Source organism: Pimephales promelas, chromosome 2 (genome assembly GCF_988280905.1).
Source record: "Pimephales promelas chromosome 2, fPimPro1.hap1.1, whole genome shotgun sequence".
Classification (NCBI taxonomy): domain Eukaryota; kingdom Metazoa; phylum Chordata; class Actinopteri; order Cypriniformes; family Leuciscidae; genus Pimephales; species Pimephales promelas.
Window position 1 is genome coordinate 36021315 of NC_142770.1, and position 135762 is coordinate 36157076.

Consider the following 135762-nt stretch of genomic DNA (forward strand, 5'->3'; position numbering starts at 1 on the left):
GATTTGTGAAGCAGACAGGTAATTTATTGCATAGAGTGAAGATGACAGCATGCAGGCATGTAATGCAATATTGGTAGTGAAATGTAATTATTTGGTGGAGCTATATGTAATGATGACATTTTATTTGTACCCTCACTCAATTTGGAAGAACTACAATGGTTGGGTTGTAGTTTCAATAAACACCATCATCTAATAACTGCACACCTGGGGTGCGTGTCCCGAAAGCATCGTTGGTAACTATGGTCGCAAGTTGGTCGCAATTTCCATTGAAGTCTATAACTGGTAACGACGGAACTTGCGACCATAGTTGGCTAACGATGCTTTCGGGAAACTCACCCCTGGTTGATTAACAAAATTTTTTTGTTCATGTCAGTTGATAAAAAAAAACTTATGTTTTTTATTGTTCAGTCTCTTAGTTTTCAAACATTTGTTTTAAATAATTAAAGTGTATATCTATTAGACATGTCTGTCATTTGTTATTAAATTGCAATATTGTATAATATGCAAAAACAACCACAATAAAAAAGAATTGGCTCTTAAACATATTGACCAGTTCTCAAAATATTAATATATAGAATAAATGCTCATATTGTACAATAAGACATTACTGTTGTATCACAAATGTTGTGAAATAAAAATATGTGATAATGTGTTAAATGTCAGGTTGTAACTGTAGGTGTTAATGATTAGAATGTTTGTGTGTCAATCTGCTTTTTTTTTTTAAGATTGTTTGTTTGCTTTGTATGTTACAGATGGAGATGCAGCAGTGGAGCTAGAAGGTGGAGAAAAAATTGAAATCACCCTAGAAGATGTGCTTGTGTTTGCTTCTGGGGCATCTGCCATACCTCCATTTGGATTTGTAGAGAATCCTACCATTACATTCCTTCACGAGGACCTGAATGGCAACCGGCGGATGTTCCCAGAAGCAAACACTTGTGCTATTACCCTGAAGTTGCCCATTGGGCATGAGTATGAAGACTTTTGTCATTTTATGACGTCTGGAATAATACAGTCTCCTGTGTTTGGGGTAGCCTAAAAAACCCACTCTGGCATGGCTGATCGTTCCCCAGCTGGCCCGATGTTGCTGTTGTTTTTATTATTATTTTTTTCTCTCCATTGTTTATACTTCTTTATATTGTGTATTGTTTGCTTATGCTAAAATTGTGTTCAAGTGTTCATTATTTGTAGATTAGATACTATAAATATTACATTGTATGCCCTAAACCTTGACTGGTTGTTTTTCTTTATACCTTATTTATTTAAGTATGATATGATAAATATAAATAATAATAATTAGTTATACAGCGCTTTTCTCTGCTCTCAAAGCGCTTTACTTTGAAGGGGGGAAGCCATAGTGCACCAGAACGCCCACCACACACCAGCTTACTGGTGATGAAGCCAATTGGTATATATGGGGATGATTAGGAGGCCATGATGGACAGAGGCCACTGGGCAAATTTGGCCAGGATGCCGGGGTTACACCCCTACTCTTTCAAAAGACGTCTTGGGATTTTTAATGACCACAGAGAGTCAGGACCTCAGTTTAACGTCTCATCCGAAGGATTGTGGTCTTTGACAGTATAGTATCCCCATTACTATACTGGGGCATTAGGACCAACACAGACCACAGGGTGAGCGCCCCCTGCTGGCCTCACTTATACCTCTTCCAGCAGCAACCTGGATTTCCAAGGAGTCTCCCATCCAGGTACTGACCAGGCTCAGCCCTGCTTAGCTTCAGTGAGCGACCAGTCTTGGGCTACAGGGGGAAATGGCTGCTATTGGATGATATTGGTTAATCATAAAAGTATTGTAAACATGATTGTTATGCCATAGCTGTAGTCAGAGTAGAGTTTACAATGTAACTACAGTGGCAAAGGTTGATTTGACTTCTAATTGATGTCTATCTGTTCTTACAAGAATTCCAGTGGTGACAGAAATTTATAACAATACAGATTGTGCAAATACATGGAGCAATATGGAATGAAAAACGTGTACTTTATTAACTGCGAAATAGTTAAGTGAATGTTTGTTTTTACTGTAATTCTTATATTTATGTAACAAATTTGTTTAATTCCCAGGATTTAAAGATTTAGTGTAGCATTTATGATTATTGTGTGTTTGTGTGTGCTTTCTTAAGAGCATAGTAAAGCTATGGGTATCATGTATAAATAGGTAGACATGAATAAGACCAGCATGCAGGCTAGACCATTATTGTTATTGAGATAATACAATTGATATAACAAAGTTTTCGTTTTTACAATTTTTCCATTTTTATTTTGATTCAGACTAAGTTACTTTTTAATTGATTGCACTTGAGCAAACGTCACCAAACCTATGCACCAAACCAACCCCACGTCAATCTGATCGTACACCTCCAGTGATTTCCAGACTCGGAATTGCTCACATGTGTAAAAACTCCTCACCAATACCTGTCATTTTGTTCATACAGGACATTATACAAACTGCAATGTGTTAACTTATATTTGTTTACACTCGCAATAAAACACAACATTGTGCTTTTGTCAAACAAATTCGTGCGTGTTTTGAGTGAGTTTCTTTCCTGTTTATGCTCGTGTAACGGAGTGTAAAATGTTAAATTTCTGCATAAATGGGGACAGCGCCATCTGGCTGATGCGTGATGGCATTTAGTGTACGGAATAGGGACCGCCCACAGCAGAGATAATGAGACACGCTGTGGGTAAGTTGCACTTTTCGAGCAGTCGGAGAATTATCAGTTAAAAGTGTCCAAAACGCATAAAAAACTACTTCAATGTGAATCGATCTTGCAATGAACATGTTTGGTAACTTTTGATATGTGTTTGGCGTCGAGTGTGTCATTTTATATCGAGTTATTTTGACTTTGTAATGCGTGGCACAATCGTAATTAATCTGTGCATTGTCTTGTGTTTTATGTAGAACTGATTCTTTCTCCATAAAGTGAAACCCCTATTTCCACATTTATATCTCCATTGTGCAGGTAATGTGTATAAAATATGTTGTTATAATATGTTTAATGGATTAATTGTTTTATTCATGTAGTATTCTGTATATTCGCCACTAGGTGGGAATATTTCTCTTTACATTTATTTCAATTGATATGCTCATCATTTCATTGAGTTGATTTGTGATTAATTGACTGGAAATGTCCTATTGTCAGTCTGAAAAATTGTACTCACTATACGATCACAACGCAAAGATTAGAAAAGAAAGAGCACTGTTTTAAATAAACAGAGCAGAGATAATGAGACACGCTGTGGAACTGATTCTTTCTCCATAAAGTGAAACCCCTATTTCCACATTTATATCTCCATTGTGCAGCTCCACCCAGCAGAAAGACCGCCCAGGCAAGACCGTCACACTCGCCAGCCATAATCTCCGTCGTTGTTCGGACAAAAGCTTAGTCTTCTCACATCCATACGGCGTCTAATGACGGGTATAGTGTAAAATCCCGATTTAATTGAACATCCGGCACGATTTTATCATCCATTGACCCAGCAGGAGATGAGCATTTTCACTTTATAGCACGAAACTCATTTCACTTCAGGTAAAAGCTCCAGGTTTACACAGGCTATGAATGTTTGATTGTCGGCCTAGACAATTTATTTATTATCAGAGGAGTTTTCGCAGGAGTTCCATCAGTCGCTAAATAAAAAGAGAATACTTTGTTCTCTTTCTTTATAATATATTCACACTTTAAATAAAATAGTTTTGTTTGTCATAAACGAAAAAGTGAATCCAAACTGTTCTGTGGGTCAGTAATTTCCTATTTAGAAAGTGGAGATGGTCAAATAAATGCTGCTCTGCTGCCACCTACTGATTAAAGTGTTCATCTCATCTTATTCTGTTTAAAGTGTTTGTTTTTCCTGCAGGTGAAAACTATGCAGCGTTTGCTCCTCTTACTGTATTTATATGGGCTGTCAACTGTTTTGCCTGACTTGGGCGAGATTTTTCTATGCTCTCAACGGTAGCAAAAAATGTGTAGTATGACTAGACGACATTTATAGGCTTTATAAAAACTTTAGTGTAGCTCTATTAAATAGTACATTTATGTTATTAAACATTTTTAATTTAAATGATTAATTACTTGTTCAGAATAAGAATAGCAGTAGCCTGATCCAAGCAATCACAGGCTAACTAATTTTAGTTTAAAATCCAACAAACTCTAAAATGGTTTCTGGTTAATTAATGCTGGATGCAGCATGAGTGAACTCGAGGCATGCAGACTGTTGCTGCAGAGCATTAACACATCTGAAACACACTAATATATAATGATAAGACTCAGTTTTTCTGAATTTTTTTTAGCCCATTTTATTTTTTTATCTCTGAAGATCGAATAATCAAAATACATGCCATAGACTTTTATTAAAAAGTTACATCTATCATTGGGATACCAAATGTATGGTACATTACCAGACATTCAGCATAATAAAAATAAGTGTATCATAGTCCTACATAAAATGTGCCAAAATAAGTCTTGTTTGTAAACTTAGATTGTGGCAGACGGGCAGACGTGCAGACGTTCAGACGCGCAGACGTGCAGACGGGCAGACGTGCAGACGTTCAGAGGCGCAGACGGGCAGACGCGCAGACGGGCAGACGTGCAGACGTTCAGACGGGCAGACGTAATCCACACGTTAAACTTAAACTTTTAACGTGACTCCGCCGTGACGTCTGCATAGATCAACAGCTACACGTTATTGACGCGTCTACGTGACGTGATATTTGCGTGTACGTCTCCATATAAAACAAATGGAGACGTACACGCACGTATTCACGTGTGTTATCTGTCTTGCTTGTCAGTCTCGTCGCCGAATGGAACATTCCGAGCGCCATAAAAGTACACGACTGTCGACTTCGGTAGGTTATCCGTGGCAGTATCCACTCGCCATATGCAGACGGGCAGACGTAATCCACACGTTAAACTTTTAACGTGACGCCGCCGTGACGTCTGCATAGATCAACAGCTACACGTTATTGACGTGTCTACGTGACGTGATATTTGCGTGTACGTCTCCATATAAAACAAATGGTATGGAAAGCCAAATGGTTCACATTTCGCCACTTTCCAAACGCGTTTTGTTAAATAAGCGCCGTAAAAAGCGCTTTTTACGCCGTCTAAAAGTGAAACGCCGTCAAAAACGCCGTGGAATACACCAATGACGACGTATTACACGGCGTTTTACTGTACATGGGAAGCGCCGCTTTTAATGCCGTTCATCTTGCCAAATGACGGGTAAAAAACGCTGTTTTGGTTAAACAGAGCGCACGTTATTTTACGACGTTTTGCTAATAGTATAATGAGCCACGCCCACTGTTTTACACAGCCAGTGAGTTTGAACTGTTCTCTCCCAATCAATGATGAACTGAGGCAGACCCAGTGGCGCAAAAAGTGGGTATGCGCTATATGCGGCGCATAGGGGCGCAGCACAATGAGGGGCGCCAAAGCGATGGTAAAAAAAAAACAAAAATTATATATTGGCTATATTGTATTTCTATATGTAGCTGCCGTTGTGCATTTCTAAATCATTTCTGCATTCCTTCAATGTTATATAAAATTGTAGAGGACTAACAGCCAGGCTAGAGTAGGCGCCCTCATGGAGAAGGGGGGCGGGTAATATCACGAGCGGGCGGGGGCGCCGTGAGCGCTGAGCGAGCAGGTACAAGTAGTGAGTTGTCGTCGAAAAAGATGGATAAAACAAAATGCTGTGGGGCTAAAAATAGAAAAAGAAAGAGAGAAAAGGAGATGGCATGTCAATTGATGCGACAGCAGCTAAATAACTGCATGCATTGCTGAAAGCCAACAGGTAGGATTTAAAATGTGACATAGGCATGTAGGCTATCTACAGTATTGTCACAGTCCTCCGTCTGCACCAGTCTGTCTTGTCTTCAGCACTACACTTCCCAGGATCCTCTCGTCACCCTATCCCGTGTTCACTCCCTCATCAGCCACCTGTTCCTCGTCATCGGTTTCACCTGTTCTCACCCCATTATGTTTGATTATTCTGTGTATTTAGTTCCCTCTGTTTTACTCAATGGTTGTCGGTCGTTGTTAATGTCACCCTGTGTTCCGCCTGCCTATATCCTGTTATTTATGATTAAAACCTTTTGTATTGGAGCTTTCTGGACTCTGCCTGTTCGTTCCTTCTGCCTGAACCCGCACCCGTGACAGAACGACCGACCAACATTTAACTGAGAATTATGGACCTTCCAGCGGTAAGCCTCCTCTGTCTGGACCAGGAAGACCACTCCCTGGAGTCCCATACCAGGGACTTTCTGGAGTTGGCGTTCCACACTCACTATTCGGACCGCTCGCTGTGTGTTTTCTACATCGCCAGCCTCAGCGAGCGGTCCCGGGCACGCCTCCCAGGGAGCGGTCCAGCAGATGATTTCCTCGCCTGTGTGGAGTGGGTGCTGGTGTGCTGTGAATCCCCATTCTACGTGGAAGAAGTCACCAGCACCACTCCAAACCCTGAACCCTCATCTTCTCTGGTCACCGTCAGCCCAGCCGAGTCCGCGCTCACCGTCAGCCCTGCCGAGCCCGCGCTCACCGTCAGCCCTGCCGAGCATGCGCGCACCGTCAGCCCTGCCGAGCATGCGCTCACCGTCAGCCCTGCCGAGCCCGCGCTCACCGTCAGCCCTGCCGAGCCCGCGCTCACCGTCAGCCCTGCCGAGCATGCGCGCACCGTCAGCCCTCCCGAGCCGAAACTCCCCTCACCGCTGGTTCCGCCCAGATCCTCAGAGACTTCACCGCTGGTTCCGCCCAGCTCTCCAGAGACTGAATGCTCTTCACCGCTGGTTCCGTCCAGCTCTCCAGAGACTGAATGCTCTTCACCGCTGGGTCCGTCCAGCTCTCCAGAGACTGAATGCTCTTCACCGCTGGGTCCGTCCAGCTCTCCAGAGACTCAATGCTCTCCACTGCTGGTTCCGTCCAGCCCACCCGAGACTGTAAGCTCTTCACTGCTGGTTCCGTCCAGCTCTCTAGAGACTGTATGCTCTTCACTGCTGGTTCCGTCCAGCCCTCCAGAGACTGTATGCTCTTCACAGCTGGTTCCGCCCAGCTCACCAGAGAATGAATGCTCTTCACTGCTGGTTCCGTCCAGCTCACCAGAGAATGAATGCTCTTCACTGCTGGTTCCGTCCAGCCCACCAGAGACTGTATGCTCTTCACTGCTGGTTCCGTCCAGCTCACCAGAGAATGAATGCTCTTCACTGCTGGTTCCGTCCAGCTCACCAGAGAATGACTGCTCTTCACTGCTGGTTCCGTCCAGCACTCCAGAGGCTGAATGCTCTTTACTGCTGGTTCCGTCCAGCCCTCTAGAGACTGTATGCTCTTCACTGCTGGTACCGTCCAGCCCTCCAGAGACTGAATGCTCTTCACTGCTGGTTCCGTCTAGCCCTCCAGAGACTGTATGCTCTTCACTGCTGGTTCCGTCCAGCCCACCAGAGACTGTATGCTCTTCACTGCTGGTTCCGTCTAGCCCTCCAGAGACTGAATGCTCTTCACTGCTGGTTCCGTCCAGCCCTCCAGAGACAGTATGCTCTTCACTGCTGGTTCCGTCCAGCACTCCAGAGGCTGAATGCTCTTCACTGCTGGTTCCGTCCAGCTCACCAGAGGCTGAATGCTCTTTACTGCTGGTTCCGTCCAGCCCTCTAGAGACTGTATGCTCTTCACTGCTGGTACCGTCCAGCCCTCCAGAGACTGAACGCTCTTCTCTGCTGGTTCCGGCCAGCCCTCCAGAGACTGAATGCTCGGCACTGCTGGTTCCGTCCAGTCTCTCCGAGCCCGAGCTCTCTTCTTCGCCGGGCCCGACCAGCCCAGCCCCAGAGACCGCCCAGCCAGCGCCCGAGACCGTCCATCCTGTGCCGGAGACCGTCCAGCCTGCTCCGCCCTGGTCTCGCCCTCAGCCTGCTCCGCCCTGGCCACGCCCTCAGTCTGCTTCGCCCTGGTCTCGCCCTCAGCCTGCTCCGCCCTGGTCTCGCCCTCAGCCTGCTCCGCCCTGGCCACGCCCTCAGCCTGCTCCGCCCTGGCCACGCCCTCAGCCTGCTCCGCCCTGGCCACGCCCTCAGCCTGCTCCGCCCTGGCCACGCCCTCAGCCTGCTCCGTCCTGGCCACGCCCTCAGCCTGCTCCGCCCTGGCCAGGCCCTCAGCCTGCTCCGCCCTGGCCACGCCCTCAACCTGCTCCGCCCTGGCCACGCCCTCAGCCTGCTTCGCCCTGGTCTCGCCATCAGCCTGCTCCGCCCTGGCCACGCCCCTCTCAGGCCCCAGTTCGTCCCCCCTCCTTCCTCTGTTCAGCGGCGTGAGGTCACACCTCCCGGGAGGGGGGAGTTCTGTCACAGTCCTCCGTCTGCACCAGTCTGTCTTGTCTTCAGCACTACACTTCCCAGGATCCTCTCGTCACCCTATCCCGTGTTCACTCCCTCATCAGCCACCTGTTCCTCGTCATCGTCATCTGTTTCACCTGTTCTCACCCCATTATGTTTGATTATTCTGTGTATTTAGTTCCCTCTGTTTTACTCAATGGTTGTCGGTCGTTGTTAATGTCACCCTGTGTTCCGCCTGCCTGTATCCTGTGATTTATGATTAAAACCTTTTGTATTGGAGCTTTCTGGACTCTGCCTGTTCGTTCCTTCTGCCTGAACCCGCACCCGTGACAAGTATATCTCTGTGGCCATCGGGACTACCGGGAGATTCCCGCTGGGCCGACGTGCTTTTCAGCCAATACATTTCATCCTTTTTTAATTTATTTGTCTTAACGGCCCAAAAAACTCATACATCGGCGGCCCATTTGTTTGTTGTTTGTTTTTTTGCTTAATTGGCGGCGCTGTGTTGGTGTAATGCATTGGTCAAAAAAAGTCAGCTTTAGTTTTTTTTTTCTGACACACTGGCCCATGAAACATGTCATTATGCGCTTATATCTTTCAAGTACAGAAATTAGTGCAAAACTAATTATGAAAGTTTCCTTTATTTTTCTGTGTATTTGTTTTACAATAGCCTTTATGGCTATTACTATCATGGGATTAGAGCCCGTTTGGGATTAATATTATAACTATTATTATGTAGTAGTGTAATGTAGACAGACACTAACTAAAAGAGGTTCAAATTTTTCTTTGTTTAATTTGCACCCTGAATATGGGTTGGAGCTTTTAATTTTGAACTCTCAAAGTGCACCAGACTGCTGAATTTAACATTACAGAACACAAAATTTTCTTACGGGGGAGCATGCCCCCCAACCCCCCTAGAGAAATAGAGGTCCACCTACCACAGTTTTACCAAAAATCCTGTGAGAAACACTGGTATTGCTGTTCCAATGGAGCTTATAATTTTCTGCAGGGGGGTTCATCAAGGTGGAGTAGCTATAGTTTAATTGTGTTAATAAACAACAATTTTCCACTTATTTTTTCTGTTAGCTCGCATTTCTTCCTACTCACTTATTACACAGCACACTTGCATTAAATTTATTTTTCCTTTTTTTTTATTGGGGGGGGGGGGGGGGGGGCACTAAAATTGTTGCTGCATACCCCTCTGAAACTGGGTAGTTGCGCCCCTGGTCAGACCAGACCAATTCAGCACGGATCATTTATCATTAACATAGGAGCTGGACCTAATGTGATTCAGTCAACTTTAGGTAAGGATTGCTTTCAAACATAAAGCAATTATTGTGTAAAATATCTTCCGCTGCTTATCAATGCCCATACTACGAGATTGGTGTGATTGGTGTACAGGTCATCATAGGTCTTCATCTAAACCAAAATGTATAACACACATTGTATATACCTATGCTTAGCCTATAACAGTGATTAAAGTTAGCGTGTGGCTTGGTAATGAACATATTATAATTATTTTGTGTAGGACCAGGCCTATGCACTTTTTAACAAAGCTCAGTTATGTTATTTATCGCATCTGAGTAGGCTACAAGTATAAAGTTGTTGAGAGAAATAAAATAAGAAAAAATCAAGATAAAGCGCTCTGGTGTGTTAGTTCCATATTACTTTTAAAATACCAGTAAAAACTAGTTACAAACATTATCAACATGTATTTTAGACTATTTCCTCAACAATTCATATTACATTTACCAGTATTTAATGCAAAACAAGAATGAAAACTATAAGTGTAAAGCAAACATAAATTAGTGCCATTCATTAACCCACAAACAACAATGGAAACAATGCAGAGAAGTTTGAAGAGTTTGCAGAGAAGGCTGATCAATGTGCCGGCATCGGATCTTTTACTCCGTGACATGACGTTAGCAGAATATATTGCAGAAGTAAACGCATGTAGGCAGCATGAACAAGTACAACATTAAACATCTTTGCATTATTATTTAACAGAATGTATTTCATTATAGCCTAAGCCTACAATAAATTATTATCTTCAGTTAGGCCTACTGATATAATCTTTGTTTTATTTACATTTTTTTATGGAAGCTAAGTACTACGTTAAATAGTCTTCATTTTTTTATTTTTGTAGTAAAAATCACTAATCTACATAGTGGACAGACATGGTACAGTAACTGTTCTGACGAGACTTTCTTATCACATTAAAGAGCATTTCATGCATTTTAAATACATTACATTTAAAGTTTTATGGAAAACATAAAATTCCCCTTATTTTATGTTTCTATATCAACCACTTTGTGACTTGATCAGATTAAAATGTATTTATCCTTGTTGTTAATATTGTTGCAGCCAGTTCCAGTTATCAGGCTCCACTTACTTGTAGTGGAGGCAGACAAGCGCCCCATTAGAACCTCACCAGAGAGCAACTTCCTTTTCTTTCCTCGTGTGGTTTTTCTTAGTTCAATACCTGAGATTCTGCAAGTGACTTTGGCTACAGTCAAACAATGCATAAAGTAAGTTACATCAAGATGTAGGCAAATTTCGTTTTAAACTATTTGATGCACATGAAGTGAGCATTGTATTTACATTTATTCATTTGCATTTAACTCATGCATTTCTTTTTAATTCATGCATTCCCTGGGTATCAAACTTGCATTTCTGTAGTGCCATGCTCTACTACTTGAGCTACAAGAACATCTTTAGAATTATCTTGATAATAAACAAGTTATGTTTGAATTGTTTGTTTCAGGAAGTTCAATTTGAATTGGTCTGTGACATATTCTGATGTAACTGATGCCCTCGATGACATGATCAAAGACATTGTGGCTGGGAATGACCAGCTTGGGTCTGAGGCTGTCAGGGCACAGTTACGAGCAGGTGGAGTACGGGTGCAGAGACAGAGCGAGAAAGACTTTAATACCAATCAACCCCAGTGCTGCAGCTCTAAGAGCAATGTCACAAAGAGCACATTGGTGATTGTACAGTGTAGCTGGACCAAACTCCTTTTGGCACCTTGATGGCAACCACAAATTGATAAGGTAGATATACAGGTTACATGGTTCTGCTTTTTTGTATTATACATGTTACTTTTAATAAAGTGTGTAAATTATGTAAGGGTTAATGCCCGACGAGGTGTCCATTGTCAGGTTTTAATGGACGACGGCGAGGCGTAAACCAGCCGACGCACAGCGGAGGACGGTTGCCTCCGCCGAAGTCCATTAAAACCTGACAATGAACACCTCAGAGGGCATTAACCCGCTTATACCATGGTCACTTGCCAAATAAAACATTAGTTTATATTTTAATTAGGCTAAATCTAGTTTTTACAAATAATAACTTGCCTTACCTGCATGTGAGTCTGTTGCTATGGTTACTCACAGCCGTTGTAGGCAGCGCATTTATTTATTAATTTCGAATGGTAAACAGGCAGTTTCACCAGAACTACTTTACTAGGTGTCCTCTATCACTTTTTAACGGACACCCTGCAGCCAATCAGAATCGAGTATTCACCCAGACCATGGTATAAAAAAAGTATTCATGAACTTCCCATTAAGAAAATATTTGAAATAGGAAGATGTAATGTATATATATATTTTTTGTTCTTAACGTATTGTATTATAATAGTGTTTCTCTGTTATGTTTTAGATGGAGAATTGTCATTCATGGTGGTATAAATGGATACAGTCGCCTCTGTCTTCCTCCATGCCTCAAACAACAACCGGAGCAGCACTGTAATGGATTGCTTTTTGAATGCTGTGGCCAGATATGGAGTGCCTTCCAGGGTCAGAACAGATCATGGTATCACAATAATGATGTCTGTGTGATGAACATTTTCAGGGGCTCAGACAGAGGCAGTGCCATCATAGGCAGGAGCACTCATAACCAGCGTATTGAGAGGCTCTGGGGCGACATGTGGCGGGGATTGACTAATGTCTATTATAACCTCTTCCACTTCCTTGAGAGTGAAGGTATAGTGGACATTGACAATGAAATGCATCATCATTATGTCTACTTAACACAGATAACAGGGACTTGACAGCATTCATTCAACAATGGAACAACCATGGCCTGAGAACTGAAAGACATCAGTCCCCAATACAGATTTTTGTCCGAGGCTGCCTGGGACAACAAGGACATAGAACCACAGTGATGCAAGAAATCAGTGGCAGAACAGCTGGGCCAGCAGATTTAATTGTTGTTCACGGACCATCTGAATAAGGAGAAACGACATCAAGAATGCAGGGGGCAGCAAATTTTGACTGGCCAGACGGAGTGCCAGTACCACAGAATCACTACACAGTGAATAACACAACCTTGGAGCAACTTGTTGCACAATTTAATCCACTTGGTGGAGCACAAGCAGAACTTGGATTAGACATAATTCGCAATGTTTTGTCTTTTTTGACATTTTTAAATCAATCGTAAGAAAAGGACGAGTTAATCCTAATAAAGAACTTAAGACTGCATGTTATGGTTGACTTTCATTCAATGGACAAACCAGCGCTAACCTTTTAAGTTTGATTAGATTATGGTCCAATATACATGCTTTCATCCTCTTTTATCTTCGTATTCATGATTTATGCATTCTTGATACGAATCCGTGTTGACACCAAAAACATTATACAAAACATCCACCTTTTTTGTGTGTATGAAATTGTCACATTTTTACATTTCTATGGACCCAAATAATTGCTGCTCACGGCTATGACTTTAATAGTCATTATTTAAGGTCATGTGACTTAATGTTAGTCTTCTGAAATAAAAGTGCCCAGTTCTCACACCAAGTGTGTTTTCTAATTTACTTAATCTTTGACCAAACAAATTTAGATCTTGACCCAAAATATTTACCAGAACTTTTATAATTTTTGTTTAAAGATTTAGATGTTTGCAAAACATTAGTCAAGCTTTTGTTGAATGACCATAAGCATTTATTACTGTAATACAATTACACCAGAATAAAACCCCTCTCAACAACAGTTACAACCCCTCTCTTTCATCTGACATCAGGATGAGTAAATTATCAGCAAACATTATGAAAGTAAACCGATCCTTTAGAAAGGTGACGCTTATACCTTCCCAAATCCGAGAGATCCTTTTATTGCAAGGAACATTAATTCCTTGAATTCCTCTTCTTCTAACACACCTCTTGGTAGGTAGAGAGTCAGCACAGGTTGAAGCATAAGGAATTCTTCTGGTTGGCTCCTCTTGGTCATAAAATTCCACTTGGCACTTTTGCTGAAACCCCAGTGGAGGGACAGAATCTGCTGCAGTTACAAACACTAGGAACTCCTCAAAGGATATGCCCACATCTTCTTCTGTTTAAGTTTGCAAAACAGAAAATGTAAAAGGCAAGAAGCAAAATCTAATTACATAACAAAACAGTGTGCAGTTAAAGAAACACTTACCTTGAATCAACATTAGCCAGCATTCCCAGAGGAAGACAGTCTCCTCCTCAAGGTCTCGCCTGTTGCTCCCTGGTGAACTCCAGACAATGTTGAAGAGGTCTCTGACTTCATTTCTTGTTAGGGCACCTCTAGTGTTGGTAAACAAGGGGAGGAAAGCTTTCCAATTATTAAGCACTACCTCCCACAACCGGCCACAGGAGTTCAGCCCAGAAGTGAACTGCTGGATAATACTTGCCACTCTGAACAGAAAAAAAGTAATAATAAGACTTACAAAATCACTGTTGTAAAGTCAACTATTATTTACAATACAAAGAGTCAAAGCAGCATCTCAGTAATAAACCTGATACCTTTAAATATTAAAAAAGGTGATGATCCTGATCTTAATAGGAGACCAGAAATAATCAGTACAAGGTGATACAAAAATATCTTCTTTTGTTTTTGTTAAAAGAAGCCGAAAATCCATTAACTCGAAGGCCGCCATAGTTATTTACATCTCAATGCATTCTGGTAGTAGTGACGTATATAGGTTGTAGATGGTTGTAGCAGCTTTGTTTGTTTTTTCAACGTACAGACTAGCTAGCTAAGTTGACAGTTGCAAAATGAGCACATCTACCGTTCAGCCTTTTTAGTTTGAACCCCGAGCGTAACGTAGGCTTAAATCAGGAGAATCACATGGAAGACAATAGGCCTGTTTTGATAATATTTAGATATTCAACAGGATGAGTAATAATAATAATAATAATTAATAATTCATCACATTTATATAGCGCCTTTCTGGACACTCAAAGCGCTTCACATAGAGGAGGGAATCTCCTCAACCCCCACCAGTGTGCAGCATCCACCTGGATGATGCGACGGCTGCCATAGTGCGCCAGAACGCTCACCACACACCAGCTTACTGGTGGAGAGGAGACAGTGATGAAGCCAATTGGTATAGATGGGGATGATTAGGAGGCCATGATGGACAGAGGCCACTGGGCAAATTTGGCCAGGATGCCGGGGTTACACCCCTACTCTTTCGAAAGACATCCTGGGATTTTTAATGACCACAGAGAGTCAGGACCTCGGTTTAACGTCTCATCCGAAGGACGGTGCTCTTTTGACAGTATAGTATCCCCATTACTATACTGGGGCGTTAGGACCCACACAGACCACAGGGTGAGCACCCCCTGCTGGCCTCACTAACACCTCTTCCAGCAGCAACCTGGCTTTCTCAGAAGGTCTCCCATCCAGGTACTAACCAGGCTCAGCCCTGCTTAGCTTCAGTGGGCAACCAGTCTTGGGCTACAGGGTGATATGGCTGCTGATATCGCAAGGTATAATCATTAGTATATTATTAAATATAATATACTAATATGAAATAAATGCTTGTTAAAATAAGTCTTTTTCATTCAATGAAAGCATGTCAAATTTACAAAAAGACTATTGTTAAATGGAAAATCTCATCCACATTCACTACTTCCTAACATTTAGGGATTTAATGACCTGACATATGCATGTATGGAACAACATGTCCACTCTAAATATAGACATTACTTTACAATGGCAGAGACCCAACATCTTTTTAGGAGACATTTGAGGCAGCTAGAAGTTACTGTAAGTGTTATTTATTTACCTGTGATAGATGAAGTGGGTCACTAACTGCCCATAAATTGTGGGCAGATTACTCAAAGAGGCTGTGAAAATGTTGGGTACCCCACAGTCGCAAATCCAGTCCCCCAGGGAGTTTTTAAGCTCCGTCAGCTCCTCTGGAGAGCTGCACCCAACAACCTAAAATCATAGGAACACATGTGGACTTGATGAATAGTGGTTAGTGAAAACATTTTTCTCCTTAAATGAGCACATAGCTACATTATGTGGCATGTAAAATTACTTAACTTACCTTTGCCAGCTTTTCTGCAAGGTCATTTTCCAGGAAATTAGTACGATCAAATGTGGTGAGGTCTGGTTTCTGGCCACACATAATCATGAAAAGCTCCTTGTTAATGCACTTAATGCCTGGTCCATTGTGAATTATGGACCAGGCCATTAGTCTTCCTGCTGTATAAAATTTATTTTCAGCTAGAGCCTTTTGATCGTAGCTGAAGAGCAGCAGTCCAGGTTTGCCCTCAAAAATCCCAAGGTTGCTTTGGAGCTCAATCATGAGGAGTCTAAGAAAAAAAAGGTTAAGATAAAGTCTGTAGCCTAAAACAATGTTACAAAAGTCTGTGAACACCTTAGGCCTGGGATTTTGAAACAATCATAAAACCTTAACATTTCATGATAAGTTTGCGTTGATATAAAACAAATTAAATGAATTATCTAATACATTTACATAATTTTGTACGTAATGTTTTTCATTCAATACAATTATGTACCCATCAAATTTATATCACTGTATTCAAGATACCGGAAAAAATAGATATTTCTAAAGCATCTGAGCTGAAAGTGTTCCTGTAGCTCGATTAGTATTGCATTATCAGCACAAAGGTTCAATTGGGATAAATTCACAGGTAACACTAGCCTGACTTCGTCATACTCCTATTCTAGTCAGAATGTGAGTCTGATACTGCTCTATAGGGCTTTGATTATGAGGCATGTCTTAACCGAACCAGAAAAAAAAAACAACAACTCTGCACTCAGTTGGATAGACCTACAACCAATCAGAGCAACGCAGTAAGTTGAGCCACGCATAATTGTCAACAGAACTCAACTTCACCAGAGCCTGTCTAACTGCAGGCACTCTGGAAAAAGCGTAAAAAGTATTAAAAAAATAATGAGTGTTAAAGATCTTTGCCGGTGTTGCAAAAATAATTTAATTAACGTCAAAGCTGCCAAAGGGGCATGTCTAACTGTCACATATGTTGACATTATTATGTAATCAAAAAATTATTATTAATTTATTGCTGCTCTTTAATGTTGTTGAATGCATTTCCGGCAAGAACAAGTAAGGGCTTAAACTGATATTGTCCAGAAACACACTTTGAAACCTAGACATTTTCAAACTTTTGAAGGGCACTGTAGACATTACTGTATATACGTGTAATATCTAATGTACCTGAAAAATTCTCTCCTTGGACCACCATAGTCCTCTGCCATTTCTCCCACAAACTCAATGTTTGGACTTTTGTACCACTCAAAGTACCCTCTTGACAGGGCCACACATGCACTCTGTAGAATATTCTTTTGTCTTGCTATGACAGTTATGTGGCAAGACAAGTCTAGGTTGTCCTCACGAAACTCCTGTAGAATTGCTGTTAGCTCTCGCTCAAGCTGAAAATAAAAATAAATAAAAATTCACCAACATATTAAATTGGATAAAAATAAATTATCACTTGAAAATAAACAATTAAAAAATAATTGACAATCAATAAACTAGTGCAAGAAGTTTTTGTGTGCGTTTTAAGTAATTTCCGGTAGAAATCTCAGCTAGCGTCTTTACTTTCGCATAGTGCATTCTATAGCGAAGTGTACTAGCAGCAAAACTTTAATAAAATTAAACGCTTTAATAAAAATAAACGATTTAATTAAAAAAAACAACGATTTAAGAAACCGAATCGCTAGTCGGATTTCACATGATATGAGAAATGTATAATTTAAAGCCCTTCTCTTTCTTACTCTTATGTGCTGCAACATCTAACTACCTCACAATATTATTTACATCGTTTGTTAACCAATGGAAGTTCTTGTAAATAGCAAGTGTAATTTGCCATTATCTCCACCTACTGCAAAAACGGCTTCTGACGCATGCAGCACCGGATGTAACTGGGCAGGCTGAGACAAAACGCGGAAGCGATGGTGCAAGAAGGTAAATTCACTAAATTGACTTCAGGTGTGTTAGTGTGAATGTGTGTGAGTGTTAGATATACATACGATTGGACTATTACTCCTGACTGGAGAAGCCAGGGTTATTTCTTCAATGTCAGACTCTGATGAGTCTAAGTAGAAGTCCTCTCTAATTGCCAAAAAATAGATACAAAATGTAAAAATATTTATAATTGGCATTTTAACATTTTAGAACATAAAATACATCTTCAGAATTTCAGCAACACATAAAACATGTCTTGAAATGGTATCTTGCATTTAAAAAAAAATGTACACTTATAATCATGAACCTAGCCTGAAGGTCATAATGGCTGGGGTGTACTTACACTTGGATTGTGTTTGTGTGGACTGTGGGGACACTTCCAGAGTCGTTGGCTGCATGGCTTCCAGAGGCGTGGGCTGCATGGCTTCCAGAGGCGTTGGCTGCATGGCTTCCAGAGGCGTGGGCTGCATGGCTTCCAGAGGCGTGGGCTGCATGGCTTCCAGAGGCGTGGGCTGCATGGCTTCCAGAGGCGTGGGCTGCATGGCTTCCAGAGTCGTTGGCTGCATGGCTTCCAGAGGCGTGGGCTGCATGGCTTCCAGAGGCGTGGGCTGCATGGCTTCCAGAGTCGTTGGCTGCATGGCTTCCAGAGGCGTGGGCTGCATGGCTTCCAGAGGCGTGGGCTGCATGGCTTCCAGAGTCGTTGGCTGCATGGCTTCCAGAGTCGTTGGCTGCATGGCTTCCAGAGGCGTGGGCTGCATGGCTTCCAGAGGCGTGGGCTGCATGGCTTCCAGAGGCGTGGGCTGCATGGCTTCCAGAGTCGTTGGCTGCATGGCTTCCAGAGGCGTGGGCTGCATGGCTTCCAGAGGCGTGGGCTGCATGGCTTCCAGAGTCGTTGGCTGCATGGCTTCCAGAGTCGTTGGCTGCATGGCTTCCAGAGGCGTGGGCTGCATGGCTTCCAGAGGCGTGGGCTGCATGGCTTCCAGAGGCGTGGGCTGCATGGCTTCCAGAGGCGTGGGCTGCATGGCTTCCAGAGTCGTTGGCTGCATGGCTTCCAGAGGCGTGGGCTGCATGGCTTCCAGAGGCGTGGGCTGCATGGCTTCCAGAGGCGTGGGCTGCATGGCTTCCAGAGGTGTGGGCTGCATGGCTTCCAGAGTCGTTGGCTGCATGGCTTCCAGAGGCGTGGGCTGCATGGCTTCCAGAGTCGTTGGCTGCATGGCTTCCAGAGGCGTGGGCTGCATGGCTTCCAGAGGCGTGGGCTGCATGGCTTCCAGAGTCGTTGGCTGCATGGCTTCCAGAGTCGTTGGCTGCATGGCTTCCAGAGGCGTGGGCTGCATGGCTTCCAGAGGCGTGGGCTGCATGGCTTCCAGAGGCGTGGGCTGCATGGCTTCCAGAGTCGTTGGCTGCATGGCTTCCAGAGGCGTGGGCTGCATGGCTTCCAGAGGCGTGGGCTGCATGGCTTCCAGAGTCGTTGGCTGCATGGCTTCCAGAGTCGTTGGCTGCATGGCTTCCAGAGGCGTGGGCTGCATGGCTTCCAGAGGCGTGGGCTGCATGGCTTCCAGAGGTGTGGGCTGCATGGCTTCCAGAGTCGTTGGCTGCATGGCTTCCAGAGGCGTGGGCTGCATGGCTTCCAGAGGCGTGGGCTGCATGGCTTCCAGAGGCGTGGGCTGCATGGCTTCCAGAGGCGTGGGCTGCATGGCTTCCAGAGTCGTTGGCTGCATGGCTTCCAGAGGCGTGGGCTGCATGGCTTCCAGAGGCGTGGGCTGCATGGCTTCCAGAGTCGTTGGCTGCATGGCTTCCAGAGGCGTGGGCTGCATGGCTTCCAGAGGCGTGGGCTGCATGGCTTCCAGAGGCGTGGGCTGCATGGCTTCCAGAGTCGTTGGCTGCATGGCTTCCAGAGGCGTGGGCTGCATGGCTTCCAGAGGCGTGGGCTGCATGGCTTCCAGAGGCGTGGGCTGCATGGCTTCCAGAGTCGTTGGCTGCATGGCTTCCAGAGGCGTGGGCTGCATGGCTTCCAGAGGTGTGGGCTGCATGGCTTCCAGAGTCGTTGGCTGCATGGCTTCCAGAGGCGTGGGCTGCATGGCTTCCAGAGGCGTGGGCTGCATGGCTTCCAGAGTCGTTGGCTGCATGGCTTCCAGAGTCGTTGGCTGCATGGCTTCCAGAGGCGTGGGCTGCATGGCTTCCAGAGGCGTGGGCTGCATGGCTTCCAGAGGCGTGGGCTGCATGGCTTCCAGAGTCGTTGGCTGCATGGCTTCCAGAGGCGTGGGCTGCATGGCTTCCAGAGGCGTGGGCTGCATGGCTTCCAGAGGCGTGGGCTGCATGGCTTCCAGAGGCGTGGGCTGCATGGCTTCCAGAGTCGTTGGCTGCATGGCTTCCAGAGTCGTTGGCTGCATGGCTTCCAGAGGCGTGGGCTGCATGGCTTCCAGAGGCGTGGGCTGCATGGCTTCCAGAGGCGTGGGCTGCATGGCTTCCAGAGTCGTTGGCTGCATGGCTTCCAGAGGCGTGGGCTGCATGGCTTCCAGAGGCGTGGGCTGCATGGCTTCCAGAGGCGTGGGCTGCATGGCTTCCAGAGGCGTGGGCTGCATGGCTTCCAGAGTCGTTGGCTGCATGGCTTCCAGAGGCGTGGGCTGCATGGCTTCCAGAGGCGTGGGCTGCATGGCTTCCAGAGTCGTTGGCTGCATGGCTTCCAGAGTCGTTGGCTGCATGGCTTCCAGAGGCGTGGGCTGCATGGCTTCCAGAGGCGTGGGCTGCATGGCTTCCAGAGGCGTGGGCTGCATGGCTTCCAGAGGCGTGGGCTGCATGGCTTCCAGAGTCGTTGGCTGCATGGCTTCCAGAGGCGTGGGCTGCATGGCTTCCAGAGGCGTGGGCTGCATGGCTTCCAGAGGCGTGGGCTGCATGGCTTCCAGAGGTGTGGGCTGCATGGCTTCCAGAGTCGTTGGCTGCATGGCTTCCAGAGGCGTGGGCTGCATGGCTTCCAGAGGCGTGGGCTGCATGGCTTCCAGAGGCGTGGGCTGCATGGCTTCCAGAGTCGTTGGCTGCATGGCTTCCAGAGGCGTGGGCTGCATGGCTTCCAGAGTCGTTGGCTGCATGGCTTCCAGAGGCGTGGGCTGCATGGCTGCCAGAGCCGTGGGCTGCATGGCTGCCACTTCAAGTGGGGACACTTGCAGAGGCATGGTCAACCTGGCACATTTTTTTTTTCAAAGGAAATAAAACTTAATGGCAAAATCATACAGACATAATCATATACATTGACAGAGGAGAGAGTAAAAGTGAAGGTATATTTTTGTGCTTAAATGAAGATTCCAAACTTGCTGACTACCCTAAAAGTGTTTGTCACACAAGTTTCATCACATGATATAGATTTAACAAGCAAAGGCCAATGGGAAGTACAACAATAGTTTGAATATTTTTAGTATTGTACTGAATATTTTACTCACCTTCGGGCGAATATAAAGGGCAGATCTCCCCAGTGCATTAGTTGAATGAATCTGATTGGGACTCAAACTTTCCAATTGCAAAGGAATGATCTGTCTTTGGCTATTAACTTTACATAGCTCGAAATCCTCTGAAAGATCAGGAAATTCAGCTCTTAGAGCCTGTCTGAATTCTAACTCATCTGAATCACGTCGCACAACAACACGACAGGGTGGAGTGGCATCTGTAACATAAATCAGCTTTCAAATCAAAGTATGAAACAATAATAAATAATATTGAGAAGAAATTAATAATAATAAAAAAAAAGTATTCACATATGTGAACTCACCTCTGTGGGATCTATAATGGGTAATGGTAGTGCTTTTTAGAACAGAAACTTTAAAAGTGATTTGCCTAGGTGCTCTTACTCTGCACCGTCGCTGACGGATCGGCCCACCACCAACACTTGTGTTTCTGAACATCTGAAACCTTTATAAAAAAAGATATACAAGTCATCATTGTGTTTTCTAGGGGCTGTTTTTTAATCTTCTTTATTAGGACCCAAGCCATTAAAGGGCGAAGGCCCTATTGTTTTCCTAAGGAATAATTTTTATTATTACTATTATTATTATACGACTTCTCAGGCACTTTTGGGGCTCTTAACAAACAGTGTCTTGGTTAGACAAATCTGGTAATATGAATGGGGTGCCATTTTGAGCAAAAGTTTGATTTTGATAATACTATGTTTGGTTGCTGTGTATACATATATTGGGTGTGTAGATTTTATACAGATATATACAGATTGGGTGTGTAGTTTTGCTATTATAACTTGCAAATTGCTAATTTTTTATTTGTAAATTAGCAACTTAATTGAACCATTGCACAGCAACACTTTATCACCAATAATGCTGTATACATTTGAAGTTTAAAAGTATTTTTATCTTGACAATTAAAACATCAGACAACAGTACTAGAACAATAATTTCAGCTTAATGATTCCTCTCGAAAACGTCGGTATGTCTGCAGGATTTTCCTCAGGATTTAAATTAGCTGGCAAAAAGGCTGAGTTACTTTTAGAAGTTAGTGACCACTTGTGATCAACAAACTCGGGCCGATGCTACACACAGCTACACCGAGTATGGACCTGACACCAGTACAATTGCTTTCAGTCAGTCGATACTGGCGGGACATTCTATAACGCTTAACGTAGCTTACTGTACTAAGATAGTCAGTGATATTAAAAAAACCAAACTCAGTACACATTAATAAACCATACTATGCATCACTGTCTTAGTACAGTAAGCAACGTTAAGCGTGTTCTTGTAACGGTTTTCTATGGGAGGAAAAAGCTTAACATGTAATTAAACGCGCTGCGTTCATATTCTGGGCTCATCTGGTTTTGTATGTAATATGGTTTAATAATATGATGTGTACTGACTGAGTTTGGTCTTTTATCACAGTCTTAGTGCAGTAAGCCACGTTAAGGGTTTTTACGTTATGCGGTTTGAATGACCCATACGGACCAAATCGGTATGCGACCGTGGTCAAGCCAGCCGCCTAAAAAAAAAGCGTGTGCGCCTATTACTATGAATACGGTAATTTCAGTAACGGCAGAGAGAATGCGCTTTCATGGCACTTCAGTTCAGTTGCCCAGCTCTCTCTCTCTCTCTCTCTCTCTCTCTCTCTGTCTGTCTGTCTGTCTAATTAATCACTCCATCTATCTATCTATCTATGATGATATATTCCATGTTTTGAGAATGTTTTCATGTTACTCTGTTTTCCTTTTTATTTACACTCATTTCGTGTTTGACATTTGTAATTAACTATAGAACATTATTCTACTATAAACGCCAATAAAAACCTCATTTCTAATAAGTAGAAAAAAACAATGGTCAGGTCATGTACGGGACATCCCATAGAGTGTGCACACCAATTATCTAACCATTTTACTGCAGCATTTTGGAGATATAGAACATTATTCTACTATAAACGCCAATAAAAACCTCATTTCTAATAAGTAGAAAAAAACAATGGTCAGGTCATGTACGGGACATCCCATAGAGTGTGCACACCAATTATCTAACCATTTTACTGCAGCATTTTGGAGATAAAGGCCACTATTCAACTATAAACAACAATAAAAACCTCATTTCTAATAAGTAGAAAAAAACAATGGTCAGGTCATGTACAGGACGTCCCATAGAGTGTGCACACCAATTATCTAACCATTTTACTGCAGCGTTTTAGAAATATAGGCCTCTATTCTACTTTAGACACAAATAAAAATGTCATTTCTAATAAGTAGAAAAAAAACAATGGTCAGGTCATGTACGGGACGTCCCACACAGTACACACACCTCACATCAAACCATTTTACTGTCGCATTTTGGATAAATGTCCCATTATTCGACTTCAGAGGGCCATACATACCTCATTTCTAATAAGTAGAAAAAAAATAATGGCCAATTCTTATACGGGACGTCCCACACAGTACACACACCTCATATCAAACCATTTTACCGCAGCATTTTGGAGAAATGTCACATTATTCGACTTCAGAGGGCCATAAATACCTCATTTCTAATAAGTAGAAAAAAATAATGGTCAGTATATGATATACATGGTCGGTATAGTACATTGATATGAGGTTGTTGTACTCTATGGGACGTCCCGTATAAGAACTGACCGTTATTTTTTTCTACTTATTGAAAATGAGGTATTTATGGGCCTCTGAAGTTGAATAATGTGACATTTCTCCAAAATGCTACAGTAAAATGGATTGATACGAGGTGTGTGTACTGTATGAGACGTCCCGTATAAGAACTGACCATTATTTTTTTCTACTTATCAGAAATGAGGTATTTATGGCCCTCTGAAGTCGAATAATGTGACATTTCTCCAAAATGCTGCAGTAAAATGGTTTGATATGAGGTGTGTGCATCAAATCAAACAGCACGCTCCTGCACCGCAACACACACTGCAAACGGGTGTGAAACGGACGTTAGATCCACTACAGTTCTAAGAAACTTAGATGTGTTTAAGAACTCTTTTTTTCGTACAACAGCAGCACTCATCTTGTTTGTTTATTAGTGGATGCGGATGACCAGTCGTAGACCGGAAACTGATACGCCGACTTCTGACAAAAGCGGAAGTTCGAAACTACAGTTGTGCACATAGCCCATAACGGACGTATTTTCAAACTTAAAATAGGCGCGCATTGTCATTGGCCAGTTTCCTGGAAGACAGAAAGATTAACCAATCATGATCAAAGTAAACCGGTGAAACAACCAATAACAGTAGTTTCAGCGTGGTAATGTAGCGAAATGTGTATAGTACATTTAGTTTGCAGTCTGTATTTAATTAATTTGTCAAATGGTGTTTTCATGACAGTGTATGATTAAAAAAATAAAATAAAGCATGGTAAACTGTTAGGGAAGCACACAGCATTGTAAATCCATACAAAATCAGAAAGCAAAAAGTTTCTGCTGCACTCTTGAGGTTGAAATTATTTGAGAGTTGTCTATAATGATCATAATTATATTTTAACATATCCATTGAAAGGCTATATTATCAGAATATCATTAAATGCTAATAATGATCATAATAATACTTTATAAGGCAGATATTTCTGTTGAATGTTGTTGAAAACATTACGTTGTTCCAACGTACAGCTCTTGTAAAAATTTCAACGTTGATTTAGAAGTGTTTTGTTAACATTTTTCAACCATTTAGCATTAACCCTCTGATGGTCTTCAAAAAAAGTAACAATTCTGGTCTTCGGGGTCTATTGGACCCCAGACAATATTATTTAATTTTGTAACTGAATAGTATTTTTTTTTTTTAACAAATATAATTTTACTCTGTTTATTAATGTTTTTACATTTGTGTATTTCTATAAATAAATGAATATTTATTTAAATAGGATTTTCACAAAAAAAACAGCATTTTATGTTAAATAAACTTTATAAAAGACCCAGATTTCTAACTTTTATTCCTGGGGATACCATGGATAATTTTACAAGGTTGAATGTAAGATTTATGCCTATTTTTTGGAAAAAACAGGTTAAAATTTGTAATAAGTCACTTTATCCACTAGATAGCTATAGAGCTCCACTAGATGGTTATAGAGCTCCACTAGGCCTATAAACTATTTGAATTACTGAAAGATAGTTTCTAAAGTTCGATTCATATCTAAATATTGTAAAATCACAATTATGACAAAAATAAAATAATTTTTGTCAAAGTTTAGCATTTGTTTTTGTACAGGAAAAACAGTTTTTCAATAATGTTACATTATGATTAGAATCAAACCTGAACATGTTACAAAGAGAAATGTTGGAGTCTTAAGATTTGATCATTTATTTCAAATGAACAGCAATAACAAATTAGCAAATAAAGCAGTAAAAATAAAATATTTGTAAAAAAAAAAAAAAAAAAGGAAATTGGGAAGAAAAATCGAACAACTAGGAACAATAGTTTGGAACAATGGAACAATAGTTGGTCTCATCTCTTATCCTTTTTATAGCCTTACAAATATATTTCTGTGTGTGTGTGTGTGTGTGTGGTGTGCACATTTTCAATGTGTCTTAGTGTTACCAATTTATTTTTGCAGTGGTTCTGCATTTTAGAGTATTTTATTTTACAAATGATAAGTGAACAGTTTTTATAGTCTGTATGTCTTCCTGTATATTGTATTCCTCTATATGTGTGTGTTTGTGTGTGTGTGTGTGTGTGTGTGTGTGCGTGTGTGTGTGTGTGCGTGTGTGTGTGTGTGCGTGTGTGTGTGTGTGTGTGTGTGTGTGTGTGTGTGTGTGTGTGAGCATGATAATTTTGGATTGTGGGTGTTTTTTGCATTGTTGGAAGTGTGCCACTTCATTTCGGTCATTTCTGTCTGTGTTCTGCGTTATTTCTGATTTTGATGATGAATTGTGTCTATTTTGAGTCCAATGATAAATAAATATTTATTTATTAATTTATAGATATTTAAAAGACATCATAAATCCTCCAAAAACGGCACAAATGTTGAGTAAAAACATTAATAAACAGTAAAATAATATTTGTATACTAAAAAAAAAAAAACTATTGTTCGGTTACAAAATTAAATAGTATTTTTTTGGGTCCAATGAAGACCCCGAAGACCACGAGTGTGACTATTTTTGTCACGCCTACATAAAAACAGATAGAATTCCATTTTAATTTTTTTTTTTTGTAGATCTTGACAGTGTTGAGAGCCGTAGCAAGTTTCATACCATTTGGAAAAAGAGAACTTCAAACAAAATTCATTTGGGGTCCAGCAGACCCCGAAGACCATCAGAGGGTTAAACATTATATCAACGTTGTTTCAATGTTGAAACAACAACTGACATTATTTCAACCATATTTCAACGTTGAAGGTTGGTCATATGCCAGCTGGGTAATATAGTATACTCGAAGTAAAACCATGTACCTTACTGCTGAATTGAATAAAGCCTCAGACTGGTTAACTTCGACTTTAGCTTTGTCGACTGTGTATATTCAGGTTTCAGCAGTTCTCAGCTCAGACTTACACACACTGCTACTGTTTCTTTCGGACACATTTGATACGGAGAACCGATGAGCTGAAGATACTAAGCATGCGTAATAGTAATAAAACATGAACACGAGTGAACTGAGGACTTGAATGATGGGGTGAATTTATGATTGCAAATTACTTTATTTTAATGTATTGTATATGTATTGTTTATCCACCTTGGAGATAGAAGTGACGTCATTACGTAAAAGAACTGGTGAACCGTTTTTTTTTTTTTTTTTTACCGGTTCGTGGAAAAGAACCGAACTTCCCGTCACTATCTCATTCCCGCCAATAGAAGGCACAGTCCATTGTTCTCATGTATGAGGGGGAGATTGGTGATCTATTTAATTCTAGGTTGAACATTATTGAACATTATTAATTAATAGATTTTGTTTTAATTCAAATGTTTATGTATTTTTAATTATTATAACAGTTTACCTCTCTGTTACTGTTAAATCCTATTTTTTATCTTTCTTGAATTTCTTAATTACCTTTAATTACTAAATGGTTTAATCCAAATAGGAGGGGCTTGGCCTTTTTAAAAGGGCCTCTCAGAGTGCTTTAGGAGCTCTTAGAGAGAGTTGGACAGAGAAATTGCTGTGTTTTATGTCAAATTATTGGCATAGCTAAAAGCTTGTATGCATATAATAATTTATTTATTTATTTATGTTTACTTAATTGATTTTCACTGCAACTACTGGTTATGGTGAAATGAAGCTTTGAGGCTTTCTCCTCAACTGTATCATAAAATGGTTCATTATTCAAAGTTTTCAACATTGTGCACACTAACAACAAAAGGTGGAAAAGTTGTCTTTGCTTTGTTAGGAGAGTGATTTTTATTTAAAATGCTAAATGATGTAGTTTTTCTAATATGAACAGGAACTGAATTCCATCTTTCTGTTGCTCTAAATGGAAAAAGCTGATTGTCCCAAAGACAGTTTTATTCAATTTAACTCAACAGTCACCCTTACAGAAAGTCAAACATTGTTTAAGATGTGGTGATGCAAGATCATTAATTAGGATAGTCATTTGAATGTTCATAGTCTGGTTGGCAAAATAGATGTGGTTCACTTAAAACCAATGCTTATGTTTATGCTACTCTATGCTACTCTATTTCTGATAAGGATGTGTCTGTAGATGGGTTCAACTTATTCAGAACAGACCGAATAAAAAGGGTGGAGGTGTTGCAATATATGTGAAAAAAAAAGTCATTTATTGTGAATGTGATTGTCTCAGTCAATAAGCAGACATTTTGAATTGTTGGCCCTTGACTAGAAGTTTCTAGAAGTCTTCACATCACACTTGTTGGTTGTTCAGCCCTTCAGCTGATGGTGGCAATCTTTTTACATTGAGGGAGTTATTAATAAGTTTAAATTATAATGAATTTGTTTTTTTAGGAGATCTTAACTGGAACTGGCTTTTGCCAATGTCTGATCATTTTGTGATTCTTTTAATCTTTCTCAGATTGTGAATAGCCCCACTAGACCAAACCAAAAATATTCCATTATTTATCTTATTCACAAATGCTCCTAATAAATACTCTACCACTGTTGTGCCTCTGTTTTTTTTCAAATGACATTAGCGATCATGTTCTTATAGCATCAGTAAGGAACAAATAAAATCCTAAAACAAGGCCGTTCATAATCTTTAAGAGGGTAATGAAGCAGGTCTCATTGCAAGGTTTTCTACTTGATCTGTATGATTTTAATTGGTGAAGAATTAGCCTTATTAATGAGAATGCTTGGACATTTTTTATGATGGTTTTACAGGCCTGGTAAAGAAGCATAAACACAGAGTAAAAGGGCGAAATAATGTTTAATAATGAATTGTCTGACCTTCTTCAAGAGAGAAACCAAGCCTGGGCTCAGGCTAGAAAGTCAAATCTTGAGTCTGACTAGTTGAAATTTCGGTGTTTATGTAATTTATCCACTGTAAAAATGGACTTCTCATCTCAATGGTTTCAATAATTTATTGCTGTTACCTCCCTTTATCTAACACATAATCCAATTTCCAGCTCTCCCATTGGTTGTCTTGTTGATCAGTTACTGTCAGCACAACCATTTTATTTCAAGACAAAAACTCTATCAGAAGTAAGGAAGGCCTTGAAGGATCTAGATCTGAAAAAAAAAAAAATCATCAGGTTTAGACAAATTGAAGCCTTACTTTTTTTTTAAATGGCTGCAGATTTGATAGCCAACCCAGTTGCACATTTAATTAACCTTTCTTTAGCTACGAATCAAGTACCGGCCATTTGGAAATCTGCCAATGTGCTCCCCCTTCACAAAGGTGGTGATCCTGGAAACATAAATAATTATAGGCCTATTTCTAAATTGTCAGTTTTAGCTAAATTAATGGAATCATCAGTATGGTGATCCTGGTTTTAGGAAACAACACCGTACAATGACAGCCATTTCAAAATTTTCAAAAAACTTTTTTATTGATTTGTCAAAACCTTTTGACACTGTGGGCCATAAAATACTTCTTCAAATACTCATCTCTATTGGACTATCAGAAAAGCAATGGGATGATTCAATAGTTAATTATTGGGGAGAACAGTATGAGTGCAAGTAGATGGCCACACTTCTGCTGCCCTAACTAATTTAAAAGGGGGTGAGAGAGAGAAATAACACCTTATTTTGACAACATTTTTACATCCCTAATTCAAACATCATACCTTAACAATATTGAAATGGGATATATATTGTTGTGTTTCTATCAGAGGAGGAAAGTAACATTACAAATATTTTCGTTACAGCACTTGAGTAGATTTTTCTACTTGATTTTTCTTTTCTACTTTCTTAGTATAATTAAAATATGGTACATTTACTCTTATTTGAGGTGAATAAATATAAATTATTCAACTTTGCTAGAATCACTACAACAATGTGTCTAAAACTCATACACAGCTAAATTAAATGGTAAAACTTGCTCTCTTTAACAATACAATTGAACTACAGTAAATGTATGAAGCAAATATTGTACAAAGCTGAAAAAACCTCAACAACAGAAAATAAGATTGCATGATTTATCTGTCAATCAGAGGCATGTAAAAGTGTAGTTCGTTACAATAGCAACAATGGCCTCCCAGAACATTATCGGTTGAAAAAAACAAAAACAAAAAGAGTGTACACAAAAAAGAAGACCCTCTATAGTTTATAATCATGTATTGAATTATTTATTCAACCATTAATGATGGTGTATTCTAAGTCTATGCAGCTATGTGAAAATAAAAAAAACTATCAAAACGCGGGAACGCGGGCTGACTATTTAAGCCATTTCTCTTCACTGAATGTAAGTATTTCCACACCAATTAAATCAATGGCTGCTTGTATTTCTAGCTCTGTTGCCCAAGTTCCGACGTATTTCATTTTTTATTTCATCCTGGAGAATGTGTTACAACAGCGCATCTCAGTTTTCTATGTTCTTGTTCACTTACACTTACTGCATAATCTACTGATCTGAAAAAGCAGTTACCATGCCCAACGATATCTTTGGTTTCACAAGGTTCAGCCATTTCGGCTACGTTCACACTGCAGGGCTTAATGCTCAATTCCGATTTTTTGAAAAAAATCGGGTTTTTTTGCAAGGCCGTTCACATTTCCAATTAAATGCGACCTTTTGTGATCTCCTGTGTGAACGTGAAATGACCTAGAAGTGACCCGCATGCGCAGAAGAGTGATCAACGGTCAACGACGTCACTTGTTGTTTGCGGAATAATTGTTTTTTTCCATATGTTGCTAGCTTTTGTTTTATTATTATTATTGCCACAGCCCATATACAAACACAGACAACAATTATTTTATCGACGGGCAAAGTTTGCACATAAATGTAAGATTTTTTCGATCCTCACCGACCTCGTCGTTTAATTGATAGTGCACGTCCTCGGCGCTCCTTGCTTTGTCACCGGCGGCCACGGTGCGACACTGGTGGCTGGTGTTGCCAGATTGGGTGGTTATTCGCTACATTTTAAGGCATGTTTACATGTGTTTTAGCCAGGTTTTCGCCTGGAAGGCTCTATAGAAATCTGGCACCCTACTGTACGAAGTTAAACTGACAGAGAGTGCACGTTCACAGACACCAGAATGAACGTGTTCACAGTAGGGGTGGCACGGTTCACAAAACCCACGGTTCGGTTTGTATCACGGTTTTAGGGTCACGGTTTTCGGTTCTGTACGGTTCTTGTTATTTTTTTTTTTAATCTTTAACACTCCAGAAATGTACTTCAGCATGTGATATATAGCTTAATTATCCACACTTTAGGATACAGTATTAAAAAAATATATATTATATTCATGCAATCATGCACAAACTGAATTTGACTCTTTGACTTTAAGCACATTTTGGGACTATCTCAGAGGAAAGCTAGGTGAGATTTAGATACAGCAAGAGAGAAGAAATTGACATGCTTTTTGTTTATTTGGCAAAAAAAAGGAGAATGTGTATCACTATCATACAAGAACTTGTGCATTTTTATCACATAAATCTTATTTACACAAAGAAATTAACTTTCATGTATCAACTGCTAACTTTTGTAGCTCTTACCAAAATTTTATCTTTTAAAAGAAAAAGAGAGCAACTCTTAAAACACTGTCTTTTAAATGTCAATATACATGAAACCTCATTGCCTATAGATAATTAAGCTATAGCAATAGCAAAGGCCATAAACATAAAGTGAAATTTAAGTTCAACCTCAACACAAAAACAGTATCAACAATGCTTCTATTCCCAAAATGTGAGGGTACTTTTTTCCACTTAAAATTAAAGTGCAGGGTTTGGAAACGTATGACTGAAGCTCTTATCTATACATAAAGTGCCACTGTAGTTAAATTAAAATATCATAACATGAAATCCAAAATGTTCCCACACACTGGACTTAGACTTATACGACGCTGGCGCATCCTCCAACTCCCTCATCTCTCCCACTTGCCATTTCTCCGCGTGCCGTGACCTGCAGCGCTCCATACTCCACTTTTACTGGCTTGTTTATTAACTTGAACCGGCGCTGCACAGAGCGATCGGTAATGACATCAAATACCGCGAAAGTGATGAATGCATACGGAGCCGACTCGCGCTAGATTGGTGTTATTCACCGATCGCTCTGTGCAGCGCCGGTCCAAGTCGAACAAGTTTATGTCGCGGGAAAAGAAAACACGTCACATACGGGCACGAGGTTACATTGCGCATGCGTCGAACCGTGAGACGCACACGCGCTCCGAACCGAGACAAGCGAACCGAACGGTTCGGGTGTTTTTTCATGTACCGTGCCACCCCTAATATATATATATATATATATATATATAAATATATTCATATTGTCATCTTATCTTATTATCACGTAATACTTTAAGCGATATTGGTCGTCATGGTACTGGTTCAGCGTACCAGCATTTCAGCAAGATTTTTAAAGAAGTCAGTCAGTCCAAAAAACAGGTAAAACTTAGATTATTAATTTGAATTCATTGATTAAAAGGCAAATTTGTAATTTAATGTGTTGGCTAATTGTTTTTCAGAACTTTACGCAGGACAATCGTACGCAGGGAATCATGGAAAAAAGTCAGTGGGACCTCAAAAAATTAGGTTCCAGAGGAGGAGACTCACACGGATGGATGACTTTGTGCAGATATACCAACGGATGCATGATGCACAGCTCCGTGAATATGAAGACACAGAAAGATCGAGAAAGAAAGTATGGAAATATTTTTAATGTTTGTACCTTTTACAAAACATTGTCATTTTAATGACTCTTTGTTAAAAACACAAGATGCTGGAAAATATTTCATAAAAAGAGTAATGTATGTGCTTATACGACATCTCTTCCAGTCCTATCGAGTGGAAATGGAACAGTGGAAAAAGAAAAATCAGAAGCGTAAAGGAGTATACGTTTCTCCACTAGTGAAGGGTCTGCCATTCAAACACATTAGAAGCAAGGTAATTTTAATCAGAGGGTATAATAATAATAATTATAATTTCAAATATTACAAATCTAGAAGAATTTGCTGTGAATACGTGCAATTATTTATTAAAAAGCAATTATGTATTTGTATTTAACTGTAACCAGTCTTCTGATCTAATCTTCATGTCGAATTATCTTAAAACAACCTTCACAGCTTGTTTTTAGAAAAAATAATCTTGGTTAAAATTGTATGTTGTACAGTGTAAAATTAGTGGGAGGTAAGCATATTTGCTATGTTCATCAATTCCACACTCTAAAAAGAGATGTGTTAAAAAACAACACACATCATGTGTTGATGGTATTTTGACACAAGTTGTGTAGTTTTTAACACACAATGTGTGTTAAAATGTAACTGGATAGAATTTTAATGGGTGGAGGGAAGTTTGTGTTTATGAACCTAGCTAGAGGTAGTATATTTTCTATGGTATCCCATAACAAGCTCTAAAATAAATGAAACAATACATTACAATAAATAAATAAAATCTTAATTCATAAAAAAACTTCAGATTAATGAGTGTTTTTGGCAGCCAATCACATCATGCCTCGGTTTCAATGTTTTTTCAAATGCTGATTTCACTTGTTATTGATAACTAATTTATTATAACAAACAATTTATTTCTGTCAGACGTCTACAGAAACACTTATTGAGAATTACCAGGTTTTGTGTTGACGATTCATTGAATGTTTGTTTTGATGTCACCAGAATCGTGATTAGTGGCAGCTTTATTTGGGCTCTTGACCCTTCACTCTTTATCATTCGTTTCTCTGTTTGCTGTTTCTGTGTATTTTTATTGCACATCTGAAACAGTTGAAATTATCTTGAGGAAAAAGATCATTAAATGATCATTTTTCAACATGATGTTTTTTTAACATAGCAAGAGAAGTTTAATGTTTAAGAGATAACGTATATTTGATCACTTATATTTGATTACAGATACTCAGTATTTACATGATATTATGGTGTATGCTACCTCATGTTATAATTCTTTAAAAAATATATGTTTAGAGAACGTTTAAAGCTGCAGCATAAACTAGTCAAATACAGACATCAAGAATCAGCATATGACTCTCAACAATGGTGGCAAAGCTTCATGTCTCTATAAAGCTCATCCATAAGTACCAGCATGCATTGCTGCCTGAAATCTTTCGTTTGTCACCATTATTGAGATCCGTACGCTGATTATTGATATCTGTGTTTGACTGGTTTCTGTCGTAGCTTTAAACTTTTTTTTGTCATTCTGCACTTTTTGATTGCTGGATGTAGTTTCACAAAACTTTCAGAACTAACAATAAATCATTAAAATAAAGCACTCCATCCATATACTCAAAAACTTGATCATAACTTGCTGATTATGACATCATCAAGAACCATCTGATCATATTTTCTCTCACCATAACAGATGTATTTTATTATAATACAGTTACAGCAGCCAGAGAAACACTAAAACAAGAGTAAAGGGTCAAGAGCCCAAATAAAGGAGCCATTCATCACGATTATGGTGACTTGAAATAAAACTGAAATGAAACATCAAACCTCTGTTAATTCTCAATAAGAGCTTGTCTATGTAGATTAATGATGTTTAAAACATCCAAATGTTCAAACAAACTCTATTAAACATCACTGGACTACATAAACACAAGTTACCAATACGTGTCAATGTTCATCCAAACACTTTTGTAAGCACACGGGAAGTAACTCTGGCAAATACTCTCCGACTACAGTCACATGTGACGCATATCTGACACAAGTTGTGTTACTATAACACATTAGTGTGTAAAAGGTTTCAACAACACACTGCTGCTGTCTAACACATTAGTTGTGTTAAATGTAACACAAAATGTGTAATCCTTATAAACACAGAGATGTGTAAAGAAACAACACAGGTTGTGTGTTAAATTTGACACAACATGTGTTGTCCTTGAGCAAACACACTACATGTGTTAAAATCTACAAAACGTGTTAAAATCTACACAACATGTGTTAAAATCTACACAAAATGTGTTGTCCCTAAGCACACACACTACATGTGTTAAAATCTACACAACATGTGTTAAAATCTACACAAAATGTGTTGTCCCTAAGCACACACACTTTATGTGTTAAAATCTACACAGCATGTGTCATTTTTAACATCTCTTTTTACAGGTTGTGTTATTTACAAAATCATTTTATAAGAGAGCACCAGTGTAAATAAAACTTATTTACACACAATATTTTGTCAGTTGCTACATTTTAATCTAATTCAAAGTGCAAACTTAGTGAAATCACACTCCCTGTGTTAAGAACAATAACACACTGGTTGAGTTAAAAGTAACACAAAATGTGTTGTCCTTAACTAAACACACAGATGTGTTAAGATATAACACAGGTTGTGTTGTTTTTAACACATCCATTTTAAGAGTGCACTTTTACACAACACAGGTCGAGAGGAAAGATGGTAGTAATGATGATCAGGTGTATGTGGAGCCCAAAACACCAGAGAAGACGAAAGAAAAGAGAAAGGTAAGAATCATTACGATAAACAGTATATATATATATATACTGTATATATATATATATACACATAAACACTTGAGATTATGCTTTAATACCATGTTATCATTGCAATACATGGTTTATTATTGCATTATTACAATTTGATCTAATCTCATATAGGCCACCAGGTTACTCTTATGGTTTTCTATTTGCTATGTTCATCAATTCCACTATTACACATCACAGGTCAAGAGGAAAGATGATAGTAGTGATGATCAGGTGTATGTGGAGCCCAAAACACCAGAGAAGATGAAAGAAAAGAGAAAGGTAAGAATCATTACAATATATATATATATATATATATATATATATATATATATATATATATATAAAAAAAATAAAACACTTGAGATTATGCTTTAATATCATTTCATCATTGCATTGTTTATCACTGCATTTGTTTATTGCATGTAATCTCATTGGCTCTCACATCAATCTTGTGTCACGAACACACACGGGGGACAGACATACCCAAAAGCAATATGTTTAATATAGGGTAATCCAAAATCGTAGTCTTCTAGGTAGGGGTCAAAATCCAATAACCAAACCAAAAGATTAGCACCGAAACAAAAACATGAATCATGAACACAGATCTCAAGTGGTGTGACTCCGTACACATAATAACACAGACAGGGAATATATACACATATCGAACAAGACTAACAATGAACAGCTGGGAACAATGATGACGGGGAACAGCTGAGTGCAATGAACTAATGAATGACAGTGACAGACAGAATGCTGGGAAATGAAGTTAATAGTGAAGGACACCGTGATAACGAGGACCTCTAGTGACAAACAAGGGAAACACAACCAGACACTGTGACAACTTGTGGTTCTCTAAAACAGTGTTTCCCAACCCTGTTCCTGGCGGCACACCAACACTGCGCGTATTCTTTGTCTCCCTTATCAAACACACCAGATTCAACTCATCAGCTCATAATCAGATTGGTTAATGAGCTGATGAGTTGAATCAGGTGTGTTTGATTAGGGAGACAAAGAATACGTGTATTGTAGCAGCTTAATGTAGCAGCTAATGGGGATCAAAATAATAAACATAAAAAAACACTGCTCTAAAAGGTCCAGATCCAAACTTAACATTGAAAGTACTGTCCCCTGTTAAAAAGACACTTTATAGATCAAGATCACACAAAACATTAAACAGTAACTTTTAGTGTTAAATACTATCACATTTCAATTTTAAGTGATTCACAAAGTAATAATTTGTATCTTCTGTACTTACAGAAAGCTCTTGTGAAGAATATCAGGAGAAGACAATCTAAAATCGAGGGGCCAATATGGAACGAGTCATGTCCATTGGAAACAACTGAACCTAGAAGACTATCCAGGCCACCCAAAATAAATAATCTGCAACAAATCCTTCACCAGGATTACTGGTTGACTTGTGATGCAATCGACCTGGCCAGCTACCTCATGGCAAAGGACAATATGGACATTGATGGGTTTCAGTCAGTATTGCCCTTTAGTGCTATTGCACGTGGAGGAATTGTCGGAACTCCACAAGAAAAGTTTGTGCAGATATTGAACATTCGGCAAAACCACTGGATCACAGTAAGCAATTTATTTTGTGGTGAAAATCAGCTCTCTGTGTATGACAGTAAAAGTGCCCCTCTGGACTTGAGAACCCTACAGACACTGTCTTGGCTGGTAAGGCCAAAGTCAGACCATTTTGATGTTCTGCAACCAGCTGTGCAGCAGCAATCAAATCTGAGCAATTGTGACGTATTTTCAATAGCATTTGCATATGCTCTGTGCAAGGGTCATCCACCAGAGATATGTATATTTAATGAAGGCAGGCTGAGGGCCCAATTGTATGCTTCATTAACAAAAAACAGCATCACATTTGGCATAAAGACTCGAGAGCAAAGCAGAGGCAAACGTGACCAAAACTGCAATACCAGTGTATTGTCTTTGCAGAACCGCTCATTACAATGAGCTCATGGTCCAGTGCTCCAAATGCCAAGAGTGGTATCATCCTACATGTGTAGACATACCCAGAACGGTAATTGGAAATGATCAGGTCTGGCAATGTTTAAAATGCAACTGATGTAGTGGACTCTACATGAGGAAGCATTAAAACAAATTTAAAAAAACACCAAAACACCAAAAGAGTGGAATTTTTGGAACACCAAAAGAGTGGAGTAGAAAAAAGCTTTGTTATTTTATTCATTTCATTACTTTTTTGTCATTTAAAGTTTCAATTTCAATTTAAACATGTCACTGGTATATTTAACCGTGGATTAGATTTTTTTCATAGATGTAAATATATTTATTTATATATATATATATATATATATATATATATTTATTTTCTAAATACAAGCAAAGGAGTGAAATCCAGATACTCATTTATTTATGTTCTTAAAAAAGGAAATAAAGATTTTATTGTATAAAACATTACTGTATAAACCTAATTAGGCAAATTATTGTTTTATTTCATTAATAAATTTGCTTTAAGAATACAGTCAATGGGGTGATTTTGCCTTTATTTTTTATTTTTTGCCTACAATACAGTAAAATGACTTGACAATCAATACAGTAATGGCCATGGTCCCTCTGAACAGTAATCAGTTGAGAAAATGAGCAAACCTATGAAGGAACACTTTTAATGAGTGTTTGAAAATGGGATGTGGTTTAAGTGGTAGAACGCACTTTGATGATTGGGGTGAGTTTGTCTGTACTTTTCTCGAAATGTATACAGTAAAATGACTTGATAATACATATAGTAATAGCCAGGGTCCCTCTGAACAGGAATCAGTTGAGAAAATGAGCCAACCTATGAAGGAACACTTTTAATGAGTGTTTGAAAATAGGATGTGGTTTAAGTGGTAGAACACACTTTGATGATTGGGTGAGTTTACATGTACTTTTGTCCAAAACTATACAGTAAAATGACTTGATAATACATACAGTAATAGCCAGGGTCCCTCTGAACAGGAATCAGTTGAGAAAATGAGCAAACCTATGAAGGAACACTTTTAATGAGTGTTTGAAAATGGGATGTGGTTCAAGTGGTAGAACACACTTTGATGATGGTGCTGAATTTGCCTGTACTTTTCTCCAAAACTATACAGTAAAATGACTTGATAATACATACAGTAATAGCCAGGGTCCCTATGAACAGGAATCAGTTGAGAAAATGAGCAAAACTATGAAGGAACACTTTTAATGAGAGTTTAAAAATGGGATGTGGTTCAAGTGGTAGAACGCACTTTGATGATTGGGGTGAGTTTGTCTGTACTTTTCTCGAAATGTATACAGTAAAATGACTTGATAATACATACAGTAATAGCCAGGGTCCCTCTGAACAGGAATCAGTTGAGAAAATGAGCAAACCTATGAAGGAACACTTTTAATGAGTGTTTGAAAATGGGATGTGGTTCAAGTGGTAGAACGCACTTTGATGATTGGGGTAAGTTTGCCTGTACTTTTCTCCAAAACTATACAGTAAAATGACTTGATAATACATACAGTAATAGCCAGGGTCCATCGGAACAGGAATCAGTTGAGAAAATTAGCAAACCTATGTAGGAACACTTGTAATGAGTGTTTGAAAATGGGATGTGGTTCAAGTGGTAGAACGCACTTTGATGATTGGGGTAAGTTTGCCTGTACTTTTCTCGAAATTTATACAGTAAAATGACTTGATAATACATAAAGTAATAGCCAGGGTCCCTCTGAACAGGAATCAGTTGAGAAAATGAGCAAACCTATGAAGGAACACTTTTAATGAGTGTTTGAAAATGGGATGTGGTTCAAGTGGTAGAACCCACTTTGATGATGGTGCTGAATTTGCCTGTACTTTTCTCCAAAACTATACAGTAAAATGACTTGATAATACATGCAGTAATAGCCAGGGTCCCTCTGAACAGGAATCAGTTGAGAAAATGAGCAAACCTATGAAGGAACACTTTAAATGAGTGTTTGAAAATGGGATGTGGTTCAAGTGGTAGAACGCACTTTGATGATTGGGGTAAGTTTGCCTGTACTTTTCTCCAAAACTATACAGTAAAATGACTTGATAATACATACAGTAATAGCCAGGGTCCATCTGAACAGGAATCAGTTGAGAAAATGAGCAAACCTATGAAGGAACACTTTTAATGAGTGTTTGAAAATGGGATGTGGTTTAAGTGTTAGAACGCACTTTGATGATTGGGTGAGTTTGCATGTACTTTTCTCCAAAACTAAACAGTAAAATGACTTGATAATACATACAGTAATAGCCAGGGTCCCTCTGAACAGGAATCAGTTGAGAAAATGAGCAAACCTATGAAGGAACACTTTTAATGAGAGTTTGAAAATGGGATGTGGTTTAAGTGTTAGAACGCACTTTGATGATTGGGTGAGTTTGCATGTACTTTTCTCCAAAACTAAACAGTAAAATGACTTGATAATACATACAGTAATAGCCAGGGTCCCTCTGAACAGGAATCAGTTGAGAAAATGAGCAAACCTATGAAGGAACACTTTTAATGAGAGTTTAAAAATGGGATGTGGTTCAAGTGGTAGAACGCACTTTGATGATTGGGGTGAGTTTGTCTGTACTTTTCTCCAAAACTATACAGTAAAATGACTTGATAATACATACAGTAATAGCCAGGTTCCATCGGAACAGGAATCAGTTGAGAAAATGAGCAAACCTATGAAGGAACACTTTTAATGAGTGTTTGAAAATGGGATGTGGTTCAAGTGGTAGAACGCACGTTGATGATTGGGGTGAGTTTGTCTGTACTTTTCTCGAAATTTATACAGTAAAATGACTTGATAATACATACAGTAATAGCCAGGGTCCTTCTGAACAGGAATCAGTTGAGAAAATGAGCAAACCTATGAAGGAACACTTTTAATGAGTGTTTGAAAATGGGATGTGGTTCAAGTGGTAGAACGCACTTTGATGATTGGGGTAAGTTTGCCTGTACTTTTCTCCAAAACTATACAGTAAAATGACTTGATAATACATACAGTAATAGCCAGGGTCCATCGGAACAGGAATCAGTTGAGAAAATGAGCAAACCTATGAAGGAACACTTGTAATGAGTGTTTGAAAATGGGATGTGGTTCAAGTGGTAGAACGCACTTTGATGATTGGGGTGAATTTGTCTGTACTTTTCTCGAAATGTATACAGTAAAATGACTTGATAATACATACAGTAATAGCCAGGGTCCCTCTGAACAGGAATCAGTTGAGAAAATGAGCAAACCTATGAAGGAACACTTTTAATGAGTGTTTGAAAATGGGATGTGGTTCAAGTGGTAGAACACACTTTGATGATGGTGCTGAATTTGCCTGTACTTTTCTCCAAAACTATACAGTAAAATGACTTGATAATACATACAGTAATAGCCAGGGTCCCTCTGAACAGGAATCAATCAATTGAGAGAATGAGCAAACCTATGAAGGAACATTTTTTATGAGTGTTTGAACATGGGACGTGTAAATAGTTTGAACATGGGAGCGCATATATATATATATATATATATATATATATATATATATATATATATATGAGAAATTCAATGATAAGTGAAAGATTAAAAACCACTAAAATCCGATTGTATCATATTTGTCATTTACATTGACATAAAAAGTTAAATAAGTAAATAAATAAATAATCATCATTACATATAATAATAACGAGTGTATACATAATACAAACATTTAAAAACAACAAAAAATGTTAAATGAATGTATTGATAATTAACATTAATATTCAATTTCATTCACATTAATAAAGTAGGCAATAATAATGTATAATAAAAAAATCAAATTATATATATATATATATATAAACATATATAAACATATATATAAATATATAAACATTCAAATTAACAATTAAATGTAAAAAAAGTAATGATGTATGATAATTAACACGAGCATGAATAAATTAAATCTTTAAAAAATAAAATTGAAATTAATGTAAATCATATATAGGCCTACAAACATAAAAAAATAATAAAAAAACGAAAAAGTCATGTTTTTAAAAAAAAAACTTTATTATTTGTCTCATAATAAGATGGAGAATAGCAGAAATAGTGTCTAAAAACGTAAATATTAACAATAAAAATGTATGATACATTTTTAATAATATGAAATTAAATACATTATAATAGGTATAATTAATATTTAAGCCTAGAAACATTACAAATAACAACAAACAAACAATATTAAAAGTCATGTTTTAGGAAAAAATCATGAAATTGTATTATTTGTGTCCTAATACGATGGAAAATAGCAGGAAAAGGAGTCTTAAAATCAATTTGGGCGTCTTTCAGCACCCATACCGTAAGTGCAGGATTTGACGCGCATAATAAAAAAAAATGTGCGGCTGGCTTGACCGTGTATTTTCCAAGCGCGGCCCACTTGACCGCAGTATGCTGGTCAACATGATGGAGTTATGTTGCAGCTGGTGTCTAGTGTATCCACCTTATCAGTTAGCTGCTTTATGGCTTCCAGGACCGTATTCATAGCTTCATTCCCTTCTGTCCCAGTATCCTGCTTTTCCGCAGCTGGTGTGATGTGATCTTTAGTGGTGAGAACGGGTCTTTTCTTTTAGGTTTCTCGGTGAATCCACCTCCATCCTTCCAGCATACTCGTGGTCGACAGGTGTCTCGTTGCTGCGTGATAAAGCCAGATTCTTTTTCTTCGATGTCATGGTGTACAAACTTTTCCGGAGGTTCCGTTTTATTTGTAGATTCAAAAGGAGCACAATATGGCAATTTGGATAGCGAAATCTGGGACAGGCCTAGAGAGCTCAAACCATGCAATGCACCCGATCCGCCATCTTGCCCTCTCAACTCATAACTAATGATCTCTGCAACGGAAGTGAATCAATCAAAACTAACTTTAGCTATAACTTTATTCTAGAGCTGCTGTAAAACCAACACAATCTGCTACTGTAATTTCCTATTGTCACTGTAAAGCGGCTCTATATTGTTAAAGCGCTGTATAAGTGAAGGAGACTGGACTGACTATTGTGTAAAGGAACATGTTTCTCTCTGTGTGACTCTATAAGGCTTCAGTGATCAGAGGAAACAGGAGTTTTGCTTCTAGTGACGCAGTACGAGTGAACCGTATCGAGAGCCGACAGAAGAGATCACTTTACAACATCACCATTTATTCATTCATATTTCCCAATCACTTCTGTCCTTTCCTCTTAATGACTTTTGGCCATTTCACTTATTAAATTAAAAGTAGTCCAAAGTGAAGTAAAGTTATCAGGAACAACGAATTAAACCAACCATTAAACTGTTATAAAGTTTACAATACAGTATTTTTACAGTATGGTTATGATTGATCTGATTCTTTCAGGTTTATGTCACATTGCATTGTTCCACATTTGTAGATTGTCTTAAAGGTTAATATAAAATCATCTGCTAAATGACTAAATGTAATTATTAACATGATTGGATGATGACAAACTTATTTCATATCATACAGATGTGATCTAACAAAGTCCTCTTTATGATTTATTATCAGGAACTGTGAGTTTGCAGAAAGAAAAAATGAAAGACAAAACTGAACAAATGAAGGCAAGGATGAACAAATAAAAAAGAAAACCAAAAGAATAAACAAAACAGAAATAATGAAGAAAAAAGGATGAACAGTAATAATAAATTAAGTAAAGAGAAGAGAGAGAAAAACGAAATAGGATAAAAAAGTAACACATAAAAAAACAATCTGTAAAAGACGTGAATGCTTTGCGCAAAACTGTACCACTTTATTTATAAAATATTAATCTCCAACCTGTCTCCAACGCGCGTTCATCTGCTCTCACGCATGCGCCGCGTGGTGCTCTCGTGAACGCGCGTCTCTCTCTCGTCACAAACAGAAAGTGAAAGTTAGTTTTCGCATCAAGTGTTTATCAACGCTTAAGAATTAATTTACTTGTAGTTTTATGATGTTAAAGCTGGAGGATTTGAGATCCTGTATCTTGTAAAAGTTTGATCAAGGTGAGTGTTCGTGATTGTTTGTTTGATATAAAATCTTTAAAGGTTTTCTTTCACTCCAAGGTTTCTTTTGTGTTTCGTATTGTTTGTGATTCTTCAGAAGTTTATATGTGTAAACATTCATAGGCCAAATCACAGCTCACAGACACACGCTTTTTAAACATGAGAGTCTGTCGATGCGGGTCGGGGTTTGTTTTCTTTCACCCGAACATGTTCAGCGTTTCCGGTGTCCGTTATTTCCATGAAATCAAACGGCCGACTTGTGTGTGTGTGTGTGTGTGTGTGTGCGCGCGCGCGTGTGTGTAAGGCCCAAATGGGCGTGAGTTAACGAAGTTATTACACGATCCCTTTTCTCACACACTCCAGATATGTCCAGATAAATTATGAAGGTCGTTTAATTTAATCATTTAATATTGTGTGTGAATGTTTCTTCATCAGAGTCAGTGGAGGAGATCAAACTCAACAGATTCTCCTGATCTTCATCATGGCTGATTCACAAGCATCCAGAGATGGAGATTTCTCTCCAGGACACAGGTACTTTCAACTAACACTGTTAAATATTGTGTCACATCTCAGAAAAATATCAGTTTTGTTTTGTGCCTAATTTTTCTTGTGTTTTTGTTTTGAAACTAACATGAATTATTAAATAAAACGATCATAAAGTTTCTTCAAAGTGCTTTAAGATGAAAGATGAATGTGTTTATATTAATATGTTTTGCGGTCTGGGAAAACCCGTCGGAAAACCCGTACGTTTTTTTAGTAAGGTCTAAATATAGATTGAATGTCAGTTTTTTTTTTTTTTTTGTCAAAATTGGGTTTTTATTAAATGATTATTCTACAACATCTTGTTTATCATCTCTGAATATATCTTTGGAAAATTCACTATTAGTGCAGAAAAATAGCGATTTATACTGGCCAGCTGACAAGACTGTGTTTCTCTTTAAGAACACGCACGGCAAAAAACAATATCTCCCGTTGAGCTCTCCTTCTCTTAACACTCCAAAGACAGTTCACCTATAAAAATAAACCACACCACAGAATAAAGTCCAGTCCTGGGTGAACTACAACGGCTGCACGCAAGTTTTATTTATTTTTATCCAGCGTTATCGTGTGGCGTGATGTGGAGCACAAGAGAACAGAGTTTGAAGCTGCTCGTTTAAAAGATCTTGCTCGCCTCTCAATCATTCAATTTCAAAACGGGTTTCACTGGATGAATTTTGAGTTCATAAGCTTTCGAATGATACCTAATCTATGATGATAACTAAAATATGTGATATGAAAAAAAGGCAATAAATAAAGAGCACCAGTCGTCTCACTAGTAGGACTTGACAGTAAATTAAACCGTTTTTTCTCAATTCCGTTTCTGAAAATCACAGCGATCAGCCGACTTCAGATAACCACAACGTCTGTTACAGAAAAACAATAAAATAAATAAAATAATAGGGTCTTAATAGGGTCTCAAATCCTGTAATATGTCAAATTTCACCATGTGGTGGGTTTTCCCAGATGGCATCACATATGGTTAATCTCATAACGAATGAACACAGTAATGTAGAGGATTAAACTGAATCTGTTCTCTGTTCCAGTTCAGTCCAGCAGAAGAGCTCAAACCCAGAGTCCAGCTGTGTGTCTGTGAAGAGTGACTGGTCTATGGATAAGCCAATAAAGTTTAAGAGTGGAGACACACGGCCTAATCTCAGGTATATCATTTATATAAAAGATGTGCAATAGTGACACTTCTGAATTAGACTCATAATTGATCTTTGAATTAGACTCATTATCTTATATTACGGGACATGTAGGTAAACTACAAACTGGAAGGTTGGTGGCTCAATCCCCGGTTCCACCTGACCAAGTGTCAAGGTGTCCGTGAGCAAGCCACCTAACTCAAGCTGTGTGCGTGTGTGTGTGTGTGTGTGAATGAGTGTGTGAATGAGTGTATGAATGATTGTGTGAATGAGTGTGTGAATGAGTGTTTGAATGAGTGTGTGAATGAGTGTGTGAATGAGTGTGTGAATGAGTGTGTGAATGAGTGTTTGAATGAGTGTGTGAATGAGTGTGTGAATGAGTGTGTGAATGAGTGTGAATGAGTGTGTGAATGAGTGTTTGAATGAGTGTGTGAATGAGTGTGTGAATGAGTGTGTGAATGAGTGTGAATGAGTGTGTGAATGAGTGTGTGAATGAGTGTTTGAATGAGTGTGTGAATGAGTGTATGAATGAGTGTATAAATGAGTGTATGAATGGGTGAATGTGAGGCAAAAATGTAAAGCGCTTTGGTGGCCATTGGGTCTGTGAAAGTGCCATTTCCCATTTATCTCAGTCAGTCTAACACTAGCAATGATATCAAGTAAATGTAAGCTGAGGTTTTCGGGACGGCGTCTCTGTTCGGCGAAAACCGTGCTTCGGATGAGACGTTAAACCGAGGTCCTAACTCTCTGTGGTCATTAAAAATCCCAGGATGTCCTTTGATAAAGAGTAGGGGTGTAACCCCGGCATCCTGGCCAAATTTGCCCAGTGGCCTCTGTCCATCATGGCCTCCTAATCATCCCCATATATACCAATTGGCTTCATCACTGTCTCCTCTCCACCAGTAAGCTGGTGTGTGGTGAGCGTTCTGGCGCAATATGGCTGCCGTCGCATCATCCAGGTGGAGCTGCACACTGGTGGTGGTTGAGGAGATTCCCCCTCTCTCTGTGAAGCGCTTTGAGGGCAGAGAAAAGTGCTATATAAATGTAATGGATTATTATTATTATTACTTTTATATAATGGAGTCGGTGTAAAATTGAGCAGATGTTAGTAAGCGCTGGTTCAGATTTGTTGAGAGCTTCACAGTGTCTGGTCAGAACAGTGATGTTTCACAGCAAGATACCGTTACTAGAGTATAGGCGGCGAGCTACATAGGCCTACCGTGCACCGCCCCCCCTCCCCCCCCACCCCCCCCCCCCACCTCCCAACAAAACCATACTTTTTTGAAAGGTCTGGATGTGTAGAATATGAATCTGAATGTTAACATTGAACATTTTGGGTTGCACTACCTGTTTTAGGCCTGTGAATAGGGAAACCCTAAAAACGTTTTTAAGCGATTTTAGCATTTCGAGATTGGCCTAGTCAATCAGAACAGCTTTTAACTCTTTCCCCGCCAGCGTTTTAAAAAAAAGTTGCCAGCCACCGCCAGGGTTTTTGACGATTTTCGCTAAATTTGAATGCCCCCGCTGAATATTTTCTTCCATGAATATATGAAGATGATATATATAAAAATAAAGATCTGAGCCTCTGCTTTTAGGCAAAAAAAACGTTTTTATTTTATCTTCATCTGTTCTTTTTTTATTGCCTCTTGAACAGAGGTAGGTTTTGTCAAAAACACAACATTTTGGACAAAAAACTGAGAAAAAGGTATTTTTATCAAACAAGTGCATTTAAAAGTAGAATACATTCAGATGTTGTTTCCTTCATATATAAAACTTTCCAAAATAAATTAAAAACATAAAAAAATGTAAAATATATCAAATTTCCCAGGATGTAAGGGAAATGTAACTTTTGCAATAAAACTTCTGCCTCTGCCTCTCTGTGTTCTACCTGTGAATAATGAATAATTGGAATTACAATAAACAGGCCTAGACACACACACACACACACACACACACACACACACACACACAAATACATATTACAATGTGGTAAATGTGCACAAAGAGAGAAATAATTTGACAATTACACCTTCATATTTAGACAGCCACACATAAATGCCTGCACACACACATACATATTATAGTGTCATAATATTATACGATCTATCTGCGGCACGTCCATGGCTAGCATGAACATGTGCATCTCTCTCACTGACTACTTCGTCCCGATCAGATTCAGAATTATCAAATAAAGAGTGATCGGACTCCGAGTCCATTAACCTCCAGTACTTCAGCCATATACCTCTGCATTGTCTGTCTGATACATTCTCACTACTCCACTGTTTGAGACGATTGCAATCTGTTTCTCTAAACAAAGAGTTGCGCACTCATTCAGGACATGCGCGCGGGTCTTCCGTACCGTATACCACCTAAAACACGGATACCCGGAAAATTCCGTGTTTGGCGCAGATGCGTTTTTTCATTAAACACGGAAAATTCCGTGTTTGGCGGGGAAAGAGTTAAGGGACCCAATACACACTCAAACTTAACATATGATGACTTAGGTCAAATATCTACCATGCTGCTTATTGGTAGGTGTCTAAAATTAACATAGTTAAGGCTTTATGTTGACATAATGAGCCCATTTCATGCATAGGCCACAACCATTCGCCTATCATACACCCCAATCCCCTCCCCTGACAAAATCATGCTTTTCTGAAAGGTCTGCATGTGTAGAATATTATTATGAATGTTAACATTGACATTTTTGGGATACACTACCTGTTTTAGCCCTGAATAGGGAAACTCTAAGAAAAAGATTTTAAGCTATTTTAACATGTCGAGATTGGCCTAGTCAATCAGAACAGCTTTTAGGTTACTCAATACTCTTACTATACTACATTGATAGTTACTTTAAATAGTTGTTTTTAATTATTTTTTATTTAATATAGTTAAGGCCTTGTATGGATATAATCGATCAAGGTCCATTTCCATAGTATCACTTAACATGCTAACATTCCAACCCTCATTACCCTTTCCATCAAAGGGGTGTGGCTCACAAATCATTTCATTGACAAATCAGAAACCTGTCTGGGTTGTTCATCCAATGACAAAATAAGATATTTGTTGAATTTTCATTAATAGTTTCCTCTGTGTCAGACAGGTTTATAAAGATTGTCCTGAAAGACTGTTCTTACTCACACAGACAGATCCTCCAAGTCTGCATCCTCTGCCTATACAGCTAGAAATTTGTTTCACTGAATTGCTCGATGTTTGATATTTTAGTTTACAATTTAATATAATTGACCCGTCTTACTACACTACATTGATGCTTACTTTTACTTTTAGCATCAACTACATTGATGCTTACGTTTTTAATTATTTTAAATGACATTTGATAGATTAATAGATATATAGCCTACTTTATTCATACCAAAGGGAAATTTTAGACGTCCAGTAGCTTATTCACACACACACACACACACACACACACACACACACACACACACACACACACACACACACACACACACACACACACACACCCACACACACATATCTCATAAACATAGATAATCTAGTCGGTTATGTAGTTGGTTTCTTCAACATACACTCTTTGGCAAAAAATGGTGCTAAATAGCACTAAAAGTGGTTCATTGGCTTGTAATCATAGGGGAACCACTTTAAAGATAAACTGAACTGAAATTTGAGAAAAGGTGATATAACAGATGTATTTTATTTATTCTCATTGGTACAATTTTTAAAATGGCAGAATTTGTTAAAAGGGATAAAATGGTACATTGAAAGTGTTGTTTTTGTTACACGGGCGCCGCCATGTTGGATTTCAACGTTCGACTACGTCACTGGCATGGTAAGCCACTCCGTTGCCTACCCGCACCAGCAGAACAGCCGTAGCTTGTAAACAGTCTGAGGCTAGCTGACATGGCTGAGGAAACAGATTTTTTAGCGACACACTATTTAGAGATGTGTACTTTCGTCAATGAGTACATGAAACGTCTGACAATGCATGAAATGTTTTATTTACACAAGTTACAAGTTCAATGCATCACGTTAACGTTACTCGAATCCTTGATATTCGGGTGAGGGGGAAAAGATCCCTGATGTATAGTTCACTGTAAAGGATGGGATTTTCTCCTTCCTAAATGCACCCTCGCCCATAGAGTGAACTGCCAGTACGCTGTTAATCTAAACAATCTGAGAAAAGTGTAACAAGTTAGCCCAGCCGTCACCTATTCGTAAAATACCCTGCTACTTATGGGGCGGTCCAGCGTCTCAGCTCGGACATCCATTAGAGACAGCATAGCCTCCTTCAACACGTTTCTCTCACCGAACAGCATCCGAAATGAACGGTGCATGGTGATGCATTTTTCGCCGATCAATAAATGTCCATGTTGACCTCTCTGCAAAAGATCGACTCCTGTGCAGTATGCATACTCCACAGCGCTCGCGCCCACAATCACTTTCCCCCAAACGATCCTGTACTGCAAGTGAAGCCTGAAACTGATCGTCCTCCATGTGGTGGTAGTTAGACACTACCGGCCCGTCCCTCACGGGCTCAAATGCGTAATCCATGCCGTTAAAAGTGCTCATTTTCGTCTGTGTATACAGGACCTATAGCTGTTGTCTATGGCGCTCCGCGGGTCCTACCATGCCAGTGACGTCATCGGAACTGCCAGCGCTAACAAGGGCAATTTTGCGTTGCTTAAAAAAGCTATATTAATATATATTTTAAAAAAATGTTTAGTGTAATTTACTTTTAATTGTCATAAACAACACGTTTTCAACGTCGATATTTTTCAGTTCAGTTCATCTTTAAGTGCCATGTCATATGGTGCTATGTAGAACCATAAGAGGTGCCATAGAGCATGTTAACCAACCCAGAGAACCACTGAAGAACCGCTGAAGAACCAAACTGGGCTTAGTGGTGCTATATAGCAGCATGACCACTGCAAAGAACCCCTGAAGAACCTTTTTTTTAGCTGAACTGCTCAGTTATGTCTGAGTCAAGACATGAGTCAGTGGGCCAGGACTGCAGGTCCTTTAAGGCATAGGGGATGTCATGGGACAAAACCAAAGTCCAGATGCATTGTGCATGTCCCTGGTCTTGTATATGGACCACTCGTGCAATTATGGGCAAAAGCAGATTCTGATGCAAGATTAGCCAGAATCAAAGAAATAAGAGACGTGAGATTAGCTGAACCACTGGAATCTGCTCACAGAATGACTGTAACCTGTGAACTTATACCAGACACCATTACAGAAGGTAAATACCACGAGTCCAATATACACTAGGGTGACCAACTGTCCTGTTTTCCCAGGACATGTCCTGTTTTCTTATAACAATATAACAATTTTCTAATACAGAGGAGGCATAACCTACTTTAAATCTATTGAAATTAATAAGGTATCTTTGAGTAAACTTTGAGTATCATTTGAGTAGGCCCAGCTGTTTGCCGGGCCGAGTGTCCTGGTTTTTGGTAATCAAAATATGGTCACCCTATGTATAATATACACAAAATTTAGAAAAATGGAGTGCAAGCAAAAAAAAAAAGTGCAAGCACAGAAAACAAGGCCAAACAAATCCAACTAGTAGAAGCTCACGGTGAGGCATTTGGTGCTGTATCTCGAGTAATTGACAAGGAAATCATCGGCAGCAACAAAATGATGAAATTGACTGATATGACCAAAATCTACATAGCTCATCTGCAATGCACAAACTTCCCTAATCCCAAAATCCCAATCACATGAACATTGTAATTCCATCTAATTTGGATACAGCACCAAATGCCTCACTGTGAGCTTCTACTAGTTGGATTTGTTTGGCCTTGTTTTCTGTGTTTGCACTTCTCCATTTTTCTAAATTTTGTGTATATTGGACTCTACAGAATTTGTGGTATTTAGCTTCTGTAGCAAATAGATCCTTTCCTCTAATTCTGCAAAACAAATTTTCATCAAAGTTTTGTTCTGAACCTGGGTTTTGATCCTGGGTTCTCCCAAGGTTTTTTTCTCCATCCAATCTGATGGAGTTTTGGTTCCTTGCTACTGTCGCCTTACTTTTGGCTTGCTTAGTTGGGGATATTTAATATTCAACAATATATTTTATCTTTGTTGTACTACTTTTATGTTATCACTGTGAAGCTGCTTTGATGCAATCTATATTGTGAAAAGCGCTATATAAATAAATGTGACTTGACTTGACTTGACCAGTTGAGGCCCTCTGACTTTGCCTTGAACTTGCTGCTAATAGTTCAGGCTTCTGGTCAAGTCTTTTGAGATTCATGGTGAATCTTTGTTAGCATTCTCTGTGATATCCATCACCTTCTGTAATGGTGTCTGGTATAAGTTCACAGGTTACAGTCATTCTGTGAGCAGATTCCAGTGGTTCAGATAATCTCACGTCTCTTATTTCTTTCATTCTGGCTAATCTTGCATCAGAATCTGCTTTTGCCCATAATTGCATGAGTGGTCCATATACAAGACCAGGGACATGCACAATGCATCTGGACTTTGGTTTTGTCCCATGACATCCCCTATGCCTTGAAGGACCTGCAGTCCTGGCCCACTGACTCATGTCTTGACTCAGACATAACTGAGCAGTTCAGCTAAAAAAAAGGTTCTTCAGGGGTTCTTTGCAGTGGTCATGCTGCTATATAGCACCACTAAGCCCAGTTTGGTTCTTCAGCGGTTCTTCAGTGGTTCTCTGGGTTGGTTAACATGCTCTATGGCACCTCTTATGGATCTACATAGCACCATATGACAAAGAAAAGTGCTATATGGCACTTAAAGTGGTTCCCCTATGATTACAAGCCAATGAACCACTTTTAGTGCTATTTAGCACCATTTTTTTAGAGTGTATGTTGAAGAAACCAACTACATAACCGACTAGATTATCTATGTTTATGAGATATGTGTGTGTGGGTGTGTGTGTGTGTGTGTGTGTGTGTGTGAATAAGCTACTGGACGTCTAAAATTTCCCTTTGGTATGAATAAAGTAGGCTATATATCTATTAATCTATCAAATGTCATTTAAAATAATTAAAAACGTAAGCATCAATGTAGTTGATGCTAAAAGTAAAAGTAAGCATCAATGTAGTGTAGTAAGACGGGTCAATTATATTAAATTGTAAACTAAAATATCAAACATCGAGCAATTCAGTGAAACAAATTTCTAGCTGTATAGGCAGAGGATGCAGACTTGGAGGATCTGTCTGTGTGAGTAAGAACAGTCTTTCAGGACAATCTTTATAAACCTGTCTGACACAGAGGAAACTATTAATGAAAATTCAACAAATATCTTATTTTGTCATTGGATGAACAACCCAGACAGGTTTCTGATTTGTCAATGAAATGATTTGTGAGCCACACCCCTTTGATGGAAAGGGTAATGAGGGTTGGAATGTTAGCATGTTAAGTGATACTATGGAAATGGACCTTGATCGATTATATCCATACAAGGCCTTAACTATATTAAATAAAAAATAATTAAAAACAACTATTTAAAGTAACTATCAATGTAGTATAGTAAGAGTATTGAGTAACCTAAAAGCTGTTCTGATTGACTAGGCCAATCTCGACATGTTAAAATAGCTTAAAATCGTTTTTTAGAGTTTCCCTATTCAGGGCTAAAACAGGTAGTGTATCCCAAAAATGTCAATGTTAACATTCATATTAATATTCTACACATGCAGACCTTTCAGAAAAGCATGATTTTGTCAGGGGAGGGGGTTGGGGTGTATGATAGGCGAATGGTCGTGGCCTATGCATGAAATGGGCTCATTATGTCAACATAAAGCCTTAACTATGTTAATTTTAGACACCTACCAATAAGCAGCATGGTAGATATTTGACCTAAGTCATCATTGTCACGGTGGACAGTTCCTCTGTTTCCTTCTAGTCTCGTGTTTATGTTGTTGTATGAATGCACGTGTGTGAGGGGCGTGTCTGTGTGGCATTACCTGATCCACTCCAGCTGCTCATCATCAATCATCACCAGCTGCAGTCGATCACCACCTTGCATATATACTCACCACTGTTCTCTCATCTTTGTCAGATCGTTGTTTGGTGTTGGTGTGTCCTTGTCCTGGTTCCTGGTTCCTGTATTCCTGATCGTCTCGTCCTCTGTGAAGTGTCGATCGTGCTCTGAGTTTGTTCTTCGTTTCCTGTGGACTTTCACCGTCTGTCTTCACTTCATCTGGTTGACCATCGAAGTCCCTGCGTCACCGTGTTTCTAGCTTACTGCATTGGACTGAGTTATAATAAATCACTGTTCACTCGCAACTGCTTCCTGTGATATATTGCACCATGACAGAACGATCTGACCGTCAAATGGGAGCAGCGAGTGCGGCACCCACATCCATCGAGGAGTTCGTACATCACAGCATTCAGAGAATGAACTCTCAGGAGAAGGAGATCGGCGACACGGGTCGCGCAGTTCAAGCTTTGGTGACGCAGGTGTCCGAGCTCACCCAGCAGATCCAGCGCCTACGTGTTCCCGCTGCGCCCCCCACACCTGCCGTTCCTCTCGCACCATCGGGAAGCCCCTCCCAGTCGGAACCCCGTTTGCCGGTACCAGAAGCATATTCGGGTGAGCCCTCATTTTGCAGAGCATTTCTAAACCGGTGTTCTATGCATTTTGCCTTGCAGCCACGCACTTTTTCCAACGAACAGACCAAGGTTGCATTTGTACTGACTTTATTGACTGGGAGAGCGGCACTCTGGGGAACGGCGGTGTGGGAGAACCAGAACCCATGCTGTGCCTCGTTCCAGGACCTGTCGAACGAGATGAAGAAAGTGTTCGACAGGTCAGTATCAGGAAGAGAGGCGGCCAGAACGTTGGCGGAACTTCGCCAAGGAAGACGTTCAGTATCGGAGTTCTCAATCGAGTTCAGGACCCTGGCGGCGGAGTGTGGCTGGAACGAGGAGGCGCAGTGGGACATGTTCCTGCATGGGCTGGCTGACCACGTCCAGAAGGAGATCTACGCCCTGGATCTCCCCACGACTCTCAACGGCCTGATTGACCTCGCCTTACGGGTGGACGCTCGACTGTCCAGAGTCGAGCGCAGAACAACTTCCACCCGTACGTTCGGAGAGATGGACGTCCAGCGATCCAGCGGCAGGGACGTGGTCAGTTCCGTCAACGATCACGAGCCTATGCAGGTGGGTCGAGCTCGGCTTTCCCGGGAGGAGAGGGAGAGGCGGAGGTCCCAGGGCCTTTGCCTGTATTGCGGAGGGACTGGTCATTATGCTTACAGCTGCCCGGTAAAAGGCCAAGCCCGACAGTAAACGTGAGGCTACTGTCGGGTGGGATCTCCGCCAGGAAGACCTCATCAGCAACATCTACTTCCACTCTCCTCTCGGTAAGACTGAGATGGTCAACTAATCAACACGACTGTCTTGCACTACTGGATTCCGGGGCGGAAGGTAATTTTATGGATTTTAATTTTGCACGCACTTTTCAAATTCCCCTCCGTTCCCTCGATCACCGGATTTCTGTGCACGCATTAAATGGTCAAGAACTCCCCACCATCTCACACAGAACCGAAGATATCACTCTCATCACCTCTGGCAACCACACCGAGACTATTTCTTTTCTGATTTTGGACTCACCCCTGGCACCCGTTGTTCTTGGACATCCTTGGCTCATCAAACACAACCCCCGTGTGGACTGGATTCATAAAGCTGTGCTGGAGTGGAATAAGGAATGTCATAAGTCTTGTCTTGTGTCTGCTTGTTCGTCTGTACCTGTTTCTGTGTTACAGGAGGAGGCGGGGGATTTGTCTAACGTGCCCGCGGAGTATCTAGACCTGAAGGAAGTGTTCAGTAAGTCTCGTGCTGCTTCTCTCCCTCCGCATCGTCCCTATGACTGTGCGATAGATTTACTGCCAGGTAAGTCTCCGCCTAAAGGCAAGTTATTTTCACTTTCGATTCCTGAAAGAGAGGCTATGGAGAAATATATTTCTGATTCTCTAGCAGCCAAGTTCATTCGCCCTTCCTCTTCTCCAGCGGGGGCGGGGTTCTTTTTTGTGGGGAAGAAGGATGGATCGCTGCGACCTTGCATTGATTACCGAGGGTTGAATAACATCACGGTAAAGAATACTTATCCTTTGCCGTTGATGTCTTCAGCCTTCGAGAGGTTGCAGGGAGCATCCATTTTCACGAAATTGGACTTACGTAATGCATATCATTTGGTTCGCATCAGGGAGGGTGATGAATGGAAAACTGCTTTTAACACCCCTAGGGGGCACTTTGAATATTTGGTCATGCCGTTCGGATTGTCCAACTCCCCAGCAGTTTTCCAGGCATTGGTCAATGACGTGCTGCGAGACATGATCGACCAATTCATTTATGTCTACCTGGACGACATATTGATTTTTTCTTCGTCTCTCCAGGAACATGTGCAGCACGTCCGTCGAGTGCTTCAGAGGCTGCTAGAGAATGGGCTTTTTGTCAAGGCGGAGAAATGCGATTTTCATGCACAGTCTGTTCCCTTTCTAGGATACATCGTGTCGTCCGAGGGGATGCGGATGGACCCTGAGAAGATCAAGGCTGTGGTGGATTGGCCAAGCCCAGATTCACGCAAGGCCCTGTTGAGGTTTCTGGGGTTCGCCAATTTTTACCGGCGTTTCATTCGCAATTTCAGCCAGCTAGTCGCGCCTCTGACTGCCTTGACCTCCCCCCGAACTGCGTTCAGGTGGTCCGACTCAGCCGAGGCTGTGTTCGCTAAACTGAAAAGCCGCTTTGTTGCAGCTCCAATCTTAATAACCCCTGATTCATCACGTCAGTTCGTGGTGGAGGTCGACGCATCAGAGGTGGGAGTAGGAGCGGTGTTATCCCAGCGTTCACCTGTGGACGACAGGATGCATCCTTGCGCGTTTTTTTCACATCGTTTATCTCCAGCCGAACGCAATTATGACATTGGTAACAGAGAGTTGTTGGCAGTCAAGTTGGCGTTGGAAGAGTGGCGCCACTGGTTAGAAGGGTCGGGGGTACCTTTTATCGTCTGGACCGATCACAAGAACCTTGAATACATTAGAACTGCCAAAAGATTGAACTCCAGGCAGGCTCGGTGGGCACTTTTTTTCGGTCGTTTTGATTTCACTCTCTCCTACCGTCCGGGTTCCAAGAACATCAAACCGGACGCTTTATCTCGCATATTTGATTTTTCCGATCGCCCATCTACTCCCGAGTGTATTTTACCCGAAACCATATTCGTTTCAACACTCACATGGGAGATCGAAGCGAAGGTCAAGAGAGCCTTAGAAGGGGTAACGCCTCCGCCCGGTTGCCCACCGAATCGTCTGTTTGTGCCGGAGGGATTACGGTCTGACGTTATTCAGTGGGGTCACAGTTCCAACGTAGCCTGTCATCCAGGAGTTACTCGCACTGGTTTTTCAGTCAAGCAACGGTTTTGGTGGCCACGTATGGCTCGCGACGTTCACGATTTTGTTTTGGCTTGTTCAGTTTGTGCTATTGGTAAGTCTTCCAATCAACCTCCAGATGGGTTACTTCAACCGCTGCCGGTGCCTTCGAGACCCTGGTCCCATATCGCTCTAGATTTCATTACCGCCCTCCCACCCTCTCAGGGTAACACAGTGATTTTAACTGTGGTGGACCGATTCTCGAAGGCAGCACATTTCATCCCCTTACCCAAATTACCTTCAGCTAAGGAAACAGCGGTTACGATCGTAGATCACGTCTTTCGGTTACATGGCCTCCCGATGGACGTGGTTTCCGACAGGGGTCCCCAATTTGTGTCCAAATTTTGGCGAGAATTTTGTAAATTACTGGGGGCGACTGTTAGTCTGTCCTCTGGGTTTCACCCCCAGAGCAATGGTCAAACTGAGAGAGCCAACCAAGATGTGGAAAGAACGTTGCGGTGCATGGTTTCCAAGAACCCTTCCTCTTGGAGTCAGCAACTGTCAATGGTGGAGTACGCCCACAATACGTTACCAGTGTCATCTACGGGCCTATCTCCGTTTGAGTGTAGTGTAGGTTACCAGCCACCAATCTTTTCCAGTCTGGAATCCGAAGTCGCGGTCCCCTCCGCCCACGCCTTCGTCCAGAGGTGTCATCGCACTTGGACTAGAGCCCGTGAGACTCTACTCCAAGTGGGAGCGCGCACCAAGGCCAAAGCCGATCGCCACCGGCGGAAGCCTCCCATATACGTCGTCGGTTCCAAAGTGTGGCTTTCTACCAAGAACATTCCTCTCCGATCCGTCTCGAATAAACTTGCTCCCAAATTTATTGGCCCATTTGCTGTCACCAAGATCGTTAGTCCGGTGGCAGTCCGCCTTCAACTTCCTCTTGCGTACAAGAGAATTCATCCCGTGTTCCATGTATCCAAAGTCAAGCCCGTGTTTTATGCTCGCATTAATCCGCCAGTCCCGGTTCCTCCACCGCCGCGACTCGTAGATGGGGAACCATCCTATTCGGTCAATCGCATTCTGGATTCTAGACGGAGGGGACGCGGATTCCAGTACTTGGTGGACTGGGAAGGTTACGGTCCGGAGGAGAGAAGTTGGGTTCCTGCTAGAGACATTCTGGATCACTCTCTTATCGATGATTACAATCGACAGGTAAGGGAGTCTGAGAACGCCAGGAGGCGTTCTTAGGGAGAGGGGTACTGTCACGGTGGACAGTTCCTCTGTTTCCTTCTAGTCTCGTGTTTATGTTGTTGTATGAATGCACGTGTGTGAGGGGCGTGTCTGTGTGGCATTACCTGATCCACTCCAGCTGCTCATCATCAATCATCACCAGCTGCAGTCGATCACCACCTTGCATATATACTCACCACTGTTCTCTCATCTTTGTCAGATCGTTGTTTGGTGTTGGTGTGTCCTTGTCCTGGTTCCTGGTTCCTGTATTCCTGATCGTCTCGTCCTCTGTGAAGTGTCGATCGTGCTCTGAGTTTGTTCTTCGTTTCCTGTGGACTTTCACCGTCTGTCTTCACTTCATCTGGTTGACCATCGAAGTCCCTGCGTCACCGTGTTTCTAGCTTACTGCATTGGACTGAGTTATAATAAATCACTGTTCACTCGCAACTGCTTCCTGTGATATATTGCACCATGACAATCATATGTTAAGTTTGAGTGTGTATTGGGTCCCTTAAAAGCTGTTCTGATTGACTAGGCCAATCTCGAAATGCTAAAATCGCTTAAAAACGTTTTTAGGGTTTCCCTATTCACAGGCCTAAAACAGGTAGTGCAACCCAAAATTTTCAATGTTAACATTCAGATTCATATTCTACACATCCAGACCTTTCAAAAAAGTATGGTTTTGTTGGGTGGTGGGGGGGGGGGGGGGGTAAGCTGGTTTAGCTTTAAAGCTCAGCAACACATTGGTCTCTTTAGTCGCGGAGTCTTCGTCCTCCATTGGGCCGTTCACAAGAGTCATGTGATGTTCACCTGAGTTTAATCTATTCTATAATTCTATAGTTGTTTTCAATGTTTTTTTTATTCTTAATGCCTAATAAAACCATTTATTTTTTCAGTTGCTTTGATTCATTTTTTAAATCATGCTTAACATTTAAAAAATAGTTAGTTAAAGGGTCACTTCACCCATTTGCATTAAGCTTTGTATCTTTAGAAACCCAGTCATATTTTTGAAGGGTCATGGTTTATTCCCTTATTTTCCCTGAGATGGGACAAATAAGGATTTAAGTGTTTTACTTCCTGCTTATTATGACGTAGAAATCCTCATTTTGCGTCACGATAAGCAGGAAGTCACATTTCATTAAAATCTTTAGAACTACATATATTAGCTCATTATTGTTCCAGGGTGTTGGCCCCACTCACCCACTCACCCTACAGGCCTATTACAGATCAGTGGGTGGGACTTCACTTGCAGAAACTAAAATCAATATCCGCCATCTTGTTTGGAAGCTAAGCTAACAAGCGCTGTAGAGATCGTAAGTATGACAATGACGGAAGAAACTAAACATGATATGGAAGAAGAGGATTTTGAAGTTCTGCTGCTCGAATCCGATGTTCGTGGCTATCTTTACGAGTCGCAGTATAGTTTAGAGCAGCTGAGGCTGATGGAGGAGCAGGAGGCGGCTGCCCGTCGGTCGAGATGCCCGGACTGGGTCGAGCTGAGGCGGATTGCTGTTGCCTGTACTCTCGCTGCGTGCTACGGCCTACGGACACAGAGTCCGTCTGCTGCAGAGAATTTCAACGATGGCAATTTCTCTGAATTCTCTGAAAATCTCTGAATCAGACGAGCACACGGACGTTTGTGTTGTGATAGTTTCGCCTGACTAAACATCCATTATATCATGCAGTAATTCACCATATAGAAATAAATACAAACGAGGAGTAATTCACTAATGAGTTTGCCAATGTAACGTTAACAGGGTTTGTTGATGTGGGAAGAAGGAGGCAGGAACCGGCGAACATTTAAACATTTTAATAGTAAAATGAACAAATACAAAACGAAAGTTCCTCATTGACGACTGCTGTAACGTTACACACAACAGAAACAAAACACAGCATAAAATCAGGCCTGTTTCTCTCTCGATCTGCCGTCGTCGCTCACCGTTTTATGCTTTCGCTTTTCCGTGAGAGACCGGCGTGCCCCTCACAGGTGTCTTTCATTATCAGTCTCTGTTATAACTCACGCCACCGGCCTCGCGCAGAGCGCCGTCCTCTTACATCCCTCGCCCTCGATCGTCCTGCTCGCCACAGCCAACTAGACATTTTGTGTGAAATGAATGTCAAACTCCGCTGACAGCTAATGTTAACCTTGTAGACGGAAGAGTGAATTCTCTATTTGCGCTGTTCCGGATTAGTGGGTGTGGCTTGCGGAGCTGTGGATTGTGGGACATATAGTTTTTTCATATATAGGCGCCCCTTGGTTATTTTCTGTCTTTTCTCAGCCAAGAGGGCACCAAATTAAAAAAATTATTTTACATTTCGACTACATATATGATCCACTTTCAATAAAGATTAATCTTGCAATGGGTAAAATGCTCCTTTAATTCCTGAAAATAATTATAATCAAAGTTATATGCAAAACACACTGAGTTACAGACGCTAAAGCAAAAGTGTTACAACACTCCCTGGTTTTTCCTAAAGACAGAAGATTCCAGTAAAAGTGCACAACATTTATAAGTCTGTATGTTTTTTATTTTACTTAGTTTTGAACCCAGTTCAGTCCAGCAGAAGAGCTCAAACCCAGAGTCCAGCTGTGTGTCTGTGAAGAGTGACTGGTCTATGGAGAAACCACAAGTGTTTAAGAGTGGAGAAACACAGTCTGATCTCAGGTATATCATTTCGATCACTCAAACACATGATTAATGATAGAAATATTTCAGAAACCTATTGATGTGTCCCATAATACAGATAATCAATTTTTTTAATTCATGGTTATTTACTTCTCTGACGTGTGTAATAATGTGTTATTGTAATCTTCCAGCCATGACTCTAAAGCTGCTGAAGTCCTCAACACACTGAGATCAAATCTGAGACAGAAGTTTGAGTGTGTGTGTGAGGGAATATCAAAGCAGGGAAAGCCAACACTCCTGAATGAGATCTACACAGAGCTCTACATCACAGAGAGTGGAAGTGGAGAGATCAATAATGAGCATGAGGTGAGACAGATTGAGACACAGTCCAGGAGAGCAGAAACAGAGGACATACCGATCAAATGCAGTGACATCTTTAGACCTTTACCTGGACAAGACAAACCCATCAGAACTGTGCTGACAAAGGGAGTCGCTGGCATTGGAAAAACAGTCTCTGTGCAGAAGCTCATCCTGGACTGGGCTGAAGGGAAAGAGAATCAGGACGTCCAGCTCATATTTCCACTGGCTTTCAGAGAGCTCAACTTGATGAAGGACAAAACACTCAGTCTTTCAGATCTTCTTCATCGCTTCTTCCCTGAAAGCAGAGAAATGGCCATATCCAGTGATGAGTATAAAGTGCTGTTCATCTTTGATGGTCTGGATGAGTGTCGTCTGTCTCTGGATTTTCAGAGCGATGTGAGGTTGTGTGATGTGACTGAATCCGCCTCAGTGGACGAGTTGCTGACGAACCTCATTGTGGGGAATCTGCTTCCCTCGTCTCTCATCTGGATCACCTCCAGACCAGCAGCAGCGGATCTCGTCCCCTCTGAGTGTGTCCATCGAGTGACAGAGGTACGAGGCTTCAGTGACACACAGAAGCAGGAATACTTCAGGAAGAGGATCAGTGATCAGAGTCTGGTCCACAGGATCATCTCACACCTGAAGTCCTCAAGGAGCCTCTTTATTATGTGCCACATCCCAGTGTTCTGCTGGATCTCAGCCACTGTTCTAGAGGAGATGTGCAGTGAAGCAGAGAGACAAGAGATTCCCAAGACTCTCACTCAAATGTACACACACTTCCTGCTCATTCAGACCAACATCAAACATGAGAAGGACTATGAGAAGAAAGTGAAAGATGAAGACATGATCGTCAAACTGGGGGAACTGGCGTATCGGCAGCTTGTGAAAGGCAACCTGATCTTCTATGAGGAAGACCTGAGCGAGTGTGGCATTGATGTGGCAGAAGCATCAGTTTACTCAGGATTGTGCACTCAGATCTTCAGAGAGGAGTTGGGCTTGTGTCTGGGGAAAGTCTTCTGCTTTGTTCATCTGAGCATTCAGGAACATCTAGCAGCTCTATATGTGCATCTCTCCTTTATCAACAACATCAATGTGTTTGACCAGATTACCAAACCAACTAATGGAGGCAAAGTGTCCCTATCTGATCTCCATCAGAGAGCTGTGGATGAGGCTTTACACAGTAGAAATGGGCATCTGGACCTTTTCCTTCGTTTCCTTCTGGGTCTGTCAGTGGAGTCTAATCAGAGTCTCTTACAAGAACTAAAGACACAGACAGCAAACAGCTCTCACAACAATGAGGAAACAGTTGACTATATTAAAGAGAAGATCAGTGAGAATCCCTCTCCAGAGAAATACATCAATCTGTTTCACTGTCTGAATGAACTGGGTGATCTTTCTCTAGTCAACGAAGCTCAACCTCATACTTGGTCTGGAGGATTACGTGATGTGAAACTCTCCTCGTCTCAGTGGTCAGCTTTAGTGTTTGTGTTGTTGTCCTCAGAGGAGACACTGCAGGAGTTTGACCTGAAGAGCTTAATTGGAGTCAGTATTGATGGGTAAGTAACACTGAGTGCAATAATTACAGTCTAAAACATTATGAACAAAGAGAAACTCAGAGATCAGAGGTGTTTAAATCACGGGCTCAGACTGATTTCTGGGATATTGTCCATAATTTGCGGGTGTTTCTCAAACCGTGGCTGTGTCCTAGTAAGGCTGCATATCTCGACTGCCACGTCATCAAGCGCCTCTGAAGGCCGTCTCAGTTTGAATGATCTTTTGAAGACAGACTTCATTTTGTGTCTTTATTTCAGATCATTTTGAAGGATGCATCAAGTGTGTCCTTCGTGTTCTTCAATCTCCCACAATCCTTTGCACACATTCCAGTTCATGTAGAAGAACTGCTGGAAAACGAGTCGGCACTGAGTTTATCCGAGTTCATTATGAAATGTAAGACACAGATAATGTGTTCGGAGATGAAGGCATACATGTTATCTTGAAGCCACGTAAGCATTTTTCACGTTAAGCATTTTAGAAGGTCCCCATTAATTGCCGCCTCTGTGCGTCTCCGTCTCAGCAACCAAACCAGCTCTAATTGCCAATAATCAACTAAGATTCATATTCATTAATTAATTACTGCTTTATATGTCTATTTAAATGTTTTAAACTTCATATGATCTGTATTCCCATATGAAACTGGGATCCGAGCCAGCAGCGCATTGGCCGGGAACATCCCGGTAAGTGTTTGGTGGGACTCTGAATGAACCGGAATGGATTTGAGCAGCAGCGTGGAAATCAGCGCTGTAGCTAAAATGTGGAACGGAGTTAAATTTATTAGGGCTTTTTTCAAGTGGAATGGATTTGACTGACGGCGCTCTGAAAAGTGAACAGACACGTGTGTTGAATTAGAGAGTGGGTCCAATATCATTGGTCTTAAAAAGTGGGTGCGGGTCTTGTCCCACACATACACAATGGTTCAGATGCCCATGAATGAATCACTGAACGCTACAGCTACCACGATGTCTTACCTGGAGATTCAACCAGATAACAAAATATATCTGGAAACGACACCTCCAGCCATTTGGTTGGATCATTGACCCAGTTTTTAATTAAATAAGGGCAATCATAACCTATTGCAGTTAAATTTGCAATGTACCGTTGCCGGTCGGCAGGCGTCAATGACTCGCAATATGACATTTTTGTCATTCAAATTAGGGATATGCACATTGATGCTGCAGTATCGATATATCGATACTCACAAGCTACTTACTTGGTATCGATACCTCTATAAAAATATTGATATTTAAATTATATTAATAATTTCTGCATTATTAAGTGTTTTTGGTACTTCTGTTTAATGTTTGTGCTAAATAAAAAACACCCCTGCCTGACATATTTAGCTGGCCCGTGAGAGAAGCGAGTGACGTGCCCTGCCCACACGACACGTCATTTACACGACACGCATCGCACAGTTGCACACTTCCGCATAGAACGGCACTATGGCTGAAAGAAAGCAAAGCGTGGTGTGGTGCTATTTTTCAATGGCAGGCAAAAATCTGAAGCTTAAAGATTAGAAAATCTTTATCAGTAATTAAAAATAAAACTTTGAAATTTAAATATCTATCTGAACATTGCTAAATGGGAAAAAATATGTTTAATTAATGTTTAATTATAATAATTTATTTTATTAATATTTGTTATAATGAATTGTTATTTAATAACTTTTTTTTGTAAAATAATGTATTATTTTAAACATTGTTTATTTGTTGTCAAATTTGCTTTTGTAATAGTGTCACAGTCCTTCGTCTGCACCATCCTGTCTGCGTCTCCAGCACTACACTTCCCATGATCCTCTCGTCTGCACACCTGAAATCACTCCCTCATCAGCCTCCCGTTCAGCGTCCTGTTCATCTGTATCACCTGTCTTCACCTCATTAACCCTGATTCCTCAGTGTATTTAGTTTCCTCTGTTTCATTCTGTCCTTGTCGGTCAATGTTGAATGTTACCCTGCGTGTTCCTGAAACCTGTCTTCGTTCCTGTATTTAGAATAAATATTGTTGTTATTGGAATCCTGACTCCTCGTCCTCTTCAGCCTGCACCCACGCCCGTGACAGATTGACCGACCCAAAAGTGGAAGTTGCAGCATGGGGATTCTCCTCACCCCAGCGCAAACTCTATTCAACGTATTCCAAGATGGACACCCAATTGAGGAGTATGTCGCCAGTTTCCTGGAACTCTCTGCTGGGGTAAGCTGGTCAGATGATGTCTTAAAAACTGTCTTTTGGCTGGGTTTGTATAATCATCTGTACCAGCAAGCCCCAGCAGCTGCGGTTCCAGGAACCCTCTCCTGTTACCTGGATCTTGTGTTGTGGTTGAGTGGGTCAGTCTTCACCGTTGGTGAGGCTGAAGATACCAGCACCGCTCAACCACACACACCCACCATCTTCACCCCACCAGCCCTCACCGCTTTCCATCCGGAACCCTCCTCATCGCTGGTCCCGTCCAGCCCCGTCCAGCCAGAGCCCGAGACCGTCCAGCCCGAGACCGTCCAGCCAGAGCCCGAGACCGTCCAGCCAGAGCCCGAGACCGTCCAGCCAGAGCCCGAGACCGTGATCCCACCCAGCCTCCCTCTCCCACCTCCTCCTATCCATCATGTTTTCACCTTCTCTCCACCACTGCTTGGCAGCCCCACTGCTTCCCCGGAGTGCTTCGAGGAGGTAGAATCGTCGTGGGTCTGCCGGCCACCAACTCCATCTGGGTCAGGGGATCCCCGGTCACCTCCTCGAACCTCCTCGACCTGGTCTCTGCCGCAGCCCTCTGGTCCATTACCTCCACCATGGCTCTTACCTCCCTCACCTCTGCCGTGGCCCTTCAGCCCACCAGCTACTCCAGGCTTCCTCGTCCCCCCGGTTCCCCCTTGGTCCTTCATCGACCCGCCCTCACCCTGGGACTACCCTCCTCTTGCTTCGCCTCGTCGCTGCGTCCTGCTGGTTCAGTTGGGCTCTTCTCTCCCTCCGGGTCCACCTTGGTCCTCGGTCGCTCTGGCTGCGCCGCGGTCTTCAGGATCCTCGTCTCGGCCTCAGTCGCCGGAGCCGTTGGTGTCGCCATGTCCCGCCAGCCCTTCTACATCGCCCGGTCTCGCTGGCTCGATGGCCTCACCCGGGTCTCCTCGATCACCTGCTCCGCCACCATCAGTCGGCTCCCTGGAGTCGTCAGTCCTGCCCCCTCCATGGCTCCTCCCTCCGTCATCTCCGCCGTGGCCGCCGGAAGGGTCTTCACCGCCGTGGCCGCCTGAAGGGTCTTCACCGCCGTGGCCGCCTGAAGGGTCTTCACCGCCGTGGCCGCCTGAAGGGTCTTCACCGCCGTGGCCGCCCGAAGGGTCCGCTCAGCCATGGTCACAACCTCAGCCTGCTCCGCCCTGGCCACGCCTTCAGCCTGCCCCACCACGCCTCCAACCGGATCCGTCTCGCCCTCAGCCTGCTCCGCCCTGGTCTCGCCCTCAGCCTGCTCCGCTCTGGCCATGCCCTCAGCCTGCTCCGCCCTGGCCACGCCCTCAGCCTGCTCCGCCCTGGCCACGCCTTCAGCCTGCTCCACCCTGGCCACGCCCCGCTCAGCCCCCAGTTCGTCCCCCCTCCTTCCTCTGTTCTGCGGCGTGAGGTCACGCCTCCCGGGAGGGGGGAGTTCTGTCCTTCGTCTGCACCATCCTGTCTGCGTCTCCAGCACTACACTTCCCATGATCCTCTCGTCTGCACACCTGAACTCACTCCCTCATCAGCCTCCCGTTCAGCGTCCTGTTCATCTGTATCACCTGTCTTCACCTCATTAACCCTGATTCCTCAGTGTATTTAGTTTCCTCTGTTTCATTCTGTCCTTGTCGGTCAATGTTGAATGTTACCCTGCGTGTTCCTGAATCCTGTCTTCCGTCCTGTATTTAGAATAAATATTGTTGTTATTGGAATCCTGACTCCTCGTCCTCTTCAGCCTGCACCCACGCCCGTGACAAATAGAGGTCGACCGATATTGGATTTTACCGATAATGATAGTTAGGTTGGGCTGTACTTGCCGATAACCGATTAATCAACCGATAGTTTTTAAAATTGATACTGGATAAAAACAAACATAACACTCCAAGTAAAACAGTGCTGAACTTTATTATAAAAATACAAAAAACTGTATGAACCATGAAAACATGTCAATAAAAGGCATTCTTTCAAACAAACAAAAAATAATACTCTAAATAACAAATTAAACATTCCAAATGTAACTGTTTAACTGTTCTTTTTCAAGCCAACCTAATGAATAAAAAATACGTTTCAAATAATAACAAAATTTGCCATCTGAAAATAATTTAAACATTAAAATATGTCAAATGTGTGTTTCTTTAGCTATAACATGTTGCAAGTCCAATTTGTTAACAATGATTTATTAGCTAGTTTACATGAACTATGTGCATTATGCAATATAAATGTTTACAGCATTAATATTTGAGCAATACAATTTCACCTTGATCATTCATGTTAGTTCATAGAGCTTTAACTATGGTTAACAAATAAAAACCTTAATTTAAAAATGTAGTATGTTAATTAACAAACAATGAACAGCAGTTAATTAACCTTAGTTAATGTTAATTAATATGTTATCCACCGACTGGCAAGTTCGGGGCTTTATTACTGTCGGTGGTTCGGGGGGCTGTGTCAGTGTGTCAGTGTTTTAACCGCTTGAGGTACTACTAATGTGCGTCCTCTCAGCCACTCTCGAAGGCAAACAAACATTCTGTTGTGCGGTTCTTTCTCTACTAATGCAGCATTTAGTCAACAAATTCATCAGTTTATAATGATATGACAAAATTTCCTGTGTAAATACCTTTTCGCTGTCCGTGCTTTAGCACGCGCATCAGATGTCAGCGATCTCCGCTCTCCACACAACGCGCGCTCTCAGTGCAGCGCGCAGTGTCACGTGTCGAAAATAAACAACACGAGGCATCAGTTGATAGTTTTTATGACACCTCTAGAGGCCGCTCTTGTACTGCATGATGCCAGCAGACCCTTCTCAGCTCTCCCATACTGTGTAATGAATGACAGTGTGCACTTCTCAGCCGCCCCAGCAACAGACGAAACCAGGAAATAACTATCGGTGCAGATTTTTGCCGATAACGATAGTTCCACCAATCAACTATCGGTGCCGATTAATCGGCAAATCTGATGAATCGGTCGACCTCTATTTTGTAATAAATGTATTAATGGCCAATGTTTATGTGGATGTAATTTGCATGTAAGTGTAATAATCAAATTTTACAAACAATTAACATTATTTTAAAAAATCACATGTACAATTAAAAAATTAAATGGTATCGATATCAGTATTGTTAAAATTAAACCAAAAAATATTGGTATGGAATTAAAAAAAAGTCTGGTATCGCCCATCCCTAATTCAAATACACACAACATTCACAGTGTTTTCCAGTAGCACCTCAATGCAGAACATGAGATCCACGGGGAGGAGTTGGATCACGATCCAAGGGGTGGAGATGGGTTGGATTAGGGTTGGGTTTAGGGATTAGGGATGGGTTTAGGGATCAGGGGGCGGAGTTGGTTAGGCTTAGGTTTATGTAAGGTGGGAGGAGTTGGATTTGGATCCGACTCCTCCCCATGGATTTCATGTTCCGCAGTGAGGACCATCTCGTGTTTTCCCCCACGCCGACCACGCCCCCCAACTATTACTAGTTGCCGACTGCATAGAGTGCCGAAGTGATGACGTCACTTTGTAGGACAACTGGGAAGTTAGCGGCGCATGGGTTCCCTCGATCGAAAAGATATGCATTTTCTAGAGTTGAGCCGGATACTCGGCTGAAACGAGTATCCGGTACGGATAAAGCACTTTTGTCGAGTACAAATATTATACGAGTAATACGAGTCAATATCTGTGCTCGGATAAAAAAAAGAAAAAAAAGTAATGTTGAAATTAGGGCTGAGCGATATATCAATATAAAGAATATATATTTTAAATGTGATATGTAATTAGAGTTTGCGCTGCACGCCTTGCTCCAAGCAAGCTGCTTAGTGCTGACCCAGAGCTCTCTGCACTGCTCCCCGCGCCCCAGTCACTCCTTTTCCACTTTGCGTGCTTGATTAAAGCATGTTATGTTATAACATGAAATAAAGTCTTTCACCTCAGCAAAACGGACTTTGTCCTGTCAGCCGTTATACTGTACCGTTAGTCGTAGCGCACACTCAATTGCACGCGCAAATGCGGCGGCGCGCGCTGGATCGCCTCACTGTATATAAAGTGCAAAAGAAACAACGAGCATGCAACACTGTTGCGTTGTAAATAACACGAAATAAAAACAAAGCAGGTATGATTTTAATTCTATTCACCAGGAGCAGTTTCAATGTTTCATTAACAGTATTGTCTATTCACCAAGGTAACTGTCATGTCTATATTAACCCCTTAATGCCCCTATTTTTCTATGTGTTATTTTTTATATTTTTTAAATGAATGTAATGGCTCATACCAACGTTGTATTGACAAAATAAATAAACCAATTAATAAATCACAATTACAATTCCAAGGGAATAATCTGCAATTAAGATTTTTGTCATAATCATGCAGCCCTAAGGTGAAGAAACCTGTTAATTATTTATTCATTTGATTTTGCAAATGTTCATGTTTCAATAAAACTACTTGTGACATGTCATATTTGGCTTTGACTGAACATTTGCTCTCACTTTGCAGAAAAAATATCGGGATATATTTTGTATATTGAAATTCAGCCTAAATATATTGGGATGTGACTTTTGGTCCATATCACCCAGCCGTAGTTGAGATGAAAACTCTTGTTCGTTACATTTTACTTCATATTTGCAACCACATGTGTTGTATTCATTGTTGCAAAACTTGTTCTGTAGTTCGTTGTTATCGTGATCAAAACCATTGATCTGAAGCTCAATGCTGATACTGTCATGTAAATAGTTTTCTTATCAGCAATAAATATAACAATTTCTGATCAACCCATATCAATTGCATGCTTAAAATAACATACCTGTTAAAGCCCCGCCCATTTCAAGACTACCCGACCCACTTCCGGGTTTAGGCCCCGCCCAGTCCGAGTACAGATACAGATACAGATAATTCATATGGTTATACAGATACAGATACAGATAATGCTGTACTCGCTCATCCCTAGCATTTTCCCCGTAGACTTTTGGAAAATGGCAAAAAATAAGATCTGTGTTCAACAAAGAGTTTTTATACATTACAAAATTACATATACAAAATGTATACATTTTGAAGCCTAAATAGAGCCGTCAGATATTTTTAAGACACAATAAAGTTTAAAAAAACGCAAGCAGGTTATAACTGTGTGTTTTATGTCATAGATCAAAACGTGAAGATAAAAAAAAAAGTTCACCACAGAACTTATTTCAGGCGATTTAGCAAAAATCCATTCAAAAATCCCATAGGCTTTAGTGCGAGGGAACCGGGAGTGCTAACATGCTAACTCATTTCCGTGTTTTGGCCTACACAGTGACGTCGTAACTTCGGCACTCTATTGTATACCAAGTTTGGCCTTGGTTTCTGTAGGCCAAACCCCGCCCCTTTTAGGATCACTCCATGTTCAGGTACATATAACATTGAATACATATACAATACTTAATCTATTTGATAATCAATTATAAACACATAATTAATTCACACATACAACACAACACATAATGGTTGCATTTAAATACACACGAGAAACCTATTCACATTAGACAATTGTTTCGTCAGTTTCTGGTTGCGATTCGCCGGCACGACTCGGCCGTGACGTCATCAGATGCTGCCGCTCGATTGTTCGTTTTGCCAACTTTCCGCTGGATGACTGACTACACACACACACACACACACAGAGGAAACGACGAGACAGTGCAGTGCAAGTGTATGAAGTGACCAGGAAAAGGATCTGGAAGGGAGAGTGGAGTGTCAGCATCTCGTGTGCACGCTCCTGTGTGATAGTGGCGATGTGATGGAGGAATGAGACGAGTGTATGTGTGTGTGTGTGTGTGCGCACCAGTGCTGCTTCCCCATGTGACTTTATCACTATTAGCTTACTTTTCACTTCAAAAACAACTTGTTTAACACAAAATACTTCTTGATTCATGAAAATATACGCATTTGACTCAACAAAATCTGATATGTGAGAATAGTGTTGTAGTGTAAACGTAGACTAATAGACCTTGACAAACGACATTGACAAGAAAAAGAGAAAACAAATCTGTGTTGCTGAATACGAGACTTCTACAGTTTTAGACACTAAACAACTTTAACACACATCCTTTATAAAGCTGTGTTTCATTAAAAAATATATTTGTGAGTATTTAGGAAGGTATAATGTATTATTTGCTGATGTTATGTATTATTATTGTTAGCATTATTAATTAACTTGTTTATTTTTTATTTTCTATTAGTGTCCCACAAAACACAGGAGATGAAGTTCTTCAGAAGCTGATGCCTGTGGTCACAGCAACTAGATCAGCTCTGTAAGTAACACTGAGAACAAGCATCACTGCTAAAACATTATAACAGTTCTTACTTAAACATTATAAATTAATGGATTAACAAATTATATGAGTGACACACTTCAGCTTTTAAATCAAATGGATAAAATTCAGGGAAATAACTATTATTACATTAATTACAAGCAAAGCTATTGAAACAACCTTATTAAATTCATCAAATAATTTAATGTCTGTTCATATGATGTAAGGCAAGGCAAGGCAAGTTTTTTTATATAGCACATTTCATACACAATGCCAATTCAAAGTGCTTTACATAGAAGAAATTAAAATAATCAAAAGAAATCAGAATAATTAAAACAGTTTAGAATAAAAAATAAGAAAAAATGAAAATAAAAATAAAAACAGTAAATTAAAACCAGAATAAGAGGATTAATATGTATAAAGCGTTTGCTGTGTTTCTCCTGCACTGTGAGTTCATGTGTTTGATCTGTAAATGCTTGAACACATGAGCTGCTCCTCATTAAGCTGAAACTGCAGGACTGATAGTCACACTGAAAAACACACTCTGACATCATGACATACATTTAACACCCTTTACTTTAAACACACTCAATCTCAGCACAGGCAGGATATTTAATATTTATATTTAAACAATATGAATGTAAGCCAGAGGAGAACTGGCCCCCGACTGAGCCTGGGTTCTCCCAAGGTTTTTTAAATCTGATGGAGTTTGGTTCCTTGCCACTGTCGCCTTGCTTTTGGCTTGCTTTGAGCTTGCTCAGTTGGGATTATTTAGTGTTTAGCAATGTTGTTGATCTGTGTTGTGCTACTTTCATGTTATCAGTGTGAAGCTGCTTTGATACAATCTGTATTGTGAAAAGCGCTATATAAATAAATGTGACTTGACTTGACTTGATTAACAGTAGAGGTCGACCGATATTGGATTTTACCGATAACGATAGCTAGGTTGGGCTGTACTTGCCGATAACCGATTAATCAACCGACAGTTTTTAAAATTGATACTGGATAAAAACAAACATAACACTCCAAGTAAAACAGTGCTGAACTTTATTATAAAAATACAAAAAACTGTATGAACCATGAAAACATGTCAATAAAAGGCATTCTTTCAAACAAACAAAAAATAATACTATAAATAACAAATTAAACATTCCAAATGTAACTGTTTAACTGTTCTTTTTCAAGCCAACCTAATGAATAAAAAAGACGTTTCAAATAATAACAAAATTTGCCATCTGAAAATCAATCGTTCTCTGAGATTTGTTTTCATGATAATCGAATGTAAAGATTTTTATCTCTAAAAACTGTTTAGCGTATATGCTAGTAATGGGGGCATTGACTAAGTAAAAAGAAATCGCTAGTTTATACCACTAACAAGGCTCAAAATAGCCCCACACTAACGCAGTAACATAATAAGGCTCCATACATACAAAACGAAGCGTTGAGAACTTTGTAAGTGTACAGACCGTTTAATAAGAAGATACTTTATGAAGACAGTCCTAACACACACACACACGTTCTTTAAAATGTTTACAAATGCACTAAGCACACACACACCGTTGGGTTTCCATGATTTATGGAGATTTTCCATAGAAATAATGATTTTATACTGTACAAACTGTACATTCAATCCCCTAATCCTAATTGATGTAATTTAACAACTTGAACCAATGAGTATGTTATTTATAGTTTAAGTGTTGTGTTTATCTCTGGATATAGGCTTAATGTGTGTCATTATTCTCTACAGGTTGTGGGAGTGTGGAGTCACAGATGAAGGTTGTGTTGCTCTGGCTTCAGCTCTGAGATCAAACCCCTCACACCTGAGAGAACTGAATCTGTCTGATAATAAACTAGGAGACTCAGGAGTGAAGCAGCTTTCTGATCTACTGGCGAATCATCACTGTAAACTGGAGACACTGGGGTAAGATCATCTTTACCATAAAGACTCTGAGTGAATAAGGATTAATATGTAGATAGTGTATAGAATATATGTTTGGCGTAAGCCCCATCCGGTGGTTCAGCGACAGATTCCTGCTTGAACCGTCAGATCCTGCCGGCGGTAGAAGACAGCGGTGAGGAGTCTCCCTGAAAAGGAACATTTACATCTCACTATATTATTATCCCACAAAACACAGTAAAACCAACAGTTAAATAAACCGGACGAACTACAAACCAGACAACAGATGCAAGATATAGTGAAGAGGGTTTTTAAAGCACAAATGTTTGGTGTAAATCAACTTGCCTTGTAATGCTTGAGCAAACAGACCCTTGCAAAAGCGTGAGCATGTCCTCAAAATGTGTGTGCAGCTGAAAAGAGGGAAGTGGTGTGTGTTTCACCTGAACCAGGACTGACACCAGATCAGATTTATCACTACATGATTATCATGGCCAAAATAACACACAATATCAATATATCACCATAACTATAGAAATCTTAAATAATAATAATAATGCTATCAGTCAAATTCATCTTTACTTTGTTTATTTTGTGTTATTTTGAGAAAGAAGAATCACTCTGTAAGATTGATCCAAAATTGATCCAAAGACGGCGTTCGACTGGCGAAGGTTTCACGCGTGTTCCGTCTTTCCCATGGCAAAGTGATTTTTAATTAAATGAATAACATTAATCTTATTCTTATGTATTAACTCGTTTTCATCTGACTCCATAAAATGAAAAAGGTTTAATAATGATATCTGTACATCATTAAATGTACATTAATGTTTGACTATTCCTTATAACGTTAATGAAAATAAAGCCAAAGTCTGTTATAATAATCAAATATAACAATTTATTATGTCAGGTAAATGAATCATTATGTAGCACACGTGTCAAATAATTGCACTTATTACTAGTATTAACTATAGGCCAGTAGGTTCGACTACGGAGGTGTAATAAAGACAACACTGTTTAACTAATAAAGTAAATCTTTATATTTAAATAAATGATTGGGGTTATTGTTGATATTCAAAAGAAAGAAAAATCAAATTGTTAAATTATTGTCTTGGTTCAATGTAAACCCAGTTATAAGGATTCACTTCAATTCACAATAAGTGAACACTTGCAGTTGACCCTTTTGTTCTTTCACTCAGTTGAATACTACATAAAATTCAACCCCATAAACCAGGGCTGTAGTACTCGAGTCCGGTCTTGGACTCAAGTCCGGACTCGAGACCATTTTTCTATTGTTTCGGACTTATCTCGGACTCGCTGGTATTCGGACTCGGACTTGTCTCGGTCTCGGCCACTGGTCTTGCCAAATATGGCTTTTGGTCTCGACCGAGTCCAACATTTTTGTATGTGTTAATTTATTACTAGCCTATCTGGGTAACGTTAACGTAGAAAATGAAATTAACCGACCAAGTGCTCACTACAACGGAGCGCTTCTCATGCTGTTACTATAGTTACTGGGTGTTGCGCACAATTCTAATGATTCCTGCAGGTCTCACCGTCTCCCATTTATAAATGTGGAATAGTCCCACAATCGTAATCCGAACATATTATAAAATCAAATCATTCTTTTAATAACTATCTGCCAGACGCAATTTCACAAACAGCGCGAGCGTTCAACGGTGCTGCGTCTTCTCTTCTCTCGTGTTGTGGAAGCCGCATCAAGCGCTGCTGCAATACTACACACTCACGTTCAGGAGTCGGGACATGACGGAATATTCACTTGCATTTGGGCCAGTAGTGCATCGTGAATAAAGCTTACCATTTGCACGTCTTTTTAAGTCTTAGTGCTACCTGTTTAACATTCAAGCAATTTTATCAGTTCTCATGCGCTCCCTGGGATAACAATGAAGAACAGCTGGCCAGTAACAAAAGTTATTTTTCACGGATTAGCTATATTGCTTTAACACTCAAAACTGAGTCAATTTCGGTCTTCGTGTGTATAATGGTCTAAACAGTCGGTTTTGTCTTTAATAAGCAGAAGAGAGAATCCATGCACTAGCTCTTAAAGTGACAGTAATCATATGTGTCGGTCATTAATTTTGTCGTCAAAACAACAAAAGAGAGGTTTTAGTTAAAGGAATCAGGATTAATAGCCTATGTATTTAATTTATTCAGGACTAAAATACTATCTAGTGTTATTTTCCATTTGATTACTTTATTCAGTTTCTGTCTATGAATACTATTAGAACTATTCAAAAACGTTTCTCTTTATTTGTCTTTATTTGTATCTTTATTGTATTTATTTGTGTAACTTTTTTCAATTTAATTGAACAATTTAAATCAAGCCTTGTGTTGTTTAAATTCTTAACAACATTACCCCATTGTAAAAAAAATGCAATGAGCACAAATATTTAGGCAAGAAAAATTTAACAATTTTGTTCGGTAAAAACGAAATTCAGGCCCTGAAGACTTTTTTCCCCCCTGTCCTGGACTCGGTCTTGACTTGGACTCGAACCTCTTTGGACTCGGTCTTGACTTGGACTCGACTAGTCCTGGTCTTGGACTTGTCTTGGACTCGACACAGGTGCTCTTGACTACAGCCCTACCATAAACATTGATAAATGTTCACAATTGGGGAGAAAATGTACAACTCACTAAATCACATTCAAAAACAAACAAAAGAATGAACAAAATGCAAAAACAACAGTTCAGAAGAAAATAATTCAAATGAATCAGTTCAAAAGACTCGTTTGACCTGTTCGGTTCAAAAAGGTTGAGTTGGAAAAGTTCACTTCAAATTGGTTTAGTCGAATTTGATTCAAAAGATCCGATTCATTGATTCAGTTCAGAAAGTCCAAAGGTCCTTTGAATCGCGGAAAAGTGATTCAACAGTTCCAGAGATCTTTTTCACAGGAAAACAAAATACTCTTGAGCAGTCTTTCCAAAATAAAGCTCAGTCCCATTTAGGAAAAAGCTAGCAGGCAATCAGAACTTTCCTACCGAATTCCACGGGTGTTGGATTAACTCAAATCTTACATCAATCGACTTCATCTCGGCTGGGAAGACTCGCCATCTTAGATCATAACGCTGAAATGAACGCAGTTCCAACGTAGAATAAAGACATGACCTGCATGTGCAACAGGCAGCATTTAGTTCAAAACACGCATTCAATTCACGGCTTTTAGTTTAAAGGGGTCATGAACTGGCTTTTAAAATTGTATTATATTGTTGTCTGAGGTCAACTTAAGACGTTCGCTTGGTTTTTACATTCAAAAACATCAAAATGAATAAGTAATAGGCTATTTTGTACCCAAGTTGTGAGCCTTCCTGAAAAACGGTCAGTTTTTATGGGCGTGTCGCACTGAAGACATGGAAATAAACGCCCACTGCTGCGAGTGGATAACAGTTTTGCATATTGTAATGAGTTTAACTCACCCGTCGGTGTACGTGGGGGAACACGTCCTATGTTGTCAAATGACAACCGGATTCGCCCATACATGTTCAACCCATAGACAGTAAAAGAAATGGACAGAGCCATCTCATTGGAACTCCATTAAGACGATTGAAGCCCGTTTTTGGCGGTTTTTTAGCACTTCCATCCCTGACGCGCAGACTCAAACAGAGCTTGACGACGTAGATGTGACGAGAGCAAACCGTCTGTCTTCTAGTGCAGTGGCATGGGAAATCTGAATCATTCCCTTCCGAAACATGCAGAGGCGGAGAGTGTGAGTAGGAGCTGTCAATGAGCGAGGAGCAGGAGACACTTTTGCTAGGTATTCTGATTAATTATTTTGTCATTTTGTCTCCACGTTTCCCCGATTGCGCGCGAGCTTCTCCTCCTGTGCCACAGAGAGTCGCGTGGGTATGACGCAATCGTTAGCCTACTTTCACTAAAACTGCTTCTACGGGGTCATAACATAAGCTACAAGGTAATGGAGCTATTTATACATTGTCGTGTTTCTTTAGAAATAAATAAAGGACAAATGGGGTCTTCAAACGCCTCAGATGTAGAGTTATTCGCTGTCAAAGTGACCCCAATATTAATGGGAGTCAATGGGAATGCTAACGCAAGTGAAGTTCTGCTACAAGATGTCAGCTCCCGCGAGGCTTCAACTTCCGGTTGATGGATTACCCCCTTGGTTCAACCAAGAGTCCGTGTGTTGCACAATTCCTGTCAGATCCAGTATAGACGGCACAGCACATTCTTTACTCTTAATCGGTCTGCAAATCCAGTCTTGTTGACAAAACAATCCTCAGTGAAATGAAGCGAACAGACGACGATGTTTTACCCTCATCAGCTGGAACGTCATTAAAAATAAAGTTTATCCATGAAGTCCTATTGGAATCCAGAGGAAGCTTACGCAGCGACTGTCTACTTCCACAACCAGGCACTGCACACTATATTCTGTATTGCTCGTTAGATCGATCCGGTTTGTCATCACGAGGTTGGCATGTATGTTAGGCTACTTAGCTATGCGTGTAATGCGCGAATCGGTGGGCGGGGCTAAACCGGCCGTGTTGAAGTAGGTGTTGATCTTCTTCTGCGGGGGTGGGGTTTTGACCCCTTCAACGTCATAGTTTCCCACTTTTAAAAACGTTTAACGAGACGTTTTCAGAGGCTGGTGTAAATAAAAGCTTTTATTGGACTAACAAGGATGTTTTCAGTTCTGAAACTTACAGGATATTCTTATAATATGATGACCTCTTAGATGTCAAAAGCTCAAGGAAAATTTGATTTCTCAGTTCATCACCCCTTTAACACACAAAAAAACAGTAACACTTGTTATCCTGTTCAGCATTTAACAGCAGCATTTCCATCGTAATATGACATGAGACATTATTACCAGTCACTCTGCGACCTTTAAAATAGTAAATGGTAAATGGACTGCATTTATATAGGGCTTTCATAGACCTAATGGCCACCAAAGCGCTTTACATATTGCCTCACATTCACCCATTCACACACTCATTCATACACCGACGGCGGTGTCAGCCATGCAAGGCGCCATCCAGCTCGTCGGGAGCAGCTGGGGTTAGGTGTCTTGCTCATGGACACCTCGACACTTGGTCAGGTGGAACCGGGGACTAGAATCAGCCCAAGTTGCAAATCTCTTCTTGGCTGGATATTAGTCACTCATCCCAACAGAATAATCAAATCTGGTGTTCTCTCGGATTGTTTTATTGACCATTCTATCATATATTGCATTTGGAACATTTCAATTCCCCGTCTTTCTCCAAAATTTATTCTGATCCGTGACATGAAATTATTTAACAGTGATTTATTTATTAATGATGTGAGAAAGATAAATTGGAATAGATTTAGCCTAATTCCTGACGTGGAAGCTGCCTGGAATTTCTTTTATACTGAATTTGTGCAAGTCATTGATAAGCATGCCCCATGGACAACTATTAAGGTCAAAGGTCATCACCTACCTTGGGTAAATGGGGAACTTATCAGTCTGTTTTAGCAGAGGGACAGGGCGTGAAACAAACATAAAAAAACAAAACTTCTTAATGATTGGGAGGAATATAAACGGCTACGAAACCTGTGCACAACCCAAACAAGAAATGCTAAAGCCAATTACTACAGAAACAGTTTGTCACATGACTTCAATAATCCTAAACAATTTTGGAAAAAAATGAATACCTTAATTGACAAGTCGAACAGTACCTGCAGTAACATGATAATTAATAATGCAACTGTTAATGATCCAGCTGTTATCTCAAATGCATTTAGTTTGCATTTTGCCCAAACACCTCAGGTACAGTCATCGTTCTTTCACCCAGAGCCGACCGTTAATCCTCAGCCCAGCGACAGCTCTTTCACATTCCGACAGGTTAGCTCAGCTGATGTCCAGCTGGCCATTAGCAAGCTATCCTCTAGTAGTGGACCGGGCCCTGACGGCATTGAGGGTAAGTTTATCAAAATTTCTTCACATGTCCTATCCTCTCCATTGGCTGAGCTCTTTAATCTGTCATTTCTAACCCATGAAGTGCCTCTGGCATGGAAGTGTACCAAAGTCATTCCATTGCATAAAGGAGGGGACACCCAAAACATGAACAATTATAGACCTCTCAATAATTAAAAGTATTGTGAAGATTTTTGAGAAAAATGTCTTCGATCAATTAACTACCTTTCTGATAATAATGTACTATCTCAATGCCAGTCAGGTTTCAGGAAACACTACTCTACTACCACTGCTCTTTTGAAATTTACAAATGATATTTTCTCTAGGAAACAGTAGAGAAAAAAAATCTCTGATGACCGAGGCACTCCTTTATTAAAAATGTCTTTATTGTACAAGTGACATGTCCTAAACGGACAAATTTAAAAAGCCCACGCGTAGCGGCATGAAGCCTTCATCAGGGCATGGTGAAGCAGGTAGAAAACTGTTCATAATATCTAAGACACACAAGTAGGAGCACACACACAGGTGCTGGCAATTAGTGTTAGAGATCCACAGACAATTGCCAAGACACACCCCCCACATAGTTTCCAGCACTAAAATACAAATCACAATAAATATAACATGCATTTATTCTCATATATTCATTGCCAGGTCAGGTCTCTCACAAAGTTCTCAAGAACAAATCTGTTGATCACAATATCAAATGAAAAACATACAAGCAACAAAACAAAGAACATGTATACACTCATGTGTACATTGAGAGAACACATCTCCCACATAATTTATAACATTAAAGTTTTTAGTCACATAAAAGTTAAAACACAAGCAACAGGTATATGCATATACTTTCATGCACCACACATGAAAAACAAGCAGTCACAAAAAAGGAACAGTATTACAAAGTCACAAAAAAGGTCTATAATCTATCTCCTCATTTAGACCTGGATAGTCCATTGCTTTAAGATTCCATATCCAAAAGGTTTCACGTTGCAATAACTGTTTAAAAAATGTCACCTCCGCGTATTGATTTCTTAATAATTTCAATGCCCTGAATTTTTAAGGATGATGGGTCACTATGATGTACTGCTTTATAGTGTTTGGCCATAGGGTAATCCTCGTTGTTAACTCGTATTGCGTATTTGTGTTCATAAAAACGCTCTTTTAATTTTCTTTTAGTTCTGCCCACATAGAAACACCCACATGGGCATTGTAGGCGGTAGACCACATATTCAGAGTTACAATTAATGAAACCATTTGTTTTGAATTCTTTCTGCGTTCTCAAATCACAAATGACTGCAAGACCCACACCTATAGGTTCCCCACAAACCTTTTTGTAACCATGTTTTTTGTTTAGGACCTGGAAGGTAGCTTCTTACAAGTTTGTCCCTTATGGATGGTGCGTTCTTGAACACAGTCATAGGCGTCTCTGGAAAAACGTTTTTCAGAATAGGATCACTTTGAATTAACCCCCAATTGGACGTAATTATTTGTTTCATTTCAAAAGCACTACTACTATATTGGGTAACAAAGACAGGTCTAGAGTTGTTTTTAGCCATGTCTTTCCTCTTCTTCTTCTTTTTTAGTAGGTCACTTCTGTGTCTTAGATATTATGAACAGTTTTCTACCTGCTTCACCATGCCCTGATGAAGGCTTCATGCCGTTACGCGTGGGCTTTTTAAATTTGTCCGTTTAGGACATGTCACTTGTACAATAAAGACATTTTAAATGAAGGAGTGCCTCGTCAGAGATTTTTTTTCTCTACTGTTTCCTTGATGTCCTACCTTGGACCGAAGAGCACCTAGGTTGAACTTTTTTAAAAGGAATTGAGCACGCCACTCATCTTGAATCCAAACATCATTTGATATTTTCTCTAGTTTTGATAACAATATGAGTACTGGTGTCATCTTCTTAGATTTTACAAACAGGGATGCAAACAGCGCGCTTTTCGGCGCCTCCCGCTTTTTTCACGTCAGTTTGGGTGACTTGTGTGAATCGTGCAGATCTGAAGAGATTTTTTTAAGGGGGTGGGGGGGGGGGTCTTATTATAATTTCACCAACATTTATTCTGGATTGTCTCCACCAAACAAATAAATAGGAAATAAGCAAATCAGAACACTGCGTGCCAAAACAGCAGTATGCGCGCAAGCATGAACCAGTAGTGTGTTCCACTAGCTCGTGGCCGTGCGCGAGGATGGCATCGACCGCGCTCACTGCAGAAACGCCCGCGAGTGGATGGCATTCTGTCCGTGTATAGGCCTACAGTTTTTTGCTCTTGTATCCTGTGCGCGAGTTTTGAGACTAAATAAACGCCATAGGGCCGTTCACATATTGTGTATTTTGCGCTCTCAAGTTCATTATTTCACAATTGAAGTGATTGTTTCCAGGCGCAGCGAGATGAAAACTTTTCAGAATGCCGCAAGCGCACCGGATTTCATGTTACAAGCAGCGCCGCAGCTCCCACCACGCGCATCACGCGCTGTGCGTAGGGCACCAAGTGCTGAGGGGGCACTAAAAATAGCCTAATGAAAAATCAATCGTCAAACTTCTTGTTATAATCAGATTCAGCGGCGCCGAGCAGAGATTACGACGTCAGAAACAGAGGAAAGTGTGTGTAACACGACAACTGGACGCTTCAGTGTACGGTCAAGTGCGAGATAAGATGTAAGTAGCTAAACTTAACTTTATATATTTGACAAGTCAAGTCTTTATTTTTGCCAGAACGACCCACATCGCCTGGAATTCATTTTGGTGAAATTGCTCACACAAGACAATACAACATAACATAACATACAATAAAAGCATAAAATCTAAACAGAGAGCAACTACTTAGATTGCTGCTAATAAATAGAAAAAAATAGAATAAAACTAATCAGACAAAGTGCTAGTGCGTTTAGTGACCCTGAGAAGAAGTAGATTGTTTTTGTGAGTTGAGAGCCCTCACAGCTTGCGGGTAAGTGCTATTAAAAAAACGAGTGGTTCTCGATCTTATGCTTTCTAACCTTCTGCCTGATGGTAAAGGGATGAAAAGGTAATTAGCAGGGTGTAATGGGAGCAGGGTGTATTTTCAGACCAGTATTGAGTAGTCGGGTGTTATAAATATCACAGATCTTAGGGAGGTCCAACCCAATAATTCTTGACGCAGTGCTAACTACCCTATTCAATGCAGACTTGTCCTCTGCCGAGCAGCTGCCCCACCATACAGTAATGGAGAAAGTGAGAATGCTCTCTATCACAGCTCTATAAAAGTGGAGCATACCAGCCTTGGACACTTTAAATTTCCTAAGTTGTCTCAAAAAGAAAAGTCGCTGCTGAGCCTTTTTAACAATCTGGCTGACTTTGAGGTTCCATTTGAGACTGGAGGATACAATGGTCCCCAGGAACCTGAAACTTTCCACCCTCTCCACAGTTTTGTCCTTGATGGCAAGGGGCTGGAGCGACTTAATATTTTTGCTCCTAAAATCAACAACCATCTCCTTGGTTTTGGAGATGTTAAGGGACAAGTTGTTAATTGTGCACCACTCAACCAGCAAGGACACTTCTGTTCTGTAGGCCATTTCATCATCATTAGTAATGAGGCCTACTACAGTGGTGTCGTCTGCAAATTTAAAAATTTTCACTGAATCATGGTGAGAAAAACAGTCATTGGTATAAAATGAATATAAAAGGGGAGACAGAACACACCCCTGGGGGGCGCCAATGCTGGTAGTCATTGATTTTGACAAAAGGCCATTGACCCTAACCACTTGAGATCTATCAGTTAAAAAGTCAAGAATCCACTTACATATGGACTCATTGACCCCCAATCCCAGAAGTTTGTCACACAATCTCATTGGAATAATATTATTAAAAGCAGAACTAAAATCAATAAACAAAACCCGTGCATATGTAGCTGGCCCCTCCAAATGTTGAAGAATATTATGAGTACAAAGAGAAACTGCATCTTCAACAGACCTGTTCTCCCTATTTGCAAATTGGTGAGGGTCAAGTGACGTTACTGAGAGGTGATTAGCTACTAGTCGCTCAAAAACTTTCATGATAACAGAGGTTAGGCCACTGGTCTGTAGTCATTCAAACAATTCACATTCGACTTCTTAGGCACAGGAATGATTACAGCTGATTTGAAGCATGCTGGAACTTTACATACTCTAAGGGACCAATTCAAAATGTCAGTGAAAACATATGACAACTCATCGGCACACAATTTAATAGTGGCAGCAGAGACCTGGTCAGGGCCTGATGCCTTCCTACAATTTTGTTTCCTTAACAATGATCTGACCTCTGTTTCTTCTATCAGAAAAGGTGGTTCAAGAAGGCCTGTATCATTGAGGAAATTAGAGCTGACTGCACATTCAGAATTACTTTCAAATCTACAGTAAAATTCATTTAGTTTATTAGGTAGTAAAGGGTCATAATCATAAAATGTGTGTTTGTTTTTATAATTAGTAATCTGTTGAAGGCTTTGCCAAACACCCCTGTTGTCATGGACACCAAGCTTAGCTTCAAGCTTGGCCCTATAGTCAGCTTTAGCTTTTCTAACAGCCCTTTCAAATGCATATTTAGCCAGAGAATACTGATAACTATCTCCGCTCTGGAAAGCACTTTTTTTCTCCAGATACAACATTCTAATATTCTTGCTAAACCATGGCTTGTTATTGCTATAAACAGTCACAGTTTTAGAGGGAAAACATAGATTTTCAGCAAAGTGAATATATGAAGTAACAGCATCACAGTATTCGTCCAGGGTAGTGAATTCATCCCTAAAGACAGACCAGTCAGTAGTATGAAGGCATTCTTTCAGTTCATTTTGTGCTTGTATAGACCATTATTTAATCACTTTTTTTGTCGGCTTAGTAGATTTCAGTCTCTGACGATATCGAGGGATGAGGAAGATAGTGTTATGGTCAGACCGACCCAAAGGGGGCCAAGTAATAGAATGATACGCATTCGCAATCACACAGTAGCATTTATCTCATGTCTTTTCACCCCTGGTAACAGTATGAATCTGCTGCTTGAACTTGGGTAGTGATCTCTTTAAGTCCACGTGATTAAAATCGCCTAAAATCAAAACCACGGAGTCCGGGCTAGAATTCTCCACCTCTGTTATGAGAGCCGCCAGCTGCCTGCAAGCCTCTTTGGCTCCCGCTTTAGGTAGGATGTAAACAGCGGCGAAAATGACGGAGGAGAACTCCCGCGGGAGATAAAAGGGTCTGCATTTAACAATGAAACATTCCAGCTCAGGTGAACAATGTCGCGAGAGAACGACAGTGTTGGTGGACCAGCTTTGGTTTATATAAAAACAGACACCCCCACCTGACTTCTTCTGTGAATCCTGCCGCGATCGATCAGCTCGTAAAAGTGTGAAACTGGGCAGGAGAAGACCCTCATCCGGCGTGCTGCCATCCAGCCACGTCTCGGTCAGGCATATAACAGAACAGTCAGCAGCGTCCCGCTTAGATCGAATTAGGGTAGCCAGCTCATCCTGCTTGTTAGTCAGGGAGCGGACATTCGACAGGATCATGCTGGGAAGCGGAGAGCGGTGAACCCTCTTAGTCGAACCAAAACTCCCGCTCGTTTGCCTCTCTTCCTTGGAGATCGCTTGTGTTTGTAAACTTTAGATTGACTGTCAATAATTCCGGCAGCATTCCTCCAATAATCGGAGGCCGGGAAGTTTTGCAAAGTGTCCCGAATACATAATAGTTCATGTCTGTCATATGTAATCAGACTGACAGAATTGTTAACAAAACAGAGCAAAACGAGACAAACATAAACACAGAGCCACACCACGTCGCCATAGATCGGCGCCATCTTCTAATAGGTTCTTAATAGTTTCATCATCTTCTAGACAGTTTTTTAGGTCATAAATGTTAAACAAATGATACAAAAAATAATTAGGCAAACTAATATAGTTTTGTCTAATTTCACCATTTTGAACTGAAAATAGGCCTATGTAACATGTAGCCTAGTGTAATAGTTTAGGCTACTGTCATTGTGAGGGGACAAGAAACATGAACAAAGCCGTTTTCATCATGTTAGGCACAGGATTAATAATGAATGTGTACATATTGAGAATAAAATATAAATTGTAGCCTTTAGTAAATTAAAAAAAGCCAACTTTAGGAGGGGAAGAGACAGGACAAGATAAAAACAAAGAGAAAAAGAGTGTGATGCTGATGAGGAGAGAAAAATAATCAGCTCACTCACATGGTTTTAAAGCTGAAGCTGTTGTCATCGATTTTTTTTTTTTTGCCTTCACAATATCTTAAAATGCATGTAGTTTAGAGAAATCCAAAATTTTCTCGGGGAAACCCCGAACCCCCCAAACTGCCCTGCCTCAAATTCAGGACCATAGTGATTATAAAACCATGTATTTACAAATAAATCATGTAGCAGAGCTACAGAAAGCGTTTTTCGGTAGTGAATATCTTTTAAAACGTCTTTGTCGTTGTGGAGAGCGCAGTGCATGGATGGTTGGCAACAACAGACACCACGGAAAATTGGACCAGATTTTACTAATAATAAAAGATAAGCTTTTAGACTCACTCACTATTTTTATAAAAAATGATTTAAATGCTGAAATATAGGAGGTTTATCTTTTTATAACGCCTTTTGTTTCTGTGAAAAATTATTTAAAGGCTGAAATATGTGAGGTTTGTTTTTTATAAAAAAAAGACGTAACTCGCTTACGTCTTTTCCTCTGTTCCGAACTGCTTTGTTAACACATCTTCAGAATACTTGTCTATGTTTCTAGTATTTCGGATTTAGCATTAATTTGTGTCAAGTTATCCATGGGTGTATGAATGTGTTTATATGTAGAAATATACATATCTAGTGATGTCAACTTTGTCAGTTTTATTTGGGATTATTGTGTGTCTCACTTAACACCACTCTCAAAATGCTTGACTTTTAGAACATCATCATGCTGGTTTTAAGGTCAAGGTTAACCATCAAGGTTTTATTGTTTAGTGGTATTCATACCACAGTTTGGGAACCACTGTGATTTATGAAGTTTTATTAACTAAGTTCGGGAGGAGCACGTTCAGATAATTGACACGAGTGGATAGCAATCAGCAATCAGCAGCCAATGATAAGAGGGTACAAATAGACTCAGCAGTCTTACCTCGATCCATTGGCAGTTTGCAGCATTCGGCCATGTCCGAATCTAGCTCTTCCCGTTTCGATAAAGAATCTTTCTTCCTTCAGAATTAGAAATCTTTGCCACAACACGGTAACGTCATTTTCTCGTGGGCGTCAGGCCAAACAAACGGGTGAAACATCCGCAATCTACTTCCGCGTATTTCTTTAAACTGGACCATTCAATAATTACTGCCATATAGAAATGGACAAAACAATGCTGCCCTCTTAACGCAAAGGGACGGACCTTCCTACAGCATCAGGCTGCCGCAACAGGTCGTAAGTTAAGCCACGCTGCAGATTCAGTCCTGGCTGATCCACACTCTCAAACATCTGCCGGGTCAACTTTGTGAGCGCTTAGCTCAAAACTTTCGTGTCCCTGATTGAACTTCGCATCGCTTCAATTGTTGAATGACGAGCAAGTTATGCTATCTGGGTAATAATTGCGATCGGAGGATCACACGTTTTAATGGTTTCTGTACAAATTATTTGCTTTCCTTAATCTCGATGCTTGCTTATGCCGTAAACTCACATGTAAACAGTAGAACTGAATCGAATCCAAAAAACAATCGATTCGTCGATTGCGAGGCGTTAGGAATTGAGAGTCGATTCCAAAGTTTGGAATCGATTCCATTAAAGGGAATCGAATCCTCTTTTAAGATTTTAACTCAAACCGCGGCTCGTAACCGATATATTTGTCAATACAATCACGTCACCTATAAATAAATAAAGTTCAGACTAATTCAAACCCACAGCTTCACAATTTGGTTTACTGATTATAAAAAATCGTCTGGGAACGCGACCCTAAATCACAAATAAATAAATAAAATGAGAAAATAAGGGGGCTTTTACACATGGTTTGCTGCGGTCTGAGCACGTTTGTTCCCGACACCCCCCACAGCGTGGGTCTGTTTTCGCACAAAACTTGTTTCTATCACACAAAACTTGTTCTATCGGATCTGGTGCGTTTGCGTGCATCTTACGTCATCGCAAACGTGCACGCGCATGATAGAAAGCAGAACGTGGGTAATATCATGTTTTGTTTTTATTTATTTATTTTCATTAATTTGCTGCTATCACGCGCAGTTGAGTGAACAGTACGGGTCTATTGTGCGTGTGTCTCATAAGGTGGACTTCTGCTACTTGCAAACGGACTCTTAAGGAGACAGTGGATTTCCAAACGTGTCGCTCTGATTCCATGCACAATGCTCGAATACGCTCACTCTCGCTCGTATCCAAGGTAATTCCTCAACAATATCATCCATTACTTATTTTAACTGAATACATCACATAAGCTAAAAACGCATGCGCAGGATACTTACTTCCTGAACAAGTGCGCACCCGAGTCCTTGCTGCTTTCACATACACGCAAACCGCGGCACGGTTCGGAAGCAAGACCATCTCCTCCAGGTAGTCTTGGGTTCGGTACCCCAGTGCGCACCCGTTTCCCATAACGGCGTTCACATTAGCGATTTTAATGCGAACCGTGCCCCGTTACGGACTTAACTGCCAGGGTGAAAGCTCCCAAAGCCATTTTCAAACGTTAATAAGATGCGCATAATCCTGCAAAGATTGAATCTCCCTTCTTTTTCACGTCTTTGATTACGCTCAAGAAGATGATCTACTTCCCCCTTCGCTCGGCTTCACAACACAGCTCAATTTGCACAGGTACGTTTCTCCACTGCCCCAGCAGTGATGTCGCCTCTGCTTCCACAGGTGCTCTCTTTCTCTGGCGAATTTTTCTGCACTGCCACAGCAGTGATGTCTCCTCTGCTCCCATAGGAGCTATGTTTCTCTGGCTAATTTTCTCCACTGCCACAGCAGTGAGGTCTACTCCGCTCCAGCTAGAACTCTGTTTTCTGTAGCTAATTTTCTACACTGTCCCAGCAGTGACGTCTACTCTGCTCCCACAGGAGCTCTATTTCTCTGGCTAATTTTCTACACTGTCCCAGCAGTGACGTCTACTCTGCTCCCACAAGAGCTCTGTTTCTCTGGCTAATTTTCTACAATGCCACAGCAGTGATGTCTCCTCTGCTCCCACTGGAGCTCTGTTTTCTCTGGTTAATTTTCTACACTGCCACAGCAGTGATGTCTCCTCTGCTCCCACAGGATCTCTGTTTCTCTGGTTAATTTTCTCCCCGCCACAGCAGTGACATCTCCTCGGCTCCCACAGGAGCTCTATTTCTCTGGCTAATTTTTCTCCACCGCCACAGCAGTGATGTCCCCTCGGCTCTCACAGAAGCTCTGTTTCCCTGGCTAATTGTCTTCACTACCACAGCAGCGACATCTCCTCCGCTCCTACAGGAGCTCTGTTTCTCTGACTAATTTTCTACACTACCACAGCAGTGTCGTCTCCTCCGCTCCCACAGGAGCCCTGTTTCTCTGGCTAATTTTCTACTCTGCCCCAGCAGTGACGCCTCCTCGGCTTCCACAGGAGCTCTCTTTCTCTGACTAATTTTCTACACTGCCACAGCAGTGATGTCTCCTCTGCTCCCACTGGAGCTCCGTTTTCTCTGGCTAATTTTCTACACTGCTACAGCAGGTATGTCACTTCTGCTCCCGCAGGATCTCTGTTTCTCTGGCTATTTTTTACACTGCTAAAACAGTGATGTTTTCTCTCCAGTACATCACTATTCAGAATTATAACTCCTGCTAAAACCCCTAATTGATTATTTTCTCTGTCCAGCGAGCATTGGTCTCCAAGCGGACGTTGCATGCATCAAAGTTATCCTCCAAGCAGTATCTCCCAGGACCCTTCAATCCTATGTTACTGCTTGGAGATAATGTAAAGAAAGAAAACGATAAAAATGTCTCTTATAACTGGCCTTTCCCTGATCTTTCTCTTTTCAATCAAATCTTTTATCTCCTACCTTAATATCATTGAGAGCCTTCAAATCGGGTCCATTAAAGGTTATCTGAACGGCATCCAGTTTTTTCTATAAACTGATGTACGGCACTCTTTCCGTGGAGATAAACAATTCACAAACCCTGATTAAAAGGATTCTAAGATCCTAGCCCACCCGCTCCGACGCTGAACAACCCATAACACTGGACATTCTCATCAAAGGTATTCAGGCTTTCCGCACCGGCTACCAGCCCCTAAGTTCCACTCACACACTCGATGCCATGTTTAAACTAGTTTTTTGTTTTCTTAGACACTCAGAAACCGCCATCATTTCGTGAGAGGAGTGAGTGCTTTCCCAGTGGAGCACTTAAATTTTTTCTTCTTCATCCAGCAAGCAGTTGGTCTCTCCGTGGATGCAGTGTGAGGAAAATCTCCTGGGCAAGCACTCATTTTTCTCTTTTCAGGTTTCCTTTTTCCGTCCAGCGAACATTGGTCTCACAGCGGATGGAGTGAGAGCTTTCCCAGTAGAGCACTTGCATTTTCTCTTTCATCCAGCGAGCAGTTGGTCTCACAGCGGACAGAGTACGAGAAAATCTCCAGGACAAGCACTCATTTTTCTCTTCTTCTTTCCGTTCCAGTGAGCATTGGTCTCATAGCGGATGGAGTGAGTGCTTTCACAGTAGAGCTCTTATATTTTCTCTTTCATCCAGCAAGCAGTTGGTCTCACAGCGGACGGAGTACGAGAAAAATCTCCTTGACAAGCACTCATTTTCTCTTTCCAGTCTTCCTCTTTCCGTCCAGCGAGGATTGGTCTCACAGCGGATGGAGTGAGAGCTTTCCCAGTAGAGCACTTGCATTTTCTCTTTCATCCAGCGAGCAGTTGGTCTCACAGCGGACAGAGTACGAGAAAATCTCCAGGACAAGCACTAATTTTTCTCTTCTTCTTTCCGTTCCAGTGAGCATTGGTCTCTCAGCGGATGGAGTGAGTGCTTTCACAGTAGAGCTCTTATATTTTCTCTTTCATCCAGCGAGCAGTTGGTCTCACAGCGGACGGAGTACGAGAAAATCTCCTTGACAAGCACTCATTTTTCTCTTTCCAGTCTTCCTCTTTCCGTCCAGCGAGGATTGGTCTCACAGCGGATGGAGTGAGAGCTTTCCCAGTAAAGCTCTTACATTTTCTCTTTCATCCAGCGAGCAGTTGGTCTCACAGCGGACGGAGTACGAGAAAATCTCCTTGACAAGCACTCATTTTTCTCTTTCCAGTCTTCCTCTTTCCGTCCAGCGAGCATTGGTCTCTCAGCGGATAGAGTGAGAGCTTTCCCAGTAGAGCTCTTTCATCCAGCGAGCAGTTGGTCTCACAGCGGACGGAGTACGAGAAAATCTCCTTGACAAGCACTCATTTTTCTCTTTCCAGTCTTCCTCTTTCCGTCCAGTGAGGATTGGTCTCACAGCGGATGGAGTGAGAGCTTCCCCAGTAGAGCTCTTATATTTTCTCTTTCATCCAGCAAGCAGTTGGTCTCACAGTGGACGGAGTACGAGAAAATCTCCTGTACAAGCTCTCATTTTTCTCTTTCCAGTCTTCCTCTTTCCGTCCAGCGAGCATTGGTCTCATAACGGAGAGCTTTCCCAGTAGAGCACTTATATTTTCTATTTCATCCAGTGAGCAGTTGATCTCACAGCGGATGCAGTGTGAGAATCTCCTGGGCAAGCACTAATTTTTTCCACTTTTCAGTTTTCTTCTTTCCATCCAGCGAAGATGTCTCAAAGCGGATGGAGCAAGAAAGTTTCCCGGTAGTGCACTCACCTTTTCTCTTTCATTTCAGCGAGCATTTGGTTTCACAGCGGGGGCAGCGTGAAAACCTCCTGGACAAGAATACTACAACCACACCTCGTTCGCAGTCCACAAGGGCCGTGAATCCAGGCAGTGAGCCACCATCACGGGCCTCCCTGAACAAGCATCCAGGCCCCTTCTCGAGATGCCAGCCCGCCAATCTTGGCACTCTTTGGGGGGGCTTTAGTCCGGCGGCTGTCCTCTGCTCTTTAGCCTTTTGGGGGGAGTACTCTGGGTTCGGGCAGAATTCCGAGCTTTGAATGTTAGAATTCCGAGCTTTGAATGTTTGAATGTTGAATGTTTGCATTGAATGTTACTCACTCAAAATTATATGTAAGTGTGAACTCGTGAAATGAAGTTTTATTAACTAAGTTCGGGAGGAGCACGTTCAGATAATTGACACGAGTGGATAGCAATCAGCAGCCAATGATATGAGGGTACAAATAGACTCAGCAGTCTTACCTCGATCCATTGGCAGTTTGCAGCATCCCTCCTCCACCCCTTCTCCACACTCCTACTTCTCCACACTCCTCTTTCTAAAATATCACTTACATACGGGGGGAGTACTCTGGGTTCGGGCAGAATTCCGAGCTCTGAGCCCTCCCTCCGGACAGCACGCCAAATACGCATTGAATCTTACTCACTCAAAATTATATGTAAGTGTGAACTCGTGAAACTTTATTCTATCTGGGTAGAGGGGGATAGTGAGAGCTTGTGTGTGTGTGTGTGTGTGTGTGTGTGTGTGTGTGTGTGTGTGTGTGCATTGAGGTTTTTCTTGTATCCTGTATACTGTATCTACTCTGTTGTTTTACTTTTCTTTACTTTTCTAAATATTACTGAGGACCCCCATGAAAACAAGATGTTTCATCTCATGTGGCTGATCCTCTAATACATGTTTATAAATAAATAAATATAGGCTTAATGTGTGTCATTGTTCTCTACAGGTTGAGGGAGTGTGGAGTCACAGATGAAGGTTGTGTTGCTCTGGCTTCAGCTCTGAGATCAAACCCCTCACAGCTGAGAGATCTGAATCTGTCTGAGAATAAACTAGGAGACTCAGGAGTGAAGCAGCTTTCTGATCTACTGGCGAATCCTCACTGTAAACTGGAGTCACTGGGGTAAGATCATCTCTACCATAAAGACTCTGAGTGAATAAGGATTAATATGTAGATAGTGTATAGGATATATGTTTGGCGTAAGCCCCATCCGGTGGTTCAGCGACAGATTCCTGCTTGAACCGTCAGATCCTGCCGGCGGTAGAAGACAGCGGTGAGGAGTCTCCCTGAAGAGGAACATTTACATCGCACTATATTATTATCCCACAAAACACAGTAAAAGCAACAGTTAAATAAACCGGACGAACTACAAACCAGACAACAGATGCAGGATACAGTGAAGAGGGTTTTTAAAGCTTTCTGATCTACTGGCGAATCCTCACTGTAAACTGGAGACACTGGGGTAAGATCATCTCTACCATAAAGACTCTGAGTGAATAAGGATTAACCCTCTATGCGCCACGGTCGAGTTTACTCGACAAGATGCGTCACTGAATAAAACAGCCGATTTTCTCCAATTGGGTGTCAAATTTCGTTCGACCTCCCCTCCACTGGATGGCAGACATGTCATACTTCATCCCCGAATCAAAAAAACATAATTTTTCTATACAAAATGTTCGAGTTACAGTGCATTGAATCAGTGCGATCAACAATGGAGCTAGTATGAGAGTGAGCCATTTCATCAGAGTGTCTCAGCAATCGTGGTGACAGTATTGTGGTGGAGTCTGTCTGTTATCACTGGGTATGTTAGACGAGGTCGAAGTGTTCATAGTACAGATAGGGGGCAACGTGAAGGCAGGGTGAGGAGTCGCAATAGTGTGCATACTACATACCGCGCTCGTATCATCTCACTCATGATCTGTGCCTTGCCGTCGCAAGTGATCTTTTGAACTAAACAGGTTTTGTCTACTTGTGTTTGTGTCATATGAGTAATATACTGTATATATATATATATATATATATATATGTGCTGTGCCTCATACATGGAATTAGAGTGCCTACTGTATGTAGTAAATGGAAAATCTCTACAGCAAAAGGCCAACCACTACATGCATACGGTTTGTTTTACCATTTATTAGTAATGATTTACACATCAGTTTGTTTACTACTTACTATATACCTGAGCATTCAGTATTGTGCAATATAGCATACAGAAGGTGATGGACATTTTGGGGGGAAAGAAGTGCTGCATTTTATCATTTAAACATGTGACTTTTCATGAAAATGCTCTAATCCAAGATTGCTGCCACCATATGATGTCATAATATGCAAATTAGAGGGAAAATGTCATCCCTACATAAACTTTTGGTCATCCTTAATATTTCTCTAATTTACATAATCTTTTTTTCACTTTTAAGATAAAGCTTTTTGAAATTAAGATGTCAAAATCAAACGTTTTAGGAAAAAACCTCTGGCGCCTGAAGGGTTAATATGTAGATAGTGTATAGATGCAGGAGGTGGAGATTTATAGCCTTTTCTCACAGCATTGGATATAATTACACTAATTAATTTGATGGTGGATCCAGAAAGGTTCAAAAGACAATCACCAGAGACACCTGGAGACTCACCGCTGTAACATGCAGAAGACTCTGACTGAGAGTTTGGGGAAAGAGACTGCAACGGCCCATGCCAACACAAGGATAATATCAGAAGGACATTACATGTAGTCACGCAATGCAGACGTTCAACATTAACAATTTAAGAACAAAGGATAATTTGCACGGTTTGACATGATATGATAAACGATCGTTAGATTTAATCAGCGCGATTTACTGCAATGTTTTTTCCCTTAGTTGGTCTCTTTCACTCTCTCTCTCTCACACACACACACACACACACACACACACACACACACACACACACACACACACGAGTACGAGTAGTGAGTTGTTGTCATAAAGCCCAAAAGCTGTGGGGCTAAAAATAGAAAAAGAGAGATGGAAAACGAGCTGACGTGTCAAGAGATGCGACAGCAGATAAATAAGATAATAAATATTGAACATTTCTAATATAATGTATGATTTAGGCTATTCACATAACACGACCAAGAGAGCTGTTTTGATGAATATTATCGTATCATTATCGAATTTCGGATATTATAGTATATTCAGTGTTTTGAACGAATCGTTTTGAACGAATGACTCTCTTATTAAGACGGTCACTTGCCGCCCCCTACTGGCGGTTTAGTTTCATGTTTGAAAGTATCATTTAATTCTTTTCTTGTATATTTAAACATTTATTTAAAACATTAATCTCATAACATTAGTCTATTTATTGCAGTTGCAATTTTGCAGTGTTTAGACTATATAATATAATTTGATTGGTAACAGCCCCATTTATTATTTTAACTGAATTTATTGATCAAATGTAAGAATTTGACATGAAAGATGATGCATACATTTAATAAGGTAAAATTAAAGCAGTGCCTTTCTAAAGGTAAATAACGCCCTGGGGTGAATATAACACACTGATGAAAATTTTGCCTCACAATACATTAGGCTATTTATACCCAAAGGATGTGCAGTTGTAATGATTGTTTGTTTGTGTGTGTGTGTGTGTGTGCGTGTGCGTGCGTGTGTGTGTGTGCATGTGTGTGTGTAATGGGTGGCGCCAACACTGATATTGCAAACCCCTCAGCAAATGTGCAGCTGTGCCCATGACACACACACACACACACACATATACCTCTCTATCTCTCTCTTTCTCTCACACACACACATGAATATGAAATATATATTTCATATTGACAGCATTATGTTATTTATAGTTTAAGTGTTGTGTTTATCTCTGGATATAGGCTTAATGTGTGTCATTGTTCTCTACAGGTTGAGTGATTGTGGAGTCACAGATGAAGGTTGTGTTGCTCTGGCTTCAGCTCTGAGATCAAACCCCTCACACCTGAGAGATCTGTATCTGTCTGGGAATAAACTAGGAGACTCAGGAGTGAAGCAGCTTTCTGATCTACTGGCGAATCCTCACTGTAAACTGGAGAAACTGTGGTAAGATCATCTCTACCATAAAGACTCTGAGTGAATAAGGATTAACCCTCTAGGCGCCACGGTCAAGTTTACTCGACAAGATGCGTCACTGAATAAAACAGCCGATTTTCTCCAATTGGGTGTCAAATTTCGTTCGACCTCCCCTCCACTGGATGGCAGACATGTCATACTTCATCCCCAAGTCAAAAATCATAATTTTTCTATACAAAATGTTCAAGTTACAGCACATTGAATCAGTGCGATCAACAGCGGAGCTAGTATGAGAGTGAGCCATTTCATCAGAGTTTCTCAGCAATCGTGGCGACAGTATTGTGGTGGAGTCTGTCTATTATCACTGGGTATGTTAGACGAGGTCGAAGTGTTCATAGTACAGATAGGGGGCAACGTGAAGGCAGGGTGAGGAGTCGCAATAGTGTGCATACTGCATACCGCGCTCGTATCATCTTACTCATGATCTGTGCCTTGCCGTCGCAAGTGATCTTTTGAACTAAACAGGTTTTGTCTACTTGTGTTTGTGTGTCATATGAATAATATATATATATATATATATATATATATATATATGTGCTGTGCCTCATACATGGAATCAGAGTGTCATAATATGCAAATTAGAGAAATATTAAGGATGACCAAAAGTTTATGTAGGGATTACATTTCCCTCTAATTTACAGAATCAATTAATTTTTTACTTTTAAAATAAAGCCTTATGAAATTAAGATGTCAAAATCGAACGTTTTACAAAAAAACCTCTGGCGCCTGAAGGGTTAATATGTAGATAGTGTATAGATGCAGGAGGTGGAGATTTATAGCCTTTTCTCACAGCATTGGGTATAATTAAACTAATTAATTTGACGGTGGATCCAGAAAGGTTCAAAAGACAATCACCAGAGACACCTGGAGACTCACCGCTGTAACGTGCAGAAGACTCTGACTGAGAGTTTGGGGAAAGAGACTGCAACGGCCCATGCCAACACAAGGATAATATCAGAAGGACATTACATGTAGTCACGCAATGCTGACGTTGAACATTAACAATTTGAGAACAAAGGATAATTTGCATGGTTTGACATGATAAGATAAACGATCGTTAGATTTAATCAGCGCGATTTACTGCAATGCTTTTTTCCCTTAGTTGGTCTGTTTCACTCTCTCTCACACACAAACACACACAGACACACACACATACACGTGTAAATAAGTATTATTTAAGTTTTTCTTGTATATATTTAAACATTTATTTAAAACATCAATCTCATAACATTAGTCTATTTGAAGAGTTCAGATGCAAAAGCCTCTAAGTGCTATTTGAAATTTTCTTCTTTAATGATGATTTTTATCAAACTTGTATATTTAAGTTCAGTGGTTTCACTTAAATGGCAATGATAATTACCTATTAATTGTTATTTAAGTGAAATTACTGAACTTAAATATACAAGTTTGATAAAAATCATCATTAAAGAAGAAAATTTCAAATGGCATTTAGAGGCTTTTGCATCTGAACTCTTCATTTATTGTAGTTGCAATTTTGCAGTGTTTAGACTATATAATATAATTTAATTGGTAACAGCCCCATTTTAACTGAATTTATTGATCAAATGTAAGAATTTGACATGAAAGATGATGCATACATTTAATAAGGTAAAATTAAAGCAGTGCCATTATAAAGGTAAATAACGCCCTGGGGTAAATATAACACACTGATGAAAATATTGCTTCACAATACATTAGGCTATTTATACCCAAAAAAATGTGCAGTTGTAATGATTGTGTGTGTGTGTGTGATGGCTGTGCCACTGACACACACACACACATACATATACTTCTCTCTCTCTCTCACACACACACACATGAGTATGAGATATATATTTCATATTGACAGCATTATGTTATTTATAGTTTAAGTGTTATGTTTATCTCCGGATATAGGCTTAATGTGCGTCATTGTTCTCTACAGGTTGTGGGAGTGTGGAGTCACAGATGAAGGTTGTGTTGCTCTGGCTTCAGCTCTGAGATCAAACCCCTCACACCTGAGAGAACTGCATCTGTATAATAATAATCTAGGAGACTCAGGAGTGAAGCAGCTGGAGGATCTGAGGGATGATCCACATTATAAACTGGAGACACTAGAGTAAGAATAGTTCTTAACAGTTTTCATCATCATATTTTCATTTAAAGTTCAAATCTCTGTTTTACTTGTTTTACTCGCTAGAAATAATAATAAAGGTTCAAGTTCAGTAACAAACTAGTGTGTGTGTGTGTGTGTTAGGGGTTGAACGACTTCAGATTTTTTGAAGTCGACTGTTATGACATCAAAGTCGAGTCGACGTCGACTAGTCGCTGACGTCATTCATAAAAACACAAGAGATGAGACAGATTTGCAACATGCCACAATTTGCAATTAACAGAAAGTGACGCTGACAGCTCATAATGGGGCCGTTTACACCTGGACACTATGTGTTTTTACTGATCTGATTTATCAAAACGATTCCATTTACACCTGGTCACATAAATATGTTTCGCAAAATGGATATAAATCCGATTTTCAAACAACGTGCTATATGCAGATTTAACGGAGTTCTCATCACCGGTAGCAACAGTAATGAGCTTTTTTTATCATCAGCTAATTTCAAACTCAAAGACCGCACTGAGAGAGACAGCACTGGTAAGATAATTTTGTTTCTTTACTTTTAACGAAGATGATTGTGTGTTAAGCGTCTGTGACTTACTTTCACTTTGATTTACGATAGTTTGCACGTTGGCTTTATGGATAGATGCTCAGCTGCGGTGCGTGTTATAGCTTCATCATGAAAATAATAGCATAGGCTGCTCTCACGCGTTTTATTTCAGCGTTTTTGGGAGAAGTCCAATTTACATATGCGATTTCAACAACCAGATGCATGTATGTGTCCAGTTTCGTCTTTAAAGCGTCCCAGACCTCCTCATGAAGTGGTTTGAGCATAAATCCGTCTCCAATGCGTTTCGGAGGGCATTTAGCTTACACCTGGTGTTTTCACGATCGGATAGTGTTGTGGAAATTTTAATCTCACATATATTAATATGATTATTGGATCTTATGTCTCATTATTTCTTTATTATGTTCACTTTCTATATGTAACCACAGAGGAATGTCTTATGGGATGGGGGAAGATTTGTTCTCCCTTATCAGGAGTGGAGCTAGGCACCAGAGGACCGGCCGGGTCAGGGGTCATCTTAGATTGGGAGGGGGTTAGTAAATCTAACCTGACATCATGAATCCTATGGCTTTGTGGAAATTTACAAAGAAGGCTCGGCTTGCAGTAAATAACCTTGGGGAGGGCTATTTAGTCTTCACCCCGGCCTGTGTTCTGGGCGTCACTCCACTTCGCAGTGATCTGTGTTGGTGATTGAGCCTTATTGTTCTTGCAAGAATAATAAACCTTTTCCTTTATTAATTTGACTCAGAGTGTCTCTTACGAAGTGATGTCTGTTTATTGAATTTTTGCCTTAACAATAGCAATCAGATCACAGAAACAGGTGAAGTGGCCAGATGAAGCTAAACAGCCCGTTGTTTACATCATCATTTAGGATGAAAAGAAAAAAAAACGTCTCGGTTACGTATGTAACCCTCGTTCCCTGAGTAGGGAACGGAGACGTTACGTCAGAAGTGACGGAGATTGGGGGTTTCGCATAGAAAGCCAATCCTCTTCGAGTATTAAAACACGAGCCAATGGCATGCAATGCCTTGGGGCTGCGGAAATTTGCATAGCGTACTCCGCCCTACTCCGTGAGTATAAAAGGAGGAAGTGAACGCAACCGCAGTATGTCTTCGCTGAGGAGCCAAGACTGAACTCGGCCTCTACCCAGCGATACAGCAGAAGTGGCAGGGAGACGTAACGTCTCCGTTCCCTACTCAGGGAACGAGGGTTACATACGTAACCGAGACGTTCCCTATCGTAGTCACTTCGAGTTACGTCAGAAGTGACGGAGATTGGGGGTCTGTGCCATCACGCCATCTTCAAGCTGTCTTCCAGTGCCCTGCGAAAGACTGAACCCCCGAGCCTTACCTCTTTTTTTTTTTTTTTTTGGGGATCCGACTTTGACACAGGATTACCAAGGTACACTGGGAAACATATCCCGAAGGGGACATGCTACCAGCTGCCTACCGAAGGGAGGACTTAAGGATACACATATGGCCACATAGGAACGCATATGGAACACTGGAGTACCAACCGCAGGTGGCTACTGATTTAAACTCCAGGGGTGGCAGATGGCTTGCCAAGGGAAGACACATGCTCAGAGAGGCTTACAGTGGATAATACACATGAGACGGTTACCATGGGGAACCGTGCGCATGGAGGCACCTAGCTAGCATCCAGAGCAACGCAGTGGCCCGCATCGTCGGTGCTGGAGGACTCAAGACTTCAATGGAAGAACTGAGGAAATATCGCACTTATCCAGTCCGGGGAGTGGAGTGGCGAGCAAGCGAAGACACCTGAGCGGATCCAGAACTGGCCGAAACGAGTACGTGAGAGGATACCGGCTCAATTCGCAGATTATAGAATCTGGCGAAGGTGTTGGGTGTCGCCCAGCCTGCAGCTCTGCAGATGTCTGTTAGCGAGGCGCCGTGCGCTAAAGCCCAAGAGGAGGCTACACTCCGAGTGGAATGGGCCGTCACACCAAGGGGGCACGGAAGGCCTTGCTGCTGGTAAGACAAAGCAATGGCATCCACTATCCAGTGGGACAGCCGTTGCTTTGAGAGAGCCCTTCCCTTCTGGCTCCCCCCATGACAGACAAAGAGCTGGTCTGAGGTCCTGAAACACTGCGTTCTGTCGACATAGGTGCGGAGAGCACGTACCGGACAGAGCAGTGCCAAGGCTGGGTCTGCCTCCTCCAGGGGCAGCGCTTGCAGGTTCACCACCAGGTCCCGGAGGGGAGTGGTAGGAACCTTGGGCATATATCCAGGCCGGGGTCTCAGGAATACGTGAGAGTAAGCCGGCCCGAACTCCAGGCACACTTCGTCAACAGAGAGTGCGTGCAGGTCCCTTACTCTCCTGATGGATACCAATGCAATCAGGAGTGCTGTCACATAGGACAGGGCAAAAACTCTACCGACTGCAAAGGCTCCAGGGGAGGCCTCTGCAGAGCACCCAGGTCTACTGAGAGGTCCCCAGAGGGCAGGAGGGGAGGGAGGCGGATTTAGCCCCCTCACTCCCCTCAGGAACCTGATGACCAGGTCATGCTTCCCATAGACTTACCTTTCACTGCATCATGAGACGCGGCAATGGCCGCGACATAATCCAAAGGGTGGAGGGCGACAGCCTGCGCTCCAACCCCTCTTGCAGGAAGGAAGCATGACTCCGATCGAACATCTCCGGGGGTCTTCTCAGCGAGAAGAACACCACTTGACGAAGAGGTTCCACTTCAACGCATAAAGGTGTCACGTGGACGACGCTCTTGCGGAAGTGATGGTTGCCGCCACCGCAGGTGGCAGCGAACTCAAACCTGCCTCGTCCCGTCCTGGAGCCACACGTGCAGCCTCCAAGATCGGGACGAGGGTGCCACAGAGTGCCCCGTCTCTGAGAGAGTAGGTCCGGTCTCAGAGGAATAGGCCAAGGAGGTGCTGTCGCGAGGAGCAAGAGTTCGGAGAACCACGTCTTGGTGGGCCAGTAGGGGGCTACCAGCAAGACCTGCTCCTCGTCCTCCTTGATCTTGCACAACACCCGTGCAAGGAGGCTCACTGGGGGAACGCACACTTGCGTGGGCCCCGTGGCCAGCTGTGCGCCAGCGCATCCGAGCCGAGAGAGCCGCGGGTCAGAGAATAACTGGGCGCAGTGGGACGAGTCCCGAGAGGCGAACAGGTCTAACTGTGCCTCCCCGAACTGGTCCCAATCAGCTGGACCGACTGGGGATGGAGTCGCCATTCGCCGGAGATGGGACGGGCCCGGGACAGCTCGCGGCTGCCCGGTTCCGGTCTCCAGGAATGTAACTGCACGAAGGGACCTCAGGTGCTTCTGACTCCATATCAAGAGGTGGCGGGCGAGCTGCGACAACCGGCGCGAGCGTAGACCCCCCCTGGTGGTTGATGTACGCTACTGCCGTAGTGTTGTCTGAGCGGACAAGCACATGCTGGCCCTAGAGCACGCTCGGAAGCGGTGCCGGGCGAGCCGTACTGCCAACAGCTCGAGGCAATTGACGTGCATGAGGCGCTGGGCTCCTGTCCAGGAACCGGCGGCTGCATGCCCATTGCACATGGCACCCCAACCCGTGGTAGACGCATCCGTGGAGACAACGAGATGCCTGGAAACTCGCTGAATAGGGACCCTGTCCGTAAAAAGCTGAGGTTCGACCACGGGAAGAAGGATCGGCGGCACGTCGGAGTCACTGGAACTCGGAGCGAGCCGCGATGCCATGCCCACCTCGGGACTCGATCGCGAAGCCACAGCTGAAGCGGTCTCATATGAAGCAAACCGAGCGGCGTTGCCGCGGCCGCGGATGCCATATGCCCCAGGAGCCTCTGAAATAGTTTCAGTGGAACCGCACTCTTGCCCTCGAACTGTCGAAGACAAGCCAGCAGTGAGTGCGCGCGCTCGTTCGTGAGCTGCGCGGACATGGCGACCGAGTCTATCTCCATGCCGAGAAAAGAGATCCTCTGCACGGGGCAAAGTTTGCTCTTTTCCCGGTTGACCCGAAGGCCCAGACGGGCTAGGTGCCGTAGCACCAGGTCTCTGTGTTCGCAAACCTGAGCTCGAGAGTGTGCTAGTAACAGCCAGTCGTCGAGATAGTTCAGGATGCGAACCCCGTGTTCGCGAAGGGGAACAAGGGCTGCCTCGACGATCTTCGTGAAGACGCGAGGGGACAGAGCTAACCCGAATGGGAGAACGGCGTACTGGTATGCCTGGCCCTCGAGGCAAACCGAAGAAACGGTCTGTGTCGAGGGAGAATGGAGCCATGGAAGTACGCGTCCTTCAGGTCGATCGCTGCAAACCAATCCTGATACCGAACACATTCGAAAATGCGTTTGGCCGTGAGCATTTTGAACGGTAGTCGATGGAGAGAACGGTTCAAAATGCGCAGGTCCAGGATCGGTCGTAACCCACCGGTCTTTCTTGGGGACAATGAAGTAGGGGCTGTAAAGCCCGGACCTCACCTCGGCTGGAGGGACCGTCTCGATTGCACCCTTCGCCAGCAGGGTCGCAATCTCCGCTCTCAAGACTGGGGCATTGCCACCAACCATCGTGGAGCGAACTCCCCTGAAGCGGGGAAGAGACCGTGCGAACTGAATCGCGTAGCCGAATCCGATCGTTCTGATGACCCAGCGGGAACCCCGGGAAGCGCTAGCCAGGCTTCCAGGAAGTGAGCCAACGGGGTCATGCGAACCACAGACGTCCCCCCGGAGGGGCAGCGAGGCGGGTCGACCGGCATGCGTGCAGGAGTTACCCCGTCCGGATGCACCGTCGAAACCCGCTCCCCGACAGAAGAGACCAGGGAAGGCAGAGCGTTCCACGGGGGTCTGTTCTGCCGGGGGTCTGGCGACAGAGGGGGAAGGGATTGGCGTAGCCCGGGGACGACACACGCACCCTTCCGCGCCCTCCGAGACAGAGAGGAATGAACGGGGCGACGCACTGGACGTCGTGCGCGCTCATTCCAGTCTGTGTGCTCAATGACAGTGTCAGCTTTTCCTCAACCAGCTCAGGGAGCTAGCTAGAACAAAAGATTCTCCACCGGCCCTCCACCGGGGAAGGAGGGGCCCTGCCACCGCCTCCTGAGAAAAACCATGACACTATCACTGAGCGGCCCGCCTCAGGAACATCGCTTCGCCTGGCATCTAGCGGGGCACGCGGCCTGAGGGGGGCTCTTTTCTTGGGACGCTTACCTGTGGCCTCCTCCGCGACGCGAACCGGCTGAAGGCTGCTGCTGGGGCCGCGTGGGAGGGAAGGGAGCCGCAGGGGGGCGTCCTCGGCGGCGAGCTGGCGGAGGCGTCCGAGCCGACGGCTGGTTGGAGGCAGCAGCTGGCCGTCGGGGCAGAGAAACCGCCTTCGTCTGCTCCTAGGCGGTCGAGAAGTGCTGGGCAAAGTCCTGGACCGCACCGCCGAACATTACTGCTCCTGGACCACAGCGGTGGGCATCACCTGACCAAGGGAGCGAGCGACCGCCTCCGTGACCCGTTTAAGGACAAGGTAGGCGACAGGCTCGCAGCTCGCTTGGTCCGTCACCTCCTCGTGCACATTCCTGAGCAGCTAGCTTTGTAGGTGCTCATCATATGCAGGGCGGAGGCTGCCTGTCCCGCCGCTCTACAGAATCGCGCCGCCATAGACGACGAGAACCCATAGGCTTTGGAGGGGCATCTGAGAGCAACCGCCGGTTGACCGGGGGAGCCCCAGCGTACCCACAGACCGCCGCATCGCCGAGGGGAGGAAGGGCGGGGAACTAAGCACGCTTTTTTTTTTTTTTTTTTAGTGCGTGTCAGTTCCGCATGCAACTCGGGGAAAAAAGGAAATTGGGGTTGGCCGTGGCCGTAAGGCGGCAGCGTTACCCAAAAACCAATTATTCAGCCGCGAGAGATCGGGGAGGGGCGGAGTTCCACCCCCACCCGATGCTCACGGACGCCCGAGATAGCACGGCCATCATCGCGGGATCAGACACGGCGGCGCTGACGCTCCCGAGGGAGGCAACGCGGCCGCATCCTCACTTCCCGAGGAGTCAAGCCCGCCTAGTGATGCTGTGATCGACATCGCATCATCATCTGGAGCGCTGCCCGAAGCAGCCGGTGCCACCGAAGAAGCAACCGACTGAATCGAACTAACGCTCGCTGGCTCTCGCACTGAGGCGGGAGGTGTGGCCCGAGGAATCGTCGGGGCTTATCCCACACCATCACCGTAAATCACCAGGTCCCCGGGTCGACGGGCCCCCTATGGAGGAAACCGATCGAGCGGGGGGGACCGGGACTCTCACTCAAGTGAGATCATTGAGTCTCGACCTCAGTGTAGAGATGGTCATGTTCCCACAGAAGGAAAATGAGTCATCCACGAACGCTGCTGCTGCATGCTGAAATGCCCAGGCATACAAAGCAGCGATCGTGACCATCAGATGACGACAGAAATCAATCACACCCAGAAGAGCACGGGCGAACCGTCTTTAAAAAGACGTGCGCGTGCAGCTCTTTCAATGAGAGGAGGAAATTCACTCTTTCAGCGCTGAAGCGACCAGGGAGAAGCGCAAGTCTGGCAGACCACTGCTCAGATCGCAGGCGATGCAGAATCTCGCTGGGTACCGCCGTCACACCAACACTGAAGAGGACGCTCGTCTCGAAGAGTCTTGAACAGTGCTTTCAGGAGTGAAGAGGTTCTCTTGGCTCCGAAGCGAAAACATACTGCGGTTGCGTTCACTTCCTCCTTTTATACTCACGGAGTAGGGCGGAGTACGCTATGCAAATTTCCGCAGCCCCAAGGCATTGCATGCCATTGGCTCGTGTTTTAATACTCGAAGAGGATTGGCTTTCTATGCGAAACCCCCAATCTCCGTCACTTCTGACGTAACTCGAAGTGACTACGATAGGGAACTATAAATTCACATCTGCACGTTAGTGATGGATCTAAGTAATACAAAGTAATATTCCAATTGATTGCGGGTGAATTAGAAATGCATTAATATGTTTAAATAAATATATGGGGAAAAATAGGCTGTTTGAATGATTTTAAAAGAGACTGCTCTCATTTCCCGGTAAAACAGTGAGCGTGCGTCATGCTTACTTTCGTTTTCAACAATATAGTGGTGTTACGTTAGTAAAGTATTTCCATACGCTTTATGTACCAATGCTGCTTTCTTGCTGCAATGACCCTCTAGGCTCTTCATCTGTTGTCGTCTGCAACGCGGCCAAATACTATCAAAATTACCGCAATCATATAGTGTCACATGATCAACGCGACTAGTCGACGTCAAGCTAAAAGCGTCACGGCATTGCATTAAGGTCGACTAGTCGACTAATTGACTAGTCGGTTCAACCCCTAGTGTTTGTGTGTGTGTGTGTGTGTGTGTGTGGAGATTGTGTCTGAGATCACCATATAATGAGTCTTAAATTCAGCTTCAGTTTCTGTCGGTCTCTGGACTTTAAACTGTTTAATATGAGTGTAATTCTGCTCATACTGTTGTGACTGATTGTGAGAATAATATGAATGTTATGTTCATCTTTTCCCCTTGAACTGTCTCTATAGGCATCTTTACACAGCCGAGTTAAGGCTGCTCTAAAGCGGCTCTGTGTCTGCTCAAAGTTCTGTGTAAAGACACAATGCCGCATAAAAGCAAACTGAGAATATGCCGGCCTGACCCGCCTCAGCCGCTAGTGTCAAAGATGACTCTGATATTGTTTTGGTTCAGTGTAAATGAGCGCCAACTTGTGCCGCTCTAAACTATGCCATTGTCATGACAACCAAACGCGCGGCGCGACAGTCAAGAAGCGGAAGACAACACATATAGGCCGAGCTCCATATTGTTTTAGCCAAATTAAAACATGTCAGCCAACAAGAGACAATAAAGTAAATGAGTCCTGTACTCACATCGTGAAGCAAACCAGCAAAATAACAGAGTCGTCGTGTGTGTAATCGATTGGCTTTGGCTGTTAGTAATCTTCCTTTGAAGAGACTGGCAGATCAACACGCCGCTACATTTCTCTCAGATACGGTAAATGCTTATTCACGTCACTGTGTTATATTATATTCCAGAAATCATCTTCTTGAGGACGATATTACACACACACACACACACACGCGACCTGCCTGACACGCTAACAAAAGTGACGCCTGTGGTTTCTGTGCTGCTTTTTCTGTTTAAAGACGCCTTATGTGTGTGATAATCTGAGATTTGGTTATCAACTGATATTAAATCTGTAGTGAGTGTAATGATGATTTCAGCTGGTTCTGGATCAGCTGTCCGTTGTGTGAAAGTGACCTTTCATGTGCTTTTGATTTTGTAAAGTGACTGAGCATCAGATAGAAGCTATATTATCATGTTGGAGAAGGAATTATTATAGATTATCTAGTTAGTTTTCTTATGAAAAGATGTGACAGATGTAATATCTCATACTGCATATGTGACTGTGTGTGTTTTATTTTAGTTATAGATGACAGTCTGATGTTCTGCTGATCATCTGATGGTGAATAAGGATCCACTACAGAGACTCACAGTCAACAGAATCAACAGAGACTGAAGATACAGTGACTTCACTGTTAGTTCATTTAGATTTCAACCATCCTCTGACAGACCTGATGAGGCGGCAGTGAAACACCTTTTATTTCACAGCAAATTACACTTTCTCATTCATAGATTAACCTTTTTATTTGTATAAACGCACAGTATAAACTCAAAAATGTTGGAGTTTTAGAGCAACTATTGATCCTGAATGTGTGTGTGTTGTACCAGCAGAGGGCAGGCCCGGTTCTGGAACCAAATCACTGAGGGTGCTTCTGAAAATAGTGAGGGTGCTCAAAATAGGGCTGAGCGATACCTAGTGTCTACGACAATATTGTAATTGCTGTTATGTTAAACTATATGTGATCTGCATGATCGAGTAGCCTATGTCCCTGTACGAGCTTTTGTGCTTTACATTTATATCATATAATATAGTTAATAAATGTTACACACAGAGTGCTTTTCCCCCAAATATCAGCAGTATTGCAAATGTGTGAAGTATTGAAAATGAAACTGACTACATTTTAGACGTATAGTTTCTGACGACAATGAATCAGTCCATTTAAACAGCTGATTTAAAGATTAAATGACTCACTCATTAAGACAGTCAAATGCTGGTCACTCGATCGGCCGCGGCACTTGCTGGGGTTTATCGCCGGTGTTTGAATGGGTGTCCTGCGGTGAGAGCGAAGGCAGGCGGTGTCATTTCGTCTTGTTGTGATGTGGAGCTTTGAGCTTTCTTGAGCCAATGTCGTATGTCCATGATTGAAAATGGACAATTAATATTTTTAGGCTACCTAAAGGCCTCTAAAAAGTCAGCTATCGAATTTCCTGAGCGGGACGCACACCCAAGCAAAGTGGGCAATTAAAGAGACAGCTTCACCTATGTATCGCGATCGCGAAAGGACAACCAATCCAGTGCATTAAACATGAAAGCCCGGTCTGGCACATGTGAATCGGGTGATGGCGTCTGTCCCCATCTGCTGAGTAAGAGCACCTAAAACAGAAAATAAAATCACAATGCAAAGAATTAGCATTTAAGTTAAACAGGAGACATTGGTACATTCGTGCCGCGAGATGTTCCTATATGAAGTATGTAACGTGAGGCAAAGATAGAAAAAATGTGTAAAATATTTCAAAAGAAAGAAATATGTGTGTTACTTTAATAAAACATATTTGGGTATAAAGAACAGTGCCACAAAACCATTTCTTTGAGTGCATAATCATCTTTGCAGCCAACACACTCAGTAAACACTTGAAACTATTAAAATATCTCCTCGAGTATTTTTTCCCGGACACATTTTTTCTTTTGCTTTGCGGCAAGCTTTATACACATATACATATCGTTTCAAAGCAGCTTTACAGAAAATGCATGCGTCTAAATGACAATTTCGAGTGATCTGTTATCTGAGGGGTTTGTGTTGGGAGCCGACTGCAATCGCACAGCTGGACTTGGTGAGAGCGGCTCCCATGTGTCGTGTGTTGTTCAGCATATGGCAGCATAACAATGAAGAAAAGAAGAGATAGCTGTAACATCCAACAAGTGCAAGTGGGCCACCCCAAGAGAGGACTCTTTAAAGAAAGTGGAGTATCAGCAGGGCAAGGACTTCATTTTTAACAACTCTCAGCAATATAAAAAAGGAAAATCTTGGAAAGGTCATTCTGCCCCCCTCTGACCGCTGCTGAGCAAGCCCAACTCTACAACAACCTCTCGCAATGCCGCACACAAGAGGAGCAGATCATCAAACCAGTAGTCCTGTCTGTTGTGGAAGAGTACGCAGCGTCCTGTGTGCCAAAGGCCGTCATGCCGGATCTACCAGAAGCCCTCACCAACCTGTGTAACAAGCAGACGAGAGACCTCAACCTGGCCGACGTACAAGATCGAGCAGAAGCACTACTGAAGACATAACTGTGACCAAAGAACACGTACAGAAGACTGGATCTATCATTGCTGGAATGTGTGTGTGTGTGACATGAAAGACAGTTTGGACTACCTTTCCTGAAGTTCACAGTCCGTGTATTGAAGAGAATGCTGCGAGTCAGCGGAGGCCTCCCTGAGACCCAAACCGCGTACTCCCTTGCCGGCTGGATCGAGGCGGAGTTGCGTTTTTTACGGGACATTGTTCAGCCAGCACTGGGAGCGCCACGGAGTGAAACCCATACACAAAAGCAGGTGGGCAAAGATAAACTTACATATCTATGGCAGAATAGAAAATCTAGAGCAATCAAGATTATTCTTAACAACAGTACATACCCAAGTGTACCAGTTAGCGCGGATAATGTGCCATCTGTGCAGAACTACTACACTTCTAAATGCGGGCCTGTGAGGTTTGGATGTGTGTCTATCATGGGCTGGGTCATTCTTCCCTGTACAACTTAGCCAACCTAACACTTCGCTGTTCACTGTCACTGAAGTGGAGAAAGTGCTTAATGATCTCCCCAATAATAAAGCAAGTGGACTTGATGGCGTGACCTATGAAACACTGAAAAATAACAAACAAACGGTGTGCCCAATTCTGACCAATATATTTAACATCTGTCTGGAAAATGGTAAAGTTCCAGAATCATGGAAAGGGGCCCTGATCCACCGTATTCCCAAAAAAGATAATGTTCCTGACGATCCGTCTACCTGGAGAGATATTTCCCCGTTACCTGCAGTCTATCTGAACAACGCGTTCTCATCCTTTAACGTCATATAGAACGCTATATGACAAAACGGCGCTATACTACGCACATGGCACATGTTATCGTTAATATAACACGTGCTGTGAAGGCTAAGTTTAGGTGTGGGGTAGGGTGTGCGTGTCATATTCATGCTAAAGGATTTATAACGTCTTGGGTTCGCGTGTTATATTAACGATAAAGGGTGCCATGTGTGTAGTATAGCACCGTTTTTGCATATAGCGTTCTATATGACGTTAAAGGATGAGAACGGGCTGATCTGAAGTGTATACTGGCAAGAATAGGCAGGGGATGAATGAACATGTCTTCTGTCTTAAAACGGGAATAGATGACTTCAAACACTTGTCTACCGAGCTCTTTGTCGTCTTTTTGGATTTTCGTGATGCATTTGGCACATTACCCCATGAGATCATGTTTTGGACGAAATAGGACTACCACAGCTATGTGCAGACATAATTAAAGATGTTTATAATAATTTTTACATCCAAGTAATATGTGGAAGCGCCCTAACTGTCCCCATACAACTTAAAATGGGAATCAAAACAGGGTGCCCGTGGAGTGCCATCAATTTCATTCTGGCGATTAACTCCTGGATGAAGTGGCTGTGCCAGTGCGTGCCTGCAGGTCTCCAAACCCAGTGCAAGGCTATGCGGACCATGTGGAAATCTCTTCAAGAGATCATGAAAGTGTAATTTCCAACATGCTCCTCTGCACAGACGAGTTCATAAGGTGGTCAGGTTTAGACATACAAAATGTGCTGCAGTGGAGGAAACAGATGGTATATAGAGCAAAGTCTGATAAACCCCCTGCCTTTTCATTAATGCAGAAACCCATGAAACCTATCCTTATCTGGGACATAAATTTAACATCAGTGGTGATTGGGAGGAACAGATCACAGAGCTGTGTCACGAGTACACTCCACTATGCCCCACTCCCCATAATGATGAAAGTTGAAGCCATCAGGCTGATTGCAGTGGCTAAAATTCAACATCTTTTCCCAAACGTACATATTCCACAATGCACATTGATGAACGATGAAACGGTAAAGATGGTGAGGAAATGGTTCTGTCTTAATAGCCGTACAACTCGGGATATTATCTTCCAGCCGTGTGGAGACGGAGGCCTCGGCGCCCCAAACATCGAATGGCTTTACACCGCTTCTAGAACAGGACATCTTCTAAATATGCTCAATAATGACGATACAACTGTTAGAGAATTAGCACGTGAATCGCTGTTTTTACGTCTACAGCGTCTGCCGCTTCCACCGACGAGCCTCAGTTTCTTGGATTTAAACTAAAGCAGAACGGAAAGTTAGACGGATTTGGAGCGCGCTCTGATTGGCTGGACTTAAACGAGCTCTGTGGCCGTATAGGAATACAGCTGTCCTGGCTTGGACCCGGCGGAGAAGTAGTTGCACTCGACGATAACATAATCACCAATCCGCTGGTTTCCACCTTGGCAATCCTCAATAACGACAGTACACCTCACCAACTACAGATTAAGCATGCGAGAGCTTCAATTCTTCATCTCAGACAAACCCAGAACGGACAGCGCTGGACGGGCCTCAGACTACAAGGAAAACTTGCATTACTTCAATTCGCTGACCATTCAGTGTCTCATCCTGTACTGAAAAACTCTTCAATCTCAGATGATATTAAAGTATTCATGATTAAAGCAAGATTACAGTGTCTCCCAACAAAGTACAATCTGGCAACATGGTACCCATCAAAGCATGAACCCTACTGCATATTACATCCAACTCAGCAGGAGAATGAAACGGTTGCTCACATATTAAATGGATGCTACAATTATAAAGGACTGTATGTGGCCAGACACGACCGTTTAGTTGATCTGGTTGCAAAGGACTTGAACAAGGTAATCTGTGGACATGATATTAAGATTCATAAGCATATAGTACTGTACAAGTTAACTGGTTTCATCAAAATACATCTGACAGTGAGTCTTTTAAAAACATTCCAAATACTCCTGATATTGTGATTGTAAATGAGGTTATGAAATCTGTGTGAATGTTTGAGGTGGCCTGCTGTTTTGACCTGTATATGGATACGTGTTACTACTCCAAACTATTGAAATATCAACCACTTGTAGATCTCATTTATCAACTTGGTTACAATTGTAAATGAATAATTCTGGTGTGTGGAAGTTTAGGCCACGTCCATAAGAGTGTGGTCCGGCGGATGCAGTTAGGACGGCTGCAAAAAAACGAGGCAAAAAAGCTTGCAAAATTCTGCTCTGTTTCAGCCACCATAGGGAGCTTGCAAATCTGGAGACGGAAATGCTTTAGTCACCTCTTTTTATCTATTCTCACAAAAATCATGTTGTGAAGTAAATGCTATTTATTAAAACAATAATAGAGCTGAGCTTGCTATTTTACCATGAGATGAGTCAGCAAGGAAAGAAGAGGGTGCGTGGCATTGTGATTTTTAATTTTAATTAGCAAGAAATAATCACCTTGTTAAAAAAAAAACAATAAAAAAACAAATATAAAAATTTTATTTAAAGTTTATTCCTTGTATCGTGACACATGGATTTCTCTGGATTAAGCCCCGGATATCCACTCACCCTAGAACCACCCCTGATCGCAGATGTAAAATATATTTATAGAAAATTTGAAAGGTAATTGCCAGATGTTTTACTGCGTCACATGGCAACCAACAATTTATTAAATGTTACAAAATATTGTAACTCAAAGTTTTCCTCTGACTGCAGTCACAGCTGTAGAAATAAGTTGCAGCAGTGTAATTCACACAATTCACCACAGGAGGGCGACTGGCTAAGTTGTCTTGTTTTAAAGTTTTAGTGCTTACTAGCTTTTTGTGTTCAAAATGTTCAAAGGTTTATATAATGAGCGGGTACATGTATCAGTTGTCCAAATCGTGCTTTGTCTTATCCTGAATCACTGTGGTACACCTATAATAAGCGTTTATATTCGGACTATTTTATACTGGTTCTGGTCTTACCGCTGCGGAGTAGCACAGGACCTGCGTGACTCGTCATTCATGTTTGGTTCAATATTAAATTATACTCTAACTTAACGTTACCTTTGGCTCGTGGAGAGAATAATATTCGTTTGAACTTTTTTCATTTCACGTGAACACACACCAGAATTCTTGCAGGGTCGATTTATCTATTTCGCTGACTCAAATCTTTAAATGTTTATGGGTAAAATGACAGCAGTGTAATTCACACAGTTCACCACAGGAGGGCGTCCAGATAAAAACAAATGTTCGTCTTAACCCTAAAACCGTATTCTGCACAAATCAAAATAGTTTTGATTTATTTTTAAAAAATACTTCCCTTGATCTGAGCGGTACAAGACTTGGCTGCTTTTCCTAAGTTTGCCTCCTGAACACACACGATATTTTTTTTGACTCAATTCTACAATGTTAAGTGGGTGGAAAAAAAAACCTTCTTAATCTTGTATTTGGGTCAAAAATGGGCACCCATAGAAATGAATGGGGAAAAACTGTAATTTAGAGCATTCTAAAATAAGCCTAAATAAGACACCGGGTGACAGCAAAGTCACTTCATCTTTAGGATTTACATTTGCCAACAAATACTACATCGTGGATTAAAGTCCATAGTTGTTCCATTGAACACAAAATAACTTAAAATAACATTAAAATGTTCTCACTGCATATTTTATTCTGTTGCGCTTATTTTTTTCTGTTATTAAAACATCTGATTCAACGAGGCTTTAAAAGAATAATTCTTAATCAAGCTAGTTTTCCTCTAGAGTTACTGCTGTAGAAAAAATGTTTCAGTGGTGTAATTAATACATTTTACCACAGGAGGGCGTTTTCAATTCAAATTTAAAAGTACGTATAATTATTATACCACAAATAAAAGGGGTCATATGTTTCATGTGGTAACGAACGATTTATTTAACACGAAATCAATGTAAAATAATGTAATGCAAAGTTTTCCTTTGACTTGAATTAACTAGGAGTAGGTAGACATTTTTAGGTAGAAATAATTAACAGGAGTGTAATTCACATGAATTCACCACAGTTCGACCAAGACATTGGACTTTTTAAAATTACATAATGTATTTGTTTATTTTAACAAATCGGGAGGCAGTATACAATACACAGAGAATGATACAATCAATTTTTCATAATTTTCCCTTAGTTTATACATCCAACAATATATTTCATTTTAAAACTACATGTTTACCAGAGTTTTTCAATTATTTATCAAAGGATTTTAATCAATGCAAATAATTAAATAAAAGGTTTTAACAGAAATGAGATAATTAACAGCAGTGTAATGCACATAATTCACCACAGGAGGGCGTTTAGACGTGAGTCTTTAAATTGATATTACAGATAAGAAAATATTTCCATTAAACAAAAGCGAACTTTTCTAGATTTTTTTTACTATGCCACTTTAAATTAATGATTTATCGAACAATGTGAAATAAATGCAAAGTAAGTGCAGAGTTTAGTGCAGAGTTTTCCTCTGGCGCTCTGAATACGGTGCAGCAGTGTAATTCACACAGTTCACCACAGGAGGGCGATTAAACTCCATTTTCAAAAGAATATCGCAGACAGGGGCGGCGCTAGGGGTGGGCTAAGGGGGCTGTTTTCAGTAAAGTACTAAAATTAAAAACTTAAACTTAACTACTTAGTAAATTTTAAGTAAATTTCCAATTGTTTTGTTATTACACTTTTTATCCAAAATGTGCATCTCTCCAATCTTCAGCTCAGGCAATTTAACTGATAATATACATTTGAATATGTAAGTGTGTTTTGTATTGTTTGTTTTGTATTGTTTGTTTTAGTGTTAAGTATGACTTTATCCAATTCAACTTAAGTACTCCAATCATTGATTCAAATTCAGTGGCTCTCAGCCCTCCAATTTTATAGACTTTAATCGTCTGGGATTTTTTAATATAATGAGTTTTATTTTTCCAAATAACCGTAAAAATGACAGAGTTAACCTTTTTATCAATTGAGGAGAAACATAAAGGGAATAAGATGGGTAAATTCATTTAGATATGCCTTCTGCTTTTGTCAAAAGGATTCTGCCCATAATAAATAAATCTCTCATAAGCCAGTGATTGAGAGATTTTTTCATACTATTTATTATCTCTTCTATATTTACTAGTTCTCTTGTATTTGAATCTTTAGATATTGTCAAACCAAGGTATTTTACTTCAGTTTTAACTGGAATGGAATTTACACTCTTAAAATGGATGTGTTAAAAACAACACAACCTGTGTTATATCTTAACACACCTGTGTGTCTAGTTAAGGACAACACATTTTGTGTTACTTTTAACTCAACCAGTGTGTTATTGTTCTTAACACAGGGAGTGTGATTTCACTAAGTTTGCACTTTGAATTAGATTAAAATGTAGCAACTGACAAAATATTGCGTGTAAATAAGTTTTATTTACACTGGTGCACTCTTATAAAATGATTTTGTAAATAACACAACCTGTAAAAAGAGATGTTAAAAATGACACATGCTGTGTAGATTTTAACACATAAAGTGTGTGTGCTCAGGGACAACACATTTTGTGTAGATTTTAACACATGCTGTGTAGATTTTAACACATGTAGTGTGTGTGCTCAGGGACAACACATTTTGTGTAGATTTTAACACATGTAGTGTGTTTGCTCAAGGACAACACATGTTGTGTCAAATTTAACACACAACCTGTGTCGTTTCTTTACACATCTCTGTGTTTATAAGGATTACACATTTTGTGTTGCGTTTAACACAACTAATGTGTTAGACAGCAGCAGTGTGTTGTTGAAACCTTTTACACACTAATGTGTTATAGTAACACAACTTGTGTCAGATATGCGTCACATGTGACTGTAGTCGGAGAGTATTTGCCAGAGTTACTTCCCGTGTGCTTACAAAAGTGTTTGGATGAACACTGACACGTATTGGTAACTTGTGTTTATGTAGTCCAGTGATGTTTAATAGAGTTTGTTTGAACATTTGGATGTTTTAAACATCATTAATCTATATAGACAAGCTCTTATTGAGAATTAACAGAGGTTTGATGTTTCATTTCAGTTTTATTTCAAGTCACCAGAATCGTGATTAATGGCTCCTTTATTTGGGCTCTTGACCCTTTACTCTTGTTTTATTGTTTCTCTGCCTGATGCAACTGTATTTTAATCAAAAATATCTGTTATGGTGAGAGAAAGTATGATCAGAAGGTTCTTGATGATGTCATAATCAGCAAGTTATGATCAAGTTTTTGAGTATATGGATGGAGTGCTTTATTTTATTGATTTATTGTTAGTTCTGAAGGTTTTGTGAAACTACATCCAGCAATCAAAAAGTGCAGAATGACAAAAAAAGTTTAAAGCTACAGCAGAAACCAGTCAAACACAGATATCAAGAATCAGCGTATGGATCTCAATAATGGTGACAAACGAAAAGTTTCATGCCGCAATGCATGCTGGGACTTATGGATGAGCTTCATACTAGGGACCATTGTTGACCATTGTTGCCACCATTGTTGAGAGTCATATGCTGATTCTTGATGTCTGTATTTGACTAGTTTCTGCTGCAGCTTTAAACTTCCTCTAAACATATTTTTTAAAGAATTATAGCATAAGGTAACATACACCATAATATCATTTAAACACTGATTATCTGTAATCAAATATAAGTGATCAAAAATAAGTTATCTCTTAAACATTAAACTTCTCTTGCTATGTTAAAAAACATCATGTTGAAAAATGATCATTTAATGATCTTTTTCCTCAAGATTATTTCAACTGTTTCAGATGTGCAAAATAAACACACAGAAACAGCAAACAGAGAAACGAATGGTAAAGAGTGAAGGGTCAAGAGCCCAAATAAAGCTGCCACTAATCACGATTCTGGTGACATCAAAACAAACATTCAATGAATCGTCAACACAAAACCTGGTAATTCTCAATAAGTGTTTTTGTAGACGTCTGACAGAAATAAATTGTTTGTTATAATAAATTAGTTATTAATAACAAGTGAAATCAGCATTTGAAAAAAACATTGAAACCGAGGCATGATGTGATTGGCTGCCAAAAACACTCATTAATCTGAAGTTTTTTATGAATTAAGATTTTATTTATTTATTGTAATGTATTGTTCAATTTATTTTAGAGCATGTTATGGGATACCATAGAAAGTATACTACCTCTAATTAGGTTCATAAACACAAACTTCCCTTCACCCATTAAAATTCTATCCAGTTACATTTTAACACACATTGTGTGTTAAAAACTACACAACTTGTGTCAAAATACCATCAACACATGATGTGTGTTGTTTTTTAACACATCTCTTTTTAGAGTGTAGACTTTCCTCATCACATGAATATAAAGGTAGCAATTCACATTTTTTTTTGGTTTAAGCACAGATCCGATGCTCTTGAAAAAAATGAAATTATAGATTTGTCTTTTAAGAACATCACTGCATCATCAGCGAATTGACTGATTCGATACTCATAGCCACAAATGGTTATTCCTTTTAATTGAGGATGGTTGACAATTAGGGAAGCTAGCATTTTCCACACAAAAGAAGCTGATTCCACACAAAATTTCAATTCTAGGAGTCATTCCAGGATTGAGGCATCATTATATAACATTTTAATAACCTTGCTAAACCTTAAGAGTTGTAAATATAAAGTCATGCTCCACGGTATCAAATGCTTTAAAGAAATCTATAAATAAAATAAGGCTCTGATTGTATCATTGAATTATAATCGATCATATCTAGAATTAATCTAATGTGATTTTGGATATACCTTCCTTTAATAAATGCTGATTGAAACTCCTCAACAAGTTCTTCTAATACAAGTTTTAAACGATTAGCATAAACCAAGGCAAATAACTTATAATCGGTGCATAGTAGAGTGATTGGTCTCCAGTTATCTAGTGACAACAATTGTTTCTTGGGTTTAGGCAGCAAGGTTATTAATCCTGTTTTCATTGTAGGGGATAAGCTCCCTTTCTGTATGCATTCCAGAAGTGCATTATACAATAATTTCCTTATATCCTTCCAGAAGTGTTTTACAAATTCTGTTGTTAAACCGTCAATACCTGCTGGTGATTTACCATTTTTCATTTGTTTTAATGCCACATCTAGTTCTGCTATAGTCAACTCATCATCGATTAAGTTTTTATCATTCTCATTTAATTTTTGAATGTTATCAGTAATATTATTAAATAAAGAATTACAATCTGCCTTTTTAAATTTAGATGAATAAAGGTTATGATAGAAAAGCCAAATTGCATTCTGGATTTCTTTATGATCTTCTATTAATATCATTAATCTCAAGCTTATTAATTTTTTTCTTTGTTTGTCTTTGTTTTTCAAGGCCAAAGAAATATGATGACCTTTTTTCACCTTTTTCAATCCATCGGGCTCTTGAGCGGATATAAGCTCCATTTGCTTTTTCCGAATACAACTCATCTAACTGAGGTTGTAACTCTTGAAGTTTTGCTGTGTTTTCAGGTGATATTTGTGAATTAACTGCCAATAAATTTATTTCCCCAATCAAATCCTTTTGTTTTTGTTTTCTCATCCTTGATAAGAATTTTCCTGTCGACAGCTAGTCTTTTGGCCTTAAATTTAAACCATTCCCATTTATTCATGCAAGACATGTCAAGCTTTTTAATCTCCTCAATGAGAGACATCACCTGTTGACAAAAGCTATCATTATTTAACAAATCATTATTGAATTTCCAAATATTAGGAGAGGACTGTGGTTTCTTAGAAATGGATAAAGAAATAGCAGTGATCCGTAAGTGGAGATGCTGAAATGAAACAGTCTGAGACATCCTTACATAGTTCATTGGTAATAATAAGCCAATAATCTATAGTCTAGAGCATTGTCCATTGCCTGAGGGGTTAAATTGAACACTGTTCGGGTTAGTTATTCTCCAGTAATCGACCACATTTGTTTTTGTACACAGATTCAGTATTGTATCATTATACACAGCCTGTGTACTTCTTTGAGGTTTCCGGTCTAACCATGAATCAAGTGCAATATTAAAGTCTCCCCCCATTATCACATTTACTGATTTTCCATTTGTTAACCATATTCGCAAGTTTCTCAAATGATTGTCTATTAGCCACTTTGTTATTGTATCCGTAAACACATAATAGTATATAACATATGTCATTTATTTCCACTGCTACCATTAACCAGTGACCTTCTGTATCCTCTTGTGAACAATTATTGAGCCTTCAAATCTATTAAATAATAACATCACTCCAGAATGAGAAGATCCATGTGCAAACAGAGCTAAATCACCCCATTGTGTCTTCCAAAATTTTTCATCGTTCAAAACAGAATGAGTCTCTTGTAAGAATATGCAATTTGCTATTTTTTAACCCCCTGACATTCAAAGATATAAAAGAAATAGACATAGATTAACTGTACAAAAGGAACTTTAACATTTTAATAACCGATCGTAAAGAGAAACTGAGGGCAAGACAAGACTGTACAAGACTTCTAATATCCAAAAGAGTGAATCATTAGATTTCAACCATTGCTTGGATCCATCTTTGGATATATTGAAGACGAAACGTTGCTCCTCTGCTCCTCTCCAGATGAACTAGTCCTTGTCCTCCTTCTTCCGCTTGGAGGAACAGAAACACTTTGTGGAACCAAGTGCAGTTCGTCCCAAAAGAAGTTCACCAGAATTGACTGCAATTTTCCAAAAACCAGCCGGGGGATCAACACAAGCCAGACGATGCCACAAAGCAGAAGCTACTGGGCTGTTCATTATTAAAGTTCTTCCTCTGTAAGACAATTTTGGAAGGAGCCACTTCCATTTATCAGGTCGATCTTGCACTTTCTCCAAAAAACCTTCCCAGTTTTCCTGAAACATTTCATTGTTACCTAAATAAACTCCAAGGTATTTCAAACCTTTTTTATTCCATGATAACCCTGCTTTAGGTAATGTGAATAGACCTTTTCCCCAATCTACAAACGCAGTTGCATCACTTTTTGTCCAATTTACTTTAGCAGATGATATCAAACTAAAATCTTTAAAGGGATACTCCACCCAAAAATGGAAATCCTGTCATCATTTACTCAACCTTGAGTTGTTGCAAACCTGTATGAGTTTCTTTCTTCTGCTGAACACAAAGGATGATATTTTGAAGAACGATTGGAACCAAACAGTTGTTTGGCACCATTGACTTTCATAGTAGAAAAAAAATACAATGTTCTTCAAAATATCGTCCTTTGTGTTCAGCAGAAGAAAGAAACTCATACAGGTTTGCAACAACTCAAGGCTGAGTAAAGTGTTATATTAGAGGTGGTTTGTGGCATTATTCATTATGTATTAATGCTGATGGGAAATGAGGAAATGTGCAATCATACTGAATCTCTTAGTAACAAGCTTTCAGGAATAAAGCTTTTGAAAATTGAGGAAAAAATCACCCACATCCACTCAATAGAGAAGTGTTTTCTAATGGCAGAAACCAAATCAATTATGAGACTCAGTAGAAGAGCTTCAGGTTAAATCCTTCATGATACTCGGTAGGATCAAGGCAATTCGGTCGGTACCTAAAAAGTATCGAACTCGATACCCAGCCCAAGCGAAATGATGAGAAAATGAGGGAAAAGTTGCTTTAAGATTTTGTCTTTATTTAGCCCTTACTGTATAATCATAATTTGATAAAAGAAAATCTTAATATTATATCACTGTATTAATGGCTATACACATTCTCCTCTGTATAACACTTGTGCTGCTGTTAATGGTTGTATATTGTGTAGTGTGGTTTGCTGATTGCTGATGCAGTTGCGTGTGCATTAACTGTTAATGATGTTTAATGCATCTTTGTTTGGTGTTTGTGGAGTTAACTCAGGCTATAAAAGATAAAAGATGTCAGAGCAGCTCATACACACCATCATCATTTCCTGATGAGCAGCGTCTTCAGTCTTCAGTCTGATTCCCGGTAAGATCATGTCGTCTCATGTGGGAATTATTGTGTCCTTGTGTTTCAGCCTTTGCTCAAACGTTAGCACATGTTGTTCAGCTTGCTGACTCTCTAGTGTGCTTGATTATGTGGAGAACAAACTAAAGAAATTAAGGTGGAATTGTTTAAAGCAGGTTTGAAAGTTTTCTTTAAGGTTCTGCCGGATCCAGTTTCCATTTCAAGTTCTTGAGATTCATTTGATGATGATCGTAAACTTCAACATCTGTGTTCCCAGGTGAAGAGGAAATGCATTTATATTGGGAAAATGGACAAATAAGTTGATTTGTTGGTGAATTGTGTGTTTAGGGTAAATCCAGTTTCACACGTTGGATCAAATAGTGTGTGTGTGTGTGTGTGTGTGTGTGTAATCTCAGGCATTTCCTCCGTTAGATCAAGAATCTTTAAGATGTGTGTTTCTCCATTGTGTGCAGTGAATGAAGAGCTCTTTAAACACGGCAGTGGAAACTTGTGAAACATCTGTCAGTCTGTGTGTTATTCCACAAACTTCTGCTTTGACCTGCAGACCAAACACACACTCCTGTCAGTAACGTAAGTTCTTCAAGATTTATTCCTCCTTTAATAAACCATTGTACACTTGCAGCTGTGCTGGACTGAATATTCACAACAACAGCATTCTCACTTCTGTCATATTGTTCAAATGGAGGATTTACTAACTTTAATCTGACATTTCACCTATTTCAAGCTTTCTAACATTACACACACTCCTCTAAACAACATGTCAAGCAAACTGAGCAAACTGCCTTTCAACAATCACACAGAAAACACGTCACGTCATATATTTATCTCTAATGTTTTTAATAAAGAGAATATATGATTACAATAGTAAATGAATGCATGTTTTTAAAACTAATGACTGGTTTGTTATTTAGTGCCTGTCAAGATTTCATGAAACAATGGCAGAACAAAACGCCAGCATCAACGGATCAAGAGGAGGAGATTATGAAGATGAATGGAGTCGTCAGATGTGGGAATTTTTTGCTACATTTTATACTGCACGCCCAATAATTATCAGGACAATTGCCGCCATTGATATTGTAATGATGATCTTAACTCTGTGTGCGTTGTGTGCTCTTATCAAATCTCAGCGCTCCACTCCAGTGTTTGTTATTCATTTGATTCTGTCAGATCTCATTCAGATCATTTGTAAATTAACATGGTCATTCACAAGGTTACGGAAGCCGTATGCAGCATATACTTATAGTTTGATAGCGGGTGTGTATTTTATGGCATGTGTTGCTCTTGAACGATATCTTCTGGTTTCTCATCCTATCTGGTCCAGATCTCATCATTCACTGAAAGTCTGCTGTGTTATTTCTGTCATCGTCTGGTTTGTTCCTCTGATTGTTATAGACTTAAAATCCTATTATCTGTTAAAATCTCTGCGCGTATCGGTCGGCTGTTTAATCACCTACCCGATAATCATTCTGTGTTTTATCGGCACTTGTCTCGGTCTGTCACGCGCAATATCTCTTTCTTCTGTAAAGCGCAAAAAGATTTTGGGCAGTTTGTTCCTGGTGCTTCTGACTTACACTTTTCTCATTCTCCCCTACATAATCCAGGGTTTTATTAGAGCTTACAGTGACAGCAGTTTATTGTTTAATATATTTTGGCATTTTTCTGAATGTCTCCTGTTCCTGAACCCGCTGGCTGACTGTGTCCTGTACATGTTCATCAGGCCTGATGTCGGAGGGTTAATGAAGTCTGTTCACTGCTGTTGTAGAACTGACACACATCAGGATTCGACACACACACGGGACGAACACTCTGGAGACAGTAGTGCAGCGTTTGCCTGCTGTGTTTCAGTGCTAAAGCCTGCGTCTCATTCACGGACCTGCACTTCAGTTTCAACATCATGAAGTCAATGCCATTCTGTTCACTCACACACCCTTCCTTTCTATGGCATTTAGCTTTATTAGAGACAACTCTTGATTCATCAATTGCTCCATAAAACACATGCGGTGAACAGAGTTTTATTAAAGATGTGTTGATGTAGTGTTGATGCTTCTGCTGCCGTTCTGGATCAGCAGGACTTTATCATACGATGGAGAGGAGGGTTGTATAAAGCACGGTTTATTCTCACTTCATTCCCCCGATAGACTGACAGATCAACAACATCAAGTAGTTTCAGCTCGTAGTCTTGCTTGTGTTCCTAATGCATGTACATTATACTCTTTTGACCAAATAACTACTATTCACGCTGTTACAAAGATAACTGACATAATGTACATATGCTCTCACGTCCATCAAAACACTGCATGAAAAGACTCAAATCCGGCAATATCCGGGCATGGTAAACTCCTGTGCAATTTGATGTTTGCTGGATGTATGTGGGAAAAAGCGGATTAGAGTAACACGGAACAGTATATTTCCAGACAAACCCGGAAACCTCACCTAAGCGGGCATATACAGGAATCCGTGAAATTTCACGGACATATACAGCTGAAACACTGCTGGGTGTGAGAGGTGTGAAGAAGACCTTTCATATGTTAATGACTGACACTAAGGGTGCTGGCTGTTCTCAGAGGGAGGAGTGGCAGAGGACTTCAGGATTGAAAATTATCTCTGGTCTACAGCAAACAAGTTTTTTGTACAGAAAAATAAATAAATTCTTAAGGCCCTGAAACAGAAAACCGACGTCAAAGAACTAGCAATGACTAAAGCCAACTCTAGGGTTGGCTTATGTCGCCTGTGGGGCCTTAAAACCACTGTATGAAAAAAAGTATCCTAATCAAATATTCTTTTATAAAAACAGGACAAAATAAACACCATATATACGTTCACAAAAACATCTGAATATTTAATGAAATAAAAGATACAGGGAAACATTTCAGAATATCTAAATTTTTATTGTGAAGTTTTACCAATTGCAGACAACAACATTTGTCGCCATTGGCTTTGCTTAGTTGGGGACATTTTTATTTAATATTCAACAATGTTATTGAACTGCCTGCATTGACACCATTATATGAGATCTGAACTGAGATGGACAATGACATCACGGTTTTGGCAGAGTTAATTCTTTGGGCATGCATGATGTGAAACGAGTGGTCGCAAAACCACCGGGCTTTCCCGTGTTATTGTCAGCAGCTGGTTATCCTTCCATGTTGAAGAGTCCAGCTGCATCATATTTATTCACAAAATTAAATAGATTCACTTGCAACGCGTCATACCGAGGTTTGTGGTTTGAGTGAATAAGTCCTTCCGCAAACAAACAAGCTGCAAGAAAAGGGGGCGTTTTGAGGTTTGAAATTCACCACTCACAACCATAAACACAACAAATGTGGTGACGTAATGGAGGTGCAACCAATAACGTTAGTGTATTGCTTCAAGCTGCGAGAAAAATACTTTAAAATTACAGCATTCCCGAAGCAAAGAGAACAGTTCGAGGTTTGGAAACAGTTTTCTTCTATTCACCTTATTTTGCACGACAACAAGGGTGACGCCATTGCGTTCGTTTTGTCATCTTACTCCCGTCTGAGAAAGACTTCAACTTCCGGCTCATGAGAGGGATGAGATTCTGCGCTAGTTGAAACGAACGGTAAAATATGTCAAGTATAAAATGTTCAGTTAGGTGCTGCCATAACAGTTGGATTAAGAGGAGAGAACAATTGGACCAACGGTGTAACGAACATAATGTGAGGCGGTCAGATTGTTGTTGTGGTGCACTTTACGATTTAGCTACACCCACCACAGACGAGGTGCACCGGAGGCAATGTCGGAAAGCACTACATTTGGAAGCATAGGCTTGAAAGTGCCCAACTGAGGCTAAACACGGAAACGATTCTGATGAGAACGCAAAAGTGGCGTTGCGTCATCTTTTTTTTTATTCTGCGTTTAGACGAGCGTTTTGTGTGAGAAATCCGCGTGCAAATGGAGACGCAAAAGTGTGTGAAATTCAATGTAGTATGCACTTCAGGCGGCTAGGAGTGCATACTACAACAACACCAAGTCCACGCGCCTGCGTACAACTTTCACCGTCAAGCAAACTTTTGCGTTTTTACCGTTTACACGGGTAAGATTTAAGATTTCCACTCTGGAGGGTGGTTTCACTTTTTTTGCTTTTTTGAGCCTCAAAAACGCCATCGCCGTGTAAACGAAAGGCACATCCGATAAAATATTTTTACGTTTTCACCCGCGAGCGTTCTCGTGTTAACAGGGCCTAAGGACGGGAATCCGATTGAGGAACACCACAGAAATGGCTCGGCTACGATGTTCCGATAAAGAAGTCACGCCGGGTGTTGAATATTGTCAGATTCAGGTAAGCTAACTTGCCTAACTGTTATGTGCTTGTTGTTAGCCTAACTTTAGATTCGTGAAGTCCGTTCTATGAATGCTTTTAAGATCAGTAATAAGCCGTAAACAAAATACAATGAATCTTGCATGATTACCATTGCCCACATATACATGTTATTTATTTAACTTTGTGATATTGACCTAAGAGTCTGAAAGAATGAATGAATGAATATTCACGGTGGAACCTCGGATTCAGGAGGAACAGTGCGGTTTTCGTCCTGGCCGTGGAACACTGGACCAGCTCTATACTCTCTACAGGGTGCTGGAGGGTTCATGGGAGTTTGCCCAACCAGTCCACATGTGTTTTGTGGATTTGGAGAAGGCATTCGACTGTGTCCCCCGAGGCGGCCTGTGGAGGGTGCTCCGGGAATATGGGGTCCGGGGTCCTTTGCTAAGGGCTGTCCGGTCCCTGTATGACCGAAGCAGGAGCTCGGTTCGCATTGCCGGTAGTAAGTCAGACTTCTTCCCGGTGCATGTTGGACTCCGGCAGGGCTGCCCTTTGTCGCCGGTTCTGTTCATAATTTTTATGGACAGAATTTCTAGGCGCAGCCAGGGGCCGGAGGGCGTCAGGTTTGGGGACCACACGATCTCGTCTCTGCTCTTCGCGGATGATGTTGTCGTGTTGGCCCCTTCACACCAGGACCTTCAGCATGCACTGGGACGGTTTGCAGCCGAGTGTGAAGCGGCTGGGATGAAAATAAGCACCTCCAAATCCGAAGCCATGGTCCTCAGCCGGAAAAGGGTGGCTTGCCCACTTCAGGTTGGTGGAGAGATCCTTCCTCAGGTGGAGGAGTTTAAGTATCTTGGGGTTTTGTTCACGAGTGAGGGAAGGATGGAACGGGAGATTGACAGACGGATCGGTGCAGCTTCAGCAGTAATGCGGTCGATGTACCGGTCTGTTGTGGTAAAGAAGGAGCTGAGCCGTAAGGCAAAGCTCTCGATTTACCAGTCAATCTACGTTCCTACTCTCACCTATGGTCATGAACTTTGGGTCATGACCGAAAGGACAAGATCCCGGATACAGGCGGCTGAAATGAGCTTTCTCCGCAGGGTGGCTGGGCGATCCCTTAGAGATAGGGTGAGAAGCTCGGTCACTCGGGAGGAGCTCAGACTAGAGCCGCTGCTCCTCCACATCGAGAGGGGTCAGCTGAGGTGGCTCGGGCATCTGTTCCGGATGCCTCCTGGACGCCTTCCTGGGGAGGTGTTCCGGGCACGTCCCACTGGGCGGAGGCCCCGGGGAAGACCTAGGACACGCTGGAGAGACTATGTCTCCCGGCTGGCCTGGGAACGCCTCGGTATCCCCCCAGAAGAGCTGGAGGAAGTGTCTAGGGAGAGGGAAGTCTGGGCATCTCTGCTTAGACTGCTGCCCCCGCGACCCGGCCCCGGATGAGCGGAAGAAGATGTATGTAATATTCACGGTAGTACAAGATAGTATGGAAACTTACATTAGTCTTACATTAGCTCACATTACTGCTATTGCACATTACGAGATGTAAACAACACTGGTCCAGATGCACTTCCTGTTTCAGTTTGTAAAAGGCTTCTTAATTTCAAATGTAAAGAAAATATCTTGAATATGTTTGTTTAACTTTTTGATTCAGTTGTTCTGTTGGTTGTACTTTAACCCAACGTTTATACAGTGTTAAAACTGAAACAGGAAGTGCTTGTGAAATCTTGTGAAATGGTCTATACAGAGATTGCTGATGCTAGCAGGCCAGCTAGCTACATCTCTCATTCAGATATTGATATTGACTTATGGCGAGTTAGGAGATTGTGTATTGTTTCGTTTTTAATTAATGTATCTTTCTCACACACTGTTCTGTGTAACTATGGGTGCCATCATCAATGAATTCTCCATGATCTATTTTAAGTAGCTACTAATGTAAAAAATGTTTATGGTTATAATATTTCCATAGATGCATCAATGAGAGTCAGTAATGCAGTGGATAACTATGAGGATGATCACATCCACATGCCCCACAGCTGTGATGCAGAATCACAATGGGAGGATCAATCTGTCTTTGGCCACAACCTGATCTTCTCAGAGAGACTCTCCAGCGTCTTGATGCTCTTTAGCGTAAGTATGAGCAGCACAGACTAACGTTACATGAAGAATCTTACAACGCTTCGAAAAGAATAAAAAAGGCACATGACGTGAACATTGCGGTAAGTCCAATTATTGTTCTATAACGTGGCTGTAAGCCATAGTTCGGTTACAATTATTGTTTTGTCTCTTGCGGTTACTGTGATGGTCAGCTTATTCCAACTGAAAATTCAGTTTTGTGGTTCTTGAAGATTGTGAATCAATTTAATTGCTTTTTAATTTCAAACTTTACAGGAATCTGTAAGGCGCCTCCATAATTCAGAGAACAACCCACACAAATACGTTCCACAAACCAGGTAAGACTGTTTCTTATATACTATAGCCTAAATGTTAGTTTAATCTACTACTCTATGGATTTGGAATGCCAAAAGTGAATTTCAGTAATGATACCTGCAACTTTCCCCCCCAGAATAAATTCATCACATAACCTGGCTGTGACCACTTACCTCTTCGAAGAATTAAGGTCAACTTTTACAGACGTTGACCCTGAATGTGTAAAAGGTAATCTTAAAGATGTTGTAATCATTTTATTGTCCTCTGTTTTACTTATTTTTATTGCCATTACATTTATTTATGATATATTTAGCAGGTTGGAAGATGTATTTTGAGACTTTGCGGAGGAAGTATTCTTTGGCTCAGCCTGAAAAGGCCCAGAAAAGAAAAACTATGACGAGCATTGCAAAGAACCTTCAAAGAAAGCGACTGGTAAGTTAAGAAACTGGTTAAGCACTTTTTTTTCTCTTCAGAATGTAACTATCCTCCTCTCTGTGTTTTAGTGGTTAAGTTACTGTCATGTTTTTCAGTTGCTGGAGACCAGGTCTGGGGTTGTACAAACCAACACAGAAAAGGAACTTTGGAAGACCGCAACAATAGAACTGATGTCTGATGAAGATGATGCTATTGTTGATGGAAGGCCAGTGTGAATGGTGAGGTCTCCACCAATCTGCTCTCTGCTAGGTACTATAAAACAGACTAGAGGCTGACCCACACTATGCGTCACACCACCAGCGTATCATGGCAGTTTGAAAAATGTTAACTCGTATTAAAAAAAAATATATATATATATATATATATATATATATATATATATAACCGTTCAAAAGTTTGGGGGTCGGTAAGATATTTTTTTTTGGTTTGGGGGGGATAGCTCAAATTAACTCAATACTTTTATTCAGCAAGGATGCATTAAATGAATCAAACGTGACAGTAAAGACATTTATAATGTTACAAAACATCATATTTCAAATAAATGAAATAACTTTCTATTGATCAAATAATCCTAAAAAGTCTACAACTGTTTTCAACTTTGGTAATAATAATGAATATTTATTGAGCATCAAATCATCACATTAGAATGATTTCTGAAGGATCATGTGACACTGAAGACTGGAGTAATGATGCTAAAAATTCATCTTTGATCACAAGAATAATGTATTCCAATAGAAACGTTTATTTTAAATTGTCATAATATTTAACAATATTACTCTTACTTTTTTTGTATTTTTTATATATATAAAAAAGCAGCCTTGGCGAGCATATGAGACTTCTTACCGATCCCAAACTTATAAACGGCAGTGTACACCTTGAATATTTTATATACACTTTAATTTCTTATTTATTTTTCTCGTATTATTTCATATATTTGTTCCTTTTTTTGTTGTCCATGTTGCTTATCTCCATTTTGTTTACTTGTTTGCATTTTAATGTATGTTTATAATGCACTCTCTGTAATGTTCTATTTATTTATATTTGTTTACTTGGAATATCTACGTATATTTTATATATATATATATATATATATATATATATATATATGAAGAGTTCAGATGCAAAAGCCTCTAAATGCCATTTGAAATTTTCTCCTTTAATGATGATTTTTATCAAACTTGTATATTTAAGTTTAGTAATTTCACTTAAATAACAATTAATAGGCAATTATCATTGCCATTTAAGAGAAATTACTGAACTTAAATATACAAGTTTGATAAAAATCATCATTAAAGGAGAAAATTTCAAATGGAACTCTTCATATATTATATATATATATATATATATATATATATATATATATATATATATATGTAACTTTTTATATACACTGTGTACTTTATTCCTTTACATCTGTCCTTTAAAATGATTGGGTAAAAAAAAATTAACGAAAATAAAAAGTTAACAATTTATTTAATGTATGTTTATAATTTTCTTTGGAATGTCCATGATTTTTTTTTCTTCCTTTGAGATGTTATTACTTCATACTTTTTTTTCTAGTTTTTGTTCCCAATTCCTCTGTAATGCTTGTTTATAATGCTATTTGGAATGTGTTATATACCTTAATAAAAATTTCAGACTTTCCCATTGTTCTTTGTGTGTTTAAATATAAATATATATATATATATATATATATATATATATATATATATATATATATATATATATATATATATCAAATTTATTTTAATGAATATATTAAAATTGGGGGAGGGAGGTTTGGTATATATTTGAGCAATATCTGCATAGCTGGTATATAACCAATCAAATCAGTATGCTACAAGGCCTAGGGTGGGCTATGTTTATAAGTAACCAATAAAGTCCGTTTACTGGGTTTTCAATGTGTCCTGCCCTCCAATAGTGGTCTGGGTGTTGGGAGTGGCTTTAAAAGAACAACCAATCCAGTTTGGTTGGAAGGCAAAAAGGTGTGAATGTTTCCTGCAAAAAGGTGTGATTTTTTTTCCTGCTAAAAACTTTAATGGGATTACTTGCCATGGCAACAAATGGCTCTAGCACGGAAGTATACGTCCACAACATACATCCGATTTGGTATCATTCCGGATGTATGCGGATATATACAAACCCATGGAATTTGACATATCCGGCCACTATACTCCTGGATTCTTCCGAATTTCAGCAGTGTATACAGGAGTATACTGGTCCGGATACACCTATTTTCATGCAGTGATTGCTCTGACACGCTCTGGTTCCCATGACGACAACTTGTCACAGGAAGTGTTACCTTGTAATGTCACTTTTGTAAACAAACCAGCCTGGGTGGCTAAGCTAACCTAGCGACACGCTCTGGTTCCCATGACAACAACTTGTCACAGGAAGTGTTACCTTGTAATGTCACTTTTGTAAACAAACCAGCCTGGGTGGCTAAGCTAACCTAGCGACACGCTCTGGTTCCCATGACAACAACTTGTCACAGGAAGTGTTACCTTGTAATGTCACTTTTGTAAACAAACCAGCCTGGGTGGCTAGCCTAGCATCAAGCTAAATTAGGCTAAGCTAAACTAACCCAGCACTAAGCTAACTCCGGCTAAGCTAACCTAGCTTAGCATCAAGCTAACTTAGGCTAAGCTAACCTAACCTAGCTCCCATCCAACATAGGCTAAGCTGAATAACCTCCACAGTTAACAGTTAGCATCATTTACGTGAACCCTTACTCACCGCTCGTGTTCCACAGCGCAAAGTATTCTAGAATACTTTCTCAACACCAGTTAGGGTTTTAAATTACTCGCTTTCCATGTTTACCATTCTTATTAGCTAAAGTTTACCTTCACAGGGTTAGGAATACTCCTTGCTAACCGTTAAGGACGAACTTCGCAGATGCCTTGTTAATTAAACTTAAGTTTAACTACATGAAAACTGCGTAACTAACTACAGAATAACGCGTGTAACCGTAGGAATTTTCATCGGCATGTTGACTAAAGCTTTGGAGGGACACACAATGTGGTTTTGAACACCCAACCGCTACAACCCACTATAGTGTTGATCAAAGCAAATCCAAAGTTTAGTCACTAATGCCACTGAACACTCTTGACCTCAGATCATTCCCGTGTTTTGATCATTTTATTTCTTTTTGCTTTAATTTTAATTTTTTCTCATTGATTATTTCATTCCTTCGACCTTGATGATAATAGCAAGCAGCTATTCCCTTAGGTCATCTATATGATTTAATTTCATTTCTTCTCTTGTCCAAGTGTGGTTCTATTCCCAATAGGGCACAGAAAGGAAACAGAGACCCCCTTATTTGTTATTTTGGCTTAGTTTCAACCAATGCACTCGTTTGTGACCCTGCAACGCAAGTAATTTCAACAATTTACTAGGGCACTACTAGAGTCCTGAGGGTCAATAATAAGCAGAATTTAAATAAGAAAGCGGTCCTTTTCCTATTATTGTTCACTTCGTCGAGCCATAGTGAACCGCCAGCTAAGTCCAGAGAAATAATTTAGCCATAAGGACCACCTTATGTTATTTATTTCATCTCGGATATGTCCTTTCCAGGAAATACGCTCGGAACCACACAAGACTTAGCCCTAACATGCACAGCTAAGATAAGGACACAAGAGACACTTAGCTTTATGCTAAACACTTAACTAACTTATTAAGCAGTAGTTCTGAACTTTTAGGGCCATGCATTAGTCACTCACAACAAGTGTGCCAGAATGCCACAGAGCCCCTGCTTAAACCGACCTCAACCTGCCAAGGAACCACTGCCCCAAACCACGGCATGGCTCCAAAAAGGATGCAACAAAGCTAACCAGAAAGGTCCCAAGATTCACTCAGGACCCTGCATCTACCCACGACATGCAGACAAGACTTTCACTTGCAAACTGTCTAACCAACATGACTGCATGAAACAGATTCTGCTTGATATGGATTACGTCCAGTCGCGAGGTGCACAGCTTCCTAGATCGTCAAACAGAGACTGTCAAAATGGACTACCAGCTGTTGCAATAAGCTTTGATCGCTTAACTCCCTGATCCAGAATCAGACCAAGGGTTATCACCACCGTGGACATCAAGTAAGACCGACTTGAAACTCCACCGACTTCGGCAAGCCTACTTCGAGAAGCAAACCATCAGGTATGAAAAGGATACCAGTTTCAGAACTTTGTTCCCTTAAAACCTGCATCCCACAGTGAGTTAATCGATAAGCACCCTGACCTGTGCTTGTAGCCTGTCTACCTCAGCTACGAGACTGGGCCCGCAAAGCTCACATTAAGCAAAGACTTTGTCCGAAAAGACTGTGTAAAAACCCTCAGACTAACCTGTCTCTGAGCACGACTCATAGCTGCCCCTAGAAGGCACCCCATACATCACAAACACCTTCACTGAGAGTTAAACCGTTCCAGGCCAGCAGAGGGCAACACAACAGTCATGGTGCTCACCTAACGCCCCAGAGCAAGAGCTCTGAAACATTTCTGGAAGCCAGCCGGCGACCCAGAATGGACCGCCCAGCACCAAGAGACTCAAGCCCAACCAGCCCAGAGCGGTACCCTCTCAACACGCCACTGGTAAGCACAAGTCTGAGCACACATCAGATAACAACAGTGCAGCCACGTCACAGACGGCAGAAATCCTGAAGGTGCTGAAAGCGTTTCTGCACGAGACATCACAAGGAGACAAGTCAGACATCCTATGTCTCAGCGCAAGACCCAAGCCAGACACCCAGAACACTGCTTGTCAGCATCAGACCACAGAGCTCACTGTCGCATCACAAAGCGACAACACCAAGCAGCCGCTACAACTGACAGCTGCACAACCTGAGCATGACAGTCCGGTGTCCCACAAAACACCGGCCCTAACCGCTCATCGATCACAACACCAGCCCAGATGCCTAAACTTCTGGGAACCCTAAACAAAAGGGGGTGGCCCAAAAGACTCCACATAACCACCACCAGAGACAATCATTTGAGCCTTGAAGGCCTGTCAGACACTAGCTCAAACATCACGCTAATGTCAGCCCAACTCTTCAAAAGACTCACTGCTAAAGCTAAGAGTCAAGAACGCACTCTCAAAGCCCAAACATGTGAGCTGAATGAAAACCCTACAGCCAAAACAACTTCTGGCTCAAAACAGGTAGCTCCCATTCATCCTTTTGGTCCTATGAGCCTGATTCACCCAGGGTACCGATCACGAACGATCACGTACCCACTTCTGATTGCCCAAGATCTGTTAGATCGCTTTGAGCCTTTAATAGACTTTAAACAACTGAATGCCTGAGCTCAAGTTCAAGAACCCCTCCCCCTCCAGTCATACAGGTCAAGAGAACCTAACTGGCAGGTCACAGAGGTCACAAGAACTCCCGCAGCCAGCCATGAAGGCACAGCCTCAGCACCAAATGGAGAAATGAACTTGCTACTCTGCACCTTTCAGCTCACTAAAGACTTTGACTAACCAAATGAACTCTGAAACTACCACCTCTTTACCCCTCCAACCTCCCAAGCCTGCCGTCGGACACATCAGGCAGCACACCAAGAACATGCTGCTCAACGGCCCTACAACTCAGTTTCATGCACCTCGTGACATCACTTCGCCACGGCTTGTGCTGCCACGGTGCAGAAAGGGGGATATGCCAGTGTATGCCCAGTCACGCACCATGTGGGCTGCACACCGCAGCACCAGGACATCTCGGCATCCTCAAAGGCATCAGACTGTCCCAGCCGACAGCCGCTGAATTCTTTCCTCCCTTTCTCTCTCTCTCCCCTGTCTCTGTTACAGGATGCTGCTGTGGTCGTCTTCCTGTGCCTCCAGCCAACCAGAGGACAGCTACTGTCGACCGCCTCACCGCCGGGTCCGACATCAGACAGCATATGGTCGACTGCCACGCAAGCAGAGCTAAATGGACTCCCACGCCGCTGCTGTCAGTACGCAGTCAAACACCGGCCTGTCCAGCAACCAAACGAACTGAAATCCCACAGCCAAAAGGTAACTCACAACACAGAGTGCCTCCTCACAGACCATCAAGAAATTGAAAGGAACTGTGATAAATCCGCAACGCACACAGCATTCTACTGAACCAGACAAGTGAGCTCCAGCGAGACAACTGTTCACTGTCTGCCAGAATGACTTTGCTAAAATTCACCAAGCAGCCTTTGCTCCAAGACCTGAGCTACCCTGCTGCAACCGAGCGTGAGTCAAGTCCCAGCCAGGACGAAACCCACGATTTCACCCTGATTCCAGAACTGGAATTATGAACGATGATAGGAGGGGTCCAGCCAAACTGGACTTGTTCCCAGTGACCGCTGTGTCTCAACTGCACACCTGTTGCACTGCACAACTGCCTCAACGGTAGTCCAATCCTGGACTGCAGCTGATTCTGCACTGGGTACCTCTACGGTAATCAACCACACCCTGACACTTGACATCCACGCTGCACAAGAGGCAAGGAAATGCAAACCTCCACAGCCACCACGGGACCCTCAGGAAGAGGGTACCACGCTGGAGACTGCGTCAAACCTCAGCAAGCTGAGCCCCTACCTCAGCCTAGCCGCCGCCTGCCACCTGACCCTCATGATTCACCTGCCATCCGTCCATTGCGATGGTGTCGTTCGATGAAGTCACACAAGGACTTCACCTAACGAAAAGGGGGAGATGTAATGAATCTTGGCCAGGCGAATTACATCAACACATACACGCACACACAAACCTTTCACTTCCCCCACACATCGGAATGTCAAGTCAAGTCAAGTCACATTTATTTATATAGCGCTTTTCACAATACAGATTGTATCAAAGCAGCTTCACAGTGATAACATGTAAGTAGCACAACACAGATCAACAACATTGCTAAACACTAAATAAATAACCCCAACTGAGCAAGCTCAAAGCAAGCCAAAAGCAAGGCGACAGTGGCAAGGAACCAAACTCCATCAGATTGGATGGAGAAAAAACCTTGGGAGAACCCAGGCTCAGTCGGGGGCCAGTTCTCCTCTGGCTTACATTCATATTGTTTAAATATAAATATTAAATATAAATATTGTTTATGAATCAAACGGCGCCATAACATATCGCAGGCGTTGAGTCATCTCATCACAGGCGTTGAGTCGTCTCATCACAGGCGTTGGGGCATCCGAAATCCCCGTGAGAGGCTGGACACAAAACTGGACCTGACGAACGCCATTTTTCTCGGGACAAGTGTCCCGAGATAACAGCAGAAAGGCAGATGGGAAATAATTAGCATAGCTGATGTTCATAATAATTTCCGTTATAACTCACAAACTCTCCGTAACCCGAACTCTCCGCAACCCAACCATACGCGCCGACCCGTTTGTCTAAGAGGCTGTCGAGCCCCACTGGTGCGTTAAGCAGTTTCAGTGGCAAACGGTTCCGTATGGCATAACAGAGGACTAGAAGGTAAGCATTATGTGAATGCTTGACTAAAGAGATGCGTCTTTAATCTAGTTTTGAACTGTGTCAGCGAGTCAGAGGCTCGGACCGTATCGGGAAGGCCATTCCAGAGTTTTGGAGCTAAATGCGAGAACGCCCTCCCTCCTTTACTGGACTTCGATATCCTAGGAATGACCAGAAGCCTTGAATTTAGTGATCTTAAGGAACGCGGTGGATTGTAGGGCGAAAGAAGGTCCGTTAAGTACATAGGTGCTAAACCATTTAGGGCTTTATAGGTCAGTAGTAGTATTTTGTAGTTGATGCGGAACTTAATAGGTAACCAGTGTAGAGATGATAAAATCGGTGTTATATGATCATATTTTCTTGACCTAGTAAGAACTCTAGCAGCTGCATTTTGTACTAACTGTAGCTTGTTTATTGAGGATGCAGGACAACCAGCTAATAAAGCATTACAGTAATCTAGTCTCGAGGTCATGAATGCGTGAACTAATTTTTCTGCATCAGAAATAGATAGCATGTTACGTAGCTTAGCAATGTTTCTAAGGTGGAAAAAGGCTGTGTCTATATTAAAGTTGTATTGTGAGAGGTTTTGTGAGTAGTTTTTTGGACCAATAAGTAATACCTCCGTTTTATCTGAATTTAATAGCAGGAAATTACGCGTCATCCAGCATTTTATATCTTTGAGACACTCTGTCATTTTAGATGAGTTAGTGTTTTCATCTGGTCGTGATGAAATATATAATTGAGTGTCGTCAGCGTAACAGTGGAAATTAATTCCTGGAATGTGTGGAATGTTTTTGAACAAAGAGAAGGACTTTTGGTGTTTAAAAACATTCAACAAAATGTTTTCAATGGTTTTTATGTATATGTGTCTTCCCCATGTCACAGTGAAATAACTTTGTTTGGTCACAGTTTAAATAGGAATTAAAAATACCTTCGTCATGCATTTGAAACATAAGTGTATATTCCTTTGATATAACATAATGTTCCTTGATATCTCTAGAATGCTTATTGAATGAAACACTCGAATATGCATAGAGATGTAAAGTAAAGTGTATTTTTAATTCGTTGTACTGCCAATGAAGATCAAATTGCTATTGCAAAACCCTCATTTAACACACCCCCTTCCACGAGAAGCGCGCGCTGAGGAACAAAAGAAAGCTTCCCGCGTGCAACATCCACTCTCCGATTGGCTCAAGCCAACAGGAAGGGGATGGATTTCTCCAAGGTGATAAATGTGAGAACGCAGGTCCGCCCTCGCTCTCTTCTGAACTTTCCAGCGCTCAACATGTAAACAAACGCGCAAACACGCCGCGGCCGCGCTTCACGTGACGCACGCGCGCCGCACCGGCGCACCTCTAGCCGACACGTGCAACGAGCCCACGACTCACACAGACTCAATTGTGCCCTGCAAGTATACCTTCTTTTAGAGCTTCTAAGAAGACTTAAGAAAATGTTTTTTGTGGTGTTCAGAAAGGTTAACTGACTGTTTTGATGAACGTAACTCTCTCTCTCACAACTCACTCTCTCTCTCACTCTCTCTCTCTCTCTCCATCTCACTTAACTTGCGCGTATCCATTGTCTAAACGCTCTGCGTCGTCTTAGTTTGTGTTTTAATGTTTGTAAATACATGTATCATTGTCACGTAGTAAATGCTTAAGTAGTAACTTTATTAAATACAAAATATGCTTACCTTGACTGATTGTCTTGCTCATAATACGGGTCAATGAAATGTCAACTTAAAGCTACACGCTTTACAGAACTATAAATACCTAAGAGGGTGTTTGGTTATAGAGCAGGGAAGGCAGATTCTAGTGGCCACAGAATTTGTTTTCACAAGCTATATAACTTATTGAGCTAATTGATTTTCCTGTCTTGTAAAACGTGGTCCTTGCAATCAATAACAATTAATTTGTGGTTGATTGCGGGGATGCACATGTATGCATATGGGTAAAATTAATAAATTAACATGTAAGACCGGTCTGATCCAAATCTGTATGAATAATTATTAATTATCAATTATTAATTATGATATGCAAATTCCCCCCCCCCCCCCTGATCAGACCCGCCTTGTGTCTTTACACTGTCCTAGTCCTTTCTAGGTGAAAACACTCTTTCCCAGGGTTTCCACTATTTGCAGCTATGCCCATGAAATCCATGCATGACTCTACTTCACAGGCAAAATATTTAATTACTGAAGACTTTTTCACATGAATAGGAAGTCTCACCCCATGGGATTCTTTTGTTGTTACATAAATTCCATTGACGGAATCGATGGACTACATTGGTTCCTCCCTGCCATGCTGTTGTCTCTCATGTCTTTTGTAATTGGATGTGTTGCTGAAATGAATCTCACATATATTGCAGAATAGATTCCCTTGCTGAACTGGATCAACATGGGTCTCCTGGCAGGGTTCTCCATCATCTAAAAAATTATCATGATAAATAACATTATGATATTTGTAACTTTATTGCAGTTACATTGATATAGAATCACTGTGTAGGATGTTTAGGTGCTGACCTGAGGGTTCTTCAGCAACCACCT

General features: G+C 41.2%; 4 protein-coding genes, 1 long non-coding RNA gene and 1 pseudogene across 14 annotated transcripts in view; 5 read left to right on the top strand and 1 right to left on the bottom strand.

Moving 5' to 3' along the window:
• The window catches only part of LOC120485815 (G2/M phase-specific E3 ubiquitin-protein ligase-like), a 2768-nt gene extending 1545 nt beyond the window's left edge, over nucleotides 1-1223 (top strand). Inside the window, exon 2 of the mRNA XM_089119663.1 lies at nucleotides 753-1223. Within this exon, the coding sequence (XP_088975789.1) occupies nucleotides 753-1036 (284 nt within the window). The 3' untranslated portion in view covers nucleotides 1037-1223. The remainder of the gene's footprint in view (nucleotides 1-752) is intronic.
• Nucleotides 1224-6198: 4975 nt separating this feature from the next.
• On the top strand, nucleotides 6199-12766 carry LOC148997283 (uncharacterized; annotated as a pseudogene).
• Nucleotides 12767-13403: 637 nt separating this feature from the next.
• LOC148997284 (G2/M phase-specific E3 ubiquitin-protein ligase-like) lies at nucleotides 13404-16845 on the bottom strand. Its single transcript, XM_089119685.1, has 5 exons — nucleotides 16780-16845; nucleotides 15625-15892; nucleotides 15358-15512; nucleotides 13708-13981; nucleotides 13404-13601 (listed from the first exon to the last, which is right to left on the bottom strand). The coding sequence occupies exons 1-5, from the start codon at nucleotides 16818-16820 to the stop codon at nucleotides 13404-13406; spliced, it is 936 nt and encodes a 311-aa protein (XP_088975811.1). The 5' UTR covers nucleotides 16821-16845.
• A 25980-nt stretch (nucleotides 16846-42825) lies between these two features.
• On the top strand, nucleotides 42826-106155 carry LOC120469783 (protein NLRC3-like). 8 transcript variants are annotated; one of them, XM_089118853.1, is made up of 11 exons: nucleotides 42826-42957; nucleotides 43393-43488; nucleotides 44541-44654; nucleotides 59737-59862; nucleotides 60015-61739; nucleotides 70129-70200; nucleotides 71948-72121; nucleotides 90752-90925; nucleotides 93688-93861; nucleotides 95816-95989; nucleotides 104951-106155. In XM_089118853.1, exons 2-11 carry the CDS (start codon nucleotides 43439-43441, stop codon nucleotides 104958-104960), a joined length of 2793 nt encoding a protein of 930 aa, XP_088974979.1. In that variant the 5' UTR covers nucleotides 42826-42957; nucleotides 43393-43438; the 3' UTR covers nucleotides 104961-106155. The 8 variants fall into 8 exon arrangements, 7 of the variants coding, with proteins under 7 accessions (XP_088974979.1, XP_088974985.1, XP_088974986.1 ...); XM_089118859.1 differs by having other exon boundaries at nucleotides 59749-59862; nucleotides 104951-106154; XR_016146068.1 differs by lacking the exons at nucleotides 95816-95989; nucleotides 104951-106155 and adding an exon at nucleotides 91052-91265 and having other exon boundaries at nucleotides 93688-93812.
• Nucleotides 106156-119040: 12885 nt separating this feature from the next.
• Nucleotides 119041-120919, top strand: LOC148997285 (G protein-coupled receptor 183-like). The gene is made up of 2 exons (XM_089132508.1): nucleotides 119041-119219; nucleotides 119561-120919. Exon 2 carries the CDS (start codon nucleotides 119585-119587, stop codon nucleotides 120545-120547), a length of 963 nt encoding a protein of 320 aa, XP_088988634.1. The 5' UTR covers nucleotides 119041-119219; nucleotides 119561-119584; the 3' UTR covers nucleotides 120548-120919.
• A 1137-nt stretch (nucleotides 120920-122056) lies between these two features.
• LOC148997286 (uncharacterized) lies at nucleotides 122057-126589 on the top strand. 3 transcript variants are annotated; one of them, XR_016146078.1, is made up of 7 exons: nucleotides 122057-122229; nucleotides 122848-122949; nucleotides 124901-125150; nucleotides 125323-125384; nucleotides 125498-125589; nucleotides 125675-125793; nucleotides 125892-126589. It is a non-coding gene; the product is annotated as an uncharacterized LOC148997286 (long non-coding RNA). The 3 variants fall into 3 exon arrangements; XR_016146079.1 differs by lacking the exon at nucleotides 122848-122949 and having other exon boundaries at nucleotides 122059-122229; XR_016146076.1 differs by lacking the exon at nucleotides 122057-122229 and having other exon boundaries at nucleotides 122500-122949.
• The last annotated feature ends 9173 nt before the right edge of the window (nucleotides 126590-135762 follow it).

Bases quoted from the DNA above. Each gene is read 5' to 3' on its own strand.
- LOC148997285 (XM_089132508.1), top strand. From the start codon at position 119,585: ATGGCAGAACAAAACGCCAGCATCAACGGATCAAGAGGAGGAGATTAT.
- LOC148997284 (XM_089119685.1), bottom strand. From the start codon at position 16,820: ATGGCAGAGGACTATGGTGGTCCAAGGAGAGAATTTTTCAG. The intron at 15,513-15,624 runs GTAAGTTAAGTA...CTATGATTTTAG, and splicing joins TTGCAGAAAAGCTGGCAAAG to GTTGTTGGGTGCAGCTCTCC. The intron at 13,982-15,357 runs GTAAATAAATAA...TTTTCTGTTCAG, and splicing joins ACCCACTTCATCTATCACAG to AGTGGCAAGTATTATCCAGC.
- LOC120469783 (XM_089118853.1), top strand. From the start codon at position 43,439: ATGGCTGATTCACAAGCATCCAGAGATGGAGATTTCTCTCCAGGACAC. The intron at 44,655-59,736 runs GTATATCATTTA...TATTTTACTTAG, and splicing joins GACACACGGCCTAATCTCAG to TTTTGAACCCAGTTCAGTCC. The intron at 90,926-93,687 runs GTAAGATCATCT...TGTTCTCTACAG, and splicing joins TGTAAACTGGAGTCACTGGG to GTTGAGTGATTGTGGAGTCA.